We start from the raw sequence: 144179 nt of genomic DNA, 5'->3' as shown, positions 1-144179 counted from the left end.
AGAGTGTCAATTTGAAGTGACTCAGGAAGGGCCTGGGTGTGCCATAGAGGTGCAGCACTTGTAGGTTCCCCTGGGCCCTCTTCCAAGGTATCCTGCTAGAGTGGGAAGAACCCAGAATAGTGGATAGGTTAGATCCAATTCAGATCTTGGCTTTGCCGTTGACTGGCTCTGGGACCTCAGGCAACCCATGTAATCTTTCTGAGCTCTTCTGTAGAAATGGGGATAGAACACATCACACGTACTCAGAAATGCCTGTGGACAAATGTGCCTTGAGGCAGGGAAGAGGTAGAGCAGAGGGCTACAGAAGTGGTGACAGGGTGCCGAAGGAACACTGCGGAGCCGTAGAACTGCTGGGACCAGGTGCCCATGACCGGCCCTCTGGGCTATGAGAAGTAAATGGCCGAGCTGGGGATGAATTATGAGGAAGGGAAGGCTTAGTCAATGGCATATGTCTACGACCCTGTTCCTTCCTCATCCTCTGAGTTAGAATGGTCTCCGTGCCCCTAGACTGCCCTGCTCGTACAAGCCCCAAGACTTTTGCACAGACTGTTTCCTTCTCCCTTCCTGCTAACTGCTAATAGCCTCTAAGACTTAATTTAGGTCCCCTCTTCAAGCACCCTTCTTTGACAGAATTCCCAGCCTGAGTCCCTTCCTTACAGTTCCTGGTGCTTATCTAGCTGCAGCACTTACTGTACCACATTGCGTCAGCTGATTTATCTATCAGTGATCCCCTCTGAGCTGTGTGCACCTCCAAGGAATAGGAGCTATAGCTGGTTCACCTCTGTATCCCCAACTCCATACACTGGGACTGGCATACAGAAGGGTCCAACTGAATAAATGAATGAGTGAGGGAGGGAGTGAATGAAGATATGCTCAGGGTCAGATACCAAAAGGTTGAAAGGACTTGGAGGGCAATGGGGGCCCCAGCTCCCTCTCCTGGGCACCAGATAACTGGTTAAAGGACCCTCAGCCTTGCCCAAGACTAGCTCAGGTCTCTAGAGCTGTGATTTGGTCCCACATCCATTAACATTTGCCTTGACTTGTAATTTTATACATTTCTTGGTATGACTATGTGAGTAACATCCATGTTCCTATTAGACTGAGTTCTTTGAAGCAGTGGCTATCTCTATTTTTGCTCATCACAAATTCCTAGTGCCCAGCAAAGCACCTGGCACATAGTAGACATCCAGTAAACTTCACCTGAAGAATGAGTGAATATTGGGGAGGAGCCCTGCACTCTAAGCCAGATCCCAGATCAGTGTGCTAAGGGGATAGATGCAGAAACCACATTCCCTCCACAACTTGCTGGATTCTCTACCTCTTAATGGACTTTTGCACCCTTGTTGCCTTCAAACCACCCAAGCCCCAACAGTCCTATCCCAGGAAGTGGGCCAGGGCCTGGGCTAGGCCTGCAGGAAAATGTCTAGCACCCTGTGCATGGAAAGGGGATGGTGGATTTCCCCCAAGTGCCTTGGTTTATTCAGCTCCTGCTATGCGTCAAGCACTATTCAGCATTTTCCTATCTTTTCCTATAAGTTATTTACACTTCATACTAATAAAAATATTAGCTGCAATTTTTGAGTACTTCCTATGATCTTGGCACATACTTTACATTCATTAACCGACTTAATGTTTGTAACAGTCTCATGAAGTAGGAATGATTACTACACCTTTTTACAGATGAGAGCATTGAGGCACAGAGAAGTCAACCTGCCCAAGGTCACAGACTAAGAAGCTGGGCCTTGACCCCAGGTCTGCCTAGACTCTAAATCTGCAGCCCTTCCCACTGCACTACCCCAGTCCCCCCAGATTTCCAGTTTCTAATCCAGGGTCTGGCCATTCAGGCTTAGATCTAAGGGCTGCTGTCCAGGTCCTTCTCCCTTGGAGCCACCGCTGTTGGAGGGAGACACTGCTTGGAGCAGTTTACTTTCCCTACCTGTCCATACTCTGAGTTTAGGTCATTTGGGGTCTGCAACTGTCCCTCTGGGGCAGATGGGATAAGAGAGGTGTGCCAGACTGCCTCTCCCCCAGCCTCAATACTCCCTCCTTCCACTGGCTTCCCTTTTTAAGCACTAACTTGGGAGATCTAATTTTCTGCCCCCAGGAGTGTGTAATTAACTAAGACTGGGCAGAATAAGACTGCACTACCTCTCATTCCTTTTCGGTTCCCAGAAAAGACAGACCCCTCCTGAATACCCTCATTCTTTCTCTCCCCTAACCACGCCCCACCCCTCCCTGCTTCACTGCTCAGAGGTCTTGAGGACTCAACCCAACCCCCAGGGAGATACAGGTTAGCTGGCTTAGGCCTCTCAGGTAGGAATGCACCAGAGCAGGGCCTTCAAGGAGGGGTCGGCTTTAGTGCTTTGTGGTCTTTGCATCCCTTCCCCCACCTCTTCTCAGTCACGGAAGCGCTAGCCGCGTGTAGGTTGGGTAGTTGGGACAGAGGGTCTTACAACTGAGGACGTGTGAACCTGAATAAAGGAGGTGACTTAGACACATGGTGTGGGTATGGCTTGGGTAAGTGTAGGGTGTCCCTGTCTGCTGTTTCAGTGGTTAAGTGAAAGGAGAGAGGGGGGCATGCAAGGGAGTACAAACCTGAACACACATGGAGGGAGGTATGTGCGGTGAGCTGCATAGGGTACATCCAACAGAATGCCTTACGTACCCCGGATTTCTGGAGTCAAGACGTCCCTCGACATCCCTAGAAATCTTCGGCCTGGGGTGCACACACCAAGTGCCCTCTCTGTAGGGCTCCTGGCCCCCAGTTCCTCTGGTGGCGCTCCACGTCCACCATCCCGCCCTCCTTGCGGACCCAGTAGGGGGCGATATCTTACCTCTCCGGGTGGAGCCCCCATCCCAGGCTCCCGCTAAGACTATTAAAGTGACGGGTAGGGCGCTGAGGGAGTCAGTCCAGGAGACATGAGCCACGGGCCCTTCCTCACCTCGGAGCCTCAGGAGCAGGAAGTGGACACTTGAGCAGGCGCTTGGAGGGCCCCTCCCCTTTATCTGTACCCTCAGTCCGGGAATGCGGCGCGGGGTGTGCAGGACGCCACTCCGCACCGCGTCCCCTCCCCTGGCCGCTCGAGACACCTCGCGCTGTTGACAGCTCTGGCGCCTGGGTCCAAGGCGACCTGGGGGGGTAGGGGGTCGGGGGGGCGGAAGGGGAGCGCACCGTCCCCGTCACCCCCCACCCTCGGCAGTCCCCCGCCAGGGAAGGAGGGTTCCGCGGAGGAGCTCGGTGCCCACCCACCTCCCGACCCTCGGGGAAGCGGAGGACAGAGCCTGACGGGGCGCCCCTCCCCCGGACCAGCCACTGCAGCGCGGCGCTCGGCTCCGTGGGGGGAATACTAAGGAGCGGGCGCGGCGGGAGCAGCGGAGCGCGGGAGCGCGCGGCGGAGGGGCTGGAGCGGGCGGGGAGCCCGCACCGCGAGCCGCCCGCCGCCAGCTCCCCTGCGCCTGCTCTCAGCTCGCTGGTCCGCCCGACTCGGAGGGCCTGTTCCCCTGCGCCTGAAGTAGCTACCCCTTGTCTCCCCGTCCGCAGCAGCGCCACCCCCGGACTACCACCCCCACTGAGAACTCTGCCCTGCCAGGAAACGTCCGGGAGATGTGTGGGGCCCGCGGCGCATGACCCCGGAGATCTACGGGGCTTTGTCCACGCCCCTCCCCCTACCGGGTCCAGCCAAGACTCTGATTTAGGGAATGTGGGTACCTTGGAAACCTGTTCCACGCCCTGCAGAGGTTTACTGCCAGAGTGTCCCTCCTGACACTGGGAAAAACGACTGCACTTGCCTCCCTCCAACTTGTGTGTTTCTGCATCCAAGGGGCCTCTGAGCGCCGCCCCCCCCCCCCCAACAATTTCTCCTTTGACATTTCCAGAAGCTGTTTTCCTAATCCTCTCCCTGGTTCTTGTTATTTATCCTCTGAACCTTTCAAGTGTGCAGGCAGTCTCTGGGTGGGAATCCCAGCCCCAGGACTCACTTACTGGCTCAGCGACTTTGGGCAAGTTACTTAACCTCTCCCTTTCCTCCTCTGTAAAAAAGAGATAAAAATACTTCCTTCCTTGGCTGGTTGTTGTGAGATTAAATAAAGATCCATGTATAAATGGAGCATTTTAGCCCAGTGCCTGGAGCATAGTAAGCGCTCAGTAAAGAGTACCCACACTTCCGGTCTGATGCTTGCTGAAAGGAGCTAGCCTCTGCATCTCAACACCAGTGGTCTCTTGAGCCCTTTGTCCAAGGCCACGTGACCTTAGGAGCTGACCAACCCCTTCCACCCTCCACTCCCTCAAAGACAATGGGTGTGAAAGGGCTCTGTCACACCATGCCGGCTCCAGCATCTGCCCTGGCCCCGGGAACACCTGGGCCTGAGAAGGCAGGAAGTCAGGAGCAGTTTGCTTTCTACTGTTAACCACCCACTTCCAAGAAGTTAGATGCAATAAGGCCAAAGCACAAAAGGGAAGGTGAGCCTGGCTAGGCCCAAAACTGGTCTCCCAATGACTCCAGAGAATTCTGAAGAGGGCTGGCGCTGAGGGACCATGAACCTGAGGTCATGAGAGAATCCCGCCTCAGGAGGTGCAAAGAGAAGGGGCAAGAGAATCATCTTATTGCCTTTATTCCGCTGTCGGCCCAGCTGGCCCCACTGCAGGGCACAGGGCCAATCTTTTACACGCTCACCCATGCTCTCTGTGCAGGTCCGTGCATGCACAGACATATACACACACACACACACACACACACACACACACACACACACAAACACACTCACATACACACCCAAACTCTGGCTCTGAGAGTCAGTCTCTGGGGGGCAAGGGGCTACTCCTCAGCCTGCCCCTGCCTGCCCTTTTATGACAGCACCAAGGGCGGGGGTGGGGCAGGGCCCTCAGCCCCCAGAACAAGTCCCTGTGCAAACTGGAGGTGCCAGCTGGCTTCAGGATGGGGTGTCACATTTCCCCATTCCTGGAGTCCCCTCCTCCAGTTCCTGAGGGAGGGACTGCTCTCTGCCTACCTGGGGGGCCAGACCCCTGCCAGGGCTGGGCCCTATAGAACCCAGGCTTATCCTCCACCTGACCCTGCCAGGACCTTCAGCACTGAAGAACAGCGAAGTCTGAGGTGGTGGGTATCCCCCACTGGAGAGCAGGAAGGCCTGGGCCCTGAGGGGGCTTGGGGAGGGGTCATCACCCCCTCTCCTAATCCATCTTCAATATGAAGAGGTTTGGGACACACTTCCTGGGGAGGGAGCACAGGCTTGTAGGAGAAGTCCCAGCTTGGGCCTTCCCCAAACTTCCATCTTCTGGGCCACAGCCTAAGGCCAGGCATCCAAAAGTCCAAAAGTCCAGCCGGCTGGTCAGAGTCCCTGCACAGTCCTTGGGGGAGTACCCACCCCGTGGGAGTCAGGTGTCAGACCTGCACGGGCAGTGTCTGGTTCATCTGCAGCCGCATGTCCTGGATACTGCTAAGGATCTTCTTCTGGTGGCCAGCCAAGGTGACCCCAATCCGCAGCAGGTCTCTGCAGATGGACCAAGGGCAGGGTCAGTCCCTCCCCTCCTGCCCACCACTCTGGGCCCTGCACAGGTCCCCCTGCCCTACCCCACCAAATCCGAGGCACACTCACTCTGCGGTCATCTGAGCTACCAGGTCAAAGGATGCAAACCCCGCGCTGACAAAGCTCTCCTTGTACCGCCCCATCTTGATGGCATCTAGCCAGTCACCAACTGTCGTGAAGGTCGTGTAATCCGGGACCGTGCGGTCTAGGAGGGGCTGTGACATGCTGTGGGGAGAAGAGAGAGACTTGGTGAATCCTGATGGCAAGGGAAGCAGGGGTAGGACTGCTGCCTCAAAAGCAGAGTGGGAAAAGAGGCAGAAATACTGACCCAGACTGGGCACTGGCGATGACCTTGAGGCTGGCAGCATTTCGGATGAGTTTGTCCAGGGTGTTGACGATCTGGGAGAATTTGGGCCTGAGGTTCCGGTCCCGTACCCAGCAGTCCAGCATGAGTTGGTGCAGTGCCGTGGGGCAGTCCATGGGTGGGGGCAGCCGGTAATCCTGCTCTACAGCATTGATGACCTGAACAGAGAATAGGGAAACCTGGAGTGAGCCGCCGTTTTGCCCCACAAGGGCTCCCACCCACCTGACCACTCTGGCTGGCCCCACTCACATCCTGGTTGCTCATGTCCCAGTAGGGTCGCTCTCCATAGCTCATGACCTCCCACATGACGATTCCATAGCTCCAGACATCACTAGCAGAGGTGAACTTCCGATAGGCTATGGCCTCTGGGGCAGTCCAGCGGATGGGGATCTTCCCGCCCTGGTGGGGGGGGCACACGCCCTTCACCCTATGACTCGGGGCTGGTCCCCAGCCCCGAGCCCCTGCCTGGTTGGCCCCGCCCCCGGTCTCCCTCCCAGCTGCTTCCTGTACCAGGGAGCTGGTGTAGGTAGGATCAGAAGGATCATCCTCCAGGAAGCGGGAGAGGCCGAAGTCTGAGACTTTGCAGACCAAGTTGCTGTTGACAAGAATGTTGCGGGCAGCCAGGTCTCGGTGCACGTAGTTCATCTCGGACAGGTATTTCATGCCAGCAGCAATGCCCCGCAACATGCCCACCAGCTGGATGACTGTGAACTGTCCGTCGTTGAGCTAGAGGCAACACACAGGCTCAGGTGGGCCCACCACTTCCCTACTGGCCCAGGGCGTGCCCAACTGTGTGTATACAACATCCCAGGAAACCCCAGTGAGGATCCAAATAGCTCCGACCACTCTCATTTTACAAACAAGGTAGCTCAAACGCAGAGAGATTAAGTAAAGCCTGAGGTCACCCAGGCAGTAGCGGACGGAGTCAGGATGAGAACTTTGGTCTTTCTGGCTCTGAGGCCCTGGCTGCTTCCCTGCACCATGCCACCTCGGTGAATATTTGCAGACTTGAAGAGGGTAGGGTCTGTCTAACCTTGTGGGAGGGTGTGGTCTGCCCAACCCAGCTCTCTGGGGGAGGGGAGGGAGTTGAGAGAGCTGCCTCTTACCCGGAGGAAGGAGTCCAGGGCACAATTCTCCATGAACTCGGTGAGAATCATGACTGGCCGACTTTTAGTGACCACGCCCTCTAGCCGGATTATGTTGGGGTGGTCAAACTGACCCATGATGGAGGCCTCACTTAGGAAGTCCCGCCGCTGCCTCTCCGTGTAGCCCACCTTCAGCGTCTTGATGGCCACAAACACCTCCCTGCGGCCTGGCTGTTTTAGGCGACCCCGACAGACTTCCCCAAATTCCCCTGCAGGGCAAAGGGCACAAGTAGGAAGTGGCTTCTGGGTTTGGCCCTGTCCCCAGTGCATGCCGGTCCCTCCCCAGGGTAACCCCAGCCTCTCCTCCCCACTGTGCCCCAGGGGGACTCACCAGCTCCAATCACTTCCTCGATCTTGACACAGGACACATCGATTTCCTTGGCAAATTCCCGCACCGCCTCATTAGGGTCCTCGTAGGTAAAAGGGTCAATATAAACCTTCATTCCAGGAGCAACTAGAGGAAAGAAAAGTGGGCATGAGGGACTTTGGGCTAGGGCTGGGGACAGTGAGGGAACTCTTCAGGCTGCACCCTCAGGCCCAGGGTACTGCCCCATGCTCTCACCCTGATGGGAGCACATTTTGCACTCTCCCTACTAAGTCTGCTCCATATTCCTCTCTGCTGGAGTCCCATTTGGGCCCCTCCCCACCATCCCCTCCGTGGGAATCAGTGACCATAAAAGTTAGACACCGAGGAACTTATTCTTCTTTCTCTCTCATCTCTCATCATGTCAAAACCTCTCTCAGATTCATTCTTCCCCTCATTCCCACTGCCCCTGACCTTATCCAGACCTTCAACACTCAGACTCTTGCAATAGTCTCCCAGCTGGGCTCTCTGCCTCTGGACTTTTCCCACCAATCTATCCAGCATACCTGTCTTCCTAAAACAATACTCGCATTGTATTACTCCGAAGCTTGAGAGCCTTTCGGATTACCTATGGTGGAGTCAAGTCCAAACTCCTCTGCCTGCCTTTCACGACCCTCTGACGACTGGCCACAACTACCCAGCCTTGCTCCCTGGCAGCTGTCAAACCAGTCTTCTCACTGCCCCCACAGTCGGGCACTCTCCCCACCCCACCCACTGCCTTCCAGAGGCTCCTCTAGCCAGGAATGCTCTCTCCCACCTGTCTAAACCCTGCTCAACCCGCCTGGCGTAGCTCAGCCCAAGGCCACCTCCTCCAGGAAGGCTTCCTCTTTTCTGAGCTCTTACTGTCCTTGGTAACAGGAACACCCAGCTTAACACTTAATTGTTCTTTCCTTTTTTTCCTGTGTGTACGATTCTTGCCTTTCTCGTAGGATTAACTGCCTTTGAGGAAAGGGGTCACTTCTCATTCATCTCTGGGGCTAGCAGGAGTGAGGCAGGGGCTCAGGAAACAGCCCTTGAGTGGAAGCAGGAGGGGCTGTCTGGGATAGAAGTACAATGGACGAAACCCCAGGCAGGGAAAAGGGTATCTCCCAGCCCCACAGGGACCAAGGGAATGTTGGGGGCCGGGGGAGGAAACAGGGTGAAGAGACAAACTCACTGTATTGCTGTAGCTTCTCCGTGTACTCCGAATCAGAGCTGTGCCGCTGCTTCCTGGAGGGGGCAGGATGGAGGCGAGGCCTGAGACAAGTCCAAGAACTCCCTTTGTTCAGGGAACCCTCGGGCTCACAAGAGGGGCAGGGTGCACAGGGGACGGCCTGGTGTCTGGTCCCACAGTCAGTGGTAACAGCAGCCACCGGGTCTCCGGGTAAGGGGCTTGGTGGACTTGGTCCCCCAGGGGATCTGCCAGGAAAAAGGCAGGGGACAGTATGAGGACATGGGCGTGAACTAGAGAGGGCCTTGCCAGCAAGGAGAGCCTGGGCCCACCAAGGGCCTCCGTGGCATGGGGGCTCTACGGTGCCAAAGGGAAGCTCTTGCCAGCCCATGGGAGCAACTCGGGCCTGAGAGTACCTGAGGCAGACGACAGCGATGACCACGACAGCCACCACGAAGACAAGTCCAGCTGTGGCAGAACCCACAATGAGGGGAAGTTGCTCCTGGAGCTGCTGGGCACCAGAGCCTGGAGACGAGGAGGGGACTGGTAAGTGGGGGGATGGAAAGTATTAGGTGAGCGGGAGCAGGCGCAGTGGGCTACGTACCTCTCTCACTTGTGGTCTCAAACTCAGCAGGACGGCTGTACTGCCCGTAGCCAGCTACGGTGCGGGCACGGACCTGGACCACATAGCGGGCATCAGGCCGCAGCCCGTCCAGCTGCACGGAGTTCTTCTGGCTGGTCACCGTAGAGGCAATGCCCTCACTCTGCAACACCAGGAGGAATGAGGCACCTCAGTGGGTCCTGAGGCTCATCAGCCCCCGCCAGCCCTGGGCCTACCTGTGGCTGCCTCAGTACCTGAGACCTGGCTCCCAAGGGCCCCTGACCCTATCTGGGGGTAATCTTCTCACCCCAAGGCATCCTCCTGCCCCTCAGGGCTCTGACCTTCTCAAAGTACTTCATCTCATAGTCCAGGATGACTCCGTTGGGCCGCTCTGGGGGTGCCCAGGACAAGGTCAGGCTGCTGCCTGAGCTGCTGTGCAGATGTAGAGTAGGCACTTCAGATGGGGCTATGGGAAGAGACAGGGCGGGGGCTCACAATGGGCTCCTTGGGCCCTGGCATCCTTCCCAAGGACCCAGTTCCCATGGGACCCCTGGTGGTCCACTGACAAGCCCTGGGCAACCTAAGCTCTGTGTGGGAGAAAATGACCCAGGCCCTACCCTCCCGTGTCCCCTCCTCACCAGCCTGGTTGGTGGTGATATTCACAGCCGCATAGCGGGGGGGCAGAGGGCTCTTGCCCGAGACGCCATTGACTGCCTGCACTTCAAAGGTGTAGCGCGTGTGGGCCAGCAGATGGCTGATGTGGACCCGGCGCTCTGTCAGGCCCAGCTGCCGAGGCACAAACTCCACATTGTCATCACAGCGAGAGCAGGTTGAGGCACCCGTGGCCCCAGGGCCCCCACGGCACTTCTTGCAGATGACGTTGTATAGGAGGTCGTCCCGGCCACCCAGGTCCCGGGGTTCGCTCCACTCAAGGATCAGCGAGGTCTCATTCACGTTGGAGATCACACCCCGAGGAGGGGATGGCACCGCTGGAGGGAAGGTGGAGGGAGAGGGCAGTGAGCTTGGGCCACAGCACCACCCTTCCACCCAGAGTTCCTGCATACTACAAGCTGCTTCCCACCTCCTTGCCTTGGTCTCTGCTCTAATAAGCAGAATATCTCTCCTACACTTCTTCGCTGGGAAGACTGTAGTTAGCCTTTGAGGCCCAACTTGAGGTGTCACCTCCTCTTGGAAGCCTTCCTTGATTCTTCCTCCTCCTGTCCTCTGCACTCCCGTAACACAATTCCTGGGCATCCTTCCAGCCCAGCACTTAACACATTATATGGTCATTATCTGTTTTCACATGTGCTTCTCCCACCAGGTGGCAAGCTCCTATAGGACTGTGACTGTATCTTATTTTCCGCCACATTCCAGGCCGCCTGGCACAATGGCTGGCACCAAAGGCCGCAGCAGGGAGAAGGCAGGACACTAGGCTGCCCAGGGATATGAGGCCAACGGTTAGCATTGGGCCAAGAGAACGGCTGTTCTACACAGCGCAAGGAGCAAGGGACTAGAAGTCCCAGGGACTCCTGATGCCTGGCTAGGAGCTAGTAGGCATTTGTTCAATGTTGGTGGAAAGGCTGAGCCAGCTGACCTGGATTCTGGCTCAGGGCCAGTCACTTCCCAGCTGTGCCATGTTGAGCACAACGTCTAACCTCCTCAAGCCTCAGTTTCCCTGTCTGGAAAATGGATATGCATGGCAACTGTTTAGGCCCCTAGACAGAAGGCCCTGGGCAGGAGAGAGCAAGGCCGGGAGTTCACTCACTGGTACAGGCACTGTCTGCAGAGTCCGAATCTGCACGGTAGAAGTTATTGTGGCACGTGCAGATGCTGGAAGCTGGCGAGGTGGTGCGGCTGTTGGGGGGGCAGGGGAGGCAGGGCCCCTCTCCCTGCTTTGCCTTGTAACTCCCAGGGGGACAGGCTGCGCGGGAGAAGAGGAGGGACATGCTCTTCAGATCCGTGAGAATCTGGCCCTCCCCCAGCACAGGACTTGGCCCCTCTACCTCCTAGACTGTGGGGGCCACACTGGGATTGCCTCACTCCAGTGCAGCTACAAAAGGCCCTTTTGCCCTGTGGAAACCCCACGTCAGCGGATTCCTCCCCGCCCCGGCCCCCCACCCCTACCCTGGGGCCTCATGGGCGAAGACGTCAGGCCGATCACCTGGGCAGCCTGGGCTTGTCGAGGCAGGGAAGAGAGAGAGAAGGAAGAGGAGGGGTGGGGAAGAGACCACTGGCAAGCCGGCAGCACCCTACTCTGCCAGGATGCTCCCGCCCCTCCTTGAAGCTGGAGGGAAATCACTCCTAGGATCCTCGTGGCCAACCCAGAACAGCCCCGCTCACAGGACCAGTCTCTCTCCCCACCCACCAGGAGCCAGACAGCAGCTCCTTTCTGCCTTGGGCACGGGTGGGGGCCGAAGAGGAGTAAGAATAGAAGACAGCAGGCAGGAAGGCTGGGGTCACCGGGAGTTCAGAGGCCCCAAAGCATCCACAAAGGGCATCCCTGGCCCTAAAGTGAGCCCAGGGATGGGTGCCTGAACATCCCTTCGACTCTGCTTCCTCTCCTGCCATCTGTGTTTGGGCCCCTGGACCTGGGCTGTGGGATTCCGCATATCTATGACAGCCATATAATTTATTATTCAAATTGGAATATTTGGGGAGTGAAAAGGGCCGCTAGTAATAATCATGTTATAAGGAGCATGAGCCAGGCCTGCCCTGGACACTCAAAAGCATGTGGCCACTCTATCCCTATATGACTACCTCTGGGGAGGTCATCTAGAATATGGAATGCCCAGAGTTGGGGCTATGCCCTTCTCTGGGGTTTAATCTCCCCTCACTAAGGTGATATTCCACCCAAGCTCTTTTGAGCCAGTGGGGGAGGGGGCAGATGCCAGGCCAGGCTGGTTGCCATGGGAACCAGCATATATTTCCTGTCAGGGACCTGCAGAGTGTTAGCCCCTCTTCAGGCTGTCAGGCTCATCACCCCCACCCCCTTTCTCCACTTAGGAAGAGGAAGTCTGGGGCAGGTTCCCATAGAGAAGTGGAGAGGGGCCGGGCAAGGCACTATTCACCTTGCCATGACAACACCCAACACTGGGTTTTCCAGCCAGGCTGGGCCACCAGCCCCCTCATACCTAGGGCTGTGCTAAGAGCCAGCTCCCACCCCCGGAGCTATAGGCTGCAAGCACCAGGGCAGAGGGGTTAGAAGACAAAGCCCTTGGCATCTTGTCCTGCATGGTAGAGCATGGACGAGGCTGTAGCCCCAGCTCCCACATTCCCAGCTATGATGCCTTGAGTACAATTGTTCTCTGAGCCTCAGTTTCCATATTAGCAAAATAGGGGAGATAACTGGAATCTACCTTACAGGACTGTGATGACACTCAAATGAGAACCCTTCGTGAATGGGTTTTATAGCTGGAAGTCTAGGACACTGTAAGGTCTTAAGAGTCTTGGCAAGCCACCACAGACAAGTCTCCTAACCTCCTCCTGTATGAAATAAGGACAAGAGAATCCCTGTCGCCCATGCATCCCAGGGCTCCTGAGAGCCAAGGCTGACACTTACGTGGCACTTGTGTCACCATGTGCCAGGTGCTGTTCCAAGAGCTTCGCATGCATTGACTTGCTTAAGCCCACTACAAGTCTATAAGGCAATCATCATTATTGTCCCCATCTGGCACATGAAGAAACCAAGGTTCAAAGAGTTAAGTAACTTGCTCAAGGTCTCACAGGTGCTAACTGACAGAGTGAGGACTCAGACTTCAGGGACCGGGCCCCTGACCGCTATGCTATCTATACTGCCTCTCAAGGAAATGAGACCTCAAGGTAAAAGGGACAAGCATGAGGTACCCACAGCCCCTGTCCCCATAGCTCTGGGGATCATCTAGTACTTCCAGGGTGAAGTGTCTACTTGGGGCCAAACAAAGCAGGTATCTCTGCTGGCTTCCTGACTCTCTGACCAGCTGCCTCCTTATCAAGGATTCTCCATGTTTCTCCACCTCTGTCTTGAGTTCTATTCTTTCTCTTATTATTCTGGTATGTCTCCTCATTTTCGCTCATCTCCCCCCTTGCACCACATGCTATGCACCTGATACCCCTCTTCCCTTTCTTCCATCCGCCTCAGACCTGAAGCCAGACCTCCTTGACTGGCAGGTAGGAAGTAGCAGGTAGGAGGCAGTACGTGGCTTTGGCCCAAGTCCTCCCCTCCTCCCCCAGGCCAGTCCCCACTCACGGCGGCACTGGGACTCCTTGGCAGCTGGCTCATGGCCGGTGGCACAGGTGCAGGCTCCCACAGGCACCATCCATTCCCCATCGCCATTGCAGTAGAGCTTGAGTGGCACTGACACCTCCACGGCATTAGCGATGCAGGTGCCAGGGGCGATGACCAGAGAAGTGGGCTCGGCCCCCGTGAGGGTCTCGGGAAAAAGGGCAAAGCCTGCGGTGGTGGATGCACACTTCTTGTAGAAGGCACGCACAGAGATGAGCGACATGCAGGCACCTTGGTCCTGGAAGGCCAAGTAGAAACCGGCCTTGGAGAGCGGCCCAAAGCTTCGCACCTTGGTGTTGACACGGCCAGCATCAAGCCGCGAGAAGCTCTCATCGGGAGCAATGGTGTCCACCTTCACGTAGGGGTTCTCCATCCAGAAGGGGGAGGAAGCCGAGGCCACATCGCTGTCAGCCTCATAGTAGAAGAGGTTGAAGGTCTCTTTACAGGAGCCAGGGATGTTGGGGATGCTGTTGCAGTCACGCACGGTAAACTTGAGCTCCACGTAGACCCGCTGCACGTCTCGCCGCCAGATGAACCCCGTGCGGAGCCAGTTGTTCTGGCTTGACTCTCGCACGTTACACACCTGGTACGTGCGGATGGGGTTCATGGCCTCATCGTAGCCACTCACCTCTTCCCACTGTGCACAGACCAAGTGAAAAAGACGGAATGAGCACCAACATTTGCCAGGTGCTTACCACATGCCCAGATCTGTATTCACTTCACAGAGATGCTTCTGTGGTGTAGTGGCTGAGCACGCAGACTACATGGGTTCCAATCCCAGTTCTTGGCATGTGACTATGGGTTAAGTCACTTAACCTCCTTGTACCATCGTTTTCCCATCAGCAACATGGCGAGAATAAGGAATAAGTGAGTTTAAATGAATAAAGAACTTAGAACAGAGCGATTGGTAAGTACTACAGGAGTATTAGCTATAATATTTGTTATCTTTACGCCTCCGTTGCATTGTCTATAAAATGAGGCTGGGATTGGATGTAAACGAGGTGGCGGGGAATCAAGTCAGTTTAACATATATAATGGATTTGTAACAATGTCCAATACAGGGCAATCACAATCACGTTTAACCTTCACACAACTCCATGAGAAGGTACATCTGTTGTCCTCACTCTCCAGAAGAGGAAGCCAAGACCCTCAAAGGGAGAGACTTGCCCAAGGTCACACAGTTTGGCCTGGTGAATGAGGGCCTGTGGTTCCATCCCACCCCAGCGTTTCAGAGCTTAGTGCAGTTGTGTTGTGTAGGCCACGTAGGGAGGTTTTTGTTTGTTCTTGAAGTTTATTTATTTATTTTTGAGAGAGAGAGGGAGAGCACAAGCAGGGAGGGGCAGAGAGAGAGGGAGACACAGAATCCAAAGCAGGCGCCAGGCTCTGAGCTGTTGGCACAGAGCCTGACGCGGGGCTCGAACTCACGAACTGTGAGACCATGACCTGAGCCGAAGTCAGATGCTTAACCAACTGAGCCACCCAGGTGCCCCTAGGGAGGTTAATGAGGGTATTTTAGAAATGTCAGAACTACAGGAATTTAACAGTGAAGAAATGGAAGCCCAGAAAGGTAAACTGCCTTGCTAAAATCACAAAGCAAGTTAGAGATCTGGAACCAAGGTTTCTGGTCCCCAAGCCAGTGCCCTACCCAGGGACCCAGGAAGGAGGGAGATGGTTGGAGAAGACACAAAAAGAGCAGTCATGCAGGGAAGGGATGGGGGTAGGCTAAAGGCAGGCTGAGGGGCACGCAGAGGGAGAACGGGACAAAGGTGGTGCATATGGGGAGGGGGACACACACAGGCAGGCTGAAGGCTGAGAGGGTGCGAAACACCCATAGGCAAAGAAGGAAGGTGACAGAAGCAGAGGATAGGAATGGCGAAGGAGGTGAACCTGATAGGCAGGGGCAGCCCTTCTCCGGCCCTGGTGAGGCGAGGGGAATGGCGGCTGGAGTAGGGAGTGGCCTAACTGGCAACCAACACTGAGGGGAGATGGTGGGGGAGGCTTACCCCACTTTCTGGATGAGATGTCCATGCCAATTCAGAAGTCACCCATTTTGTGTCCATGAGGGTCTCTGGGGAGCAACAGAAGAACAAAGGTCAGAGGCCACGCTCAGGATGGGGAAAAAGAGGCTGTCCAGGAAAGGCCAGGACACCAGAGAATGATTCTCAGCAGGCACCGCCCCATCCCACCCCACCCCCAAGTCCTCTCGGCTACCCTGCCCTGGAGAAGACCCTGCAGCCATCTCCAGAAATGTCACAGCCCCAAAGAAGTCAGGTCGGGTTGGCCAGCGGGAGGCAGGTGTCTGCTGCTGACCCCAGGCAAGAGCTGGGGCCAGTTCACACACCTACAGGGGCTGCTAATCTCCACACAAAGGGGCGGCAGGCCCTTTATCCTGGAACAAAGGACCTTATGCTTCAGACCCTGCTGCCCAGGCCTCCCCTGACTCCATTCCCAACACAAAGGCCCAGTGCCACACATGCCCAGGGGAAGGGGAGGGCAGTGACGGGAGCAGAGCCTGCTCCCACCCAACCTCCCACTCAATCTCCTCTAGGGGATGGGGCAGGAATGCTCTTTGAGGGCGGGGTGATGGCCAGCAAGACCCAGACCAGCTCCCTGCAAGCTAGTTCAGTTCTTCCTACGATCCTCAGATAAATAAAGGAGCTGTGGGTGCACCTCTTTTACAGGTGAGAACGCTTGAGGCCCAGATAAAGTCTCTATGTGGCCTGAGGCAAAACTGCTAGGACTTGGGGTGAAATGTCACTCAAATGCAGGTCTGACTCCACAACTAACCCCTTAACCAGGGCACTCTGAGTGCAGTGTGAAGGGGAGAACAGGGAAAGGAGGAATAGAGAAAGCCGAGAAAGCTCCTATGTATCCTTTAAATCCCGCTCAAACTGTCACCTCCTCCAGGAAGCCTTCCCTGGACCCCCAAATCAAGGTTAGATGCCTTCCTCTGTGCATCCAGGACCAGGGGCTTTGTCACAGCACCGATCCTGTTCCAAGCTTCCACTTCTTATCTGTCTCCCCCTGCTCAGCCAAAGGGGGGGCCCATTTAGGTTTCCAACATAAACTCACTCCCCTAGGAATCGGGTTCTGGATTCTGGCTCTCTGAGAGGAAAGACGCCAACTCCTTCCTTCTAGCCTGGGAGACAGGGCAGCCAGCAGTCCTCCCCTCTGCCCTGAGCTGGAGGGGGCAGGTCAGGGCTGCCCAGGAGGAGAAAGCCCCAAACCTCACAGGTTCCAGGCTTGCGGCCGGCACTGGTTTCCCGCAGTCTGGGTCTGAGCTGAGGATGGTGCGTGAGGCAGCTGTGGCCCCAGACCCTCATGTTAGACACAGGGGGAGTGAGGCTCCCTCGTCTTCCACCAGAGGAGGCCGGTCCCTGGAGGGCCTGGCTGCAGGGTGAGCTCTCCCAGCCTCATCGTCGGTGGCCTGATGGGCCCTCTGGCAGACAGACAGACAGACACAGACATTTGGCAGGGGGGTAGGGGAGGGAAGGAGAGATGGGCAGAAGCAGGGGCCCAGAAACAGGCGGGGAGAGAGGCAGTGGAGCAGGGGCCTTGCTGGGGTGGATGGCGAGAGGCTCGGATCTGGATAGAGCCGGCTGGCTAGGACCAGACAGTGGGGTGGCCAGCTGAGGACAGTGAGGTGGAGAGACAGGGAGGCCCAAAGAGACAGAGATAGAGAGCGAGGTTGCCAAGTGGCCTCTTCTCCAGACAGCAGCCCAGAGTATTCCTGTCCCTGGAGCCAGTGGAGCCAAGTGCGCCCCCTCCCCCCTCAAGCCAGCCAGCCAGCCAGCCAGTCCGCCTGCTTGTCTGCCCGCTGCCCGCCACCCGCCCGCCCGAGCAGGCAGGGGCTCCCACCGCTCCCTCGAGTTGCCTCCCTCCTCCCTCTCCCTCACTTCCTTCTGCTCAGCCTGTGCCAAACCCATCTGGAACTGTTTAAACCCAAATATTCAGCCCCCTCCCCCCTCCAGCCAGATTCCTCCACAGTTTAAAACAAGCCCTGTGCTGGCTCTGAGAGGAGGGAGGGGACGGTGGGGAGGGGGAGGGGTGGGGGGAGGCAGGGGTGGAGGGAGGCTCTTCATTTCTGTTTAATTTCTGGGGAGCGGGAGAGGGAGAGGGAGGGGGCGGGGATCGGCCCTTGGCCATCGCTCAGCCTTGGCCATCGCTCAATCTCGGCACATTTTTCCCATTAATGAGGAGAGGACTTGGATTTCGAGTCATGTGTGCCTGAGGAAGGGCTCCGGTCACCCTGGTGGGGAGGGGGCTTACTCTCTGGGGGAGGGGAGGGGCCTGCTCCCCTTCAGCAAGAGGGAGACCCTGAGGTGCCTGTGTCCCAGCCTCAGGAAGGGCATGGAGGAGGTCCCAGAATCCATCTGTCTGTGGCATTGGGAAGGACAGGCCCAACCCAACAGAGCCCACCTTTTCTCTGCTATGTGTGTGCCCCGCGTGCATGTGCATGTACACACGCTGAGGTAAAGGATATGAGATGCACGGGGTAAGGACAAAAGAGGACTGAGTGAGCAGTCGCCAAACTCCCCAGCTGGCGACCGCACCCCCATCCTCCTCTGCCCCCCATGTGGCTGCCGGAGGGAAACCAGAACGCGGACAGGGCAACCATTCTCGGATACGGGGCTCCATCAGGCTGGAAACCCCCACCAGCCCCTCAAAACCGAAAAGGGAAGGGGACAGCAGGCTTGGGGGCGTTCTGAGACTGGGGCTTCAATGCTCAGAAGTGAAGCCGCACCCCTTTCAGGTTTCCACAGGGCCACGGAGCACAGCCACGTGGCGGCAGCTGTGCGGCTCCTGCCTGTGCACAAATACACACACGCACGAACATTACCCAGTCCTCAGTGCCTGGGCTCATTCTCTGCCACTGGGGCCAAAGAATGGCAAGTCAACACATATGGTGGACACAAACACACAAAGCCACAGCCGCCCACAAACATACACGCCGCTTCATACACGGCCTCGGCCTTTTTCAGACACACAGATGCATATGGTGCAAATAGATTAGCCTTCCTTAGGCATTCACACACAGTGAGTCTTTCCTACACACAGATCTGGCTTGCCTTAGGCAAAAACTCACTCTTACAGTCTTCATATGTGCAGATTTCCAGAGACATATGCATATACAGAGGGCACGCACACCCAATAGTACATTCTCCTTACACACCCAACTGCAAACGACTGCCGGCCACAAGTCACAGTCTTGAGTGTGGTCAAGTGCAACCACAAACACCAGACTCAGTGACGTGCTCTTATGCAGTCACACACAACTAGCATCAGCTGCACACGCTGGTGCCCATTTGCACTGAAACAGGCCACAGGAGCCTGCAGACGCAGTACAAATATCAACACCTACCGTTTGTATAGAGCCTCAGAGGTGCATCCTCCATGCACGTGCAACACACACACACATGCGCGCGCGCGCACACACACACACACACACACACACACTGCAAGCATGTTCTTTCCATGAGAGGAGTCTTCAGGTGGGGTGGAGGTAGGGCTAGGAGAGGGGCAGTGTCTGCTAAGAAAGCGGAGGTGCTAGGCCAGTCTCGGCCAGAGGTGCGGGGAAGAAGCAAGCCCCAGACCTGTTTCCTGGGGCCCTGGCCCAGGCTGAAGCAGTTACTGGTCAGGAGGCTGGGGGTGGGGCAGGGACATGAAGATGATTTTGGGTGTGGGTAGGTGTGGCCTCCCCAGGGACAGCCCCTGCCCAAGCAGCAGGCCATTTCCCTGCCAGTACAATGGCTCTGACCCCAGCACTGAGCCCTTAGGAAGGGGGTGGCATCATGAAGAGACATAGCCCCAGGAGCTTCAGGCAATACTTCCACACACAAGTTGGGCACCCAGCAAGAGGAGAATATAATGGGCACCCAGACTATGTCTGAAGACCTCATTGGGTGGCCCTGGTGCAGAGGCACCAGCTGGGAGCCTGCCACTGCCCTGGTGAAGGGCCAAGTACACACAGCTTTATGGAGCTGCCAGACCCCACAGCACCCCAGGTTCCAGGTCATACAGAGCACACTGCTCCGTGTCAGTGAGACCCAGGAAATAAAAAACAAGAAACAAAAAACCTCCAGAGACAAAAGCATAAAGCCCAAGCTCCAGATCAGGGACACAGAAGGTGACACAGAAGGTCACGCTTCTGGGCTGGGCCAGCACAGTGTGCAGGTGCAAGTGGACAGAGGAGTAGAGTCTGGACAAGAAGGTGCAAAGCCCTGGCTGCAAAGAGAGGGAGAAAACCCCATGCCAGCCCTGAGGTGGTCCCCCTTCTCCTTGCTGGGGTTCCCACCTCAGGCAACCAACCCAAGGGATCTGTCCGGTCTTCTTCCATCCTGTCCCTACCCTTTGTGTCAGTGTGTATATAAGCATGTACCAACCTGCACAATCAGGGTGGTCAGCCTGTGGAGGAAGGGGACTTGGGGGGCTCCTGCTATGGGACCTAGAAGAGCCTAACTCACCCCAGGGCCGCCTCTCCCTTCCCCGCTCATGGCCCCTTGGCCTTCAAATCTGGGATGCAGGGGAGGGGAACATCTCAAAACAGAGAACACATTTTGTTTTCCATTCTTCCCCTCAGATCGTGGGGATTTATAATTAAATAAACCTGAAAGGGAGAAGGGAGGAAAAAGCACAGAGCAAGGAGCCCAGATGCCTCAGTGTTCACCCATGCCCCCCGCCCCAGTCCCCGCCTTGCCAGCCAGCCAGCCAGCCAGGATGGATGGACAGCTAGCCCTTCTGTGAGGCCTTTGAGCCCTTCCTTCCCTGGGATCCCAGCCACAACAAGCCTGGCCAGGAGTCTGGGGGCAGGAGGTGATAGGAGATCCAGGGCCAGGGCAGCCCTTGGAGTAGGGGGCCTCTCTCACCCCATCAGGTGCCCAGCTGTACCCAGTCTCTTCTGTCCCGTCCCCCCACCCCCCCACCTCCCCAGCTGCCCAATCCCGACAAACCAGTTTGACTCAGCACAACAGGCAGGGCTACAATTTTCAAACTATGCAGGCCTGGTGATTCAGCCTCTTCATGCTGTTTAATTAGTGTAAGGCCGGGTGGCGGAGGCCTTGCCCACGGCAGCTTAGGCTTTAGCTCCAAGCCGCTGAGGCCACAGAGACGGCGGTGGCAGCAGTTCTGGCTAAAGGGAAGGCAGTGACGAGCAAACTGGTTCCCCCGAATACCTGCCGCTGTCCTTCAGTGGCAGCTCTTAAGTGCCAGCTCATGACAAACAGGGATGGGGTGGGGGGCACCAGAGGCAACTCTACAAGTAAGAAACCACAGAAATGCCAGGACTGTTGACCCCTCTCAGCTGGCACCTTCTCAGGGACCACTGCTGCTGCCTCTGACGGAGGGAGGGGTTCACACACTGCCTCTTGCCACCCGGGGACCAGGCGCACTGCAGTGGCTACTCAGCTAACACAGCCTGGCTGGGAGGGGGGCTGTCCCATCCCCACCTCTCACATCTGGGAGTGGTTTCTCTTTTCTCAAAAGGGTTGGCTCTCAGCAGACTTCTCCATCCTATCTGGGGTATTAAGTACCCTAAAGCTCAGACACCCTTCCTCCTCTCATGCCCGTTCTGGGTCTGCTCACCTTCCTGGTCTGTTCACCTTCCGGTTCTTAGTACTGAAGGGGAGAATGATCTTGGCTCGGGGCACTGGGAAACATTACTCAAAAGGAGAGTGAGCAACAGGATGGCCCTGTTTCCCTATGACTGAGGGTAAATCTGAGGGCAATTTGTGTTGTGTTTAGCGGGGAGGTAAGCAATCAGAGGGCAAGGGGAGGGGTGTTTCTTTAACCAAGGAGAGGGGGCAAGGACCCTGGTTCCATCCTCAGGTAAAACCGATGAGGTCCTTGGATGCAGTCCTGGTGGACCCCAAGTGTGTAGGGAGGCAGAACAACCAGGTGCCAGACAGTACGTAACCAATGGAGCCATGAGGACACAGCACCCACAGCTCAGGACACTGGGCCTAAATATAACTCAGAGAGCCAAAAGGCTCCCCCTAGGCCCTGGGCAAACCAAATCCTGGCAAAGCCAAATGGAAAGCTGGAGCAGAGGCTAGATACCCTGCCCATAAAGCTTAGGAGTGGGGAGGGACCCACCTAACCCTCCCCGCTGGCCATAGCCCAGGACCACCAAGTCTCCCCATCTCACCCTTCCAGCTCTAGACAGGGCTGGGGGATGGGTGGGACGCAGGGACGGCTGTCCCCTACCTAGCTCTCTTCCCATCCCATCCCATCCCTCCCAGAGCTGAAGAGAGATGGAGGTGGGGAGACAACTTTCTCCCCAGACCAACCTTCCTGCCCCCATCACTCCTTCCTCTAAACTCCCTCCAGCAGGTAAGGCACACACCAGTTTCATTTCTGCCCCTCCTCATGGAGCAGATCCTAGAATAATAATAGTTAATCCCCGAATAATAATGGCTGTGTGCTAAGCACCCCACAACACGTTATGGACTCAGTCCATACCCACTCCAGGGATAGTGGGTACTATCACTATCCCATGTCACAGTGAGGGAGGACAGAGGGGTGGGTAGGCACACCTCCGAGTGTGGGTCTGAGCCCTGAAGCATCTCTCTTTCTCTTTGCGTAGTCCCGCACACACACTGAAAACCCTAAGGTCTGAGGTATGGCGAAAGTGAGGGAACAGGTAAAAGCCACACACCAAGGCACTGCTACTTCCTAGGGGCACCCCACACTGGCCTGGCCTCCTAGCCACCACCCACCTAGCCAGGGAGTAGTCCCGGATCCCACTTCACAGCTGAGCGGGGAGGGGGAACACGGCTGGGGCAGTGGCCGTGCTGCCCTCTCTTTCCTGGGCTGCTGCTGTTCATCAGTTCTCTGCCTCTTGGTCAGCCCCTCGGCTCTTTGGCTTGGAGGCCCGGATGCCAGCTCCCAGCCACGGCCTGCCTCTGAGGGTCTAGCTGATTGTGAGGGGTGAAAAGGGGGGAAAGGGGGAGGGAAAGAGGAACGGAGGAAGGACTGAGCCTCTTCAGGTAGCCCTTGCGCACCTGACCCAAACCACACCCCCTCCACCCCACTGTCAGCACAAGCACCCACCACACCTGACAACACGGGCCCTGCTCGTGGCACACACAGCCCCTAAGTGTGTGTGTCTGTGTCACCTCTCCTGGGCTAAGACACAGAGACACAGACCTGGGAACTCCAACAGGCTCCCTGGCTCACACCCTTGAGGCAATCAACAACAAAGCCCCACACCGGTTTCTCACGCCTGAGATCCTATCACACACATGTGGGCGCGACCTCACTGTGTCTGCTTGCATTTGCATGTGTCCACCCGTGTGAATTGGTCGGTCAGCACCAGTGGGCTCAGAGAGAGCTAAAAGGGGGTGGGGGCTCATAGGAACGTTTTTCCCCTAAAGAAAATCAGAAAGCACCAGAAGATGCCTTTCTTTCGGAACTGTGTTCTTTTTTCCTTCCAACCCTTACGGTTACTGTGAACATACGAACAGACCAACTTACACAGAATTCATATTTTTGTTCCTGTACTAAGAAAGTGACTAGATCTGTTGTTAAAGATACCAAAAATAAGTGCTCCAGTTTCCCCCAAATTTCTGTGGGTTCTTCCCTCCACACTAAGGAAGGTTTTTTTCTTCCCTCATTTAATGGCTCCAAAATTCTTGGAAACTCTGTGTGTGTGTACCTATCCTGTATGACCAGCGTCAGTGGCTCTGTGTCCCCAAGGCTTGTGTCAAGTGGCCTATGTGTGAGCTCTCCCACCAGGGCCAACGGCATCCTGTTCACCCAAATACAGTCATCTGGAAGTTGGAGCTACCCCCTCAGCATCAGCACCGTCTGGATAGTTCACACAGTCTATTGAGAAACTCAGCCTTTTCCTACCGGCTAATGGGGCAAACCCCAGAACTTCAGGGGTTCAGTGGAGACCCAAGCACTCGGATGTCTTTCTAGAAGGCGGAGGAAGAGCCGCATAGCCGTGTGGATGGCCACTGCACACTGCACCTCGTGTGTAACTGGCGCTCCATAAACCATAAACAATAACAGGCCCCCGCCTCTCCACCCCCGCAGTCATCCCCTGACAAAGGGGTGTACGCACTCACACCTCTCGCTCAACTCCAACGGGTTCCGAAACAACGCCGCCCCCCAACCTGGGAGTCCGCTTGGCCCCCACCCGCCACAACCCCGCGGCAGTCTCAGAGCCCCGGCCTCGCCTGGTGGGTCGCCCCCACTTCTTCACCTCCCGCGGCCGCCGAGGGCCCCTCTTCTCTGCGGCGAGTGCGGAGTTCGCCCACAAGAGCTCGCAGCTGGGCCGTGACTTTCGGGGACGCTCCACCCCAGTCAAGCCGCCTGCGGTCCACAACTCGCCGACCGCGGGCCTCGGAGCCAGCTGGAGCCTCCAAGGCAGCTCCGGGGGCGTCCTCCCCACCCATCCTCCGGCCCCCGGAGCGGCGCGGGTGACGGAGCCTCCTCCGACGTGCGCCCAGCCCTCATCTGACCCACACCGTGGGTCCACTCTGGCCCAAGCGCGGGCGACCCCGGGCGCCGTAAGCCTTGGACGCACCCCCCGACGCCGCTCACCTTCCAGCGCCCGGCAGCCGGCGGGCAGCAGCAGCGGGAGCAGCAGCAGCGGAGGGAGCAGCGGCAGGAGCCCCGGCGGCGGCGGCGGCGGCGGCGGCGGCGGGCGGGCTCGGGCCATGGCCGGGGAGGGCTCCAGGAGCCGAGCCGGGCCGCGCCGGGCCGCGCCGGCGGGGCTGGGGGCACCTGGGGGAGGGTCCGCTCCGCGGGCTCCGAGGAACGCTCGCGTACGGTCCCAGGAGGTCCGGGCAAGAAGAGGGTGCAATCCAGGCGGGCGGCTCCGGGACCGAGGCGGCGGCCCGAGCCCGTAGATGCTGGGGGATGCAGGCAGGTCGGTCCCGCGGCAATCTGGACGGACCGGTCCAGGAGGATCCCGGGCGCTGGAGAGCTCGGAGCCGGAGAACTCCGGGAGGCGGGCCGGGGCAGGAGGGCGCAAGTGGTGGTAGTTAGGGGGTACAGTTATCTGGCGGCCTGCCGCGGGCCCGCCTCGGATTCGGGGCACCGGGTGCGCTAACCGTCCGGGGTCCGAGCAGGGATCTTGCTGCGCCGCTCGCGTACTCACTTCTGCTGTCCCCAGCGCTGGCGCTGCCGCTCTGGTCGAGAGGGGCGGGACTGGCCGCCTGCCTGTCAGCGCCGTGGCCCCACCCCTCGCCGCAGGCCGCCCACTCACAGACCGCCAGGCGGGCTGGTTCGGCCTCGAGAGCTCTCTGCTGGAGTTGAGTTGGCGGCGCCTCCATCAGGCCCACCCTCAGCGTCTCCGAGGCCTGGAGGGGGCGGAGCCAAGAAAAAGATGAATTAGATTGGGCGGAGCGATACTGTCAATCAGAGGGAAACCCCGCCTCCTATCTCCCATTGGCCATTAGTAACCGAACCTGAATCTAAAGAGGTGCCAGTCACATACAACGAGCTGAGGGCGCCCCCCTGTGGCCTGTACCTGCCCAGAGACGCCCCCACGTGGCTGTCTTCTCTCCAGGCACGTCCATATCCTAAACTGAGTTGAGGCACTATCAAGGGGACGCCCATCTGCAACACATCCTGCGACCAGGGTCTTCTGCTCATTTATTTATTCATTCATTCATTCAGCAGGGTATTTCGTCGTCCTTTGAGCATAGACTCTATTACTGCTGCTGCTACAGCAACAGATTTTTCATTCTCTTGGGGTTAGTTTACTGATGGAGGCTGGCATGAAGTCATCACAACAGAGTATAACAGGTGTGATTATGGAGGAAGGACAGAGTTGCCACAGCACCTGTGAGGGGAATGGCTACGTCTGGCCCTGAGTAAATGACATTTCATCTGAAAGATGAAAAATGAGTAGTAGGTGAAAGATGTGTGTTTGGGGACAGGATGGAGGTGGGGTGGCTGTTTCAGACACAGGGAACACACTTTGCATGAGATCCCTGTGGCAAGAGAAACTGATATTCACTAAAGGAATCTGAAAGAAGTCCAGAATATCTTGAGTGTAGAGTTAGAGGCTGAGAGGAGCTGAAAGGAGGCTTAGAAGTAGGTGGGGGGGGGGGGGACCAAAAGAGTTGTTTTTAGACTCAAGGCCTTCCTGAGAGCTGGAGCTTGAAGCAGAGGCATTTCCATATCAGATTAGCAGGGCTGCCCTGGAAAGAAGGGGAGGAGGCAAGGGTGGAAATAGGGAGATGGAGAGAGGACTGTGCAGTCGTCAGGTAGAAGCAGGTGGTGGCTTGGACTAGGGTGGAGGCTGTGGGGATGGAGAAAAGTGGGCAGGTCTTAGATGTTTTAGGAGGTAGAATTCATGAGATTTGTGACTGAGTGTTTGAGAGAGATGTGGTAGATGGAGAACCCCTGGGTTTCTGGATTGACAATGAACTTCTACCTCCTTTGCTTGACAAACATTTACAAAGTGCAATAAACACTCTGAAATAATAGCTTTTGTTTATTAAGCGGTAGATGTTATTATAACCTCATTTTACAAACAAAATTGACATGTAGAATGGCTTGGGGACTTGCCCCAAGTCATAGTGCGAATAAGTGACAGAGGTAGGATTTGAATCCAGGACTGTATAGCTTTTAGACTCACTCATTCCACTTCATCAGAGACCTAAAGATCACCTAGGTGCTTGTTAAAAACTCAGAATCTTGAGCTACCCTTTCCACCTTGGACCTTGGGACTCAATCTCTGGGGTATAGGGCCCAGGAATCTGTATCTTAAATAAGCATTCCAGGTGCTTCTGATGCATGCTGAAGTCTGTGAATATCACCGTGTAGCCTCTCACTGTCCTAGTTGGAGAAACATCCCTCCATGGGCCCTCTGAGTCTTCCCCAGCTACACTAAGATTTCTGGGGGGCAGAAAGTAAGGGATCACATACTAGGTGGCCTCAGAAACAAGATGGTCATACTTAATCCTTTGATCATGAAATACCTTAGTTTCAGTCCTGGAAGCTCCATTAGAGCAAATGAAGTCATGGATCTGGTACTTGAAGACACTCCTCTGAGGGAGGTCCATCCTCCCAGCCACAGACATGTGTGGATACATGGGGCTAAGGCAGGGGATGCCATGAGACAGAGGCCCAGATTCCACCTCAGATCTGTTCTCAAGCCCTAGGAACTTCCCACAACATCATTCAAGGCTCTAGACCACAGAAGGGATCTTGGAGATCATCTTATACAACTGTTCCATTGTAGAGCTAGAAAGCTTGAGGCTTAGGGATAGGACTGCTTGCCCTACAGTCCCCCCTGCCCTGGGGTGCTGGTTGGCATTGGGAAGGGTAGTGTTTTGGCAGGTGGCCTGAGAGCAATACCTCTCCGCCAAAGGCCTGCTCGTTGTAAGGCAGATCTGTGAGGCCGGCACTCCTGTTTGCTCAGCATCTGTGCCAGGCTAGGCCTCGCCCTGGACAAACACAGCCTGCCGAGCGGCAGGCACCAAGCTCCTTTGTTCTTGGGTTGATAGCAGAGCTAGTAGGGCCCGTCCTCACCGGATGTTGGCACCATGGTTCCCACGGGAATGCTTCCTGATCAAGAGGCCGATAGACTGAAGGGCACCGAGGTACTGGCTACAACAGCCTGGGGCAGGAAGGTGACCACCTGCCAACAGAACGGATGTGAGAGAGGAGCAGGTGGAGGTGTGGGGACTGAATGCCAAGCCGGTTAAGGAAAGCTGGGACACCTTCATCTCTTTGGGAGCAGGTGGGCAGAAGGTCCAAACCATCTTTCCAGGCTGAGGAGGTACCAAAGAACCCAGGGAGCAGGCTCTGACACTTGATTTGGAATGAAGGGAAAATATCCAGACTGAGGTCAAGGTTCTTCTCACTGAGCCCACCATCCTTTGCCCATTTGAGACTGAAGAAGCTTAACATGTAAGCAAGAGTTTGAGCTTTGGGATCAGAGAGACCTGAGTGCAAATTTTGGCATGGTCATTCACCAGCTGGGGTATTCACGATAAGAAGCTGAACCTTTCTGAGTCCTAGTACCCACAGGAATGAAGGTGGGGGGATGACCATACCTCCTTGTCTATTGTGATGCTCTGGCCCGAGGGCCAGGAGCACAGCAGGTGCCTGTTATATATATGGTCCCTATGACAATTAATACCCAGTGCCCAGAACCTCTCTGGAAACCCTGTCTGTTTGGGGACAACTAGAGGAATTGATTTGGGGCTTAATGCCCCCTGCACCTGTGACCAACTTCACATTGTCTTTTAAAAAGATAGTAAATATGTGTTCCTGGGCTTGTGGGCTGGAGATTGTTGCAAGAAAGTCAAAACTGGGAGAAGAGAGCTTGGAGGCAATGAAGGATGGCGGGGTTGATTTGATGAGTGCTTTTTGGGCTCCTGTCAAAGACCAGGGTGGAGGCAAGGAGACCAGCAAGGTGACCACAGGCAAGAGTTGATGATGACCGGGCTGGTTGTAGCTCAGTGATCTGAGCAGCAGCATGGGTGCTTATTTATAGGAAGAGAAGTAAAGACTTGAGGAGGAGCAGTTTGGGTGGGGAGGGGCTGGGGGATGAGGACTGAGGGTATCATTTTGGACTGGCTAAGTTTAGGCCTGTCAGACATCCAACTATGCACATGAAGCAGAGAGCTGGCTTCACGGCTCCCACCTCCTCCACTGACCATCTCCCTTGCCATCTATACAGCCTCAACTGTGGTATCTCTCTGTCCCCTGGAGGCTTGATCTCAGGGCTTTTGCACTGGCTCTTCCTTCTGCCTGGGTGCTCTATTTCTCTGCTTTCTCTCAGAATTAAGATCTCTGCTTAGATGTCACCTCCCTACCCAGTTTGCTTTCTTCCCTCCTCTCCTGCACCATCACTGTCTAGCCCATTGCACTATTTAATTTCCATATACTACTTAGCACTAATTGAGGTTATACTGTTTAGTCATTAGCTTACGTGCGTGTTATCTGTCTCCTTTCTAGACTGTAAGCTTCTTGAGAGCAGGGGCTTGCTTTATTTACCACTGAATCCCTGGTATAAGGCCAGTGCGCTGCATGAAGTGGTCCCTCAATGACAATTTACTGACCGAGTCAGTAAGTATGGCCAATATGTGGTGTTTAGGCTGCCATTTTTTCCCCAAGCCCATGGCAGGCCCTGCTCATTGATTCTGAACTCTTTCTTCAACGTGATGCAGACAGCCCTGGTCAACCCATCAGGTTTGGCACAGGACGTCAAACCTACCTGCCATCCCTGTGGTGAACAAAAGTCCCCTTCTAGCTACCTGTGTGACTTTGTGAGAGTCTTTTAAAGCTGAGTCTCGGACTTCAGCTTCCTCATGTGATGTCTCCTCCGAGATGTAGAGGAGTCTTTCCACCCCTCTTGGATGGGCGGGGCCTCCAGGCTGGAACCTGCTGCCACGTGCAGACAAGGCGCTCGGTTCCTGTCTTTCCCCTGAGTCACAACCGCTCCTGCGCCTTCCTCTCCCTCTGTTCGCGCCCCCACCGCCATCCGGTTTTCTCACCAGCCCCAGAAGATGAGGCTACAAGGGACCTTTGATACCTGGCCCAACAAAACCTTCCTTTTCAGATGAGGAAACTGAGATCAGAGAAGGACAGTCACTGGAGCCAGAAATCCAACAAAGACTAGCTGTCCACACCCAGCGTTTGGGCAGCAGCCATCCCTTCCCCGGAACCCTGGCGGGGCCTGGGCACTTGCTGTCAGCACCTCCTCTCCATGATAGGGAGCCGGGGGCCCGCAGCTTCCTTGTACTCAGGCACATTCCCAAGCCCCAGGAGGCGCGCGCGGCCTGGCCTCCCTCCAGGCCCTGGCAGTTGGCGGGAGAAGGATGCCCTGTGGATTCCTGGCTCCTTCCCCCGCTTCCGAGCTGCTTGTTGGAAAGAGGTGAGAAAGGTGCAGGCCTCTTCCTTCACAGTTGCTTTTGGAAATTGCCTCAAGTTGTTTGGACCGGGGCGAGGCTCTAAGCTGTTGCAAAGCCAATTAATACCCTGTTGGCAGTTTCTCGCCTTCGTCCTTGTCTGATCCAACCTGGATCATCCCCTCCACTCTCTTGAAGCTATTCCACAGCCTCTCTGACAAGAGCTCCGTTCTGGCTTCCCTTGAGGAAAGGTGGAGGAAGAAATGGATGAGTATTGACTAAATCTCTCTGTGATCTTACGTGGAGGTGCTTTAAATGTCTCCCAGAGAGGGGACGCTTCGGTTGCCTTTGAGCCTGCCTGCACAAAGCCCTTGTTTGCAAACTGTCTTTTCTCGTGGAGCAGCCGCACTTCCTTTTCTAGGAGCTATTTGGGGAAACTCTAATGTTTGAGGGAACAGAGAGCCAGCTCCTGCTCAGGAGGACAGTGAGGACCCAGAGGCATCCAAAAGTGCTAATTAAGGACCAATACCCATAGACATCTGGGGAAAGTTAAAAAAAAAAAAAATGGAAAAGGCTTGGGCTTTCATGTTTAATGAGGAAGGAGGGAATATCAGGGACTAAGGGAAATTTCTGGGAGACAGATTTTGACTTGATATTGAACATTTCAGCTTTCAGCCCACTTATTGAACAGTTACTGTATGCTGTGGGGCACAGACATAAATGGGCGCCAGCCCACTCTGCCCAGGAGAGGGGTCACAGAAGCCTTCCCGAGGAGGCAGGCACGGAGCTGAGACCAGGCTGAGGCCCGGAGAATAAGAAAGATCAGCAAGGCTTCTTGGCCCTAGAAACACAATGGAAGCACCTGGCGAGCTTTTTGTTTTTTGTTTTCTGTTTTTAAAGAAGGATGCCTACCCCCAGAAAGACTGGTTTGGGGCAGGACCTGAGCACTGATATCTTTGAAAAGCTCCCCAGGTGGGTCTAATGTTGGGGGCAGGTGGGGAGATCATGAAGTATGTGCTGGGGGACAGTCCAGGAGTCACTGGTGACACTGTCAGCAGTAACCACATTGCCCTGTTAGGGAGTCTGGAGCTCAGGTGAGGGAGATGGGAAGCCCCTGGTGGGTTTTAAGGTTCAAGCAGGGGGTTAAGTCAGTCCCATTTGCTTTTTAAAATTATGCCTTTTAGTCTAGCTTTCTCCCACTCCCCTCCCTTACACTCACCTGATGTAGAAAGGTCCCTACAGAGGCCCACTCAGGACCACCGGAATCAATGAGGCCTCTGTCTGGGGCTCTCCTTTCTCCTGCCAGGCCCGGCCTCGGTGCCCAGGCAGTGCGGGTCCTTTGTACCTGCCTCAGGTGGGGAAGGGTCATCAGGATGCCCAGCCCCTTTTCCTTGCTTGTCTTCTCTCCCCAGCACCTGCCCAGGTAGTGGCTCTGGCCAATTCATCCTGGGCTTCTTTCCCAGCCCAGCCAGAAATGGTGCCACATCCACCTTAGGGTTCCAGCAGGTACTATCCAGGCGAGGCATCTTCTCCTCTCTGTTTTCCAAAGCTACCACTCTTGGGTCAGACCTAACGGCCTTTTGCCTCTCAGAAAGCTTTTTTTTTTTTTTTTTTCAGGCCTTTCCAGGTCTCCGCTGCTGCTCCCAGAATCCTCCGTGTGATGCCCCTCCTACTTCCCTCCAGAAGGAGAACACAGTGAGAGAAAGCAGGGCTTCAGAGCCCATGGCACTTGGCTTAGAAATCTGTGGGGCGCCTGGGTGGCGCAGTCGGTTAAGCGTCCGACTTCAGCCAGGTCACGATCTCGCGGTCCGTGAGTTCGAGCCCCGCGTCAGGCTCTGGGCTGATGGCTCGGAGCCTGGAGCCTGTTTCTGATTCTGTGTCTCCCTCTCTCTCTGCCCCTCCCCCGTTCATGCTCTGTCTCTCTCTGTCCCAAAAAAATAAATAAACGTTGAAAAAAAAAAATTTAAAAAAAAAAAAAAAGAAATCTGACACCACCTCTCTTGAGCTTTGTGACCTCGGGCAAGTCACTTCAACTCTTTGATTCTGTTTTTTCACTTGTAAAACTACACAATCTCATGGGACAGTTCTGAGCATTAAATGAGAGAAGTATGTAAAGGCTTGAATGGAGTACCTAGTACCTAGTAGGTCTTCAATAAATGCTAGTACCACTCACTATCATCATCATCATCATCATCATCATCATCATTATTGCTAGGACGGAGCCTGAGAGGGTGAGGGTTTCCACCTCCTACAGGGATGCAACCATGGCACCAGATAGGTGGGGTCTCAGCCTTCATGCAGCTTCCAGTCAAAGAGATCTACGATGTTACAAAGCACATTTGGGAGGCCAGCAAGGCTGTGCTCAGAAGATGCTATGGCCTCTGAAATATTAACACTGACTTACCCAAGTAAGGGAAGGGAGGAGAAGCAGCAGGGCCAGAAGAGGTGGAAAGAATCACACTGATGTGGGGCACCTGGTTGGCTCAGTCAGTTAAGCGTCGTGGAATCAAGCCCCAGGTCGGGCTCTTCACTGTCAGTGTGGAGCCTGTTTGGGATTCTCTCTCTCCCTCTCTCTGCCCTTCCCCCCTCTCTCAAAATAAATAATTTTTTAAAAATCTTAAAAAAAAAAAAAAGAATCACACTGATGTGCAGTAAGGAATGAGATACTTCCCCCATATCTTCTCACACAATTGCAGAACCCAACAAGTATGCTGAATTACTCCCAAATGCTGTGATTCCCCAGACTCGATCTGCAGATCCACAGACTTTTGTCAGGCTCATACTACACAGTGTCCCTGGGGGACACCACCTTTGCCTATGGCTCTTTTCCATGTCCCAGATCCCGCCTGTCCACTGGCTCCTGGACATGTCTCCGTTTCGGTATCAAATCCAACAAGTCCTCAAATCCAGTATGTCCAAAATTATACTCCTCTTCCTTCTCCCCCAGCCCCACCAGTTCCTTCTGGGTCTGTATCTCAGCGAGGGACAGACAGTTCCATCTACCAGGTGCCCACACCCAAAACCAGAATGTCCGTGTAGACTACCGTCCTTCCTTCACACATCCTATTAGCCATCAGTCATGACAGATTTTAGCCACTTAACGTCTCTTTTCACGCTCTCTCGTGGTTCATATCCTCATATCCATATTAACCACTGCCCTGGTGTAAGCTAGTCCTTCCTCTCCTGCCTGTTTGGTGGCAGTTACCTTCCAACTGGTCCCCAAACTTTTGACTACTATGATATTTTGTAAATTATCATTTGTGATTAAGTGAAGCACCTCCACCAGCCACCTATCCGTGGATAGAGAGTCAGAATGTGGGCTCTGAAATCAAACAGGTTGGGTTTAAGTCCTATCACTCACTAGCAGTGTGAATTTGAGCAAGTTATATAACCTCTCTGAGCCTCAGTTCCTCACCTGGAAAACAGGCATACCTATGTGGTACACGGTGGCTATTTTTGTCTGCCCCCAATATACTCCTTCCTTCTCGCTCTTCCTTTGGGTCACCACTCCTCCTCAACTCCACAGAGAAGAACTGCCAATACACAACCTGATCCCTGATCACAGGGGTGGGCATTGGCCCAAATCAGGCCAGTCGGAGCCTTCTCTTGGGAACTGGACTCTTGTGAGAAGTCACAGGGACTGAAGGTAGCTGGTGCTGAGCCAGTAAAGCAGTACCCTCTAGACAAGGTCCACACAGAGCCGTGGCAAGCCCTGGTCCTGTCCCAGTCCATCCCAAATCCTGGCCTGGCTACTCATCTTTTTCTTCAATTCTGTGAACTACCCAATGTCTTCCCAACATATTCTCTCTCTCTCTTTCCCTCCCCACCTCCCTTCTCACCTCTGCTCTTCCTCTCTCCTTTTTTGCTTAAATTAGGGCCTATTTCTGGCCCTATATCCTAAAATCTACGCTATAGCACTGTTGCCAGGATGAAATGGGCCATGGCCCATCAAGCCCAGTTCCAAGAATGTTAGCTTAGAGTTGTCCTGGAACCAAAGCCTGCTTGGAGGTGAGGCTCAGTGGGGGCCATTCAGGGCACCTTGGGCATTGAGTAGATGGTGAGCCATGTAAGGGCAGAGAATGCCTCTGGCTGCGGACCACTGACCCCCCAGCCTGCGCAGTGTCTGACATCTAGCATCTAGCATCTAGTAAACATCTGCCGACTGTTGATGTTCAGAGTCTACAGATATAGCCACCTGCCATGCTTGCAGAGGGGATCATCCTTGTAAAACCTGGCTGGCCTGTGGTTATTAGAAGTGCCAGAGTCACTGCTCCTACAAGAGCAGTCCTGGCCTCCAGCTCAGAACTGGTCTTTTTAGGAACTGCTCAGGCTTCAGTGTGGTGGCCCTGCAAAGCTGTTATTTTTTTCTCTTCAAGATCAGCTCAGTCCCCCCACTTTGGGAAACTGCTTCTGCCCCAGTCCAATTTGGTGATTCTAGTGAACCCTCCGGTCAGTGTACCCCATGCCATGGTCCCAGGGGTGATCCAGGGATCAGGGGAGACCATGGAGGTGCCTTCATTTCCCAGGTAGCTGTTGTGAATTGGGGCTTGCTGGTTGCCATCCTCCCTAAACATGGAGACAGTCTGGTTACTACAAAACGAGACAGAAGAGAAGGACAGAAGAAAAAAGAAGACTTGCCATTGTCACTGAGTTCCTCCATCCAGTCTGCTTCTGGGACCAACCCCTTCCAAGCAAAGGATTGGCTCATTTCTTTTTTTTTTATTTTATTTTATTTATTTATTTTGAGAGAGAGAGAGAGAGAGAGAGAGAGAACAAGCACAAATAAGGGAGGGACAGAGAGAGAAGGAGAGAAAGAGAATTCCAAGCAGGCTCTGCACTGTGAGTACAGAGCACCCCGTGTGGGGCTCAAACTCATTGACACATAAGATCATGACCTAAGCTGAAATCAAGAGTCAGATGCTTAACCGACTGAGCCACCCAGGCGCCCCTCATTTCTTCATTTAACAAACTTTCACTGAGCTTTTAGTGCATGAAGTAAGATAGTGTCACTGTCCTTGACAGAATAATTACGTTATGACAGGCATGTATGTGTGCACGTACACACACGTGCACACACCCACACACTCACTGTGGATCATGGAGGAGGCACAAAAGCAAGAGGGCCAACATAGGGTGGGGGCAGCTCAACAAAGACTCCCAGAGGAGTCTTGAATGCCACCAGTAGAAGTAATCCTCAGTGGGTCTACTCTTTAAGGTAAGAGGCTAAGCCTCCGAGGCCAATCAGTTGGAAATCCTGTGTGGACTTCTTTCTAAGAGAAGCCTTTGTCATATGAGCATGCTGCTGAGCTGCAGGCCTCCACCTGGGCGGTGGCACAGTGCTGGAAGGGAACCACTGAAGGCTGATGCCCTGAGCTGTCCCCCACCACAGATCTCCCATTGTGTCCTGTCATTTCCTCCGGAAGTTTCAATGTTGGAAGGCGGCCCTGACCTACCTCTTCAGGTTGATCAAATGGCCCAATTATCTATCTAGGATCCCAGATTGTCTTGAACTGAATGGGTGTAAGGGGTTGGGGGTGGGCTGTCTAGAAAAGAAAGTGCCAGAGGGAGGCCAGCCATCCACAAGCTGTTAGCCGGAGCCAGCTGCCCACAAAGGGTCCCTTTGTTATTGCAGGAGGTGTTGTCACAAGAGCTTGGCCACAACTCATGAAGCACATCCAGGAACTGTTTTCGTGAAAGGGCTGGCAGGGAGCACTGTCTGGTGGCCTGGAACAGACTCTGATCTTGAGGGGACCGGGAGGGGAACACCCCCCAGGCTACCCGGCACCACCTGTGCCTGGAGCTGGCCGTCCTGTGGGCAGTGACCAGCAAGCATGTCCAGGACTCCACAGTGAAAGCACCAGAGCTTCTCAGGGAAGGGATTCTGGGCTGTGGTCAGCTCCCTCTGGAACCTTCTGAGGGCTCCGACTTCTATCTTAAACCTCGTTACTGCAGCAACAATTGCAGTTCTTTCCCTGTGACTTGCAACACACAGGCTCTCCAGCCACCGGTCAAATCCACACTGACCTCAGCAGAGCACCAGAAATCTGAACAGTCTGGATAGGAAATTGATTTGAATTGCCACTCTTATAGCTAGGGTGACTGTATAACTTATCTTTCGAACCTAAAGAGGTCAAAGGAGGTGCTATTAATGATTTTACTGGGACAACTGTCGTGAACAGGCAAACCTAGAAGTCTGGGCTTCCTATTTATTCCCTCCAACAAAAGGTGAGGACAAAAGGATAATGCCTTGGGGCGCCTGGGTGGCGCAGTCAGTTAAGCGTCCGACTTCAGCCAGGTCACGATCTCGCGGTCCGTGAGTTCGAGCCCCGCGTCAGGCTCTGGGCTGATGGCTCGGAGCCTGGAGCCTGTTTCCGATTCTGTGTCTCCCTCTCTCTCTGCCCCTCCCCCGTTCATGCTCTGTCTCTCTCTGTCCCAAAAATAAATAAACGTTGAAAAAAAAATTTTTTTTAAATAATAAAAAATAAAAAATAAAAAAAAGGATAATGCCTTGAAGCATATCGTTGGTGGAGATGGCCAGCAAACCTGTCCAAATTCCTAGTGTGCTTTCTGCTTCTTACCCCATGTTTTGTAACAGGATGTTCTGAATTAATAATGGCACAGATTGCCTTAGCAGCCTCCATCCAGACTTTGCTGAGGACTTCATAGCCAAGAACATAGTCTAGATGCATTCCTGTGTAACTATTCTCCCATTGTTTTTACCACAAGAGGCTATTAAGCACAGAAGCGAAGATAGGCTTGTACATGTGAGATCTGGCGAGGCGAGGGCACAGAGCAATAGAAACTCTGTTACACTGCTAGTGCATAAATTGCACAATGAATCTGAAGAGCACAATGCCCTCAGCCCAGTTGGTCCACTCCTGGGTGTATACCCTTGTGAAACTCTCATGTGTGTGCAGAAAGAAAGCCGAGCAAAAAATCCTTACAGCAGTATTGTCTGTCATAGTAAAAAAAAAAAATTGAGGGCAACCCAAAGGTCCATCAACTGAGTCATGGATTTTAAAAAGGAGTGGTAAAAACAGTCTGATTTTAAAATGGGCAGAAGATCTAAATAGACATTTTCCAAAGGAGACATACAGATGGCCAAGGGGTACATGAAAAGGTGGTCAATATCACTAGTGATCAGGAAAATGCAAATCAAAACCATAATGAGGTACCACCTCATACGTGTTAGAATGGCTATTATCAAAAGTGTAAGAGATAACAGGGGTTGGTGAGAATGTGGAGAAAAGAGAATCATTATGCATTTCTATGGTAGGAATGTAAACTGGTGCAGCCATTATGGAAAACAGTATGGAGATTCCTCAAAAACACTGAAAATGGAACTATCATGTCATCCACCAAGTCATATCATTCTGGATAATTCCAAAGGAAATGAAATCATGATCTCGAAAAGATATATCTGCACCCCTATGTACATAGCATCATCATTTATAATAGCCAAGATAGGAAAACAGCTCAAGTATCCATTGACAAATAAAAGGATAAAGAAAATGCAGTAATATATACAATGGACTATTATTCAGTCACATAAAAGAAAGAAATCCTGCCCTTTGCAACAACATGGATGGACCTTAAGGGTCCCTGCCATTTGCAACAACATGGATGGACCTAAAGTGAGATAAGTCAGACTGGGAAAGACAAATACTACATGATCTCATTTACACGTGGAATCTAAAAAACAGAAAACACAAAGAAAGCAAACTGAGATTCAGAGAACAGATTGGTTATTGTCAGAGGCCAGGGGTGGGGAGATGGGTGAAATGGCTTAGGGTCGTCAAAAGGTACAAACTTCCAGTTATAAGATAAATAAGTCCTAATGATGTCATGTATAGTATGATGGCCTTAGCTAATAATACTGAATCATATAGTTGAAAGTTGCTAAAAGAGTAGATCTTAAAAGTTCTTGTCACAGAAAAAAATGGTACCTGTGTGTGGTGATGGACATTCATTAGACTTCTTGTAGTGATCATTTCACAGTATATACAAATATCAAATCATTACGTTGACACTAAGCACCTGAAACTAATACAAAGATAAATGTCAATTGTAGCTTAGCTTTAAAAAATAAGTTTCAAGGGGCGCCTGGGTGGCTCAGTCAGTTAAGTATCTGACTCTTGATTCTGGCTCAGGTCATGATCTCATGGTTAGTGGGTTCAACGCCCGTCAGTGCCGAACTTTCTTGGGATTCTCACTCTCTCCTCTCTCTCTGCTTCTCCCCCACTTGTGCCTTCTCTCTTTCTCAAAATAAATAAACTTTAAAAATTTTAAAAATAAAAAATAAATTTTAAAAAGTGATGATAATAATAGGTAGGTTAGAGATATATGCATCAGTGTGGATAAATGTGAAAAACAATATTGAGAAAAAAATACACGTGGCAGGAGGATTTCTTTCTTGTGACACTCTGTATAAAAGGTCTAAACATACAGTAGGGGACTGCATGCTGTTTACGAATTCTTGTATAGATGCTAAACAAATATAAAGATGCATGAAAATGATAAACACCAACTCCGGGAGAGCGGTTGTAGGGGAGAGGAAAGGGAGTCAGCAGAGGAATCCAGAGGCTTCCACTGTGTAATATTTTTTAGCTGGATGTTGAACAACACTCATCCTTGGCTTTCTTGGGACAGGTCTGCATACCTAACTTCAGGTGCCTCTGACACACAACCTCTCAGTGTACCCATTTCTTTCTCTGTAATGGGGGTACACCTTATAACCACCTCATGGGGTGGCTGTGAAATCCCTTCCATAACCTTTTACAAGGATTTGCTGTGTTCCCTACAAAAAGGTGCCATCTTGGCTCCTTTGGCAACAGCCCTGGAGGCAGGTGCTCCAGAAATGGAGACGAGACTGAGTGTGTGCCCATGACTAGACCCGTGGCCTGGGGTGCAGCCGGGCCTGTGTGGTGTGACCACTTGCAAAGACGCCCTGCCCCTGCCCTAGTGTCCCCTGGCTGGGTACACTGCTCAATAAATCTCTCCTTATTTCCCTTTCTCTCCCTCCTTTCTTCCTGTTCCTCCTCTTGCTCACTCATGGGACGAGAGAGGTGGATGCCATAGTCACACAACTGTTAAGTGGCAAAGCTAGGATTCTGATCCAGGTGTCTCAAAGACAAAGCTCTTCCCAACTAAGCTGGGGGTCCACAATCTTACTTACCTTATTACCACCTGGGGATTTTTAAAAACCACCAGATTCCTGGACCCTCCCGTGGAATCTCCAGAAACCCTGACCACACGGCTCCCTAGGTGATGCTGATTCCCAGCCAGGGCTTCGGGCTCACATATTCCAGTTCCTATGTGCTCTGCCCTTCCCACTTATCCCACCAATCCAAGCGTCCTTGTGCTATGACTGCTCACCAGCCCAGAGACCCTGAGTCCATGAACTTCTTGACAGCATAGTATAAACCTTTCATCCTTATGTCCCCAACATACACAATGGTCTCTGGCATGGTTTTGGAAGAGTGCCCAGAACTCTGCAAGATGGAAGAACTGAGAGCAAGAAGAGGGTTTCAGGGAGGCAGACAGACTTGGCTTGCCCTGCATCTGGTGTCGACTAACAGAAAGGGCCACACAACTATTGAGCGCCCCACTGGACGAAGTGTTCCTGAAGAAGCAGAGGCTGACGCTTCCTAAAGAGCTATTTCCTATGTCCAGATCCCGCTTATCTCACCACCACCAGTAAAGTGGGAATTTCCTCTTCACATTTCTTATTCCTAGAGATCTGGCATTCCCATTCAGGAAGGTAACAGGAGATCATCTACTCCAGCCTCCAGCCAACCTGTATGTACAGAAATGTTCTCAGCAGAAGCTCTGCACTTTCCACGGTGGGACCTTGCCCTTCATTGTGTAGGCAGCCTGCACAGCTTTGATTCTTGAAAATTCCTTCCTTCCTTGGGTCAAAGTTCATGCTCTGCAACCCCTGTCAACTGGCCCTGTTCTGCCTTCTGGAGTGGTTTTATTCTTGTGTTCCACACATAGGGTCTTGTAGGCCACAGGAAGGAGTTTGGATTTTATTTCAAGTGAAATGGGAAACAAATAAAGTGGTATTAAACAGGGTGTGGCAACATGATCTGACTTATGGTTTAACAAAAAATTTTTTTAATGTTTATTTATTTTTGAGAGAGAGAGACTGAGAACGAGCAGAGGAGGGGCAGAGAGAAAGACACAGAATCCGAAGCAGGCTCCAGGCTCCCAGCTGTCAGCACAGAGCCCAACGTGGGGCTCAAACTCACCAATCGCAAGATCATGATCTGAGCTGAAGCTGGACACTTAACCGACTGAGCCACCCAAGCACCCCTGACTTATGGTTTTAAAAGAACATTCTGGCACTGTATGGAGTCTGGTACTGTATGGTACGGGAATAAGAGTAGAACCCACAGGGTGTGTTGGTGATCATTCAGACCAGAGATAATGTGGCTTGGGCAATGGCCTGACAGTGAGGGTGGGTTTGGGATGGGTTTCAGATCCAGAACCCACAGAATTTGCTGATGTCTTAGATGTGGGTATGCAAGCATGAACTTGGCGTAAGAGAATCGGGATCTTTACGTGTCATCTTGTTTTAGGTACCCTTTTTAATTTTTTTTTCAACGTTTATTTATTTTTGGGACAGAGAGAGACAGAGCATGAACGGGGGAGGGGCAGAGAGAGAGGGAGACACAGAATCAGAAATAGGCTCCAGGCTCTGAGCCATCAGCCCAGAGCCCGACGCGGGGCTCGAACTCACGGGCCGCGAGATCGTGACCTGGCTGAAGTCGGACGCTTAACCGACTGCGCCACCCAGGCGCCCCTAGGTACCCTTTTTAAAAAAATTAACAAAACTGGGGCAACTGTTGAGTCATTTCCGCCTGAGAAGAAAAGAAGAGAAGCTTGGGAAGGAAGGGACAGGTTGGGTTCCCCCGATTTACCCTGCTCTTCTGCCAGGCGCCTATCTGGTCTTCTCCCCCGCCACCCCAGCCTCACCCAGCTCTCACACACAGCCTCTGCAAGGCAGAGGGACCAACAGCAACAGAGGCCAAGCCTGGCTGGATTACCAAAACAGACCTGAGCTTTACTGTTCTAGGGCTCGCAGAACCTTAAACTTTAAGAAGTTCAGCGAATGTCCACTAGAGGGCACTGCAGGGCTGCCCAGAAAAGACAACCCCAGGACGGACTTTCCACTTTCAATTAGCAAAGAAGTACTTACTCTGTATTGAGCACACGTTTAGGCGAAGCCCTGGGTTAAACACTGAGATACGAAGATCGGGGCACAGGTGCTGTCCACTGCCGAGTTGGGGAAGCAGGGACGGGCTCTGGGCCCGCGGAGGTCGGTGAGGTGGTGGTATCCAGGCAGGGGCAGTCTGTGTCTTTTTCCTGTTTCTGTGGACTTAACTGTAAGACATACACTTACATACAACACATTAACAACACACATACACAACTGCACGCACCCCGCAGTCCCGCGAGGGCTGCAGAGGAGATAGGCTAGAACTCTGAGAATACTGGGGAGTAGAGGAACGGTGAGTTTACAACTCGAGAACACAGCCCTACCGCCCCCAAACAATCCACACATCATTAGCGTCACTGTAAAAAAGCCTGTTAAAACACACACATGCTAACCACATGTGACCCAAGGTTACATGAACTCATCGACACCCACTAACACATTAGCACAGATTTACTGAGCCCTGTGGGTGGGGTGGGGTAATCTTCTGTCAGAGGGTCACAGGGGAGAAGAATGAGAGCCAGCCTTTCAGGAATGCTGACGATGCGCAGACACCATTCCAGGGGCTCGTGTGCTTTCTTTTCTTAATGCCCACAGCCCCATGGCACTGTGAGCAGGGATATATCCCCAGTTTACAGAGGGGGACACCAAGGCTCCGAGAAGTGAGGGGGCTCTCCCAGGATCACATAGCTAACACAGGCAGAGGAGCGGCGATTAAATGCTGCCCTGAAGGAACTCACAGTTGGGAGAGATGTTACATAAAAAGATCACAAGAGGGGCCAGCAAAGAGCAACTTCATTTTCTCTTTCTGTCTGCCTCTCTTTCTAAGAACTTAACATGCTTAATGGCAGAGCTTCTCCTGAGACGGAAGGGGAAGCCCTCCTCCTGGCTGCCCCACTCTCAAGTCTGCAGGTGTCCCTGCATTATCTGAGATGCCAGCAGCTCTGTCTCCTGAACCATATGACTGGCCGATATTATGGTGCTGAAGGCTTCAGACGTGGGGTTGGTGGCAAGCTCCCATGGGACGCTCACAATGAGACCCTTTAGTTCTCCAGCAAGGTCATGCCGTCTGCAGCAGAGAACTATTCATCAACCAGCAAAACAAAACAAACTTCCAGAGGACACCAAGTGACCATGCGGCCAGAACTTCCCATCGTGAGCTGGGTCTGGTCGGACCCTCCACGTTGTAAGGTCCAGCAAGCCCAGCATCAGCCTCTTGTACATGGAAATGGTACCACCGCACTGAGCCTGAGCAGGAACAGAAGGCACGGGCAAGCTGCGGGGCCCCCATCACTGTTTTCCCAATGCACCTCCCTCAGCTCACACCCAAGGCTATAGGGATGCTGTCCACCCAGCTGAAGGAGGACTAAAAAGCCAGAGCTGGGGTTACAGATGAGCCAGCTTCCTAGGTATGTGCCAACTAAAAATGATGGTAAGTGCACTACAGCCGCTCTTAGGAGTGACCTTTTGGAAAAACAAACAAACAAACAAACAGGATGAAAACCCTCCAGTAAATTGACAGAGTTATGGATGGTCCCTCTCATCATTTCCTTTGTGTGGATAGGGAAGTGTCCCGAAGTGAAAATATGTGCAATGCATGGGTGGTGGCTAATGGCGTGGCTGGTCAGGGGCCTGGAAGGAAAAAAGATCGGAAGATGAGGATAGCGAGGGCAGGTGTAGAGGATGCAGGTAGACATACGAGAATAGGCAGAAATGTGAAGATCTCTGTGTCACATGTTAACTCCCACCAGAGAGCATCTACTATGGAAGAGGCACGGAGCAACCTAGTACATGAAATGACCCAACTGATACCAGTCAGTCTCTGTCATTAGACACCCCGGTGCTGGTACGATGGGCACAGTGGCCACAGTGCAAACATGCAGGTCACACATGGACCCCACAGCCTGATTCTCCTTACCTAAGCCCCATCCAGGTGCTTCTAGGTACCCCATCTAGGTACTTCCTCCCCTGAATGCCAACCTTCCAGGTCAGTGAAATTAGAGAGGCTCATAAGAGTCACCACCAGGGGGCACTGGTTGAGCAGTTACATCCTTGAGCGGGGAAATGACCCACCAAAAGTGGAGAAACTCCAATGTGGGGAGGAATGCGTGTTTCTCTTGTCCTAGTTACAGAGAGTGGAGCCATGGAAATTCCAGGAATTAGGGAGCTGGGGTGAGAAAATCAGCCTCTACCCAGGACGGGCCAAGTGAAGAAGGCTCCTCAAATATCTAAGAGGAATTTAAAGAGCTTGACTAGTGTTGAATCTGGGTAAAGGGAAAGGTATTTCCTTCCCCCCCCCCATCCTTCCTTCCTTCCTTCCTTCCTTCCTTCCTTCCTTCCTTCCTTCCTTCCTCCCTCCCTCCCCACTCCCTCCCTCCCTCCTTCCCTTCCTTCTTTCTTTCTTCCCTCTATTTTGTGGTTTAAGAATATACCATATTATACTAGGATTTTAAGGTTTTCGAAGTACCCCCAGGTAGACTTTTCTCAGTTAAGTCTAGCCTCAAACAACCTTGAGAAGTAGGTATTGCCACTCTCATCTCATTGAGAGGCAGGCTCAGAGACCTTAGTTGACTTGTTTAAGGTGACACAGCTGGCAGAGGCTGGACCTGAACCCACGACCTTTGTAACCTGAATGACTTGGATTCGGACTCATGTCACCACAGTTGGATTTGTGGCCCTAAACAAGAGCCTCAGGCTTTCTCCCTCTGTTAACATCCACAGCACACTGCTGCATGTGGACAGAGGTGGGGGGCCTGGCCTTTAGCCAAGGTGGGGCTCAGCACTGCCCAGCAGCCTGACCATAATCCTCTAAACCCAGTGCCCTTCAACTCTGACTGCACAACAGCGTCTCCCAGGGAGCTTCCAAATGATGTCAGCCCCAGCGCACCCAGGCTGAGCGTGGGGCCCTCAGGAGCACAGCAGGTCAAGGACCCCATCCTCCCGTAACTGAGGGGCAGAGCTGATGATCTGTTCACTTCTGGGTGCTCCCTCGCCAGCACAGAGGGGGGGCTTACATGGCTGGTGCAAGTTTATCCCATGTCTTTCTTCATGAAGCTCCAGGGCAGTTGACTCAGAGAGAAACTGAGGCACGGAGAGCCCCACCCTCACCCCCAGGACGGACAGAGGATCCCATCAAGCCATGGAAGTCGATCAAAGTCTCAGGCTCTTAATCACCATACTAGAAGCCACTTGGCATAAAGGGCCCTGGGCTCAGGGCTAGACTCTGCCTCTTTATCTATGAGACCTCACATCAGTTAACTTCTCTATAAAATGAAGATAATACCCACTTACCAAGATTGTTTTGAAGGTTCAGTTAAAACCATCTATAGACAGATGCTTTGATAACCTTGAATCCCTAATACAAAATCATATATTCCTTTTTTAAAAACTTTAAATGGTAGTTTTTGAAACAAGAAATAGATGTATATGGACAAAATTTAAAAAAAATAAAGGACCCCCCTTCCCTTGTCCCTGGCAACAATTTCCGCCCCTGGGTGGCAACTGCCATTACCAGTTTCTGTGTGGTAGCTAATGTATTCCTAACAGGAGCTCAGTTGAACCAGGCAATCCCTATGTAGGCCATGAGGCCTCCCAGAATGTGCCAGATTCAGGCTCATCTAATGTTATGGAGCACTTACTACCTGCCAGGCTCTTTGACACACAGCCTCTCTTTTGATGATCAAAAACAACAGAAAAAAAACAGTGATAACAAAAACAAAACAGTGATCCCACCAGGGCCCAAATCCAGGTCCTCTGACTCATTTAGAGGAACCACGGGCTCTACGGGCTCTACCATCCCAGAAACCCCACCCACACTTCCCCCGCCAGCCCTCCCCCCACCCCCCCACAAGCCACAGCCCAGCTCACCCAGTCACTGTGGTGCTGGAGTGGCCAGTTCTTCACTGTCCTTGGATTGTCTGCACATCACTTACGTGCCTCGTGTGTGTGAATATGGCCTGCTTGAGCAAGCCTTTCCTTTCTAAGGAGGCTTGGCAGTCGTCCCCTGAGGAAGGCCGCCCGTGTGATACCTCTGTGGGCCTCCCAGTGCCCAAGTCAGCGTGAGTCCCATGAGGAAACGTCCCAGCCCCCTTGGCTGGACTGCATGGGCTTCAGCTCAGGCAGCTGGAATCGAGGCCTCTTTCCACACAACCCCCTCCCCACTGCACAATCACTCTGATCCTGTTCTCCCTGGAATCTTCTCCCCTGCCCCACCGGAGGCTGCCACAATCCAGGTGGGAACGCCAGAGGCCACAGGGCCCGGAATGTAGAAGGTTATCCTCAAGCCAACCTCTCATCCAGTACCTGGCTGTCCTCAGTTTTACCCAGCAGCCAAAGGACCACCAGAAAGAACTCAGCACTCCTGATCCCTAGGACCTAGGACCTGCTGCCCCCATCGCCCTCTGGGAGCAAGATCTTGGCCTTCTGTGTTGCCTGAGACTGGAGGACAGTCACATGGGGGAATATGTAGGCCCCTGATACTCTTCTGTTCCACATGAGGAAAGGGGGTCTTGAGATAACGGTTTGCATCTGGGAAGGAGTGTCTCATTTAAAACAGATGAACCCTCTTGGAAGTCAGCCTCTCCCTTCTGAGAAGCTCGAGAAGGTTCTCCAGGGTTGTGGCTTGAATGGCAGGAAAGGACAGAGACAGGCAGGAAGGCTGGGCCAAGGAGAGGTTGGGAGGAGGCTGTAGGAGAGGGGGAAGGAAGAGGAGGAGGGAGACACCTGGTGGGATGGCTTTTGAAATAGAGAATGAGCAAGTGACAGAGAATGGGAACCCCACAAAAGACTTCCTGGTGGGTCCCCTCTTCTTGAAAGGTCATTCATTAATCAATCAATCAGCATTCACATGGCCCATCCCTCCCACTCAGCTTTCAGGAAAGTTTAGATTTTCATGCTACTAGTTAACTTCCTATCCTAGTCCTTTTTTTTTTTTTTTTAAACCTGACAACGAAGAGAATTTTAGGATTTTGGAATTATCTACCTGAGTGAAATCCCCACACTCCACCCTGACCCTGACAAACAAAGAATCTGAAAAGACATAAAGGGTGTTAATGAGGGGAAATGAGCTATTCTGTTGGGGTGATTCTGCCTTTTAAAGCAGCGCATCCTTATTTAACCTCGCCTCTTCTCAGTTTCCTCATTTGTACAGCAGGGATGTTAACAATATAACACCCCACAGGTTTGTTGCCAGGATGAAATGAAACAAAGTATGTACAGTGTTGAGCACGGTGTTCCGATGCACAATAAGCACCCCGTAAATGTTAACTGTTATTGCATAATAGACAAATCACTTCCAAAGCTAAGGAACAGTTTGTCACAGTTTGGTCCCTTTCTGCATCTTGATTTTCACAGCTCCTAATTGTTCACAAGCTAAATTTTCACTCACAGGAAGCATTTCTCATAGAATCTCTTTGACAGCAAGCTCCCCTAGTCAGTAAAAAATGCGATTCAATTTATAAAATTTCTATTTTTGCCCCACCATTTTTAGAACTATCTTTCTCTATTAACTAAGGAATTGGATCAGATAAGCTGTGAGATCTTTTCCAATGAAAAATTCATGACTCTGCTGCGTAAAGTGAGGAACTCTGTCTATTCAAGTATCGTCAGGGCTAAATATCAACAAAAGCAGATTAATATTTTTGCAGAGAATAATTTGCAAACTGGGAGAGCTGAACCAAAACAGTTAGCATCCAATGATGAATGTCTTGTCAATAATGAGGTCATTTGTATGCAGTGCATAATTCAGAAAGGAAGCAGACTCTTGTAGGCTTAATTTAGCAAACTTTTAAAAATAAAAAAAGAAGAATTAATCCTAAGGAATCAATCCATAATGCAGGGGGGGGGGAAACGTTAAGATGTTCAGCAATGCATTATTTAGAGACCTAATCAATATATAATCTAAATCTCTCACAATATGAAAATGGTTACGTAAAGTTGGCCCGTCCAAGCACTTGAAATATCATGCAATCTTCATCTGGATGCAGTACAAAGTTGTGGTTCTGGCCACCTGTTCTGGTCTTCGGCTGCCTGAGTTCAAATCCAGGCTCCACCACATATGAGCTGTATGACTTCGACAACTCACTCCGTTTCTGTGTACCTCTTGTTTCCTCACTTGTAAAATGCGGATTAAACTAGTATGTATCTCAAGGAGCTGTTGAAGATTAAATGCAAAGCTCTTAGAACAGTTGCCGGTGAACAGTAAATATTTAACACGTGTAAGCTAGTGAGGGATGTTAATAACACAGTGTGGCAGAGACTGCTAACTTGGTATCGAAGCCTTTTCATCTTCGGGGGCTCCTGGCTAGACTACAGTTAGCAGCCTCCTTCTCAGTTCCGTGTAGCTGTGAGGCTCAGTTCAAGCCAACAGAATGAGGGCCCATGTGACGCGTGCCCCTGCCAGGCCTGGCCCGTAGAAACCTCCCACGCACAATCTCTAAGCTTTAACTCGACTGCTGGCTTGACGTAGACCCAGGCAACAGCTTTGGAAGCCATGTTGTGGAGATGGCGGAGGCCAAGATAGATTCTTAAACCACCACTTGGAGGAGAACAGCCTGCAGACCATGAGCATCTATTTTGTACCTCCTGAGAAAGAGAAACATTTTTGATTTGGGGATTCATCAATTACAGCAGCAGGCATGAACTACCTCTTCTATTAAGTGAAAAAATATGGGAGATGAGTGATACGCCAGACACTGAGATGTTCCCCAATATTTGTTCTTGGTTTCCTTTTTTTTCAATCAAGGAAAACTTAAGTACAGTGAAATGCAAAGATCTCCAATGTGTAACGCGAAAGATTTTTTTTTTTAATGTTTATTTATTTTTGAGAGAGCAAGCGGGGAAGGGGGAGGGGGAGGGGACAGAGGATCCTAAGCAGGCTCTGTGCTGACAACAGCAAGCCCCATGCGGGTCTCGAACTCATGAACCCCAAGATCGCGACCTGAGCCAAAGTTGGACGCTCAACTGACTGAGCCACTCAGGTGCCCCAACACAAAAGGTTCTGGTGAATTTTTACTCCTATGTAACCAATACACTAATCAAAATGTAGACTATGTCTAGGGCGCCTGAGTGGCTCAGTCAGTTAAGCGTCCGACTTTGGCTCCGGTCATGATCTCACGGTTGGTGGGTTCTAGCCCCGCGTCGGGCTCTGTGCTGACAGCTCAGAGCCTGGAGCCTGCTTCGGAGTCTGTGTCTCCCTCTGTCTCTGCTCCTCCCCTACTTGCGCTCTGTCTCTTTCTGCCTCTCAAAAATAAATAAATGTTAAAAAAAATAAAATGTAGACTATGTCCATCACCCCAGAAAATTTCCTTGTCCCCAACCCCACAAGCAACCACCATTCTCATTTCCATCACAATAAATTAGTTTTGCCCCTTCTTGAACACCATATGAATGGAATCATAAATTATGTACTCATTTGTGTTTTTTTTCACTCAACAAACATGTTATGAGCTTTATGCATGCTGCTGAATATACCAGTAGTTCATTCAAGTTGTTAAAGAGTATTTCATGGGGCGCCTGGGTGGCGCAGTCGGTTAAGCATCCGACTTCAGCCAGGTCACGATCTCGCGGTCCGGGAGTTCGAGCCCCGCGTCAGGCTCTGGGCTGATGGCTCAGAGCCTGGAGCCTGTTTCCGATTCTGTGTCTCCCTCTCTCTCTGCCCCTCCCTCGTTCATGCTCTGTCTCTCTCTGTCCGAAAAATAAATAAAAACGTTAAAAAAAATTTTTTTTAAATAAAGAGTATTTCATTGTATGACTATATCGCACTTTGTTTATTCATTTGCCTGTTGATAGACATTTGGATTATTTCTAGGTTTTTGCTATTGTGAAAAAGGCTGCTGCAAACATTCATGTACAAGTACTCTTACCGATTTTTACTGTTCACTTGTCTTGGGGAAAATATCTAGAGGAGGAATAAGTGAGTCTCTTTTTCTATTGCTGCTGTACCAAATTATCACAAACTTACTGGCTTGAAACAACACAAATTCGTTATTTTATAGTTCCGGTGGTCAGAAGGTGGACACAAGTCTCACTGGGCCAAATCAAGGCATCCCTTTCTAGGGGCTCTAGGATTGCCCCTGGCAGTTCTGGCACCCGACACAAAATACCACAGACAGGTAGCTTAAGGGACAGAAATCCATTTTCTCAGTTTTGCAGACCGGAAGTCTGAGATCACAGTGCCAGCACAGTCAGGTGCCGAGGAAGATTTTTTTTCCTGGCCACTTTCTTTCTGTGTGTTCACAATGGCCAGTAGGAGACAGACAGATAGATAGACGGAGAATCCTGTGGTGCCTCTTCTTTGGAAGCACCAATCCCATCATCAGAGCCTCACTCTTCTGACCTCATGTAACCCTGATCACCTACCAAAAGTGCCGTCTCCAAATCCTACCAAAGGTGCCGTCTCCAAATACCATCACATTGGAGGTTAGGGCTTCAACATATGAATCACAGGAAGACACAGTTCAATCCACAGCAAGGATGAATCTGTTTTTGTACTTATTTCAGCTTCTAGAAGCTACCTGCATCCCTCTGTTCATGGCCCCCTCCCTCCGTCTTCAAAGCCTACAAAATCCAGTAGCCTCACATCCCTGCCCATGTTTAGAATTGTCAGTCTTTTAAATTTTACTCATCCTAATGGGTATGAAGTAATATTGTGGTTTTAACTTGCATTTCTCTGATGACTAAAAATGTTGAATATCTTCTCCTGTGCTTATTGGCCAGAGAATCTTGTTTTGTAGTTTCTCCTCAAGTCTTTTTATCAATTTTTAATTGGGTGATTCATCTTATTTTTATTGACTCACAAAAGTTCTTTATCTATTCTGGATACAAGTTCTTTCTTATATACGTGTATTACAAATATTTTCTCCTAGTCTGGGTGTTGACTTTCTTTTCCTTCCCTGTCCTTCCCTTCCCTTTCCTCTCCCACTCCCCTCCCCTCCCCTCCCCTCTCCTCCCCTCGCCTCCCCTGTTTCCCTTCCCTTCCCTTCCCTTGCCTTCCCTTCCCATTTCGTTTCTTTTCTGCCAGAAGAGTCTAGACAAGCGTACTGTCGTTCAAATATTTAAACAAACTGCAGGTCTACACAAACTGTTCTATTTACATCAGGAGCAGATTGTTCCCCACACCAGGCACAGCAGCTGCTCTGTCTGATGCCCCCTTGCAGAGCAGCCCTGGGCACACTTGGCACAGCCCATGGGGCAGCGGGAGCAGCAGCTCTTGCAGGAAGCTCATTTGCAGGAACCAGTGCAGGTGCAGTGGGGTCCATTTCCAGCCGAGGTGAGGCTGGAGGTGCAAAGCAAGAGACAGAAGAGTCACTCAGGCTGGCTGGAGGCGTGATGGTCTCGACTTCATTTTCTTCACAGTGCCTTTTGAGGAGCAGAGTCTTTAGATCTTGAGAAGTCCAATTTATTATTTTTCCTTTGGGTTTGTACTTTTTGTGTCCTAAGAAATATTTGCTTATCCCAATATCGCTAGCAGATTATAACTTCCACAGATAGCTGCAACAATAATTCCTACCTATGTGCTCTTTTACAATATGATCTTGACACTATTTCCATTTTCCTTAAATGTTTGATAGAATTCTCCAGTGAGACTATATGGGCCTGCAGTTCCCTTTGTGAGAAGCTTTTGAAAAATTATTATTAGAAATTCAATTTATTAAACGGGTACAGGAGTATTCAAATTTTCTTTTTCTTAGGTCAGGTTAGGTAAGTTTGAAACGAATTTGTTCACTTCATTCGTTAAATTTATTGGCGTAAGATTGTTCATAACAGTCCTTAATTTTTTTCCCAGGGTCTGAGAATCCCAACTGACTTCCATCTTTTGTTCCTGACATTGGTATTTGTGTGTTCTCTCTCTCTCTCTCTCTCTTTTTCTTGACCACTCTTATAAAAAGTTTATCACTTTTATTAATCTTTTCACAGAACTTTTGGCTTTGTTAATTTTCTTCTGGTTTGACTATTGTGTATTTTATTGATCTTTGCCCTTTATTATTTCCTTCCTTCTACTTATTTTGAGTTTAATTTACTCATATATTTCTTATTTCTTAAGCTGGAACCTTAAATCATTGATTTGAAACACTTGTTGCTTTTCTGATATAAGCATTTAAACCTATACACATCCTTTTTTTTAATCTTTATTTTTGAGAGAGAGAGAGAGAGAGAGACAGAGAGCACAAGTGGGGGTGGTGGCAGAGACAGAGGGAGACACAGAATCAGAAGCAGGCTCCAGGCTCCGAGCTGTCAGCACAGAGCCCGATGAGGGCTCAAACTCATGAACTGCGAGATCATGACCTGAGCTGAAATCGGACGCTCAAACAACTGAGCCACCCAGGCACCTCAACATGTCCTTCTAAACAATTTTAAATATTTTCTGATTTATCTTTTGATATCTTCTTTGATCTGTAATTTACTTAGAATTACCTCATTTAAAAACAAGTGAATAAACAACACAAAGCAAAATCAGACGATAAATAGAACAAACTGATGGTTGCAGGACTGAGGGGGTAGGGGATGGGCAAAATGTGTGAAGGGGAGGGGAAGGTACAGGCTTCCAGTTAGAGGATGAATGAGTAAAGGGAATGAAAGGCACAGCATAGGGAATATAGTCAATAATGTTGTAATAGTGTCATATGGTAACGGGTGGGCTACACTTGTGGTGAGCACAACATTGCCTATAGAGACAGCAAATCACTATGTCGTACCCCTGAAACTAGTCTAACACTGTGTGTCAACTCTACTTCAATTAAAAAAGTCTTTTAAAAAAGAATATATAGCTATAATTAAACAAGGTGAATGTCACAAATAAAAATAACAATAAAATATATAAAATAAAAAGAATTACCTTGTTTAATTTCCAAATATTTGGGGATTTTCTAGGTATCTTATTGTTATTGATTTCTAATTTAATTTTCTTATAGTCAAAGAACATACTCCACAAGATTTCAGTCTTCTGAAATGTATTGGGAGTTCTATAGTGCTCCAGCATATGGTCCATTCCACTGAATGTTCTGTGTGCACTTAAAAGAATGTGCAATTGTTGGATGTAGAATCCTATAAAGGGGTTTCTATCTAGTTTACCTCCTCTTGTACCTCAGTTTTGCTGGCAACGAATTCTCTCAGCTATCATTTATTTTTAAATGACTTTAGCCTCATTTTTGAGGAGTATATGCACAGAATATACAATTATGGATTGTCAACTTTTTCTTTCAGCCATTTAAAGATGATAGTCCATTGTCTTCTGGCCTCCCTCGTTTTTCATGAGAAGTCAGCCATCGTTCACACATTGCTATCCATAATGTGTGTTTTATCCGGCAATTTTTAAGATTTTCTCTTTCTATTTGGTTTTTAGCAGCTTGGGCCTGGGTATGGTTTTATTTTATTCATCCTGTTTGGGGTTCACTGAACTATAGGTGATGTTTTCACTAAATTTTTGGAAAATTTGACCATTATTCCTTCATATGCTTTTTTCCCCTGCCCCATTCTCTCTTCTCTTTTCTTTCTGAGATCTCTGCTTTAAATATGTTCATTATGAAGAGCAGATTTCATTACATTCATTATGAAGAGCAGCTAGTAATCATAGCCATAACATTCCAGCCAGCAGGAAAAGAAAACAAAGAGAAGTAGAGGCACACTCCTTTGCTTCTGCTCAAATTACCTTGGCCAGTTCCCTGGACAGTTGTGTATCCAAATAAAATTCTCTACCTAGAGAAGGAAGGAATTTTGATTATATTCCCAATGGAGTAACTGATAACCAGGTTCCCACCACTGCCACCATAAACAACTGTGAAACTAGACAAAATAAACTGGCAGTTGGACAGTATATTGGACAATAGGCAGTATGAGACTGTGAACCTTTAGAGAAAGGAAACACATTAGGGTGAATTCCACATTGGCCCTGGCTTTCTTCCTGGGGGTACTTTCTGGGTTACGGTGTAGGGAGACAGCCCTCCCAGTGCATAGCACAGTATGTAGCACTCTTGCTGAGCTGAAGAAGCAGAAATTCAGGGATGCTAAATTGGCTAGAATTTTTAGGGCAGGGTAACAAAGATGTGGGAACTGCATGGGGGACAAGGGTGCTAGAAACTCTACTGTGGAGTTCTCCATAGTCCTTGGCTAAAAGCTTGGCTGCCTATGTGCAGGTAGGAGACCAGAAGGCCAAGAAGAAAGGCTGAGAGCCAAATAGGAACACCAAAAGGTGCACAATATTGGGAGATGGGGGAGTAAGGAGCATGCTTTAGAGTAGGAACCATTCCTTGGGACTAAGGACAAAACCCAAACAGACCAAGCCTGAGAGTCAATAAAATCCACCCGTAATTTAATTGCCTCCCAGAACAAAAAAGACAAGTCTGAAGTCAGTAAATTAAAGAACAAAATGTTCCCGTGTAAAAATCATGCCTAAAGAAGGACTTTGACTATAGATACCTGCACATGGCACTAACAGGAAACAAATGGACTCGAAGCCTACTAACTCTTGGAGTGAACTGCATTGCAAAAAAAAAAAATCCCCTGTGTGGCCTAAAAAAGCCTGTGATTGTATTAACTCCCAAAGTAACTCCTACCCCTGCCCCCCCCTCCCCCCGCAAAGGCACCAGAAGAAAAAGGCTGTGAAATACACAAGTCCCCCAAAAGGGCATCCTCTTCGATGCCCACTTGGGATGAGGCCATGGAGGAAAACAGACAAGTAATCTTGTCAAAAACTAGTCTGTCCTCTCTGGGGTCAATGCACAAGTAGCTCGCTACCAGATAGACAAGCCAAGGTGCTAACTCCACCACCAGGGACGGGAGTGTTTGTAACTCCTTTGTGGTAGGATTTGATCATTGCTATGAACTAGTGACTATTGGGTGTTTTCCATTCTTCCATTTTCTGAATGGAAGTTCTGATTACTCATTCTATTTCTTTTCCACTAGTGCATTTTGGGTATGTGTGTAATTGGAGGGAGGGAAGGTAACTTTTGTCTTTGGTTAGAGATCACCAGACATAAATGGTTCCATCTGGACCCGGGGGAGAAGACCCTGCAGCACACAGAGACCCTGAACTTTGAGCTGGAGGAGGGCGAGTGTGTTCTGTGGGTAAGATATGGATATTTGGGTGCCTCCCCAGCTGAAGACTTTCACAGCCTCCCTTGAAGCTGGGTGTAGCCATGTGATCTAGTTCTGGATGACAGTATGTGAGCATATGTGATGTGCATGACTTCCAGGTCATGCCCTTAAAAGGAAGGCGAAAACTATGCCTTTGATATATTGTTGTCCCTCTTTCCACTAGCTGGAAGGCATACACGTTGGCAGGAGCTAGAATAGATGTCTTAGACCAAGAGACAGAAGTCACATGTTGAGAACAAGAGCAACAAGATAGAAGGAGCAACCTCTTGACCTTCTCAAGCTGCCCTATCAGATCAGCACTGCCCATCTGGACTTTTATCTGAGCGAGAAACCCCCTCTATTGTCTAAGCCACCATATTTTAGTATCTTTTTGTTACAGTTACCGTACCCACTATTTTAACTCTCATATTCCTCCTCCTCCTGTTGTCTGAGATAGCATTTGGGTGCATGGGAGATGGGGCTTCTAATGTAGTAAAGATAAAGGAGGGGAGCTAAGTTCCTGAGCACAGGGCCTTAGACTGCTCCATTGCTCCTCCAGTTTCCATAACCATGTTTCTTGTTGACTTGGTCACTGGGCAAGCATCTTGCCGACATTTGTTGCTTATATCTATGGCTAAGAAAATCAAGAATTTTCTTAGCTTTCTTGGAGACCAAAGGTCCTTTCAATGGATTTTTCTCCTCTTCAGTCCTATGAGTGCTCTGAACCCCCTTGAGGCCTGGCTACAACTCTCATTTGGCTCCCGGCCTGGGTAACTACCTGGGCCTTATATAGCGGGTCAGATCTTCCTTCCCAAGAGTATCCAGGAAATTCTGGACATCTTTCATGCCAATGAGTATCAGGAAAGACTCTGGGTAGCTAACTGCTTGCCTTCTTTGTGCCTAAGTAGGCAGAAAGTTTGCTTCGAGGAAGGTGCCTGGTGAGGGTTCTCTTTCCATAATCCCAAACTAAAACAGGGTCAGAAGCCTCTCTTCTGCTTTTAGTGTTTCCTTCAATCTATCTGTCTGGAACTTTGGGACAGTTGGGACACACGTGTCACCAACTGCTTCTCTTATTCCCACTTTTATCTCCCTCCCACAATCCTCTGGGGTCTATGTGTGACTATTTTTCCTACTTCCTCTTGGTAGTAGTTCTCCCTGTGTAGATGTTTATGATTAAGTCCACCCAGGTTGGTCCTTGATTTTTTTAAAGGGAAAAATTCAGAATAAAACTATTCTTTCTTTCCTCCACAAAGGCTGGTATTTGAGGCCCTTGTCTTGCTAAAGGGGTGAAGGAAATCAGGGTTGAGATTCACAGTGTTTTAGGGACCTCTCTGTCCCAAGCAGTTCCTGCCCCTCTTTCTCTGGGCAACAAGTTTCATGGCTCAGCCATGGAGGAGAGAAGCTGAAATAGAGCATGATTTACAGGAAAATAAAGATACATGGGTCTAATATCATTGCTGTTGCATATTTTATCTCAGTTTGTCACTCGTATTTTTGCTTTGTTTATGGTGTATTTCAAGGGCAAGCCTTTTTAATATTTATGGTGTCAAATTTGTCAGCTTTCCCTTAATGACTTCTGGGTTTGGTGCCCTGCAGAGGAAATTTTTCTCTGCTCTAAGACTGAACAGAACTTTTAATAGTTGTAAAATATGCCATTGTGCAAACATACAAATGTGCCCTAATTTATGTACAGATGAATAGTTAGTGCATTTCTACTGTTTAAGCTATCATAAATAATGCAATAAACATCTTTATAAATACATTTTTCCTTCTGCCATTTAAACCATTTTTTTAGGATAGATTCTTATGGGGTTTATGGGTCTTTCTATTGTAAAAGCCAACAACAATTAAACATTTACCTCTTATAAAGCGGCCCAGGCCAACTAAAATGCCAGATTTATTTTCTTTTGCTAGAACTGCAGCTGCTTAGTGTGATTATATTTATATTTCATATTTATTAGAAGCTATGGTAGTTACAAATGAGGTTGATTAATAAAAAATGAGAAAACCAATTATTAGTTAACAAATGCAATCTATTCGATAGACTAAATCTTTTCAAAACCAGGGAGAACATATTAAAGGTGTCTCCTAATTTATAGAGAAGTCCAGAGTAGAAAACAGACCATCTCAAGGATATCCAGTTCATCCCCAGCAATCAGCTTCTAGATTTCACATTATCATGCCTTCTTTGAAACAAATAAACTCATCATGGCCACCCCCACCACATGGCCCCTTGTGAGTGTCCAGCTTCACGGTGAGCTCAGGTCACTCCCCACACTGCAGTCTGAGCTGTGCTGTAGAGGTTTCACTACCTCAGGCTCACACACGAGAACAAGGAGCTCCAGAGATGTGTTTGTACATGAACAGGAAGGTGAGGTTGAACCTGGTCCCCTATCTTGTGAGATGCAGTACATTTCATCAGTCAAAAAACTAGGTTCTAGAGTCAGATGTTCTGGGTTAAAAAGCCTCTTACTAAATGTTAACCCAGGGTAAGTTTAACTCTCTGAGGTTTAGTTTCTTCCACTATAAAAGGGAGATAATGAGAGCACTTACCTCAAGGATCAAATGAGGTAATCAATAAGAAAGTGTAAATAATAAGATGACATATAAATGGAAAGAGCTATCCATTCATAGCACTAAGGTCTCTAGGCTCGGTGTGCCCACCTAATATAAGCAATATAAGTAATACGGACACTTGTGTGGCTCAGTCGGTTGGCCATCCGACTTGGGCTCTGTTCATGATCTCACTGCTCATGAGTGCGAGCCCCGCGTCAGGCTCTGGGCTAACAGCTCAGAGCTTGGAGCCTGCTTCAGATTCTGTGTCTCCCTCTCTCTCTCTGCCCCTCCCCCGCTCATGCTTTCTTTCTCTCCAAAACAAATAAACATTAAAAAAAAGTTTTTTAATAAAAAAAATAAAAGTAATAGGCAGTAAGAAAATTTCCCTTTAACACTGCCGTTTAAATGCACTCCTAGAGTCTTCCATATGCAAATTTTCTTCAGTGGGACCTTGTCCTATAAGCTCCTTCAAGTGAGCACATATTTATTGAGGGTATCGGCTGAGTTTTCCAACAAAGGTGAGCCCCCTGCTGAGCCCCCTGCCAAGCCCAGGGACTGACGACCCCCTCCCTATGGACCCCCTCCCCCCAGGCAGCGTGTGAATAGATGCTCTGAGCCCAAGAGGAGGGGCAACTAATCCAGCTTCCCACAGAGGGAAATCTGTGAACTTCTGCCTGAGTCCTCTTTTTAAAATAAATAACTTCCATGGTTTTGAGCGGCGCCTCTTTTTCCTTACAATAGGAGTATGTATTTATTGGAGAAAATTTAGGAAATAGAGATGAGCAAAAAGAAAATTAATATTGCTTGTAATCCCATCTCCCAGAAAAAGTATAGGTGGTATGTTTTTGCACCTTTTTGGTGTATGTGTACACATTTGTGTGTTTGTGTAAGACACACACTTTAAAAAAAAACAGGGGTCACCCCACATAGACTATTCTTTCACTTTACCATATAACCTAGACACCTCTGCATGTTGACACACAGCTCCTACCACCCTCGCTGCTCATAGCGTGGTCCTGAAGCACACAGCACAGGCTTTGCCTGGGAGCTTGGAGAAATGCGGAATTTCAGGCACCCCTTCAGATCTGCTGACTTAGAATCTGCATTTGAATACACTCTCCCAGGGGGGTTTATCTGTGGGCACAGTTTGAGGAGCATGGTCTTAAGGCACCATTTTTAGAGTCTCCCATAACTTGGCTAAACCATAATCTCTTTCCTGTCACACTGGTGGGGATTTTTCCCTGTGACAAGCAGTTGGTCCCTGGAAGAACCTGGGCTTCCCAAAGTGGTCCTTGTGCTTCTTCAGATCCTCCCTCCACCACAGTGCTCTTCCTTCACTGGGGGTCCCCCCCTCCCTTCTCCCCACTTCCCAGGTGACACCTTGGTCCCAGCAGACTCCACCCCCAGGAGACTCCTGACAGGTGGGGAGGCGCTACCCTTGCCTGTTCTCCACAGCTAAGTGCACACTGCCCACCTCTGTCATCACCTTCCTCCACCCAGCCGAGGCCTGGAGCTGCAGACTTCTCCCACCCTGGAAGGTTCGAAGAAGACCCCTTTGACAAATGCCAGCCCAGCTCCTGCAGGAGGTAGCCAGAGCTTGCCAATGCCTCCTCCCTCCTGAAATTCCTTTCATCCCACTATTCCACATTCCCTTCCCACTCCTTTATCCCTCAGCTGGATCTGAGTGCCCTCTCAATTGCTCTCTGCGTCTCCTCTTCACATCCCTACCCCATCTCTCTACCCCCCCCCCCCTCATTTGGCCCCTACCCTCTGGTCCAGAAAGCTACCCCCAGGCTCTCCCTTTTCCCCCTCTCCGGCCTCCCCTCTTCCACCACCATCCCACCCCCCCAACTCTAAAACTCTAAAACAGCCTCCCACCTCCCATCCAGCCCTTCACACCTGCCTTTCCAACTTCCTCAATTCCCGCCTCTCCCCGCCCCCAAATTCCAGCCCAGCCCACGGGAAAGGACAAGCTCCTCTGGTCCCACCCCGCCTGTGTGTGGCCCAAGGTGGAGGGGTGGGGCAGGCGCCCACCCCACTCACCAGGCCCGGGAAGGGTAAATGGAGCCCTGTGCGCCCTCGCTCCGTGGGCGGATGTCAATGGCCAGTGTGTCACTGGGTGAGAAGAGGCCCAAAGACAGCTGTGAGGCAGCCCTGTACTCTAGCCCCAGCCCACCCGCCAAGGCGTGAGCCCAAAGCCACCCATCGGCAGGAAAGAATGAGAGTGAAAAGTAAACTATGCCACCGACGAGCTCGCTGTGCTTTGGGAGTCAGGGGTGGGCGGGTTCCGCAGATCAGACCCACTGTCCCCCCTGCGCTGAGCGTGGGAGGAAGGGCTGTGTGGGTGAGGCCGGACCTCCGAGCTGCACCTGCCGCCAGGCCCACTGCGCGGGTCCCAGGGCGCCCTCAACAGTAAAGCTTTTCTTCCTTTATAAATGAATGATAAGCAGTTAGGGGAAATGTTTCTCAAAATAATACATTTTCACAGATCAAAATATTAAGGATTGGGGCACCTGGGTGGCTGAGTCGGTTAAGTGGTGGACTCTACTTGATATTCACTCAGGTCAGGGTCTCCCTGTGGGGGGATCGAGCCCCCCCCCCCCCCCACACACACACACACTGTGGGCTCTGCACTAGCTGAGCCTCAAGCCTGCTTGGGATTCTCTCTCCCCCTCTGTCTCTGCCCCTCCCCTGCTCATGCTGTCTCTCAAAAATAAACAAACATTTAAAAAATATGTTAAGGATTTTTTTTTTTTTTTTGCAAGAATATTTAGTACTGACAGAGCTCTGGAAGAAATGGAGGCACCAATGCGCTGCTGGAGGCTGTGACAGCGAATTGGTCCAACCCTTGGCAAAATGTGGTAAGAAAGAGTACTAAACGTCTTTGAGTGCTCATACAATTTGACACTGTAATTCGACCTGTGAAAACGTATCAGAAGGAATAATCCTAAATATTCCCAAAGTGCAGATATTCCTTGTACTGAAAATGAGAAAGCACTTAAGTGAAAGAATATGTATGGGATTATTACAAATATATAAAATAAGCAGAGAAAGACGAGAAGGAAATCAATTAAATGGAAGTGTGTGATTTTTTTCCCCTCTATATTTTACTGTTTTATGAACTACCTTGGAGATGCATTGAGATAGAATAGTTTAGCTATCACTAAGCATTAGAAATGCAGCATCTTTCTTGAGGAAGCCCCTCAGGGACCCTCCTTACTCCCTACCCTCACTCTCACCCCTGTGGTAACCTCTCCATACACTTTTATTACATATGGCTAAATTCTTGAACATGACATAATACTGTCTTAAATATTTCAAATTTACACACATGGTAAAGTATTGCACAAATACGTCTGTAACTTGCTGTCCGCAGTCAACATAGTGCTTTTGGGATTTATCCATGTTGACTCATGTTGATAAATTTAGCTCAGGTTCATTCAGTAAATGAGTCAATATTTATAAAGAACTTAGAACAGAGCCTGGCATGTGGTGCTACCTAAGTTTTGGGGTCTCTTTGATAAATAAAAATTCATTTTCATGGAAGTATAGTATACTATTGTGTTAATATTACATTGAATTTATTTATCCATTCTCCTACTGATGAAAATTTAGACTGTGCATTTTGTCCCGATTACAAACAGTCCTGCTATGGACATTCTAGTCCGTGTCTTCTGTGCCTGTGTGTGAACTTCTAGCGTGCACACCCAGGACTGGGGCTGCAGGGTTGCAAAGGATGCCTAGCTTCAACATTACTAGTGACTGCCCACTTGCTCTCCAAAGTGATCATACCAGCAACAGATGAATTATTGTGTTCCCAATCCTCATCAAACTTGCTATTGTCAGATTTTTTCCCTCAATTTATTGGGTTTATGATATTATTTCTTTATGGTTTTAATTTGCGTCTCCCTGATTACTATGAAGTTGGGGGTTAGGTATCTGTTTATATGCTTACTGGTCATTTGTATATTTAATTCTGTAAACTTTTCATAACCTTTTCCTATTTTTCTATTGGTTCTTGTAATTTTCTTATTGATTTTTTAAAATTCTTTATATATTTTGGATATTATTCCCTTTTCAGATGGATGTATTGCAAATACTGTCATTCAGCCCGTGGCCTATCTTAAAAACTTTCTATAGTGTCTTTTAAGGCACAGAAAATATAAGTGCTAATGTAGTCTAATATATCTATTTCTTTATAGTTTGTGCTTTGGGTGACTTGGTTAAAAAAAAAAAAAAAACCCTTTCTTGTGGCACCTGGGTGGCTCAGTTGGTTGAGTACCTGACTTTGGCTCAGGTCATGATCTCACAGTTCACAAGTTCGAGCCTCACATCAGGCTCGCTGCTGTCAGCGTAGAGCCCACTCTGGATCCTCTGTCCTCCTCTCTCTGTCCCTCCCCTGCTCATGCTCTCTCTCTTCTCTCAAAAATAAATAAACATTAAAAAAAAAAACCCTTTCTTATTTCAAGGTCCTAAGTCTCTCTATATTTTCTTCTAGAACTTTAAAAATTTTGCTGTTTTATATTTGGCCTTACATCCACCAGATCTGATTCTTCATGAAAGGAGTTACAGAGAGATCTTTCTCATACAGATAACAATTGTCCTAGAACCATTTTTTCCAGTCATTTGAAATGCCAGCTTTGTCATAAATTAAATTTCCCAAAATGTGTGGGTCTCTTTCTAGCTATTTTGTTCCATTGGTCTATTTATCTACCCTTGAGCAATACCACACTCTTAATTACTATAACTTGATAATAAGTCTTGATTTCTATATGAGTGTGTATTCTCACATTTTTTCAAGACTATCTTGACCATTTGGGGTCCTTTACATTTCCATATATGTCTTAGAGTTAACTTGTTTTACAAAGTCTTTGTTGGGGTTTGGTTTAAACAATGACCTCAGAGAGTAATTTTGGCATATTGGCATCTTTATGGTATTGGGTCCATATATATGGACCCAATATATATATATATGTATATATATATATATATATATATATATATATATATATATATATGTATGCCATATATATATATGGCAAATATCTCCATTTATTTAGGTCTTCTTCAAAATCCTACCATAAAGTTTACATGTTTTCCATATACATCTAACACCTTTTATTATGCTTATTACTAGATACTTTAGGATTCATTTTCATAATTAAAAAAAAACCTTTATTTATTGTTTTAACTGTATATTTTTTCAGTATTTAAGAATTTAAATCAACTTGCAGATTGGGCTCATGGGAAGATTGTCTACTCTATAGCCAGTTTTCTCAGGTTTGATAAAAAGTGTTAGAACCTTTGGAGGAAGGAAAAGGCAAAATAATTTTTTTTTAGTGCACTTGAGAATTGAAAAAAAATCGTGTGTGCATGCATGTGTATGTGTGAGGGGGATGGAAGGAGGGGAGAGGTATAGAAGGAGAGGTTTATAAAAAAATCAAAAAGTGCAGAGCAGAAAACAATGCAATTAAATTCAACTGCCCAGGTTCTCAGGCCCCCAGTAGCTTTTTCCAAAACATATGCTGCTTATAGGCCCTTGTAATATGTTAATGTCCTACAATCCTGTATATGGTTGATGCTCTCTCCAAATCTATCCGATCCATTTTTGACACAAATGGAAGCATAAAATACACAACAGTTCATCATCTTGCTTTTTTCATTGAACAACTTATCTGTAATCTTTCTTGCTCACTGTGAAAATAGCTAGACAGTAGTTCAGTTTCAGTTTCATATTGGTGGACATTAAGCTGTTTCCAGGATTCCTCAATAACAACACAGCAATCAATATCCTTAAATATATGTATGACCAAAGGCTCCTGTGTCTGACTCTTGATATCGGCTCAGGTCTTGACCCAGGTTTGTGGGATCAAGCCCCACATCAGGCTCTGTGCTGAGCACGGAACCTGCTTAAGATTCTCTTTCTCTCTCCCTCTGCTCCTCTACCCCATTCGTTCTCTCTCTCTCCCTCTAAAATAAAATTTTGAAAATTCAAAAAATATATATGGCTGTACACATACAGGATTATAACTACAGGATGACAGAGTAATTCATGTGTAATTTCGATAGACTTCACCAAATTTGTTTCTAAAAAAGGCTACAATTTACAATTCCAACAAATGCATGAGCATGCCTGTTTACATTGCCCTCATTCACACTCACACTTTGTTTTTTTAATGCTTATTTATTTTTGAGAGAGAGACAGAATGCGAGCAGGGGAGGGGCAGAGAGAGAGGGAGACACAGAATCTGAAGCAGGCTCCAGGCTCCAAGCTGTCAGCACATAGCCTGATGCGGGCTCGAAGCCACAAGCTGTGAGACCATGACCGCAGCCAGTCTCACGCTTAACTGACCGAGCCACCCAGGTGCTCCACGCTCACACTTTATATTATCAAATTTCGTAATGAAAAACAGCTCATTTTTATTTTCAATTTGCATTTCCTTATTTATGGGTGAAATGGAGCATCTTTTATTTTTCAGCCATTTGTGTATCTTTTTCTGCCATATGTCCATTTTTCTATCTTTTCCTTTATTGATTTATGAGAATTTACAATATATGGTAATGAAATTAGCCATTTATCTGACATATGAGTTGCACTTATTTTCTTCTTCTAACTTGTCATTTATTTTTTATTTTGTATTTGTGTATATTTCTCCACAGATAATTTCTCCACGTATAATTTTGTCTTAATGTCCATTTTTTTTCCCTTTTGGCTTCTGAGTTTTTCCCCTTACCTGGAAACACTTTCTCCATTCCAAGATTTTTATTTTTTAATTCTTTCATCTTCTATTTTATACTATATATGCATATTTTAATGGAGAAATATACATATATCTTGTTTAATTAGCTTGTCAATTCCATGCAAATCTTTGCTAGGATTTTGATTAAAAGAAAAACTTCATAGATTAATTTAGGAAGTTGACATCTTTATGATATTGTATTTTCCTATTAATAAGCATGGTATATATCTCCATATAGAAAACTGGGCTTTTATAATCCATATATATACAACAAACTGATATATATATATACATATATATATAGCATAATAATATATATACATGCAATACTGTCAATGCCCTAACACCCCTGAAGCCATTCCCCTGTCCTGCTTTGCTTCAGCAGAGGGAGGGATTTCTAATTTCTGTAATATCTGATTTCTGAAATAAACTATGTATCACTATTACTAAACGATATAGCTTAGTTTTGCCTTTTGTAAACATCATTCAAATGGAATGAAATTATACCATGTGGGTTTTTTTTTCATGTTTATTTTTGAGAGAGAAAGTGTGAGCAGGGGAGGGGCAGAGAGAGAGAGGAGGACAAGAGGATCCCAAGTGGGCTCTGTGCTGACCGCAGAGAGCCCAACACCGGGCTAGAACCCATGAACCGCAAGATCATGACCGGAGTCGAAGTTGGACACTTAACTGACTCAGCCACCCACTACCCCTCTTTTATATTCTTTAGTTCCATGATTTCCCTTCCCCTTGGTCTTTTGTTCCTGATTCTTGATGAACTGTTTGAGTCGGCTTGGTTTCTTCCTTTTAAAAGCTCTAATGATTTGGAAGTTTAACATTCTGTTTGTAGTCTTCTGGTCTACAGAAGTCTTCTGGTTCAGGGTCTCAAGAGTCATTTTAAATATTAACCTCACCCCTCTGTTGATCTTTCTACCTCCACCTTTTCCCCTTTCTTTAACTTCCTCAGAAATCTGTGTGATCACTTCAAATCCTTTTTACAAGTAGTGAGTCTCCACATGGCTGAGTGAAGCTGCCGGGCACATAAATATTCATTTCTCCCTTTTCCCTCAAGGACAACGAAGACCCGAGAGTTGAGGCCAGCGTGGGGGCCAGGGAACAGCAGGAGGAGGATTCTAGCTTTCCTGGGTCGGGCCTGACTCCCAACCTGGCTCATTCGAGCACTGCACCATCTTCATTCTCCCAGCCCAGCCCCGGCCCGCACACTCCCAGGGCGACACTGCTCCCGGCTCTCCGCAGGCCCCTTCCGACGCTAGGGGGTTGGGACGCCAGGGGATTCGTACCTTCGCCCCCGGCAGAGCGGCGGGACCTCGGAAGGTTCAGAGCTCAGCCACTAGGGGGCATCGGCGCGCTTCCCAGAGGAGACCTTACCAGGAGCGTCAGGGCTGTCACTTGGCGCTGCGTGGTCTGCTTGGACGGGCTCTGCGCCAGGCGCGGGAGATGAGGCGGGGGAGCCCAGAGCCCCACCGTCCGGCCGGCATGGGGGAGGGGACAGAGCGCAGGCCACCCGCAGCATCCACCCCGCACCTGCAGACTCGAGGGTCTGGAGGAGGCTGGCAGGGCCAGAGCCGTGGAAGCTCGTCGGTTAGAGACGCAGCCAGAGCACAATGGCGTGCGGACCGTGGGGGATCGCGGGGGTTCCCGGTTCAGTTCAAGACGTAAAATTCTCTCACCTTCACCCCAGCCCAAAGCAGTTCTCCCAACGCTACCCCGTGCCTGAATCCCTACTGTTAGAATCACTCCATTTATTAAGGAAGACCGGTCAAGGGCACATGTGTTAACCACATGTTACCCAGAGACAACACATTAACCCTTTGGGACACAGTGACACGTTAGCGCAGATTAATTTTGCACCGAGGTAGGATTGGGATGGAGGGATTTCTGGGCCATAGTTGCCATTATTATCTCAAGGACTAAAATACATAATAATTATTTATGGACTTGTCCCTTGCCAGGCAGCTGGGAGCTTTGTCCCATCAACTCTTTTAATAAAACGGCATTTGGAGATCACTTGGTTAAGGTGAGATCTGCTGCGTTTCTCCACTGTGAAGTTACTACTTTTCCCTTTGTAATTAATAAATACTGGCAGGTGGGGGGAGATCCTTTGAGACTATGACATGTTCTGTTTCTTCTCAAGTTTCCCTCCTGCTTCTCAGTGCCCTTGGTGGGCCTCTGGGACACCACTCCATGCTGTCACTGATGGTTTGGCACTTGGCTCACAGTCTTCCTTTCACCCCAGTCCTGCCACCATCCCATCCTCAGTAAGTCACGGTGTTGGCCTCCCCTCACCCCTCAACTCCTGTTCTTTGCTTACTGCCTCTCTCCCTGTACCTGGCTTGACACTCAGCCTCCTCCTCTGCTTTCCTCTAACTAGGCTCCTTTCCCTCTCTCCCCACGCCCCTCAGAGGACTCTTCCTCTGCAGTTACATCTCTGCTGACTTCCCACATCCTTCAAACTCTGCAGATAATACCCCTTACCACTTTCCTGGAAATAACCAAGCCTTGAGCCTGAACTGCTTCAACTTCCTAACCCTTTCTCTATATTCTCCAAACAGCTGCACCTCTATGGTCATCCTCTCCTCCTTCTATCCCATCTCAGCCCAACGAAAGGCCTTTTTGAGGTCAGCTGGAGCTCTGAGAGCAGCCTGGTGGAGTAGAAAGGACAAGGACTTTGGGGTAGATCAGATCTGATTGGGATCTTAGTGCCCGCATTTACTAGCCATACTTTACAACCAAGTTGTTGTGGGTTTTTTTTTTTCTTTGAACTTTCTGAGCATCAATTAGCATGTATCGGTGATGTCCAAATACAATTACTAGCGGTTAAGGATTTTAACTTCCTGAAACAAATTCTGACATGTAGTGCTTAATAAATTTATAGGTATTATAGGTATTATAATTATAAATTATTCACAGTATGGATCCCTGTTCCTCTAAAAAATGTCTTCATGTATTACCTCTCTTCTCCTGTGTTGTTGTTGTTGTTTCATTTCCCACTCGCCCCAAGACAGACAGAGTGCAAGTGGGGGAGGGGCAGAGAGAGGGGGAGCCACAGAAGCAGGCTCCAGGCAGGCTCTGAGCTGTCAGCACTGAGCCTGATGCGGGGCTTGAACCCATGAACCTTGAGATCATGACCTAAGCTGAAGTTGGACACTTAACTGACTAAGCCACCCAGGCGCCCCTCTTCTGTATTTTCAATCTGTCACTCTCAGCTGGTTTCTTCCCTCAGCTTATAAACCAGGTCAAATCTCTCCCATCTTCAAAAACAAACTAACAAGAACACCTCCATAAAGAAATCCACCAGCTCCCTCAAGTACTCTCACACCTTGTCATGGAGGGAGAACTTCCCAAGCGGGAATTGTTGGCCTAACCAATGCCTGGTTCTTTGAGATTTCTATTTCCTGTGGCAGTCTCTCCTTTGGCTTTTTTGAATCAGAGAATTGGCTTATTTCATCAATTCTGGAAAATTTCCAACCTTTATCTCCTCAGATGTTCCCTCCCCTCCATTCTCTGTCTCCCCTGCTTCCAGATCTCCAATGAAACATGTATCAGGTTTTCTGTATCTTCTCTTATTTATCATCTCTTTTGTATTTTCCATTTTTCTGTCTCACTGTGGTTCATTCTTGATGATTTCTTCTGACTTATCTTCCTTTCCACTATGTTATTAAACCCTTTATTGAGTTCTTAATTGGATTATTGCACTTAAAAATTTTTTTAAGCTTTATTTATTTTTGAGAGAAAGAGAAAGACAGAATGTGAGTGGGGAAGGAACAGAGACACACACACACACAGAATCTGAAGCAGGCTCCAGGCTCTAAGCTGTCAGCACAGAGCCCTACGCGGGGCTCAAACTCTCTGAGATCATGACCTAAGCCAAAGTCAGATGCTCAGCTGACTGAGCCACCCAGGTGCCCCATGATTTTTGCACTTTTTAGTTCTATAATGTCTAATTGATTTTTTTTTTAATCAGCAGTGTGGCTTTAAATTTTTCCATATCCTTATATAAAACTTTAAATTCTGCTTTTATCTCCCTGACACAGTAAGCATTATTCTATTACAGGTTGTACCTAGGAACTCTATCTGAGATCCTGGTGGGTCTATTTCTATGGCTTATGGCTTCTGTTGATTCTGAGACATGTTGTTTTGTCTCACGTGCCTTGTGTGCCTGTGTTCCTTCTGGACATGTTAAATGAAATGATTATTTGAAAATTAATTTGAGACCTAGGATCTTCTTTCGGAGAGGATCTACCTTTCTTTTGCCAGCACCAGAGGGCACTCAGTCCAGGAACAGGGCTTGAGAATATTCTAGAGGGTGGGCTCTCTGTATAAGCAGGGAATGGGCTTGGACTAGGGTTTCCACCTTGGTAGACAGTGACCACCAGCTCTGTCCCTCCAGCTCTACATTCTAGAGGAATGACAGTGTCTTCACAGTGTCAGTGTCTTCAGGACACTGTGGAATGCAATATTGCCCCTCCTACTCACCCCAGAAGGTTGGCCTGTTAGCTGCCTTTTCCCAGACAAGGAGCAAAAGCTCACCCATTTAGACTCTTACCTCTCCGGGGTAATAGAGTTCTACTCTATTAATTCCTTTTTTTCCCCCTTTAGTTAGGCCTTCAATATTACTGAGAAGATGGTTTGAGGTCTCCTTTAACTGCTATCATTTCTTTAGAGGGAGAGTGGTTTGTCCCTTAGTCAGAGGAAGCAGATGCCAGGGAATTGCTAATGCCCTTGGTACCACTTCTTTCCTGGCTGAGCTTAGATCCTTCCTTTTATTCATGCACACTTGAACTTTTTATGGGGAGGCATTATAATATGGAGAGCAATTTCCAATTAGCCACTGGAGATGGCCTAGCACATGCTTCTGGGTCCACTAGAGCGCTCTGGGCCCAGCCAGGAGGCCATCTTTATGTCTCCCTGACCATCCATCGGGACATGTGAGCATCACTGATGTAAGTGCTGTGCTTCTGGTGTGTTAATCAAATATGGATTTGATCCCAAGGTCCATATAAGGGGGTGGAAAGGTTCTTCTATGATGTGAGCAGACCTCTTTGATGGGCCACCTGGAAAGAGGCCTGTTCTTAGGTAGGTAGCATTTACTCAGATGAAGCCTGCTCTGATTCTCCTAACATGGACAGGGTCTTTCCCTGCCTTGTCTCACGTGGCCCACCCTCAGCGTCTGCTGTGGAGTCCACATCACCCTCTGCCTGTGTAACCAAGATTTTACATACACATCATGCTTGCTCTTTAGTGGTGGTGGTTGTTTTTGTCTGTTTCATTTTGTTTGCTTTGGTTGAAGAGGCTCAAATTACTCCTATTGCTCAGTCCATGCCGCATTATTATTCTTGGTCTGCACAAAGTCCTTTGGTTATTTTATTAATTAATGTGCCTTCTTTTATCCCACTTCCCTACTCTCATTCCCCTCTTTCTACAGGTCATTCTTTTACTGTATTAATGCTCATCTTTATTTGGATGTGTTCTTGCAAAATGTGCATTGCTGATTTACGTGCATATATTTTTTAAGTTTACAGAAAAGCAATTATACAATATATCTTCTTATGTTTCCTCTTGTCTGTGCTTGTACCATTCTGCCCTGTTGCTGTGTGACACCTACCTCAAGACATCTAACCTCGCTGTAACACCCTATCGTGTGCCCTGGCCCCAGTCTCCCAGCAGTGGACACTCAGTTACCTCTAATTACCAGCCACCATATAAATATGCTGCAAGGAACTTCTTTATAAGTGTTCTCTTATGTGTTAGTATGATGATTTCTCTGGGTTGTATATCCAGGAGCAGGATTGTTAGGTCATGGGGCATGCAAACGTAGGACTCGACTCAACCAAATAGAACCAGACTGCTTTCCAGAGTGGCTGTACCTATCTACACTTCCATCAGCGATACATGATTGATATCTATGTCACCAGATCCCCTCCAGCTCAGCATTACCTGGTTTTTGAATGGTTGCCAGCCTAACAGGTACCTGTGAGATAAACACTATCTCACAGAGCTTTTAATTTGGGTTTCTCTGATTATCAGTGATTTTGAGCATCTGGTCATATCCTTAGTAGCTTCTCGTGTTTCTCTTCTGTCGTTTGCCTGTCCATGTCCTTTGCCCATTTTTCTATTGAAGTTGCTGGTTTTTTTCCTTACTGATCAGCAGGAAAGGGGAACAGATAGGGAGGGGTAGGGAAAGGAGGAAGATAGACAACCAAACACATTTTTATCTAACAGGGTGGAGCTAGGGTCAGGTAGAAATGAAACTCTTCACTTCAGACAGGATTCTTAGCCTCCAATCATCAACAATCTCTGGTGGATTTTAGCAGAAAGGAGCATTATTAAAGGAATGATTTGGAGGGCTAAGAGCCAAGGCAGAGTCTAGGGCAGGTGGGTGGGGACTGTGCCCACTTCAAGAGAGGCCACTAAGGACCAACCTGGCATTTCCAGCTCCTTGTGGGGAGCTGAACTCGGCCTCATGCATGTCTAGTAGGTGGGACAATTCCTTAGATAGAGGGAGGGGGTTTAGATGCTGGGCAACCACACAGAATAACTGTGTCCACTAAGCTCCTCCTCTGTTCCCTGGACTGTGTGGGCCTGAGGTATGTCTGGAAAAGCAAGAACTTAAACTTTGTTAATAGGGTACAGAGATAGCTGATACCCTAGGGTCCCTGACAAGAGCCATTGTAGGAAGGAGCAATACGGCATCACAGAGAATGTTTGCTACAACAGACAAAGGCATCTCATATGCAAACCCCACTCATCTTCAAACTCTGAGGGCCCAAGTAACTTACTGGTTTTAGAAAAACAGAGAGGCTGCTCCTTGACCTGACCCAAACCCAGCCTACTATAGCCGCAGGTATGTACTTAGAAGATAGGCTGGGTGGAGGACCTAGGAGAGTGGCCTCACAGATCATTAGAGACTTATAGAGCTCAAAGAATCTTCCTGTGAGGTCCCTCTCTCCAGTGAATAAATAGCTGTCTCTGTCTCACATGGCACAAGCATAATTCCCTTGGAAGAACTGGTAGAGATCTTGAATCTAGACCAAGCAAGACCAGAACCCTCCTAGCTCTTGAAGCCATTATCTGTGGATCCCCAGCCCCAGAGACCCAGCACGGCCAGCAGCAAGAGTGGACTCCCACAATGATGGCGACACCATAGGTCAAGAGAGGACATTCATGAAGGTTGTAGTGTAGCCCAGGTGCTACAGCTTTTCAGCGGCTGCTGAGGACAGCAGCTACAGAAACAATGCCCAGAAAGCAGCATGGCCAGTACATCTGCACCCGACCAGCAACATGGTGACAGAGCAGTAGCCAGAACGGACTCTTGGGCAGCGAGATTCCAGAATCATCCTTAGCATAGGAACTGAAGTCAAATTCTGCAAGATTCTAAGACCCTCTGTGAACAGGTGAAGGCCAAGAGTCATTAAAATGTAGATACTTATGTTCACCAGACTGGACTTGCAGCCCCAGACTGGTGAAACCTGGTATATTGGTACCACAGTCATAATAACGAACATAGTTGTTATGCTGTGTACGATTCTCATGTATTAGCTTAATGCCTGGGCACAAAAGAGGCATGAATGAAAGTACAGGGAGCAAAGTGGTGTTGTCTAGGCACCTTCTTCTGTCCCCTATGAGCACCTACCTGAGAGGTGAACCTACCTGTACAGCCATTGTTGGGCTGTCCTCATGTTCCTGGCAGTATAGAAAAGGCACTCATTCCATGTGAAGAGTCCTGGGCTCTTCTCCTCAGGGCTGGTGTCCTGCCCTACTGGTACCATGTCCTATCAGGAGATGTGAGGGCAGAAGTACTGGGAGCAGGAACCTGTGGAAGAGGTGGAGGGAGCCGTTGCCTTCTTAATAACATCCTTGCTAAGTTCTTCTGTTCTCCAAGGATAAGCAGATGGTGACGGTGGACTGGGAAGAGCCTGAGGAGCTGGTCCTATGCCACACACCGGGGCAAGCAAGTCCCTGTATTTAGCATTCTTCCTGCAGAGACTGTGGTGGCTATAATGAAACATGTGTGGCTAGCACAGCAGCACGTGAAGCGGGGGTGGGCAGCCAAGACCGTGGCCTCTGACATAACCTATTGGTCAGCTACCTGGCCACTGCAACGATGTGTGATGATGTGTCTTCCAGCCACTGGAGACCCTGGGCTTCCCCATTACCTTCCACTGTTACTTGACCTGAAAGGCTTCCGTGCTGGCACAGTCTGCAGTCTCTGACATCATAGTTGCTCCTCCTAGCAAAGGGTAGATACCAGCTACCACCATGCCCCATGGGCCCCAGCGAAGAGCTCGAGAAGCTCAAGGCAGAGGTCATACCACAGGATGGGGCATCTGGGCTCAGAATTGACCACTGGTAGGCAGATTGAAGTGTCCTGATGGCCACAGTTTGACTTCCTATCTATCCCATGAGCCTTGTCTTTGTTTACCTGGGGCTTTTAGCTTCTGATGGCTTCAGGATCTGTCAGTCTGTCTGTTTCATGTATACAAGTGGTACTCTGGGCCTCTCTGGGAGGCCAAAAAGCATGTCCCTTGGTCCTCTTTGAAAACACTGTTAACAGGTCAAAATCCCAAACTGCCCTCTGGGAGGCAGAGGCTGGGTAGGTGAGAGAATTCTCTATACTCACCTGAAGAAAGTCTGTATGGAGGGAGAGTCTAGAAACATGCTTGGGCATGAGGGAGCTGATGGCCTTCTTTCTTCTGTATTTTTTAATGTGAAATTTTTACCAAAGCATAACACAAATACAGGAAGTACCCAAATCACAAGGATACAGATCCATAGCTTTCCCCCAAGTCACCTGTATAACCAGCACCTAGACAAAAGAATTTTGCCAGAATTCCTGAAGCCCCCTCATGCTAATCACTATCCTGACTTCTAACAGCGCAGGTTAGTTTTGCCAGTTTGGGGATTATAGCAATAGAATCATATATTACTGAAGGGCTTCTAAGAACAAAATTACCTAATACCCAAAATAGCAAGAGTTTTGCTTTGGGATGATGTAATATGCCATCATCATCCTCACACAAACAATAAACCCTACTTCACAAATAAATGCCTTTTGTAAACATTTTTGTTTTGTTTTGTGTTCCAAAGGGTAGAGGTGGGAATCAATGAAAAGGGGCTGAGTCTCCCCTCTGGGTCAAGTGTAAAACAGAGCAAAGGGAGTTGCCACAGAGGGTATCTGCAAGTATGAACACAGCCGGAGCAGATCTAGACCCTCTGAGTCAGTCAGGAGCATTCAAGAACTGTAGACAGAGTGTTGGACTTCCCCCAGAGTGTGGGATAGGACCTCAGTAAATTCATATACATTTCAAAAGACAGAGTGACCTCTGCTGACATCTGGGTTCCAAAATAGATTAGCATTTCATTAGAGAAGATATGAAAAACTTGTCATCCCCATAGACATATGGTTATCCCAATTTGACATTAACAGGCTTATTATTCCTGTGTGATGTATACCTGCATGAGTCAGATAACGGGGCTGAGTCAAACGTGGCATGCCTAAGTCTGGAAAAAGAGAGGGGAGGGAGGCTCTAGCCACAGATACTAGAAGGGACCAGAGAATAAAACCTTTGCTGATAGAGATTGCCATTTAGCCACCTGCATGGAAATGTTGCTGTTAGATACAGAAGGCATGGAGAGTGTTTCCAGGACCAGTCTCAGGCAGGAGATAGACCAAATCTTAAAGGAAAAGTGAAAAGTGAAAGTTCTTTGCCCCTAGTAGCAGCAACAGTTAAACCATGAGCAGCGCCCCGCTGAGCCTTCTGGAGAGGCAGGGAGCCCACTCAGGTTGAGAGGACAGGACTCAGCTGTTAGTAGTAACCCCAAATAGCAGAAGGTGGTCCTCAACCTGACCGCAAGTTACAATCACCAGAAAGGAGTTTAATTTTCACCTTTTTATTGTACATAACATTTATCACTTTAACTATTTTTAGGTGCACAGTTCAGTGGCATTGAGTATATTCCCACTGTTGTGCAGCCATCACCACCGTCCTTCTCCAAAACTCTTTCATCTTCCCAAATGGAGAGGCTATATATTGGTTAAACAGTCTCTCTCCAATCCCCTCTCCCCTGAGCTCCTGGCAACTGCCTTTCTATTTTCTGCCTCTATGAATTTGACCACTCTAGATACCTCATATAAGTGAAATTCTACAGTATTTGTCCTTTTGTGTCTGCAGGGGAGATTTTTAAAACCTGAACCCCAGACCAATTAAATCAGAATACCAGGGTCGGGCCCAAACATTTAAAAAAGCTCCCTGGTGATTCTAAAGGGCAGCCTTGAAAACCACTGGGCTAGAAGATCTAAATCAGATTTGCTTTCAGGAATCCCTCCGAATAGCAAACACATCTCAGCACCTGCTGGCTGATGCCTAAAATTCCTTTAGTCATGGGCAAAGCTAAGGATTTTCCTTCTTCAGCTGGAGATGAGGGGCTTTAAATGACTGATTGACATATCACAGTGACTGAAACTCATCTGCTAAAGATTAATCTAGCAGTCAACAAATGTAAGTGAGTATTATCAGACACTGTCTCCTTTTGAAAGCCAAGAAGACTCAGAGAGTAGTAGATGATGAGTAACTGTCCACTTGGGAGATGAGAAGAGACAGACACACCAGGGACCCATGGTCACTTGTTGGGGTGATAAAAGTTAGTGTTTACCTTTAACTACCCTTAGGACCAACATATCTGTCTACCTGCCTATTTGCTGGAACAGGGCCACTATGACATATGGTTCCCATCAACTGTATTTTTGCATGATTCTTGAATCTCCTCTTTTTTATTTAACCACACTGACTTCATTTCAAAGGAACTTCACTTACATGGGTCCTAATTGAGGCATGACCAGTGCCTTGTTCAAGGAAGAGCTTCTGCTGCTGCTGGTTTCTTCAGAACTAGAAATACATAGAAAATGGTCAGGTTTAAACAGACAGAGAGACAAGATAGGGATAGGCACAAACATTTATAAAATGACAAAATAACAGGGAAGATCCATACCAAAATCATATCAGTTCCCATGGTGAAGGGAGGACGGTATGGGAATGAGAGTGGAAGGGTTTGAATGTTCATTTTTCTAAACCGTGGAAGCAAACATGACAAAATGTTAACCCACTTGTTCTGCGTTGGCATTTTGTCATATTACTTTTTAAAATTTTTTAAATGTTTATTAATTTTTGAGAAAAAGAGAGAGAGAGAGCATGAGTGGGGGGAGGAGCAGAGAGAGGGAGACACAGAATCTGAGGCAGACTCCAGGCTCCCAGCTGTCAGCATGGAACCTGACGCAGGGCTCGAAGTCACAAACTGTGAGATCATGACCTGAGCCAAAGTCAGATGCTTAACCAACTGAGCCACCCACGTGCCCTGTTATATCACTTTTTAAACTTGCCTTTGTGCTTTTCAGCCTTTACAAGATGTTAATATTAGTGGCTTCATCAGGCTGTCTACGGTCAGCACAGAGCCCACTTTGGATCCTCTATCCCCCTCTCTCTCTGCCCCTCCTCTGTTTATGTACTCTCTTTCTCTTTCAAAAATATTTAAAAAATTCAATATTACATATATGCCTATATAAATAATTGTACACATAAATATACATAAAGAAATGCTTTAATGACTGAGGCTTTTACAAAAATTTCAGGTTGATAATTCTGCCATAAAATTAAATTACTAAAGCCTCATAGAACATTTGAAAAATACAAAAGAGATGGAGACACAAATTAATATTCCCCATAAAACTGGAATGTAGAGATTGCCACATTTTGATGTCTTCATATCCAAGCTGTTTCTCTATGAATTAAATAACTGCATCATTGATTTCAAATTTGCAGATAGTTTCTGATTACAAAAATACCTGCTCACTGTAAAACGCAGGAAAATATAGATAAGGAGGACAAATTACTTATGTCCTTACTATCTGAATGTGATACCGGTGAAGAAGAGAAGGATGTAACCGGAAAGACTGGAAATAGGACAGAAACATTGTCAATAAGGAGTTGTATTTACCAGGGTCTTTGGTCTCATTCACCTTCTCCTCTGGTCTTTATGGGATAAAGTGACCCCAACATTCAGTCAGATATCACATGGCTGGACCCTAATGCCAGTTTGATCTTGGTTTAAGTGTTATTTCTTTGCTGGCTCAATCTGAGGGATTCACTCACTATTATAATAGCCTTAAGTTTTTTTTTGGGGGGGGGGGTTATTATTTATCACCCTCTACCATTTTTTTGTTTGTTTACTTGTATATTTATTTGTTTCTTATCTCTCTTCTTCATTGTTGTATCCTCAGGACCTGGAAGTGTCAAGTGTCTGACATTATTGTTGAATGAAAAAAATGAATCAAAGAGCCTTCAGTGGTCCTGCCTGCATAGGATTGTGAAAGTATCTTCCTTTAACTACCATTGGATACTTACCTAAGAAGGCAACCTGGTGAGGCACCTGTTTTTCATCTACACGTCTTCCTGCCACCACCCCCCACCACCACCAACTACCTCCTTACTTGGCAGCAATTCTATGTGCCTGTGATAATCAGAACCACTTGCCACAGCAAATACCACATCCTTCTTTTCTGCTTGTTTGCCTTGTGGAGCCTGAATATACATGTGACTGCCTCAGCTTCCAGTTCAATGAAATCATCAATGTGTCCTTTGGTGGCCACGTTCTTCCCTTTGGTACTAAAAACTTTGAACTCTCAGGATTCAGTGTTGTTAGGATGGGAAAAAATACTTTAGATAGCCATTTACTATTGCAGTAGCCTTAACATTTTTAAAAAGCTTATCATTTATCATTCTTTACCACTTTTCCCATTTTGCATTGAGGAGTGGATGCACATTATCTGTGTTGTTAAGGCTGCAGAGACGCTCCACCTTTTATAGATTTATTGGCCACCTACAGTTTTCCTTGAATGACTAGCCACTTATGACCTTTGCCCCTTTACCTACTGAGGTGTTCATTTTTAACTTTTTGATTTGTAAGAGTTCTTTATATTATAAGGAGTCTAACACTTTGTCACATATAGAGTACAATTTTAAGTTGATTTTTCTTTTGGAATTAATGTTTAACAGTAATTTTAATATAGAATAATTGTAATGTTTAATTTCTTAAGTAGGCTCCATGCCCGATGCAGAGCCCAAAGTGGGGCTTGAACTCACAACCCTGAGGTCAAGACCTCAGCTGAGACCAAGAGTCAGATGCTTAACCGACTGGGCCACCCAGGCACCCCTGTAATGTCTAATGTCTATTAATAAAAAACTTTAAAATTTTTATGGAGTGCCTGGGTGGCTTAGTCAGTTGAGAATCTGACTCTTGATTTCATCTCAGGTCATGATCCCAGGGTCATGGGTCGAGCCCCATGTCAGTCTCTATGCTGAGCATGGAGGCTGCTGATTCTCTCTCTCTCTCTCTCTCTCTCTCTCTCTCCCTGAGCCCCTTCTCCCCACTCATGCTAACATTAAAAAAAAAAAAACTTAAAAAAATTTAAATATAATTAAGTTCTTCACCTTTTTTAAATGATTCTTGCTCTGGCATTATTTATAGGAATACTTGAACAACTTCAGCATCATAGGAATTCAGCAAGGAATGTTAGTAATAACAGTAAAATTACTAATAATCATTACCATTTATTATTTACTATGTATCAGACACTCTACATACTTTATTCTATTTAATACAATAAACCTATGATATAATTATTATTCCCATTCTACAGGTCAGGAAACCGAGGCTCAAGAAGACAGAGTAACTGCCCATAGTCATGTAACTTACAAGTGTTGGAGCTGAAGTTCAGTCACTTAGTTATGTACAAATTCTGGACTTTGTCCGCAGATGAGTAGACCTGGGTCCCCATCCCAGCTCTGCTATGCTGGCTGTGATACCTGTGTATGTGCCTTCACCCCCTGAGCCTTAATGTCACCTATAAAATTTGTTTAACAATAACCCTCTCATAGAGTTGTTGAGGTATTTAAATGAGGAAAAGGAGATGTCATATGGCTGGCACCAAGTGACAGCCAACAAAAGAAAATCCACCACCACCACCCCTTTGCTGGGGCCCCTTATTACTTTTCTCCCTCCCCTCTCTTTGGGGAGGGGTGGGGCAGGATTGGAGAGGAGAGAAAGGGTAAATTAGCTCCTGCAGTGAGGTGCAAAGGTTGGAAGCCCAAGCCCGGCTCATCTAAGTAAGGAACAGAGCAAGGTGAAATGCCACCTAAGAGAGATCCCACCCAGGGAGTGGCTCAGATGCTTCCAGCACACACATAGGCCTTTTTGTGTGTGGGAGGCAGGGGTGGAGCTGGATCAGAAAGATCTCACCACAGCTTGGAAGCAGCCACCTCGCTTGTGAGGAGAGCCCTGGGAGGTTGTCTCTCATCTGCCAGCTCTTGTTCTGTTGGCCCCAACATACACACAGAGACCATGGGGACCCTCGAGGGACACTTGCTGCCGGGGATATGCCTCCTCATCTTTTCTCTCCACTACTCAGTGATGGTGTCCTTGGCCCTGCTACGGGGACAGAGGTTTCTCAAACCCCCTCTGACCCCAAAGGAGAAGCGAGGACACAGGTGGTGGCAGCTGGTACCTGTGGAAGGGATGATGAAGGTGGCCATCTCCCTGACTGGCATCATAACCGAGTTCTTCTACCCCCCAGGAGTAAACCGGATGATGATGGTAGACTGGGAGGACCCTCGGCGGCCATTTGTGTTCTATGACAACTGGTATCACGTCACCATGTATGGGTTTTTCACGCTCAGCGGCGTTGTGGACATCGTGAGCCGGGCGTGTCAGGCGCAGCAGAACGTGAAGCTGGAGCGAGCGGCTGAGGCCCTGGCCTTCTGTGTGCTGGTCCTGCTGATGGCATTTCACCTGGAGAACAAGGGCACCCTGGAGGTCCGCACGCACCTGCTGTTCGTGGCGCCCACCTTCCTGCTTACCCTGGTGCTCACCATGGAAGTCTGGGTCCCTGACCAACCCACGCTCTGGGTGCTGAAGACCTGGATGGGGCTGGTGCTCAGCACATGGATGCTGCAGCTGTGTGTGCTGATGTACGTTCCTCCCTCCGGGCAGCCCTGGAGGGCAGAAAACCCTGGCGACCTCGCCTTCCTCCTCATCTTCTTCTGCTGGCACCTGGGCTTCGGGGCTATCGTGCTGGCCGCTGTCTATGGCCTCTGCAGCCTCTGGCACCATCGCATCTCCTCTTGGAGGGAAGTCCCACGTGCCAAGTACCAGCTGTGTCCCAGAAGCTACAGCAGCGAAGAGCTGGAGAAGCTCGGGACAGAGGCCATGCTGCAGGATGGGGGCATCTAGGTACAGAATCTTTGTGCTATGCCTTTTGTCACGAGAGTTTTGAGGGTACCCACTGTGCGCAGAGCACAGAAATGTGCTGGGATCTACTTTCTGTCACAGGAGCCACCTTCCTTGTTCCTAAATAAACCTTTCAGTTCCTGGGATTACTTCACTCTGTCGCTTTGTTCTCTCCAGGTCTGCCTCTTTTCCTGCCTCACTGCCCCGCTTGGTTACTGACCGTGGACTTGTGTGGAGTCAGAACAAGGAGGGGGCTTTTCTCTCACAGAGGAAATGAAAATCAGGAAATAGAGGGAGATGGAGGGCCGCTGGGGACCCAGGGGGGTTTCATCCGTTGGAGGCAGAGCTAGCTGGCTTATTGTGTGCCTGCAGCTAGAGTATTTAAATGTGCGAAAGAGAAGGGGTCCATTTTTGCATAATGGTGAAGAACTTCTGTTTCTCTTCATTTTTCTGTTTTCTTTACACTAAGCATGGCAGGATGATGAACTTGTTTCCTTGTTGCTATAGTTATTTTTAATCTACACGGAATGAGGCTACATCTGCCTTCTGAGGGGCAAGTGGGGAAGGGGTGACAGTCGGCTCAGCAGGGGCTCAAGTCTGAGAGAAAGGAGGCAGAAGAGCAAGGAAGTCCCAAAGGAAACAAGGATGACCGAAATATAATTTTAAGGTGTTCAGGTTTTGCTGGGATGTAAAACTCCATTGTTCCTACTCTTTCAGTAACGTCTGTGATGCAAGTATATGCGTGTCTTGTGTGAGTGATTCTGGAGCCAGACCAAAGAGAAGGCTCAGATGTCAGTTGGTAGGAGCAGAAGGGGAAGAATGGCTATGAGATGTGGGGTGCAAACCATCTTCAGTGGTTCTGAAGATGCAGAACTCGGAGCTGAGAGGAAACGGGAAATGTCAGCCCCTGGAATTTGCAGAAATTTCTAGCCAGTCATTGAGCTTCTCCCAGAATGAGGAGAGAAGGTGCTGGTAAATCCATACACTCAGTAAGACATATGAAAGCAAATTTTATAAAAACGCTTATCCCTGGGTACAACTAGATATCCACTGCTTCTGCTAGCACGAGCCTGCGTATGTGAGACAGATAAATCCAGCATCTGGAAATGTGAAGAGGCAGGAAGAAGAGATGGGGTGCTGGCCGTAGATGTGGAGAAAGGACCAGAGAGAAAAGCTCCCTCTCATGAAGCAGCTGCAGCGACACCACCTCTTGTGTAGTTAGGAATGCTGTCCTCAGAGACTAAAAAGCTGTAAGAAGCATAGAGAGGTGTTTGCATTTGCAAGATGGAAGACAGGTTGCACATTGTCATCTGAAATGTCACCGGACACTCCCTAAAGAAATAGTGTGTGGGAGCATGGAAAATAGGCTCCAGAAACTCCAGGATGAGAGCTTGAGGCAGGGAAGGGAGCCAGGGGAGGGTCTGGCAACTCACCCTGGCAGGGTTTGGAGGGGAGGAACACTCTGGATCTAGAGGAAGAGAAATGTGTCCTGCAGCAGCTGGAACCAGGCCAGCCTCAGGTTCCATCCCAGCAAAGCAGGAACCAACCTAAGGAGAGGCCAGCGCCTTTCCTTCTGTCCCCACCCTAAAAATCCCAGAAGCAGAGCCAAATTTACCCTGAAGCTAAGATAATAAAGCTTAAGCTTCAGAGCCCCTCACTTTACATCTCCAAACATAAAGCCCTGGGAGGGGCCACAGCAAGGTGTTGATATGATCACTAAAAAATTGCAAAAGTAAGGTATTTCTGTATTCTTCTTCTTTAAAAAAAAAAAAAGTGTTTATTTTTGAGAGAGAGACAGAGTACAAGCAGGGCAGGGGCAGGGAGAAGGAGACACAGAATCCAAAGCAGGCTCTGAGCTGGACCAACACGGGGCTTGAACTAGATGTTTAACTGACTGAGCCACCCAGGCACCCCTGTATTCTTCTTTTCTAAAGAGGGACCTCCAACTAGTATAAGCTGTAGGCTCCACAAAACCTAGCTTTGCTTCCACCCTGAAGATTTCACATTTACTTTCAAGATGCCTTATAATAAACATCTCTTTGCCCTTTAGTAGGACATTCCTTAGCTGAGGGTAATGGTAAGACTCTATCTCCTTTAACTTGGAAACAAGAAGCTTAAAATGCTAATGACCTCACCAACTAATTGAAAACCACCTGCTAAAGCATAATCCATCAGTCAACAAATCCCTCAGTCACCTGTGATCAGATGTTTGGCCTGATTTAATAAAGAGGAATTCGACATCTAGAAGACTGGTGCCTGAGGGAGAGGCGGGCAGTGATTTACAGAGGTGGGTCCTGCTTATCTTCATTTGTGCTGGGAGGTGGCACGGGTTGTCCTGCACATTTGGCCCTTACCCAGTGTATTAGTCAGTGTTCTCCAGAGAAACAGAACCAATGGGATATGGATAGATCAAAATTTTTTAAGAATTGGCCTATGAGATTGTGAGGGTTAGCAAGTCCAAAACAGACAGGGCAGGCCAGCAGCCCAGAGACCAGAGGAAGAGTTAATGTTGCCTTCTTGCTTAACACACCTCAATCTTATCTTTTAAGACCTTCAACTGATTGGATGAGACCCACCCATATTATGGAGGGCAATCTGCTTATTCAAAATCTACCGATTTATGGGGTTTTTTTTAAATTTTCATTTATTTATTTTGAGAGAGAGAGAGAAAGAGAGAGAGTGTGTGTGTGCATGTGAGCAGGGGAGGGACAGAGAGAGATGGGGAGGGACAGAGAGAGATGGGGAGAGAGAATCCCAAGCAGGCTCCATGCTGTCAGTGCAGAGCCTGATGTGGGGCTTGAACCCACAAACCCTGAGATGATGACCTGAGCTGAGATCAAGAGTTTGTCGCTTAACTGACGGAGCCACCCAGGTGCCCCTCAAAGTCTACTGATTTAAATGTTAATCAGATCCTGAGGTGCCTGGGTGGCTCCGTCAGTTAAGCATCCGACTTTGACTCAGGTTGTGATCTCACGGCTTGTGAGTTTGGGCCCTACATCAGGCTCTGTGCTGACAGCTGGGAGTCTGGAGCCTGCTTCAGATTGTGTCTCCCTCTCTCTCTGCTCCTCCCATGTTTTCACACACACACACACACACACACACACTCTATCTCTCTCTCAAAAATGAACATTAAAAAATAATAATAAAAGTTAATCAGATCTAAAAAATACTGGCACAAAGCCACATCTAAACCAGTGTCTGAACAAATAACTGAGTGCCGTGGCCTAGTCAAACTGACACATAAAATTAACCATCATGCTCAGCATATTGGAACATGGCCACCTAAACATAATTTATGTCAACTATGTTTGTTGTTATTTTAGAGAACTTCCAAAATAATAATAGTAACTTCATTTTATTTTTTTTTACTTTTTAAAAGTTTTTACTTATTTTGAGAGAGAGAAAGAGTGTGTGTGTGTGCGCGCACGCACAGAGAAGGGAAAGAGAGAGAGAAAATCCCAAGCAGGCTCCAAGCTGTCAGTGCATAGCTGGACATAGGGCTCCATCTCAGGAACAGTGAGATTAGAACCTGAGCTGAAATCAAGAGTTGGATGCTTAAAGGACTGAGCCACCCAGGCACGCCAATAGTAACTTCATTTTATTTATTTTTTTTATTTTTTTAATGTTTATTTTTGAGACACAGAGAGAGAAAGAGCATGAGCGGGGGAGGGGCAGAGGAAGAGAGAGAGACAGACAGACAGAATCCGAAGCAGACTCCAGGCTCCAAGCTGAGCCATTAGCACAGAGCCCAATGTGGGGCTTGAACCCACAAACTGTGAGATCATGACCTGAGCCAAAGTAGGACGCTCAGTCGACTGAGCCACCCAGGTACCCTGTAACTTCATTTTAAAAGGACTTCACCATTATAGGTTCTGATTGCAGTATGACTATGACTATATAGTGCTAAATGGCCTTCTTCCCTTCCCTGTTTCCTCTAGGGAAAGATAGTGGTGTGTGTGTACAAGTGACTCTTATTTTTAAAAATTCAAATAATGTTTAGAGAGGTTTTTTAATTTTATATGTTATACATTTTAGACATCTTACAATATAGCAAAAAAGCATTTTAAAGTATTTTGAAATCTACCATGATTCCCCCACCCAGAATTAATTACTGCCTGGGAAGACTAAAAGGTCAGGAAGTTATTTCAATCAGAGTAAATGATAAGATTTATATATCAGAGATGAGACCTTTCTTGGTGATGATGACTGATGTGCCTGATGATTCAGGTGTGGATGACTAAAGAGACGTGGAGGTGAAGGTCACTGAAGATGAAGAAATCCAGAGCTGGAAGTCTAGTGTCGTGGGAAGGAACTGAGCAAGGATCATGCCAGGCCCAGGAAGATGGCAGTCTTGGGCTGGAGAATGCCAGAGCCCCAGTCCTCAGTGAATTTAGTGGGGGTGGGAATGGGGAGGAACTTAAGGCACCCAGGAGGGCAGAAGACAGAAAGTGTGGTTAGCATGAGCTGCAAAAGAGGAAGCAATCAGGGTTAGGCAGAAATGGTACCACCTACCCCACAGAGGTGTTGTGAGAAGTGAGGTCCTGCATATGCAACACTTAATTCAGAGCATGGGGTGTGGGTTCAATAAATCTTAGTTTGAGAGACTGAGTATACAAATGGGCAATGGCCAGACTACATATAAAAATAAAAATCTCGGGGATGCCTGGGTGGTTCAGTTGGTTAAGGGTCTGCTGACTCTTCATTTTGGTTCAGGTCACAGTCTTGCTGTTTGTGAGTTTCAGCCCCACATCAGGCTCTGCACTGATAGTATAGAGCCTGCTTGGGATTCTCTCTCTCTCTCTCTCTCTCTCTCTCTCTCTCATTCTTTCTCTCTCTCTGCCCCTCTCTGCTTCTCTCTTTCTCTCAAAATAAATAAGTTTAAAAAATTATAAATAGTTAGATGATAGAGATAGATAGATAGATAGATAGATAAATCTATCTCTGACCTACAATCTACAGTAACGAGCCCAGGAAGCCAGCCTGCTACCTATAAGTCACACTGAAGAAAGTCAGTTAGCTATCCCTAGTAACCAGTCCAGGAAGACCCCAAATGGGCAGGATTTGATTAATAACTAACAGCTTCCCTAAATTTTGCCGTTTCCAACATAGGACCAATCAGAGAAAGGCAAATATGCACCCCTAACCAAGCACAAAGGATACCCCACTTCTAATTAGCCTGACTTCAGCTTCCCCATGCCAAGAGCCTCCAATCAGGCATACCTGAAGCTTCCCCTTTTTTCCACTGTGAAGCTTTCCCATTTACTCTGCCTGACAGAAAACAACTGATGGCAGCTGACTCCCTCGCTACAGCAAACTCTGAATGTATAGCCTCTGCTTGGTCTTCATTTATTTCCACATGTTCAGTTCTTTCACGCAAGCATTTACTTGATTTTTATTGAACATCTACTACACACCAGCCTCCATGCTAGGCCCTGGGCATAATGAAGTGACACAGATGCCAGGGTCTCTGCCTCCAGGCCGATTATGACTCAGTGGGAGAAGAAAAGCAAATAAATAAACAGCAAGCTAAGCACAGTCTGAAAAAGGATGTAAGGAAAGACAGTTAAGCCAGACTTGGGGATCAGGGAATGCTTCCAAGAAAAGTGATGTTTCCACAGGAACCTGAAGACGAGTGTGACCAGGGGAAGAGGGGTTGGGCAAATACTCAGGAGAGGTGGAAAAAGCCAAGGAAAGTCCTCCGGTCATTGCCCAGACACTGAAGGAAGTGAACAAAAGTGGGATGTTTGGACCTCGGTGTCTAAGCCTGGAATGGCAAGAGGGCAGACAAGAATCTGATTTCTTCTAGGTCCCATGAAGGAATTTGGTGTTTGTCCTGAAGCCAGTGGTAATGATCATATTTCCATTTTGGATACGTCACTCAGGCTCAATGTGGAATGAGGTGTTGGGGGCGGTGGTTGGCAAACCTGGAAGCAGGGAGACCAGCTAGGAGACTGATAGGCCACGGTGCTGGATGAGAAGAGAAGAGCTCATTTAGAAGGTTCCTGACCTGGACGTCATGGCTGGAGGTCAGAAAGCCAAAGCTTGGACTGCTGAGGAGGAAAGGAAATGCAATCACTGAGAAAACGAAAATCGGGACCAGGGGCTGCAGAAGAGTGGAATTCTGATTGGAGAAATGCAGCCTGAGGTGTTGTTCTGGAAGTAGGTGTGTGTATGAGCCTGGAGCTCCACCCTGGATGGGGGGAGAGAGAAATCCGGGAATCATAAATGAGCACTGAGCTCATCCAGGGAGAGGGTGAAGGCAAGTGGGCTTGGAACACAACTCTCAGAGGCACCATGTCTAACTGGGAAAAAGAAGAGACACACTTATAAAGCAGACCAAGAAAGAGCACCCAGGGAGGGAGGAGGAAGCCCCTGAACTTGTTGTAACACAGAAACCAAATACTGATATTGTTCCCAAAAAGGGAGTCACCAACAAAACCTTGTTTCTTATCCCCGGTTCCTCCTTCCTTTCCCTCCCTCCCAGAGAAGGAAGGCCTGCAGGACATTGGGAGGGAACATACCCTTCCAAGACTAGTGGAACTGGTCCTGCATTGCCCCACAGTGTTGCCCAAGCTTTATCAAATGCTGATGTCCGTATGGGTCATAAAGAAAACTGGATGATGAAAGAAGAAGAAGAAATAAATATGCTTCAGACAAAGATTTGCCCCTAAATTATGCCCAGCCAAGGATGGTACCAATATCTTGGTGAGGTGAGTCTGGAAGTTAATTCTGGGACAGCAGTGAGCACTGTCCCTTGATGATTGTACATTACAGAGTTAACTATTTCCTCCATTGGCCCTGGTTACTGAGTGCCTACCACACAGCAGACTGAAACTGAAATCAAATTTCCTCTCTCCTCACTAGGCTGTGAGTGCAAAAGGGACCACAGCAAGGATAATGATCCCTATTTCAAGGACCCTCTAACCTCTTAAAGTCTCCCCCAGATATCCCTCTGAGTCCCCATAGATCTCTACCTTTTCCTCTCCGTCTCAATATTCCTCTCTTTCCTTCTCTCATTAGCTGCCCGTCCCACTCCGTTTCTCCTCCACACTCCCCTTCTCTCTCACCCCCCACTACCTACAGCTCAGTTCTGCCCGCAGGCTTCAGCATGACCAGAGATTACCCCTCCTCCTGCCTCACTCCCTGCGGTGTCCGGTGTCCTCCGGAAGGAGGAAGAGGCCGGGACATGTTCTTCTCTACTTGGCAACTCTTGGAGGACAGAGCAGAGCCTCCCTCAACCTGGAGAACACCTTCTCCCTGCCCTGTGCATCTACCCCCATGGCCCTAGCGAAAACATTTCCTTAACTTCTCCCAGGATGCGGTTCCCGAGCACTAGCAACCTCTGTGTGACAGCATCCTCACGATTCGACCGGTCCTGGTGTCCTAGGACAGAATCTAGGGCTGTTTGCTTAACTTGTTTGGTTTGGTTTTTTTTTTGTTTTGTTGCTCTGATTGTGTTCCCATGTACAAAAGAAAGAATACAAACAATACGCTTGATTTTTTTAAATACCAAAATGAAAAGTTTGCCAAGGGCACAAGACTAGCCAGTAAACTGTGAGGAACACAAAGAGCCCAGCTCTCCCAGGCTGTCCCCGGCACCCTCTCATGAAAGGGCTTCTGGCCTGAGACTGGCCAGGGAGCCAGCGCCCCACAGCCCTAAGTGCGTCCGTCATCCCTCCTCCCTCCTAGGGGACCCCCAGCTCTGCCCAGGCTAGGGACTGTGGGAGCTGAGCCTGGAAGCAGGATTCCCCAGCCTGCGCGCCCCAGGGAGGTGCGCGCCACCCACACCCTCGCCCACACCCTCTGTTCCAGCTGGCAGCCTGGGAGAGGGCCCGGAGCATGGGAGGATGTGGCGGACCCACCCCTCCCGGGTCACCTGTGTCCTCCGCACCTGGCACAGCATCAGATTGGGCACTTCGCCTAGGCTGTGCCGCGGAAGGTGTCTCGCGCACGTCCCACGTTGGGTGACCAGGCAAGACCCCAGCACAGCAGAGCGTCCTTCTCCCACAACCACAGCCCCGCTGCAGGCGAGGGCCGAGTGGCCCTGGGTACTCAAAGGTTCACACACCTGAAGTGAGGGAGATGGATAAACCACCTACTGATCAACTGACTGATTGATTCACCCACTCACACATGCCAAAAGTATTTCTCTAGCACGTTCTAAGCACTTGAAAGGAATCCGTGGACAAAACGAAGATATCTGTGCTGCACACCTGGGATGGGAGGTGGTCGGGTAGAAATGAGCAGTGACCTCATAAGATCATGTATTAATGTTTAGTCCTAGGTAACCTAAATCATCTCTTCCTACACACTGTTAAAAACAAAACTTCTTTGACAGATTGCTCTTTTCATTTAACAGTCAGTCCCTGGTAGGGTGGTTGACCTGTCAGTCAGAAGAAAACGCACACATCTGAAAGTCAAATGATAGGGAAACATGAAGGTCCCTAAATGGTAACAAGGTTTAATGCTCCAACAACACCGCCCAGTATGTCCAGTTAACAGGGAAGCAGGAGACAATGACAATAGCTCGCTCTGTATTTAATGAGAGAACAATGGTGGGGGGGGGCGGGTAATTTGACACTAGGTGCTCATTTAAGCAGCATTCCACACAAGGACTATGTTTACACACACAGGATTTACATGCAGGCAATACAAACTGTGGTTTACCTGTAGGCACAGTCAAGTTCAGAAATTTCTATCAACAGTCCTACCAAACTCAGGGCCCTCTTTTTATAACATGCTTTGCAGCCCCCCTTTATGATTCTGAAATGAAATTCAGAGATAATATAATCAGCCTGTATACATAATCACAAAAACTACATATAAATATATAGATATATATAATTAGAATATCTGTTGGCGTCTCCCTGCCCAAAGACCCTCATGAACACAGCCGTGGTTGAACAAGTTTTCATTTGTTGCTCACTGCAAGGAGGGAGAGTATGTGCCTTTCACATGGTAGAAAGGACTTTTAGGATTTAGGTTTGTGTTAGGTGATTTGGGGGAAGATTCACGGAAGCAGAGCTTCCATGATAGCAGATGCTATCACGAAGCAGCAATGGTTCTATAACGGGGCATTTTAATAAATGTTACCGAGAAGGAGGGCAGACTAGAGCGAGGCTAAAACTATCTTGTAAAGAATAAGCCAGGACCAGGAGATGTTTGGTCACTTCTGTGCTTTGGACCATGTTAATCTTTTGTCTGTGTTCAGACACCATTGCAGAGCGCAATTATTTTAATCTAGATCCACAAAGGTCGCAGAGTGGCCTTGCCAAATACTGGTGTTCTGTGAAATTGCTTATGTGCAACAGGAGAACCCAATAAATGTTCTCAGTGAGTGCCATACTGGCTTCTGAGTATGAGGGACAGATTTTCTCTTTCTCATATCCTAGCTGAACTACAGAGGAGAGACAAAAACAACTGATAATAAAATAATATACATTTCTATATGTAAATACCGTGGCACAACTATACTAGAATGCATAATAGAGTCAGATGAGTGTACCTCCTTATTTGAGCCAGTCTAGATTTAAAAGTAAAAATATTAGAAGGGTTTCCTTCCAGAGGCACCTCAGTGGCTCAGTAAGTTAAGCAGCCAACTGTTGATTCTGGCTCAAGTCATGATCTCAGGCGGGTGAGATCGAGCTCTGCAATGAGTGTGGAGCCTACTTGGGATTCTCTCTCTCCCTCTCTTCCTGCGCCTCCTCCTCTCCCATGAGCACACACTCTCTCTCAAAATAAATAAATACACATTTTAAAAGAGTGTTTTCTTGGGGCACCTGGGTGGCTCAGTCAGTTAAGTGTCTGACTTCGGCTCAGGTCATGGCCTCACATTCATGGGTTTGAGCCCCAGGTTGGGTTCTGTGCTGACAGATCAGAGCCTGGCGCCTGCTTTGGATTCTGTGTCTCCCCCTTTCTGCCCCTCCCCCGCTTGTGCTCTCTCTCTGTCTCTCAAAAACAAATAAATGTTAAACAAATTTTTAAGGGTTTTCTTACAATAAATACAGAAGAATTAGAGTTCCAGTTAAAATCAGAATTAAAATTAGAATTAAGATAAATAATAGCATGCCACACTCATTTGTTTATGACAAGAGAAAAAAAGGATTAATTAACCCTAATGGAAACAGAAATAACATGTTAAGTAAATTATAGGCTGTCAAAAATGAAAATACAAGAACAATATTCTCGTAACAGCGTTGACCTTGTTTGCATGAACAGTGATTAAAAAAAAAAAAATTCCTTCTGCATGACATGGAACAAAGTAGTGATGAAATATCTCAGAGACCATATCTCCTGTCTTGAAATTTCAATATTCATTCAAGGCATGCCTTCTAGTACTTCAAAAGACCCTGGTGACCATACACAATAAGCTCCAAGATCTTGCATATTTTAATATAATGAGATTTGTTCCAGGCCCCTGACCAGCATCGGTTCCCAAACCTCAGTCTCCAACTGAGGCAGACTAAAGAGATAACAACACTTACCCTACAAGGTGGGTGCTGTAAGAATGTTTGGGACGTGCACAATTCACAGGGCTCTCAAAGCTAGCTTTGGCATCGTTTCAGTCTGTGCAAGCAAGCAGGCGCCTGTGCGCACATGCACACAGATGGAGAGAGAGGATGTATACTTGCTCGAGTCTCTATGACTGCAAGGAACGTGCTTGATTGAATGTGCGGGGTCATGTTTGTAGGAGAATCCCAGGCAAGGCTATTGCAAGCTGTAGACAATGTGGGCCAATACTGGGGGGTCATGGGGACTGGAGAGGACAGGTTGAACATAACTGAATTGGGACTTGCTCAGATGGATATATGCATAGTTGTATATAACATATATAACACGCTTCCAGGGACGCTTGGGTGGCTCAGTTGGCTAAGATCCGACTTTGGCTCAGATCATGATCTCGCGGATTGTGAATTCGAGTCCCACGTCAGGCTCTGTGCTGACAGCTTGGAGCCTGGTGCCTGCTTCTGATTCTGTGTCTCCCTCTCTCTCTGGTCCTCCCATGTTTTCACACACACACACACACACACACACACACACACACACACACACACACTCTCTCTCTCTCTCTCTCTCTCTCTCTCTCTCTCTCTCTCTCTGAAAAATAGATAAACATTTAAAAAAAATTTTATAACATGCTTCCATATATTTACCTTTGTGCCTTCTTTTCTTGGGGGGCGGGGGTGGATAGTACAGACCTTCTGGAAAATAGTTTCCTTGTTCATACCACAAAAAATGCATCCCTACATCATTTTACATGGTTGAGTTTTCTACCCCATTTATTTCACTGTGGCCTGGGGTTATTTTGTTTCAAGTGGAGAATAGAGGCTGAACTGGAAAAGAATACAAGACATCTTAGAGAAGTTAGGGCTTCAAAGGTGGAACACTGTATCAGAGTAGCAGTGAAAAATCATAGAAAACAGCAAGATATCCAAAGTCAGTAAAATTATGCACAATTTTCACAAAATATTTTTCTTTGCAGCAGTGTTAAACATCTGGCGCTAATTTTTTTAAAGGCCTGCAAACTCATTGCCAACAAATTTAGCTGAGGCTCAATCTGAGGCACATACAATGACATTGGAAAAGGAAATTGTTTCTTTCTATGGAATTATTTTTAAGGGTTTTGAACACTGTCAACACCTTTGTAGCCATTGTCAGTAACTGTGAAAATATATTTCCACTGTGGCCGTTTTCGTCCCTTAACCTTATCCATGTGAGTAGAGAGCTTCCTTATCCCACCAGGGCCCTCACCCACTAGGAACGGAAATGAACTTGCCTGATCTCATTACACAGATGATCCTGAACAGCGTTCACCATCTCATCGATTTTCTTAGAACAGTATCATCAGAATTAGTGGAATAAAACATCATGTCAACTGGACTTTTTCCCATTGTTATTCTAATAACCTATCGTTCCCTGGGTAACTTGAGTTTCTTCTACTATGGGTTGCCTATTTTGCAAGCATTTATATTCCTTTGAAAGAAAACAGCAACAACTTTCCCTTCTACTCAAAGATGTTTTTTGGGGGCGCCTGGGTGGCGCAGTCGGTTAAGCGTCCGACTTCAGCCAGGTCATGATCTCGCGGTCCATGAGTTCGAGCCCCACGTCAGGCTCTGGGCTGATGGCTCAGAGCCTAGAGCCTGCTTCTGATTCTGTGTCTCCCTCTCTCTCTGCCCCACCCCCGTTCATGCTCTGTCTCTCTCTGTCCCAAAAATAAATAAAACGTTGAAAAAAAAAGATGTTTTTTACCATTCAGTGAAAATTCTAATTTTCCAACTTTGTCTTCAAATCTCTGATGAATGATATACTGCCAAGGTAATAAATGTGTTTCTTTGTAAAATCTTCACTTTATCTTGAGAGGTAGCTGTTTACCTAAAAAGAACCGCAAAGGGGCACCTGGGTGGCTCAGTCAGTTAAGTGTCTGACTCTTAAAATATGAACATTAAGGTCATGATCTCACGGTTTGTGGATTCGAGTCTGGCATCAGGCTCTGAGCTGTCAGCACAGAGCCCACTTCAGATCCTCTGTCCCCTTCTCTCTCTGCCCCTCCCCAACATGTGATTGGTCTGTCTGTCTGTCTCTCTCAGAAATAAAGAAAGAAATAAACAATAACAAAAAGAACTGCAGAGATGGCATGTTGGCAACTGTCCACATGCTGGCAGATATAAAACCAGATTTTCAATATTCAGTTGAATGTTGTTGATTGTTTTCCTTTATATCTGACATTTTGTCACACAGGTTAAATCAGCATGTTACTATGTAAATGTAGAATCACCATGAAGAGGACAGTTAACATGCCACAGATTTGGTGACTCCAGTAATACAGGAGGATTGGCTGTCAACAACTTTTCAAAACGGTAAACTCAGTAAAATTTTAAACACAACACAATGCAATCTTTCCTTGATATAGGCAGCTGTTGCTTCCTAGGAAATTTGGTACTCATTAAACCTTGCTTAAAAAAAAAGCAAAAGCAAAAACAAAAACAGAAGACAGAAACAAATACTTCATGTTCATCTGTAAAATAGAATTCACTCTGGGCTCCAGTATTTATAAGCAGATTTTTCATCTACATAATTCCAGGTTCTGTTAGATTCTAGAATTGAATCATTAAAACAGGTTTTTCACTTACATTTGAAAGTCCTTGGGGCGCCTGGGTGGCTCTGCATCTGACTCCTGATTTCGGCTCAGGTCATGATCTCAAGGTTCGTGAGTTTGAGCCTCGTGTCAGGCTCAGGCTCGGAGCTGATAGTACCGAGCCTGCTTGGGGTCCTCTCTCTCCCTGTCTCTCTGCCCCTCCCCTGCTCACATGTTCTCTCTCTCTCTCTCTCAAAATAAATAAATAAATTAAAAAAAAAAAAAAAGTCCTGTGGGACACAGGAGAAATCCTTTGTCGTGCTAATCTGGCTCCACTAAATGCCAGCAGTAACCCCTTCATTATGACCAAAAATAAATAAATAAATACATACTCAAATTTTCCAAATACCCCTGGGAGCATTATCATTCTGCAGAGAGCCACTAATTTTTACAGAGATAAAATCACACATCTGTGGTTTGCAATCTAAGTTACACATGATCTATAAAAATATATGGCCATATAAACATGATCAGGGCTGTTTTAAGCACTTTGTGAGGCTCAGGCCATTTCTTTGGAGGCCCTCGCTTACTTATATCAAGCATATTAAAATGTGTCCTCATCCTACAGTTAATGCTAACAGACTAGAACAGTTAATGCTAACACTTAGAATGTGTGCCAGGCACCATTCTAAGTATTTACAACAACCCTCTAAAGTAGGCACAGTAATCGTATCTATTTTACAGATAAGGGACAGGCACAGAGAGATTCAGTGGCTTGCCCAAAACTAAACAGCCAGTAAGTGCTAAAGCCAACATACAACACTAGGCACTCTGATGTCACATATCGTGGCCTACATAGCTTTTCATAGTTTATATTGAAGAATAAGTTATCACTTATGAGTTAGTCTAGTTGCAGATGACTTAACCTTTGTCATTTTCAGTTGTGGAGTTTTTGCTTTGTATTTTGAGCCAATCGGTTAATTTGAAGTCTCAAACGTTATTGTGAGGCCCTTGAAAGGCCCCAGACGCCCAATACCAAGACTGCACTGGTTAAAGCCTACAATAGTACCTTCCATGAAATTGGGGGACCCACATAGGTACTCAACTTCTCTTTCCTGTTTTTTAGTGTGTGTGTGTGTGTGTGTGTGTGTGTACCCATGCACTGAAAACAATGACAGTGGCTAGCTTCTACAGCACTGTTGCACGTCCAACTGTCATCTCTAAGCTTAGCACCCATTCTGTAAGGTAAGTGTTGTCTCAATTTATAGATGAGCAAACTGGTATCCACATGACTGACTTGCCCCATGTTCCCCAGAAATGACAGTTGGTCCTTTGGGCTCCAAAGCCTCTGCCCCTCCCCTGTCCCTGGTGAACTATTTTGGTCCCTTGGGGCTTTCCTCTCTCTTTGCCTGAAACCCCTTCCCCAGTAAGGGAACCTCAGTAGGTTTCCAGTTGTACTGCCACCCAGTTCCCATCTGCAAGAGATCACAGCCACTGGTTCTTTCCCTACAGCTACTGTCATCCCATTCCAGAACCTGATTAAGCCCTCAGACTCTTGTTAGAGCACCATCAACTGCAGAGGCTGTTCTGGCTGGGGAACTCCAGAGGACAATTTTCTGAATGCCAGACCCTATCTTCTCTTCTTTTCCTGGGCACTAAAATCACCCATCACTTCTCTTGACTATGCTCTCTTAGAGATCCCTGCCCCCCACCCCCACCCCCACCCCCCCCCACCACACACACAACCTCAGAGACCATGACTGCACCAAGTTGCCCCTCTCTTGGCTATGTGGGCCCTAGAAGATGCAAAGCTTAGGGTCAGGGTGGGGAAATGTTACCCCCTGGTTCCCCTCTCTTGAGACAGACAGGCTCCATGGGCCCTTCACCTAGAGGTCTCAGAGAATGAGGCTGAAACAGCCAAATTTTACTGGGCATGTGGTAAAGTAGAGAAAACTCAAGGAAGGGAGTGGAGACATAGGCAGAGAGAAGCAAACAAGAGAGACCTTGCCGAGCCAGAGACAGGGAGCATGCATGTGCACAAAAAAAGAAATTTGGTCCCTGCCCTTCCAGTCCCCAAACCCTCCTGAGGCCTCCCACCGTTCCAGTCTTTAGGCTTCATGAGATCTGCCAGTACCCTTCCAATAAATTCCTTTCTTGCAACCGATGGGGACAGACTTTGCCTGCCTTACCTATTGAGGCGCATTACAGCCCCGGGTGCTGAAACCTGAAGAGGAGCTAAAAGAACCAGCTCATTAGTTCCAGTGGCACTTCCCACCCCCGCCTCCCTGGCAGGTTGTGGCACTAAAGGCAGTTTTCTGAGAGCCTATCACCTGTTGACCTCTGAGTCATTACCACTTACCCCATGGCCATACCTGGGGTGCTGAGCTCTGCCTCACAGCCCCACCAGGATGCCCCAAGTCTAGCCCCACTGTGGACCCCAGTTCACTTTCTTCTAAGTAAGCCCTGGCCATTAAAAGGCTGGACCTGCTCCCTGAGGTCCTCCTTCTCAAGCTGGCTTTGCCAATTCCAGACTCTGAAGACTCAGCAGTGACACCAATGACTCAAAGCCTGCCTGCCCCATCCCCCCACTGGATGGTCCCTCTCAGTTCAGAGGCTTATCTATTTACCTGAGCTTGCTGGACCCACACAGTGGAGCATCACACAGCTGGTTAAGTGATGGTCACCTGATGATCTAGAAATATATGCACAAATTTACATCATGGAGAGTAGGTATGTAGATATGCTTGTAACCAGACACGTCTTCATAGGAAGCAGCCTAGTAGGCATCATGGCTGATTTTTCTTTCTGGTTTGTTTGTTTGTTTGTTTGTTTTTTGTGCTTAAACATTGTTCTGGTTTTTACTGTTCACTACAACATGGATGAATCTCACAGAAACGGACATAAAAGGAACCAGACACTAAAGAGCAGATACTATATATCTCCATATATATATCTTCATATATATATATATGAATATCTATATATCTTCATATATAGATGTTAGAGCACCATCTAATACATACATATATATATATATATATATATATATATATATATATATATATATATATATGAAATTCAAAAACAAGGATCCAATCTATAAGGATAGGACTCAGGATAGTGGAAATTTCCGTGTTGACTGGGAAGGGAGTGAGGGGGACCTCTGGAGTGCTGGAGATGTTCTCTCTTTCTTGATCTGGGAGGTGGTCACATGGATCTATACATGTGTAAAAATCTGTCAAGCAGTACCCTTAAGATTAGAGTGCTTAATTGCATGTAAATTATACCTCAATTAAAAAGTACAAAAACATTTATTATGAGTTCCTCCCTTCCCCTAGAGTAGTCCCTGGTTGGGTATACTCCCCACCATGCTGATCTGTCTTCCTGAATTTCTGGGCTCCTTTTCCCCTTTCTAGTGCCTAGAGATTTTGGAGCTGAGAGCTACCAAATGGAATTAAGATACTCCTAACTGAGAGACCAGGTTCTATGTTCCATGTGCCAGTTATCAAATCATTCCCTCTCCAAGTCTATTGCCCTGTGATAATGGAGCTGGACCCTAAAGTATTTCTCCCTTGCAGCTGTCAAATGCTAAGCTTTCTCAGTGGTGGGTACCGGAAGGAGGCTGGAGGGGGAAGGGGCCAGGCTTCCAAGTTCCAGTATTCTCCCCTGGGCAGCCTCCCGCAGCTCCTGGTCCGCCTACACGCGTGGTTTTTGTAGCAGCCAGCACATCTGCACGGCCAGCTCCACCCCACCCCAGCCCAACACCCCTGGGAACTGTTTCTCAGTGAGTCCTGCTTGCACTGCACCTCACCACACCTGACCTCAGCCAGTGAGTCCTGGCTACGCCTTTCCTCCATGAGGTCGGGGTCTCAGCCCTGCAGAGGGAGGCCCTCTTGCAGATCTGCCCTGTCCCAGATCTGGAGGTACGGGCTGCTCCCTATATCTGCTTACCCGATTTTCATTTGAGTTTTCTCCAGCAATTACTAGCCAATCTTCCTTTATCCCAATCCTCTCTTACAGTCAATAATTTTTTATAGTGAACTTGCCCTGTTCAAGTTACTGTGTGGTTACCATCTTTTGATTGGACCCTGACTGATTCATTTCCCCTCTGGGGTTTGGGGTGTGGAGTTGGCAAATAGAATTAGCAATTGTCTGAGTAGTAATGCACTGAGGGAAAAGGCTCTGCTATGAAACTGCTGTGCGATCCTGGTGTCTTAGTCTGTTCAGGCTGCTATAACAAAATACATTACACTAATGGGTCTGAACAGCAAACAACTATTTCTCACCATTCTGGAGGCTAGAAGTCTGAGACCAGGGTGCCAGCAAGTTCAGGTTTTTGGTGAGTGCCTTCTTTCTGGTTTGCAGATGGCTTCTTCATTGTGTCCTCACATGGCAGAGAAACAGATCATCTCTCCGTGTCTCTTCCTATAAGCGCGCTAATCCCATCCATGAGGTCCACCCTCCTGACTAATCACCCTGCAAAGGCCTCACCTCCAAATACCACCACGTTGGGGGTTAGGATTTCAAAATACGAATTTTAGAGAGGAATGCAAACATTTAGTCCACAACATTGGGAAGTCACTTTTCCTCTCTGGCCTCAGTTTCTCCTTGGGTGAAATGGGGAATGTGTCCACTATCCTCTCCTAACTTCAAAGAGATATTATGAGAACAAAGTAAAAGCACTATGAGCTTCTTGGTGAAAAAGTGCTACTAAAATTCCTAGAGCTATTTGTCGTCACTTTGACCATAAAAACAGCTCAACCTAGGCACCCACCAGCCCAGTATCACTGCCTACTGAAGTGGCATAAAATTGACTGTCCTGTAAATTGGGGCCTCTGCATTCACTGCCACCCCTCCCACTACTGGAATGGAGGAAATAGATGGAGGAATGCAAGAAGGCCTGGAGGGGCTTTTGGAGGTGGCAGGACCTCTGTAAGATTCAAGGCAAGGACAGATTTTAATACCCACACCCTATCTATACTCTCAGACTAAACTGATCCTAGAGGTTCACTTAGCATCAAATTTGTTACACTGTTCCACAGTGCTGGAATCTGATGCTTTTTGGTAGAACCTCTGTTCTGCACAACTGCAGGGGTGCCATACAGGTCATAATTTTGCAAATTGCACTCCCTGCTGTGGTGCAGTGTACAACCTGTGCAGCCATACACAGTATGCCTGCTCAGTTGAGTGAATCTGAGACCCTAAACATAAGTCCCCTATGAGCCATCTTCTCCAAGGTTCTGAAGGGAAGACCCTTCAAGCAAATGTATGAGAACTTGAGCTAAGCCTTCAGCAGCTACAGAACAACCATACTGATTTCTACCTGACTGTCCATTGCCACCCAAAGGACAGCATACCTTCCCTGGTTTCCTTTCCTGCCTGTAGTTCTTCTACTAGTACCACAATCTTCAGGCTTACAAAATTCGTTATCTATTAGTGCAATGTATCACATACCCGTACTGCAGAACAGGAACCCAACTTATGGCAAAGGCAGTGTGACGTGGACATATTTTTGTAGAATCTACTGATCTTTCTGTATTCTTCAGCACCTGAAACAAACAACCTAAGACAACATTGGAATGGCCTTTAAAGCCTTGCTTTTGGCACCAGCTTGAAGACAACACCCTGTGGGGTTGAGGTACACCCTCTGAGATGACAGATAGCCACTGGCCAATGGGTGATACATAGTGTTGTTTCCTCATTAACTATTGCGCACGGGCCCAGGAACCAAGAGACAGAAGTAGGATTGACCCCTCCCTCCATTCAGTCCAGTGGCCCACTTTCAGACTTTGTGCTTCCTGCACCTACAGCCTTATGCTCTATTGTGTCAGAAGGCCTGGCTCCTGGGGTGCCTGGGTGACTCAGTTGATTAAGCATCCAACTCTTGATTTCAGCACCGGTCATGATCTCACGGCCGTGAGATGGAACACCACTTTGGGCTCCACGCTGGGCATGGAGCTTGCTTAAGATTCTCTCTCTACCTCTCCCTTTCCCACTCACTTTCTCCCTGGACCTCCTGGAATCCCATGCCAGTGAACCAATAAGCAGATTACTTGTAGGAGTGACAATCGATGCTGACTGCCACAAAGAGCTAGGGTTGTTATCTGATGGGAGCAGGAAGGACTATGACTGAAACTCAGAGGCTCTATGTTCCAGTAATGGTGAGCCAGCAATGACTACAACTGCTGCCCAAACAGGGGGAAGGTTGCTAAGGCTCAGATCCCTTGGGGTAAAGGACTAAGTCTCCCCGCCAGGCAGCCAACCCACGCCTATCAAAGTGCTGGCTGATGGACATGGAAACATGTAATGGTGATGGGAGAAGACGATGATAAATGCCAGTTTCAGCTATGGGACTGGCAGCACCAGTGGGGACCATAGCTTGTTCTACTAACCTTCTTGTGTTACATTCTTGCAGAGAGTGTAGCTGACCACCTTCTTGATGGGGACTCTATGCTGGACTGGACATGATGGAAGGCAAGAACAGATATGAGTGATACAAGGAGCTCTCTTGTGCACCATTTCAAATCCTCTTGGCCACATCTCTTGCTCAAGCCACTGCTTTGACAATCAGTTTTGCACAGACCTCAACCAGTTCCTTTTCTGTGCAAGCTTACAGTGCCTTGCCTTGGGCCCAGTGCCACATACAACTAGTTCTATCCTCAATGCTGTTGGCACTTATATATGCGCAGCCCAAAATGCAGGGGGATTTAAGGCTTATATGGTCTATTTTTAGAGTCTAGGGCTTAGATCAATGGGGGTGGAAGCCAAGGATAAATTATTCCCCTTTCAACCCCAAGCAGACATCTCTGAGATGCATTTATGAGGCTTATCAGAAAGTGTTCTAGTTTGAGCATCAGTCACACATAGCAGCAGACAACAAACACATCTTTCCTTTCCTGTTTCATTTTCTTATGCTTCACTCTTACTCTCTGAGATCATATTCCCCCCAAAAATACCCACACTAAAGCCTTTATCTCAATCTCTACTGTGTGTGGGGGTGGGAGGGGAGGGAACCAAGATAAGATGCACCACCACACCTAATAAGTGCAAAGGAGACTGCTCTGATGGTGTCACTGGGCAGCCATGTGTCCAGTTCTGTCACTATGGAAGGAGGGAGCAAGTTTTGGCTAGCAGTCTCAGCAGGAAAGTTAATGGAAATATTTGACAGGTGCTCCATCCAAAGAGATAAAAATAATACATTTTCAACACTTAACGGAATAGGTAGTAAAGCATTGTCCTAAGAGAAGAGGACATTTCCTTGGCCATGACAGCACAGTGGGGAGAAATGAGATGTCAAGAGTCAGATGGCTGGAATGTGACAACACTTAGTGGACAGGAAGGAAAGGAAGAAAAGATGAGAAGCTTAGGTAAGGGTGGGGGATGATGGGCAAAACCAGGGGGTAAGCTTCCTACCACAAACCAATCGTGGCTATAAGTAAATTTTGGAGCTGAGACCAAATTTGGACATAAATACCATCAATACAAGAATCCTAACTTGCCTCCCTTCCCTGTCAAAACACTTCCTTTCTTGACTCGGGGACTCTGCTTTCTTTTTGTCTCAGAAGAAGCTGTTTCTTTTTGTTTAGATTCATCCCTCCCTGTGTCTCACACTCTCACTTTTTGGACTTGCTTCAAATATCTCCTCTCCTTCCTCTCTGCATTTTCATGGATTCTTTCTCCTTGTCTGGATTTCCCTCATTCTCTTTGCTTTTCCCTTTCCCCCAAACTTCAAGAAAATAGTTCATATGCCTTGTCTTCACATCCTCACCACCCACCCTTAACTCATCCCCACCTAGCATCAGCCCCTGTTCCCATTAGAGACTGTTCTAAGATCAGCAAGGATTCCCAGTTGCTGGTCTAAGGGCTTTTTGTTTGTCTTGATCCTACCGGACTGTCTGCACTACTTGTTGCTCTGTACCACTCCCACACTCTAAAAACTCATTTCTTCCTGTGTCTTCTTGACCCTTCCTCCTATAAATATGGGTTCTCTCAAAGTCCAACCTTCTCGCTGTACATATTCTCTCAAGACAATCTTGTCTACCCACATTGCTTCAACTTTTCTTTTTATCAAGATATTCCACAGATATCCATCTCTACTATCATATTGCAGACCCACATTCCCAACAGCTGTCTGGGCACTTTCACCCAGAAAACCAATGAACATTTTAGACTCAAGTAGTTCTTGCCAGAGAATGACTTTTTTTTCTTTTTTCTTTTTTTTCTTTTCTTTTCTTTTTTTTTTTTTTTTTTGCTATATGGAGTTGTGAACTATACATATTTATTTTATATTCATCCTATAATGATAAGAAAAGCAAAGTTCAACACACACACACACACACACACACACACATACACACACACACACCTTGAGATTCTGAGCAAGAGTGGGCAAGCAACATTCTGGATTCCCATTATCTGATTTTGTTCTCCACCCTTCTTCTATCATGTATTTCTTGACCATTCTGGCACTTGCCAATAACTAAAGCCATAATGTCAATCATGCATTCCAGTTTCTGCCCTCATCTTCTATCTTTCTAGCTCACTCCCTCATTACCCAAACTGCAGCAGTGCTTTGCCCCACAAGGACCTCAGATACATTGCTCCCACCACCTTTCCTAGTCCTTCGACCCCCAGATGTCTCCTCTTCCCTCCTTGCCAAATTTAAATTCCTCATCCAATTATTATAATTGCTCTACTTATCACAATATTAATTCCTTTGCCCCCCTTTCACTTCTTGTCACACTCTTGGAAAAACTACAAACCAGGTTAAGCCCAGCCCTCCACCTACTCCACACCTGCCCTCATACACTTGAACATGGCTGGAGAAAAAGAAGCACATAATTTTCACTCTAAATTTGTGACCATAAACCTCAATCACATCTCTACTATAAGCAGGCAATCATACTATACATCCTAACACTTTCACATTCCTGTAGTCTAAATGGCAATTTTCCACCTATTTTCCCCTCAGATCCCCAACACCTTGTCTGTGTTCATTCTCACTTGTCATCTTGCTTCCTACTACACTGAAGGAATTAAATCTGTCAAAAGAGACACATCATCCCACTACTGCATCAGTGCCAGCAAATTCTGTATTACCTTCTTTGACTACAGATAAAAAGCATCAGTGGTCCTGTCTAAAGCTAAACTCTCACCTACTCAAGGACCTCCCCCAGTAATTCTACCCTCTCTCACTCTCTCACACATCATCAGGTTTTCTCTCTCTACTGAGTCCTTCCCATAAGCATATAACCATACTATTATTACTCCCATCTTCAAAGGAAAACTGGTTCTTGACCCTTCCTTCTTCTCCAACTACCATCTCATTGCTCTGCTCCCCTTCACAGAAAAGCCACTTGAGGAGAGCCTGTGTGGCTCAGTCAGTTGAGTGTCGGACTCTTGATTTCAGCTTAGGTCATGATCCCAGGGTTACGGGATGGATACCCATGTTGGGCTCTTTGCTGAGTGTGGAGCCTGCTTAAGATTCTTTCTCTTTCTCCCTCTGCCCTTCTCCTTCACTCACTCTCTCTAAAAATAAAAATAAATTAAAATTAAAAAACAAGAAAGAAAAGCCACTTGACGCATTACTTGTACTTACTGTCTCCAATCCTTCTCCAGTTCTGTATCAAAGTCACTGCAGTCAGGCTTGCACCCCCAGAACACTACTAAAGTGTCTCTGAACAAGGTCACCAGTGACTTCCATGATGCAAAACCCAGTGATCAGTCCTCAGTCCTCACTTTGCCTGACCTATCAACAGCATCTGGCGCAGTTGATCACCCTTTCCTTCTGAAAATACTCTACCAAGATACCACACTCAGCAGTTTCCTCTTCCTCACTGACTGCTCCTTCTCAGCCTCCTTCCTGGTTCTTCATCTTCCTCTTCACTTTGGAGTACTCCAGGGTACTTCTTCATTTCTTTGTCTATGCTAACTCCTTTGGCAGTCTCATCCAGTGCCATGATTGTGTTATGATTGTAAGTATGCTGAAAATTCCCAAACTTATACCACCTCTAGTCTTGAACTCTTCCTTGAATTCCAAATTTGTATACTCAACTGTCCAAAAGAGAATTCCTGATTTTACCTCTTCCCAAATCTGCTCAACCTGCAGTCTTCACGTAACAGCAATTCTATTTTTCCATTGCTCATGCCGAAAACCTTGGACCTTGAAGCTTCTTTTTCTTTTACATCCAAATCCAATCCATTGGAATACACTGCTTTTGCTCTACATTTAGAATATGTTCAGAAGAGCACCTGCATGGCGCAGTGGTTAACTGTCCAACTCTTGATTTCGGCTCAGGTCATGATCTCACAGCAAGTTTGAGCCCCACATCAGGCTCTGCACTGACAGCACAGAGTCTGCTTGGGATTCTCTTTCTGTCTCTCTCTGTCTCTCTCTGTCTCTGTCTGCCCCTCCCCTACCTGTACTCTCACTCTCTCAAAATAAATAAACATTAAAAAAAAAGACTATGTTCAGAATCTCATCCCCAAAACTAGTACCACCCTGATATAAACCACTATCATTTCTACCTAGATTAATATATCAACCCTCTAACTTGTCTTTCTGCTTTCATTCTTGTCCCCCTACCCCATCAGCCAAACACAAATCAAATAAAATCACTCCTCTGCTCAAAATCTTCTAGTGGTTCCTCAAATCATGCAGAGTAAAAACCAAAGTCAGAGCATTAAGGAGAACAGCTACCATGGCCTCTACAGTGAAACCTCAGCTGTGGGGAGGTGTCTGTGACTTCATATTGTTGGAGCATTTGTTCTCTCCCTAGGCTTGCAGCACTCTTCAAGCTTGCCATGGCTGAACCAAGAAAGTAGGCATACACAGATTTCCACAGAAATTATAATTCCATGAAAGATTTTGAGGAGATGACAAAGACTGATACCTTTCAGAGCACGAAGGGATTTGGAATGTAAAGCATTTCTTTGGATTGAGTACTATGGAAGTTTGTCACTGACCTATGTTCCTGAACTGTATCACATGAATATGTGAGCTAAGGAATAAATAGTTTGTCTTGATAAATATACAATCAACACAAACAATGAAAACCAAAGTTATTATAGTGGCTTACCAGGCTCTTCATCCTCTGGCCCCATCTCTTGCTACTCCCCGCTCTCACTCGCTTTGTTTCATCCACTTTGGCCTCTTTGCTGTTTCTCAAACACTTTCTCCTACACCATGTAGGCTTTCTCCTACATCATGGCTTTTGCATAGGAATGTCTTTTCCAGATGACCTCATTCCTCACTCTCTCATCTCCTTCAACTGTTGGCTCTAAAGTCACCATCTCTGTGAGGCCTTCTCTGACCACTCTATTTAAAGTTGCAGCCCCTTTCCCAATGTTTCCAGTCTCCCTTACCATCCTCTGCTTTTCATATTTACCAGTTTCTAACACACTATGTGATTTATGTATTATGTTTATTATCTGTTACTCTTACTAGAATATAAACCTCCTGAGAGTATGGATTTGTTTTCTTTGTTGATGCATTCTTAGTGTCTATAACAGGGCCTGGAACATGATAGACTTAAGTTGATATTTATTCAATGAATGAATAAAGTGGATGGGTTATGAACATTTATTGGTCTCAGGATGTTTCAATTTGGGTGCTACCATAAGGGAGTTGTGTGCTTGAAGTGTTTCCAGAAAACAGGACCACACAGAAACCCAACAGGGAGTATGTGTTTCTTTATAACAACCACTGCCAACACATTACTACTTATAAAATATCACCTTTGCTGATTTTATCCTCAAAACCTTGTGAGATATGTGTTATTCTTATCATATTTTTAAAATTTTTGTTAATGTTTATTCTTGAGAAAGAGACAGACAGAGTGAAAGTGGGGGAGGGGCAGAGAGAGAAGGAGACACAAAATCCAAAACAGGCTCCAGGCTCTGAGCTGTCAGCACAGTGCTTGACGTGGGGCTCGAACTCACAAACCGTGAGATCATGACCTGAGCTGAAGTCGGACACTTAACCGACTGAGCCACCTAGGTACCCCTATTCTTATCATTTTATAGATGATAAAACTAAGGTGTAGAAATGTTAAGTAACTTCTGAAATGTAACATAGCTAATAAATGGCAGAATTGGGATTCAAATACTGGCTACTTTGATTGTATGTCCTATACTGATATCCTTTCTCTACACTGCCCAAATTTTAGCGATGGGGGAAATAATTTTCTACTACTTGGATGAAGGGGAAGGAAGGCTGAAGTAAACAAAAGTGGAGAAGCCCCAGGAATATGGTGCATGCCCCAGAGCCCACATGAACACTCAGGAGATGAGCCCCAGATACTCTATGATAAGAGAAGTAGGCAAGAATTTTAGCTTCATGTAAAGAAGATGTGGCCTTGCATTCATCCAGAGAGCATCCTCCAGATGTGCTCCAAGAGCCAGGTAGAGATAGGCCAGGGGCAAGTAGGTTAAAGCCAGGGAGACCACTAGCATAATTGAATGCAAGTCCATCTTCCCGATGTGCAGCAAAGCCAATCACTGAGACATCAAGTTTGCAGCAAGGAAAGGGTTTATTCAGAAGGGAGCCAAATGAGGAGACAGGAAGACAAGCCTCAAATCCGCCTCCCCGAAGGGGAAGAGAACAAGTTTTTTTTTTTTATAATCATAGTGGTTGAGATAACATACATATTGATGAAAAAGGCAGGAAAACTTATGACTAGTCATGAGTAAAGATGGAGCATGTGCATTAAGCAAATATATCCCATATTCACTTTGGGGTGGAGACTTAACACCAGAACAAGGCAAAATTCATCCCCTGATGTGAGAAGGTTATCTTAGGACAAGGAGAAGGGGCTATGGGCATGCTCTGAGAGCCAGGATAATTTGGATAGGGTCTTGGATTTATCTTGGGTAAGGAATGCAGGGCCTTGTTTGTTCTTGGGCTGGAACCATATCAGTTGACCTTGAGTCTAGGCTTCTGCAGAAACAGCAAGTGTGTGTGTTAGTGAGGGTCTAAAAAGACAATAGCTGCTGAGGGGGAAAGTTCTCTGGAAAACAAGCTTTAAATTTTCTGCTAGTTTCAACCTCATTAACCCTAAGGAGCATGGTTTCACTAAGTCAGTGGGGAAAGGGTTGTTTGAGTCAGATGATGTACCAAGAACTTCACGTTTACTATTGCATTGAAGACCCACAACCAATGAGGCACAGTAGGGCACTGTTACCCCATTTGAGCTCAGAGAGAGAGAGAGAGAGAGAGAGGGAGAAAATGACCCTCCAAGGTCGCACATCGGTCTCCACCAATCATGTAATATCTGTAAGAGCAGTGCACACTGGCCTGGCACCCAAAGGAAGGATTTGTGGGACCACATCAGGTGTGTTTTTGTCAATCAAGGGTCCAGATTCCAGGATGCTGGGAGACTCCAGACCAATGTGGAACTGGCACATAATCAGTGCACACCAGGGTCACAGGAGAGCGCTGACACTGGTTTCAGAGAAAGGCTTGAAACACAAGTTCTTTCAGCTCAAAAGAGGGATTCAAGAGGGCTAGCTCCTCTGGCCTAACAAGCCAATCCCTGTGAGGAAAGGGCTCAGCTCTACCAAGACTGTACCTGCAGGAGGAGAGGGCTCTGTGCTGGGATCCAAGTCATGTCTTTGCTTTGGTGTTTTCTCCTTGTGCTTGGGCCTCCTTTTCTCAATAATTCTGTAAGCTCAAGGGCAAAGCATCCTGGGCCTTGAAAAGTCATCCATGAGGAAAGGGAAGAATCCAGAACCACACACAGATGGGCGCTGACCTGGTTCTGAGGACCTGAGGGTACAGGGAGCTCAGGCTTGGTTTTATATCAGAGCAAGTCTGGTCTAGTGGTCAGCTCCGATGCAGGGACTAGTTAAACAAAATACGGTAATTTTCAGGACGGGGTAAAAAGTAACTTTAAACACCAGTTGGCACTCAAATATCTAATGACAGGGAAGTGATGCTCAATGTAACACATAACTACATTTTTTGTTAAGTTAAAGACATTTTTCCACAGTGCATAGAATATGAGACTTCAGCAGCGCCTGGGTGGCTCAGTCGGTTAAGTGCCAACTTGGGCTCAGATTATGATCTCGCAGTTTGTGTGTTCAAGCCCCGCATCGGGCTCTATGCTGACAGCTCAGAGCCTGGAGCCCGCTTTGGATTCTGTGTCTCCCTCTCTCTCTGCCCCTTCCCCACCTGCACTCTGTATCTCTCTGTCTCTCAAAAATAAATACACATTAAAGAAAAAAAGAATGGGAAACTTCAGACCCAGGGACAGGTGCAGGGTCTTCGGTGCCCACCACCACAGTTCTGCTGTGAACCACGTGCTCTTTCAGTCCTCAGGCACAATCATATCAGACTGTCCTCTGCCTCAGGAGTGATGGTCAGGACCACATCAAGCTTCTGGTGGCTCGTATAACCAAGAACCACCATCTTCTTCCCCTTTCTAATGGGACTGCTTTTCTTTCAAATACTCAAAACTCCAAAAGCAGACATTTCTAATTCCTAATTGAAGATGGCAGGTTAAATGTCTCTGTTTATTTCCAATCCCTCCACATCCTCAGTAAAATTAAAGTGAAGGATTAAAAAGCTGATAAACCTACAGCCAGCCACAAGAGAATGAGATGGCCCATCAACAGATGTGAGATTTCAACAGAATTCCGGAAGGTGGGAAACAGAAGGAGTCGACAAGTCACGCAGCAGGGTGAAGAAAGCTACAGACTAGAATACTGGCACAGAGAAACAAACAAACAAACAAACAAACAAACAAACAAAACAGAAAAGAGCTGTTTAGCCCTACAGAATGTCAGAGAAGAGCAGTTCGCTCAGAAACCAGGTACAGTAGTACAGTGGAGAACAAGAATGATATGTGGCTAATTGAAAGCCTGTGTAGAATATAAATGATCTCCCCACTCTTCCCTTCCTCCAATTCCCATTTGGTCAAAAACAGACATCCATCCTTCAGGGAAGAGAATAGAAGTTCCTTCCCCAGAGAAATGAGTGGGCTCATAGGAAGTCATTGCACATTAGGGTATTGGAGAACCCCTTACCAGCATGGCCACCTCTTAAATTTTTTCTGTAACATTTATTTATTTTTGAGAGACAGAGCAAGACAAAAAAACAAAAACAAAAACAAAAACAAATCACAATCTGTTAAGGAAATATCATTTCACTTATCAATACAAGAGAGCACTCAGGAACTAAGTATCTTAGTAAGCCACCTGAGCCTTTCACCTGTTATTGACAGTCCAGGAAAATTCAACACACTTTTAAATAGACAAATGACAGGTAGCTTCTATACCAAGACACTATGAGAAGAAAAGGAAAAGTAAGAGCCTTGTATGTTCCGCTGATGAATTCACCCCCTCCAAAAAAACAAAGGACAGATGAAAATCATCACACAATGTCCAGCACAAATTAAATATTATTAAATAGGCATTTGAGATATAAAAGAACACCAAAATTCACAGATTCAGGACAGGAGTGGACAAAAAACAAGATGTAAAAGGAGTTAATCAAATTCAGAAAAGAGATAGAAGAAAAATTAAAGAGCAATAGATACAAATATCATATCCATATGCCGCACCCCTGAAACTAATATAATGTTATATGTCAACTGTGCCTCAATATATTTTAATTTTTAGTTAAATTATTTCAGAAGTAGAGATTAAGTCACAGGATGCCCAAAGGAGAGTAGGTTCAGCTTCAACTGAAAGTATAAGGGATACAGCCAACAGAACAAAAACCAAGAGGTATAAATGATGAGAGAGAAGGTGATAGCTGTAGAGAATAGGTAAAAAAAGATCCATATACATATAATTGGAGTTGCTGAAAAAGCAAAACAAAGCCATGGAATGGAACTAATATTTAAAACTATAATCCAGTTGGGGCACCTGGGTGGCTCAGTCAGTTAAGTGGCCGACTCTTGGTTTCAGCTCAGGTCATGATCTCACAATCCATGGGTTCAAGCCCCTCAACGGCTCTACGCCATCAGCTTGGGATTCTCACTCTCCCTCTCTCCCTCTTCCCCTACCCCACTTGTGATCTAGCTCTCTCTCAAAAATAAATAAACATTTTTTAAAAGATGAAACTATAATCCAATAATGGTTACATTAATGATTACACATTGTATATTATTTTATCAAATATATACAAATTATACACTTAAGATTGGTGAGTTTCATTTTATGTAAATTATGCCACCATAAAGTCAGTTTAAAATTAAAGTGTTCAATCCAAAAATTATAATCTCAGAAAACTTTCTGAAAATAAAAATGCCCTAAGTGTACATGTTGAATACACCTATGTATATAGAAAAATTGACCAGAATAGTCAACTCAGACTTATGAGAGCAAAATCATTATAAAGGTAAAGAAGAAAATATCTTCTTGGCAAAATTTCCAAATCCCATCAAGGTACAGAAAGTAATCTATTATCCTATGGGATAATCTCTAATGCAAAGCTGAAAAAAAAATAAGGAAAGAACATATAACTGTTAACTGAATAGAAGGAAAAGGCAGTTATAGAAAATACTTTATTAATCTAAAAGAAACAAGAAAGGAAGAAAAAAGGGAGCAAAAAATAAAATAAAAATAGAAGGCAGGTGTAAACCCAGTTCCATCTGTAATAATATTAAATGTAAGTGGACTAAATAGTAAGAGACTAAGATTGTCAAACTGTGTTTTAAAAATGCTGCTTAGGGGCGCCTGGGTGGCGCAGTCGGTTAAGCGTCCGACTTCAGCCAGGTCACGATCTCGCGGTCCGTGAGTTCGAGCCCCGCGTCGGGCTCTGGGCTAATGGCTCAGAGCCTGGAGCCTGTTTCCGATTCTGTGTCTCCCTCTCTCTCTGCCCCTCCCCCGTTCATGCTCTGTCTCTCTCTGTCCCAAAAATAAATAAACGTTGAAAAAAAAATTTTTTTTTTTTAAAATGCTGCTTATAGGAATCAAGACACACTTACATCCATCATCGTGGAAGTACAAGATGCTGGGGTTCTAGAGATTGTTAAAAGATTCCAGAGGTATAAATAAACTAGCATGTCACCTACAAAGGACCAAGAGTCAAGTGAGGTTGTGAACATTTTTACCAGGCAGCTTGATGCTGGGCGCCCCTGAAGAGTGTACCTCGTAGAGGGAGTCCTTGGCAGCTAGCGGCTGGGCTTCTCCCAAGAAGGACCTTATACTTTGCCCAATGCCACAGTTACGAGCACATCTTTCTTCTCCACAAGAAAGTGAAAGCAGGAATACCAACTTCATTACCTTTATGTCCTCTCTCCTTTTTTTAATGTTTATTTATTCATGTTGAGAGACAGAGAGAGAGAGAGAGAGCATGAGCAGGGGAGGGGAAGAGAGAGAGGCAAGGAAGAGAATCCCAAGCAGGCTCCATGCTCTCAGTACAGAGCCAGATGCAGGGCTCAAACTCACACTGTGAGCTCATGACCTGAGCCAAAACCAAGAGTCAGACACTTAACCAACTGAGCCACCCAGATGCCCCATATCCCCTCTCTTCTTTATTTCTAAAGTCCTGCAGAGAATAGACAAAGCTCTGTTGAATAAGCTGTAGCAGTCTCTTCCTCTATCTCATCATTTCCTTCCCTCCCATTTTCTGCCCCCTTCTTTCTCTGTTCACTTGTGTAGTCCGGATATGCTGATTGGACCTCAGTGTGCTAGGTCAGGGGTTATCAAATGAACAAAGACCAGTCCTGGGGTCCAGGGGTTCACAGCTGTGAGGAGAAAGACCATGTGCAGAGACAGGGCCCTGCTGGGAGCTTGCCAGTCTTCCTCTCCAAAACAGCACGGAATCCAGATGTACTGACATAATCATCTCTATTCCTAAACTTGAGTTAAACATGAACCAAAATTTCTGGTCTAAACATTCAGCTAGCTTTTACTTATGTAATGTTCTAAAGAGTCAGTCATTCCTGAAGGAAGAAAAATGTCCTCCTTAGTATAACCCAGGTAGAATCAGTATGTTCCCTCCAACTGCTGTACCTTCACCCCTGTGAGTTGTTCCTTGAAAGGGGAAGCCACGGATGCAGGCAAGGCCTCACCCGCAGAGCTAGGCCTGAGAATAACAGTGGGGAGTGGTCCAGGGAGCATGGGTGGGGGCTCTTCACAAACAGTTGCCAGAGGAGCAGCTCCCCCCCGTGGCTGTAAGTGGAAGCTGTAGTGCTCTCTGCCAAGGAAATGCCAACAAGGGAGTGTAAGGTTTTCCACACCTACACCCTCCACCCGGGCCGACTGTGGACACCCTTTTCAGAGTCTGGCCTCTGGAAGAGGCACACACCACCTGGGGTCTCTGTGTATACACTCTCCCTGGGTCCTGGGTGGAACTTGTCAATGTGCTGGACTCTCCTTGGCTCTGCCAAATCAAAGCACCCTGCTGAGCCTGCTCTGTGAAGCTGCTTCCTGCCCAGCCCCTCTGAGCATCAGAACCTGGATAATGAAACTTAAGCTTCAGCACCCATCCCTTGCACAAGTCCCTCCTAAGGCAAAGGGCACAGGCCTTGGCAAAATGTTCGTATGGACATATGTTTATGCAAAATCTGTAAAAGTAAGGGGTTTTTTTTGTATTATTTTTCCTAAAGAGAGTCATACACTATATTAACTTTAGACCACACAAAGTCTACCTCGGACCTTGATGATCACGTAGGGGCCACTCTGTCCAGAGCTCTCTGACTAGTCCTTTAACTCAAATCCAGCCCCCAACCCCACTTCAACCGCTGGAGGCCACACAGAGGACTTTGGGGGCAGGGGAGGGGGAGGAGGCAGGCAGTACAGGGGTTGGTCAAGAACATAAGTTTGTAGGTCAGACAAGTGTAAATCTGTCCCTAGACATACTTGATTGTGCCTCTCTTTCTTCATCTGAAAAAGAGGACTAATAATTTTACTTACTCTTAGGGATGCTGTGAGAATAGAATCAAGGGAAGCATGGTAAGACTTCTGTTTGAGGTCTGGCCTGTAGGGGGCGCTCGGGGAATACTGCCTGGGGGAAGGTCCGTAAATAGCCACCCTAGTCCGGAAATACATACACTCCTAACTTAAACTCAACTCTGTTAAATTAGTCCAAATAAAATTACCAGTATTTCACTGTTTTCTGACCTACAAAAATGGCAGTTTCACATGATTCCCTCTACTAGAACAAATGACAATAATTACATAGGGCGGCTGGGGTGTGGTTATTGGTAGGTACACTTCTGGTGCACTCTCTCATGGTGTATCTGTGCTTTGCCTAGAGAGGCTGAGGGAGGTAGTTTAATTCCTTGATCTCTCCTCCCTCTGGAGCCATGCTCTGTGACCATAAAGTCCTCTGATACAAAACGAATAAGTCCTGGGAAGTAATGTATGGCAGGATGATGACAGTTAATAATACTGAATTGTGTATTTGAAAGTTGCTAAGAGAGTAGGTCTTAAAAGTTCCCAACAGAAGAAAAAGTATGTGTGATGACAGATGTTAACTAGACTTACTATGGTGATCATTTCACAATATATACAAATACTGAGTCATTGTTGTACACTTGAAACTAATATAATGTTGTAGATCAATATTTTTAAAGAACTCTGATAAAATGACCCTCCCTGCCCCCAGTACTTTTAGTTGTAATGGCCAAGTCAGTGTGCAGAGAGTCCCAGCAACTGAAGCCACCCTCAGATTCTCTTAAGCCAGACCATAGAGGATCCCTCTGCCCCAACACTCTGAAATGCTGTCCCCTGCCTCCAGTCTCTCTGTGGCACCTGTTGTGCTCTCTGGAATGCAGCTCTTGTTCTGGATGTGCTGGGGCTCTCATGGCCTCTTCCCACCCCAGCCCTTGATGCCTAATCCACAAGTCACTCTGTCTTCATCTGGCCCTCAGGGAGGCAGGGGAGGGTCTGGAGATGAAGTCCACACCGCAGAGGCCCCACCTGGTGGCCAAAGTCCTCTAGCCTAAAGCTGTCCCTGAGAACTACCTACTCACAAACAAACCCTCTGGCTGCAGGGTTCCTGAGTTTCTCCTGTTTAACTATTTCCCCCTCTCCTCCCTCCCAGTGGCCTGCAGGCCGCACACTCTCAGAGAACACACACAAGAATCTTAGAGTCCCTGCTAGAGTCACAAAGCACAGTCCTGACAGCCAAGCTGGGCATTATGCAGTCAGGATGGTCAGTCGGTCAGACCACAATCAAGTACAAAGCACCTGTTGTAAAGACCAGTGCTCTCAGAGATCAGAGGGGGTAGGCCAGGCTGACTGTGCCCATGGAGAGGTCTCTGGAAGCAGAGGCCAACAAAGAGTTTGGAGAGCACAGGGTTCATGAGCAAGTAATGTCATGAAAGAAGTGGAGGAAGATGGTTTGGGGATACACAGCAAACACAATGCAGACAGGACAAAGTTTTTGCCACCCTGTGGGAGCACTGAAACAAAGATGTCCAAGGTTTCCTATTAGGAGAGTCCCTTACTGGGCAAAATAGCCAGGCCCTGTCTTATCATCATGCTCAGTCATTGGCTGAGGCCAACCCAAGAAGAGCATGACCTCAGCTCAAAAGCTGAAGCTGACCGTGACGTGATCCCCATGCTGAGGCTGTCAGCTCACCCCACTGCTCTTGGCTTCTTGAAGGGGAAGTGAGTGCTGTAGCTCTGAGTTCACCATAGTACACAGCTCATGTGGCATGGACTCACTTCTCCACACATGTGGAGAGCAGCTCCCCTTGGGCCCTAAAGGCTCTCTTCCTTAGGGAAACCTCCAAGAGGGAAGTTAAGGGATGAAATACAGACCCCATTTGCCACAGTTCATTGGGGGTCCACAGCTGGTACCCATTACCTCCCTCCTCTGCTATTCATTCCAAATCCCCTCACTCTCAGCCACCACCTCTGTTGTCTCAGTGGTTCACCTGTAGTGAGATGCAGGTCCTGGTTCTTGAAGAGTCTGAGCCCCCGATAAGAAGGAAGATGCACTGTTCAGAACCTCCTTCAAGAAAAAAACATGTTGCCAATACTTGGAGACTAAAGAACATCCTACTAAAGAATGAATGGGCTAACCAAGAAGTTAAAGAGGAAATTAAAAAGTACATGGAAGCCAGTGAAAATAACACCGCAGCCCAAAACCTCTGGGACGCAGCAAAGGAGGTCATAAGAGGAAAGTATATAGCAATCCAGGCCTTCCTAAAGAAGGAAGAAAGGTCTCAGATACACAACCTAACCTCACACCTTAAAGAGCTGGAAAAAGAACAGCAAATAAAACCCAAAATCAGAAGAAAAGAACTAATATAGGTTAGTTTTGATGCTATCAAAACAAAAACAAAAACAAAAAACAGTAGAACAGATCAATGAAATCAGAAGCTGGTTCTTTGAAAGAATTAACAAAATTGATAAACCACTAGCCAGTTTGATCAAAAAGAAAAAGGACCCAAATAGATAAAATCAAGAATGAAAGAGGAGAGATGACAACTAATATAGTAGAAATAAAAACAATAAGAGAATATTATGAGCAATTGTATGCCAATAAAATGGGAAATCTGGAAGAAATGGACAAATTCCTAGAAACATATAAACTACCAAAACTTAAACAGGAAGAAATAGAACATTTGAACAGACCCATAACCAGTAAAGAAATCGAATTAGTAATCAAAAATCTCCCAAAAAACAAGGGTCCAGGGCCAGGTGGCTTTCCAGGAGAATTCTACCAAAACTTTAAGGAAGAGTTAACACCTATTCTCTTGAAGCTGTTCCAAAGAAATAGAAATGGAAGGAAAACTTCCAAACTCTTTCTATGAAGCCAGCATTACCTTGATTCCACATCCAAAGATCCCACTAAAAAGGAGAATGATAGACCTATTTCCCTGATGAACATGGATGCAAAAATCCTCAACAAGATATTAGCCAACTGGATCCAACAATACATTAAAAAAATTATTCACCACGACCAAGTGGGATTTATACCTGGGATGCAGGGCTGGTTCAATATCCACAAAACAATCAATGTGATTCATCATACCAATAAAAGAAAGGACAAGAACCGCATGATCCTCTCAATAGATGCAGAGAAATCATTTGACAAAATACGGCATCCTTTCTTGATAAAAACCCTTGAGAAAGTAGGGATAGAAGGATCATACCTTGAGATCATAAAAGCCATATATGAAAGACCCAACACTAATATCATCCTCAATGGGGAAAAACTGAGAGCTTTCCCTCTATGGTCAGGAACAAGATGGGGATGTCCACTCTCGCCACTATTATTCAACATAGTATTGGAAGTCTTAGCCTCTGCAATCAGACAACACAAAGAAATAAAAGGCATCCAAATCAGCCAGCAGGAGGTCCAACTTTCACCCTTCGCAGATGACATCATACTCTATATGGAAAACCCAAAAGATTCCACCAAAAAACTCCTAGAACTGACCCATGAATTCAGCAAAGTTGCAGGATATAAAATCAATGCACAGAAACTGGTTGCATTCCTATACACCCATGCATTTCTGAAGCAACAGAGAAATCAAGGAACCGATCCCATTTACAATTGCCCCAAAAACCATAAAATACCTAGGAATAAATCTAACCAAAGAGGTGAAAAATCTATACACTGAAAACTATAGAAAGCTTATGAAACAAATTGAAGAAGACAAAACAATGGAAAAAGATTCCATGCTCCTGGATAGGAAGAATAAATATTGTTAAAATGTCAATACTACCCAAAGCAATCTACATATTCAATGAAATACCTATCAAAACAACATGAGAATTCTTCACAGAGCTAGAACAGACAATCCTAAAATTTTTGTGGAACCAGAAAAGACCCCAAATAGCCAAAGCAATCTTGAAAAAGAAAACCAAAGCAGGAGGCATCACAATCCCAGACTTCAAGCTATACTACAAAGCTGTAATCCTCAAGAGAGTATGGTACTGGCACAAGAACAGACACTCAGATCAATGGAACAGAATAGGCAACCCAGAAATGGACCCACAAACGTATGGCCAACTAACCTTTGACAAAGCAGGAAAGAATATCCAGTGGAATAAAGACAGTCTCTTCAGCAAGTGGTGGTGGGAAAACTGGACAGCAACATTCAGAAAAATGAACCTGGACCACTTGCTTACACCATACACAAAAATAAACTCAAAATGGATGAAAGACCTAAATGTAAGACAGAAAGCCACCAAAATCCTCAAGGAGAAAGCAGGCAAAAAACCTCTTTGACTTTGGCCGCAGCAACTTCTTACTCAACACGTTTCCAGAGGCAAGAGAAACAAAAGCAAAAGTTAACTATTGGGACCTCATCAAAATAAAAACCTTCTGCACAGCGAAGGAAACAATCAGCAAAACTAATAGGCAACCAACGGAATGGGAGAAGATATTTGCAAACGACGTATCAGATAAAGGGTTAGTATCCAAAATCTATACAGAAATTATCAAACTCAACACCCAAAAAACAATCCAGTGAAGAAATGGGCTAAAGACATGAATAGACACTTCTCCAAAGAAGACATCCAGATGGCCAACAGGCATATGAAAAAATGCTCAACATCACTCATCATCAGGGAAATACAAATCAAAACCACAATGAGATACCACCTCACACCTGTCAGAATGGCTAACATTAACAACTCAGGCAACAACAGATGTTGACGAGGATGTGGAGAAAAAGGATCTCTTTTGCACTGCTGGTGGGAATGCAAACTGGTACAGACACTCCGGAAAACAGTATGGCGGTTCCTCAAAAAATTAAAAATAGAACTATCCTACAACCCAGCAATTGCACTACTAGGTATTTATCCAAGGGATACAGGTATTTATGCTGTTTCAAAAGGGCACATGCACTCCAATGTTTATAGCAGCACTATCAACAATAGCCAAAGTATGGAAAGAACCCAAGTGTCTATCGATGGATGAATGGATAAAGAAGATGTGGTATAGAGGTGCCTGGGTGACTCAGTCGGTTAAGCTTCCGACTTGGGTCAAGTCATGATCTTGCAGTAAACGAATTTGAGCCCTGCATCAGGCTCTGTGCTGACAGCTCAGAGCCTGGAGCCTGTTTCCGATTCTGTGTCTCCCCCTCACTCTGTCCTGCCCCACTCATGCTCTATCTCTCTCTCTTTCAAAAAAAATAAATAAAACATTTAAAAAATTTTTTAAAAAGATGTGGTGTGTGTGTGTGTATGTGTGTATATATATATATATATACATACATACATACCATATATATATACACACACCATATATATATATGTATATATATAGATACTATATATATATATATACACACGCACACACACAATGGAGTATTACTCAGCAATCAAAAAGAATGAAATCTTGCCATTTGCAACTACATGGATGGAACTAGAGGGTATTATGGTAAACGAAATTAGAGAAAGACAAATATCATATGACTTCACTCATATGAGGACTTTAAGATACAAAACAGATGAACATAAAGGAAGGGAAGCAAAAATAATATAAAAACAGGGAGGGGGACAAAACATAAGAGACTCTTAAATATGGAGAACAGAGGGTTACTGAAGGGGTTGGGGGAGGGGGAGGGGCTAAATGGGTAAGGGGCATTAAGGAATCTACTCCTGAAATCATTGTCGTACTATATGCTAACTTGGATGTAAATTTTAAAAATAAATTAAATTTAAAAAAAGAAAAGAAAAAACGTTGCCAACTGCAAGAAGTGTGGTTAGCTGACAGCCTCCAGCTATTTGCTTCCTCGGGGCTCAGTAGCACCCCGAGAGTTGTTTTCCACTGCAGATGGCATGGCTTTGCTCCAGAATCCTAGAGCCCTGAGTTGTCATTCTCCCACTGGAGTTTGCCAAAACTTCCTGTAGCATCCTTTACCACCAATGCCTCCAACACCATTAGATCTGTCAGGTCACATGGCCCAAGGGGCCGAGCTGCTGGCCTGCACCTACAGCAGAGCTGTTTCCTGCTCTGGGTCCCACTCAAAGTTGGCATCCTTTTGTACTGCCTTGTATATGGGCTAGAATAGTATATCCCAGGAATGGGATATGCTTCCAGAACCCAAAGAAACCCACTAGGCATTGTGCTTTCTCCTTTGTGGTATGTGCTATAAGATGCAATCATTTGTCTTCCTCTTTGCAGGACCTATCTCAGCACACCACTGACCAGTGGATCTCTAAAAATTTTACTGATGTGGCAGGCTCCTAAATCTCCAGAGTTTATTCTCCACCCGATGGGTCGCATGTATCTCAACAAGACCTCCAGTCACCTCCTGCCCATCTGGCTTAGCCAGCATAATACTACGAATGTTGAGAATCAATGTGATGTTTCGTTAAATATCTAGACAGTCCAGATCTCTTCATACTATATTAGGACAAAAGGTGAATGGATTAACAGACTGGACAAACCGTAAATGAATATTATTGTCCATTTCATGCGAATGCAAATTGATGCTGATCCTCTTTTCTGAGTGAAACAGCTAAGAATCTATTTTCCACATTGGTGGCTGCATCCCTTGTACCCAAGACCTTATGAATCTGCTCCAGCAGATACACTACCTCTGGCAGGAAAGCTGTGACTGGTGTTCCCATTTGCTTGAGTTTGCAGCAGGTGGTATACATTCTCCAGAATCCATCTCATTTCTGTAGGGACCAGACTGTTGATTTAAATAGAGCTAAGATGGGGACCACCTTCTCTGCATCCTTCAGCTTCTTAACCATGGCACTAATTTCCACTTTTCCCCTCAGGAGATGACAGACGTTTTTGATTTACTATTCTGGCTGAAGGGCAGGGGGCATTTCAGAGAGTTGCATTTAACCTTCACCATTCTGATAGCTCTTATGCCACAAGCCAACGTTCCAATGTGGAGGTTACTCCAACTACCAAGTATGTTGATCTCAATTACATAGATCACCAGATGGGTCTATGAACACAATAAATCCACTGTAAGCTGGGTCTTTGGCAAGGACTCCATATGGTCTTATGCTAACAGGGGACCATGATAACATTACAAGGCTCTGGATAGCAACATTAACTCAGACCCTGTGTCCAACAGTCCTTGAAATGTCTGAATATTACTCTTTCCCCAGGGTGTAACTACCATAGTAAAGGTAGGTCCCCTTGGGGAAGGACCAGGAATCAGTAAAGTGCATACTGGCCATGGTATTGCAGGATTCTTCCCCTGGTGTTCCAGCCCACCTCTTCTGTCAGCAGGTTCTGGGTCTGAAAACTGGCTCAAGTCCAGAAACTGGACAAACATTATGACTTTTCATTGAGGCACTGTTAACCTCCCACTCATTCACTTTTTATCTCCTTTGATTGTATATGCATATATATACAGTACCCTTTGGCTGCCCATCTATTTTCCACTAAGAACACTGTGTTCTTTTTTTTTAATTTTTTAAAATGTTTATTTTGACAGAGAGAAACAGAGCATGAGCGGGGGAGGGGCATAGAGAGAGGGAGACATAGAATCGGAAGCAGGCTCCAGGCTCCAAGCTGTCAGCACAGAGCCTGACACAGGGCTCGAACCCGTGAACCGTGAGATCATGACCTAAGCCGAAGTCAGACGCTTAACCGACTGAGCCACCCAGGCGCCCCCCACCCCAACCTGTAAAATGTTTAAGATGGGACCACCAGTTGGGACATCTGGGTGGTTCAGTCGGTTAAGCATCTGACTTCAGCTCAGGTCATGATCTCACGGTTCGTGGGTTCAGCACAGAGCCCTTTGTCTCTCTCTCTCTCTCTCTCTGCCCCTCCCCCACATGTGCTCGTGCATGCTCTCTCTCCCTCTTTCTCAGAAAGAAATAAACATTTTTTTTTTTAAAGAAGGGACCACCAGCTCATGCTGGGGTTGTTCATACTCACCTAACTCCTGGGATGTGGCCCTCATTGCCAGTCAGGTGACGAGGTGATCAGTCCCTAAACTCCATCTTACTTACCCACCTCTCAGACCACCCTCGGAAACATGCTGAATTGGACCTAGGAAATCCGACAGATCTCCCACTGAGGCATAGGACTTGTGAGAGGAAGGCAGCAGAAGCCAGAGAGGGCAGGGAGAACTCACCTACTACAGTGTAGACCTGCTAGGGTTTCTGCCTGCCCAGCGGGGGACTCTGGAGCACAGCCTACCCACTAGAGAAGGCCAGCCTTGTGCGGAAATGGCTGGCCTAGTAACGCCACCTGAAAAGGATGTGGCCTCAGCTGAAGACCGAGGTTGATTCTGAAGGAGGCTACAGCTGAAGCTATCAGCTCACCATACACTTGACAGCTGGGCAATGAGTCTCTTCTCGAAGAGCTGAGAGGAACATCTCCAAGCAGCCACACAGACATTGTCAAGACAGTTTGAGAACTGTTTTTGTGCAGGCCTGTGCACGGTGCAATCAACCCATAGAGCCATTTCTTAGGTTAATAAAGTGGTGTTGGGTAGAAGTTTACCAAGAAGATAAGGTGGGAGGGGATTTTGCAGACAGAGGCAACCAAATGTCCACAGACCAAGGCAATGCAAAGGATGGGAACATTCTCGAAAAATACAGAGGATCCAGTGGAGCTGAAGCATAAATGTTGGCAGGGGGTATAAATGACTGGGAGGAGTGACTGACTAATGGGGGCAGGGGGTGAAAGACGGAAGGAGCCTAAGATGAGGTCCTGCTTTCTGGCATGGTCATCCCTTTGGCTGCTCACCTTCTCCCAAAAAACAATGATCCATGTGCTTTCTCTTTCTCCACCAATTTCCTCTTCCCCATGACCTATGTGGCCCCTTATACCATTAGACACCGCTCATCCTCCATCCACCTGATGCATAAGTACAGGAGGCCACACAGGAAATAGGCCCTCAGCAGAGGCTGCCAGACATTGCCCAGGGTACAAGTCACTTGTTAAGCCCCTGCCCAGACCATCACTTAGCCTTGAGCTGTGGGGTTCTCAGTCCTATAGAAATGGGCAGTCCAACATGTAATGTCCTCCCCCAGGCTGTCCAGACCTGCCTGTCTAGCCTTCCCTCTGCCCACTGTTCACCTTTCTCCAGCCTCACTGAGCCCACATTCTCCTCTTGTGATTTCCCACCCCAGGGCCCTCCCTCTGCTTGTAATGTCCAAACCTTCAAGGCCCAATTCAAATGGCACCTCCTCACTGATTTCCCCAACTGTGAGTGTCTCTGTCCCTGATCTGTACTGGCTTTACACCTTGTCCTCTCCACCCCAGCTATTATGCACTTGCAGGTATCCTTTGCCACCTGTCAAGAATCCAGCTATAGCATCCATTCCAGGCAGGGCCTGCTCAGAATGGAGATAGGGGAGTGCACAGGGAAGGGGCAAGGAGCCAGGGTCAAGACCCAATAATGGAGACAGAGGGCAGGGGCCAATGCAGAAAGACAGTGCAGAGTCTTGGCCTCTCAGGGCAGAAAGAGCTGAGTGTCAGTGGCTCTACTCCCACTACTGTCCACTCAAAAACATGCCCAGCCCCATGCCAGTCTCGTGGTTCTCAGTATCTACAGGGATCAGTACTCTCCTTTCATTATTGATCACTGCAACCAAGAGCCAAACAAGCTAACAGGCCACACCCTTTCCATGCAGGGCTCACCAAATACTCCCAGCTGCCTTCCCATTGCCCCCCAACTGTGCCGTTTTCTTGACTGAGGGTCCCAAAGGTGTGCTTGGTGTCACCCCAACGAGCTCACTCACCATGGTTTGGTTCACAACCTCTGGTGGTGATGAGGCCCCAGGACATCGTTGCACCAGAGGACACCAAGTGACAAAGTGTTATGTGGGGTCACTTCCAAAGTGGGCTCAGGAATTTCTCAGAAGGAAAAGGTGACAGAGAAAAACAGATTGTGGCTGAAAAACATGCACCGGGTTATGTAGCATATCTACAGCTACATGCTTTCTTTTTTTTTCTGTTCTTGCAGATGGAAAAAAGGTGCAGAAATAAACAGATGATAGGTATGGAAAGCCCTTCCTTAGAATTAGCGGAGAGTAGCCCAGGTGAAGTCCACACTGACCAGTGACCTCGGGCAGGTTACTACTCTGGGCTTTGCTTCCTCAGCCATAAAGCAGGCATCAAATGGGTTGTTATGAAGAGTGAGTTCATATGTACGTAAAGTGCTTAGAACAGTGCCTTGGCACTAATAATTACCATTATTATTTATATTACTTTTTCTAGATGATTAGAATTGCGGCAACATGTGTGTGTGTTGGCATATTTAATTAAAGGCCCAGGAAGGTATTAAGAGTATTCGTTGTCAGATGGAAAGGATGATTTAATCCACTCCAGCTTGGTGCAAACCATGAACGATTAAGCAGTAATTGAGAAGGTTAGCAAGAAAGATAATTGAGCACCCTGGGTGTTTGTGTTCCTTACAATCCTATGTGTAATGATAGGTTTTTATATTTAGAGCGGAAAATTATATGCTTTCTAATTTTAATGAAAAGTAATTTTTAATTTAAATGAAAATCATATTTGGTGAGGTCATGAGTTGCAAGAAATAAATACATTCAGAAATTAAAAAAGGATGAAAAAATTGAACGTATAGCATGAACCCCACTACATAATGTTAAAGCCCCTACATTTACATCTGTAAAGTACAGCAAGTTTCTGACTGGTCTAGAGCTAAAACTCATACATATATCAAGAGTCATGTGACTTCACTCCTACAAAAAGATCTATTTAACATGAAGGCTGAAGAGACTTGTAATGGTTAATTTTATATGTCAACTTGACTGGGCCATAGTGCCCAGAAATTTGGTGAAACATTACTCTGGGTATGTCTGTGAGGATGAGATTAGCATTTGAGTCCACAGAGGAAGTAAAGCAGATTGCCCTCCCCAGTGTGGGTGCAGAGCCTGAATAGAACAAAAAGAAGGAAGAATCCACTCTCTGTCTGTTGAGCTGGGACATCTGTCTTCTCCCGTCCTCAGACTGGGACACACACCATTGATGCTTCTGTTCTCGGGCCTTCAAACGTGCACTGGAACTATAGCACCGGCTTTCCTGGGTTGCACCTTGCAGACGGAGATCGTGGGACTTCTCAGTCTCTGTAATCACATGAGATAATTCCTCATAATAAATCTCTGTATGCATATATAGTATATAGAGTATACATATGCCATATATATATAATATAAAATAGTATATGTTGTATATGTATGGTGTATAGTATACAGTATGCTATATATGGTGTGCATGCATATGTATATGTATAGTATATATATAATACTATTCTGTTCCTCTGGAAAATCCTGACTAATACACCCGTGTACCTCTGTGTGTGTGTATGTGTATACCTGCATGTATATATATATATGTAAAAATACAAACATACAGATATACAAACGTGTAAATTTTATATTATCACTGTTTATGAAGGTGGGGGGTTAGACATTTGTAGACATTTTAGACAGGGCAGAATGGCTGACAAATGCTAAAATGTGCACAGGCTATAGGCCCCCTCAGAGAGAATTTCCCATAATGTTGAAAAAGGCTGGTAGAGCAAACCAGGCCTGAAATGATCCCCCGAGGGTCTGCAGTGGCTCTGGGTGCAACATCCATGACACCTGATGCTCAGATCCGGCCCAGCTCAATCATCCTGGCCCCAGTAGGTCCATCAAGACAAAATAAGCCTGTGCAGATGAACTGAATGGAAGTGGATCTCCACTTCCATGACATTTTGAGCCCTAGCAACTCCTCACCCACATGAAGACAGCACAGGCGGGAAAGGCTCTTCCCATCACTGGTCCGAGTGATGAACCTGCTTGTGGCAGAGGCCAGTGCCCAGCGAGTAGCCCTGGAGTAGCTTTCTGATGCTGAGGGGACCAGGGCAGCTGTGGCTGTGATGCCGGCCATCTGATGGCAGCGGAGATGGTATGCCTTGGCATGGGCAGCCTGGCCAGAGCTGTCAGGGCCCTGCAGCCACAGGGTCGAGGCTCAGAAGCAGCACAACTGCAGAGGAAAGCAATGTCCAGCACCTAACCACACCTCTTCCCTTATGGACACTGAAAGACCTGGAGCAAGCCAGCTACGTGGGGGCTCGGTAAGGGTTGGGAACTTGGCTGTCAAAGGTGTCAAAGGTGATGAGGCCGGCTTTGTACTCACTGGCTGGTGCAACTTGATGCTCCAGTTACAGCAGTGATAAATGATAATGAGTACTATCTAGTCCCGTCTACTGAGTCCTGCCTGTGTTCCAAGACCGTCCCATGTGTTCTTCTACTGCCAAGGCTGAACAGCAGAATGAAACTCGGGGTTGGGGAAGGGAGAGAAGTCGTGAAAGTATCGCCCTATCCTGGGGTTCTACCATGTCAGAGAGGAGCCTGGCCAGTCCTCAGCTGCCTGAAAACAGACTTGGTGCCCCCATGGGACCTGTGCCCCGCTGCTGTGTGGGGCAGAGCTGGGGCCAGCGGGCCTATGCTAACAGCTGAGGACACACGTGCCTCACCGGGAGAGTCACGCCCATTCACAAGCCAACTGGAGGGAGAGGCGGGGCACTTTCATGGGACACCCGACTCCAGGACTGGTCATCCATTACAATGGGCTCTACCGTGCAGGGATGGTGTCCCAGGCCCTCTTTGGGGGCCAGAAGCTCCTCTTCTTCCCAATACACCCAAAGGACAAGCAAGGCCAGGGGTAGGAGCAATGGATACATGTGGCGGGAATGGTGCAGGTGGGACCTGGTTCTCTCAGAGGAAGGAGACTCTGCTCTGCAACTCACCCCTTGTACTGTCAGGGTGATTTCAGCTTCTGGCTCCAAAGCTCAAGCCACACGACCTCAAACAGTAGATGGGATCTAGTGGCTTGAATAGCCAAAAGGTCTAGGGCAGAGAGAACGTCCACAGGACTTTGATCCCCAGGCCCCTGTTCTATTTTCCAGTATTTCTTTTTTTTTTTTAATTTTTAAAAAATATTTAGTTTTGAGAGATACGAGGTGGGGAGGGGTAGAGAGAGAGAGAGAGGGAGGGAGACAGAGAATCCCAAGCAGGCTCCGAGCTCTCAGCATAGAGCGCAATGCGGGGCTCCAACTCATCAGTTGTGAGATACGATGTGAGCTGAAACCAAGAGTCAGACACTTAACCGACTGAGCCACCCAGTCGCCCCTCCAGCACTTCTTTTTGATAACATATAGCAGCCCCTGCCACTCACATTTTGAATAGGATAACTGAAGGGGGGAAACCCTCCCTACATTCTAGCATTACACACATTGGTCCAATAGCATTAGCTAGAGCTGGATCCATGCAACCCTTTTTGTGTGTACGTCTATCCATTTCTGTCTCCCTGATTTTTGGGGCTGATTCCCAAAAGAATCCATGACCCCAAAGAGATTACAAACTACTGCCTAGAGTGAAAAAAAAAAAAAAAAAACATAAGTTCATGAGAATTGCCCTTGATTCTAAATGTTGAGCAAATGCTCAAATTCCGTTTGTAATTTTAAGAATCTGGATGTGACATAGGTTCATTCTGACTCCTTTGGAGGCTGAAGAAATTCTCAGAGCACAGAAAAGGCAAGACAGGGGGCACTGGAGCAGAGGCAAGACAGGAAAAGCCAGAACTGAGCACATGACTGGGTAGATTATTTCTGTTGGGTTTCAGCTAGCTTCAAATGTGAGCAAATTGCTTAAAGAGGAAAAATTCAAAGTAGTTTTCAGAGCTCATTTATTACTTGTGCTAGTTATGATACATAATTACTTCTAACTGTTTATTCTTAAGGCAACTGTATGAGCAGAATAATTCTCAACTTACCTTTCTTGTTATGTTTATTAAAGTCTAAATGAAAAGAACTCCACCTGAAATGCAAATTAAAGTCATGACGAGACACTCCTCTCCATCCATCTGAGTATCTATAATTAGAGCTGCTACCAAGTGAGGATGTGGAACAACCGGAACTCTCTTCATTACAGGTGGGACGTAAAATGAAACAACCACTTTGGAAAACATTTGGAAGTTTTCGCAAAAATTAAACATATATCAGGACACCTGGGTGGCTCAGTCAGGTGAGAACCCAACTCTTGATTTCAGCTCCAGTCATGATCCCAGGGTTGTGGGATCAAGCCCCAAGTCAGGCTCCACAATAAGCATGGAGCCTGTTTAAGATTCTCTCTCTCTCTCTCTCTCTCTCTCTCTCTCTCTCTCTCTCAATCTTTCTCTGTCTCCCTTCCTCTGCCTCTCTACCCCACTCACTCTCTCTCTCTCTAAAAGATAAAATAAAATAAAATAAAATAAAATAAAATAAAATAAAATAGGGGCACCTGGGTGGCTCAGTTGGTTAAGCATCCAACTTTGGCTCAAGTCATGATCTCACACTTTATGAGTTTGAGCCCCACATCAGGCTCAGAGCCTGGAGCCTGCTTCAAATTCTGTGTCTCCCTCTCTCTCTGCCCTTCTCCCACTCATACTGTCTCTCTCTCCTACAAAAATAAACCTTAAAAATTTTTTAATAAAATAAAAAAGTAAAAAATTAAACATATACATATACACATTATATGATCCAGCCATTTCACTCCCAGGTATCTACACTGGAGAAACGAAAGCACATGTCCAGACAAATACTTGTACGTAAATATGCATAGCACCTTTATTTGTGATAGCTAAAAACTGGAAGTAACCCAGATGTCTATCAACAAATGAAAGAATACTATTCTTAGTATTCGGTTTGTAACTATGAATACACACAACAGCATGAATGAATCTCAAAATAATAATCCTGAGTGAAATAAGTCAGTCAGAAAATGAGTATATACTGTATAATTTCATTTATACAAAATTTTATAAAATTCAAGCTTCTCTATAGTGACAGAAAGCAGACCCATGGTTGTCTAGGTGCAGGGGCCAGGGGAGGGAAAAATCACAAAGGTCCACAAGGAAATTTGGAAGGTAATGGATACATTCATTATCTTGATAGTGGTGATGGTATCACAAGTACTTCCATATATCAAAACTTATCAAACTATAGCGTGCGCCCAAGCCAGCCCCGGATCGTGCCCCCACTCAGTGCAGGATCCCCCTGAATCCCACCGGAGCTCCGTGCCCCATGTCCCCCGCCTCCCCAGCGCTGCTGGCCAAGGACCCCCATGCACCATGTGGGAGGATGGCAGGATCCGTGGTGGACAGCGCTCCCATGGTGAAACCAAATGATGGGCATTTAAACAACTCCCTGGGCTCCCCAGTTCAAGCCATGTATTTCCCAAGACTGATAGTTCCATTTTGTGGGCACATGACAGGTGGCATGAGACCAGGCAAGAAGCTGTTGGTGGTGGGGGCATCGTAGACTTCAACCCAGAGAGCTTTGCCATCAGCTTGACCTGGGGTGACTCTGAAGACCCTTCTGCCAATGTGGCAATTGAACTCAAAGCTGGGTTCACAGACTGGCAACGACTCAAAAATTCTTGTATACCTGGGGAAAGAGGTGAAGGGCAGTCTGCGATACCTTACTTCCCATTCATCCCAGACCAGCTATTCAGGGTGGAAATTCTTTGTGAGCACCCATGTTTCAGAGCGTTTGTGGATGGACACCAATTTTTTTTTATTTTTACCACCACATTCAAATGCTATCTGCAGCTGACACCATAAAGATACATGAGGACCTCCAGATCGCTAAGCTTGGCTGATATTGTTTAAACCGCCTCTGTCTCAAACGGGATCGGGTACCACAGCTCTCTTCCGGACAAGTGTCCTAGCAAGATCTGGAGACTTAAAAAGAAACAAAAACAAAAAAGCACGTTTCACTGTCTCTACTTTCTGTGCAGTTTAAACCCAAAATGACAGCTTCAAACTGTGGTTTGCCCTTAGGGAGCTGTCAGAACAAAGACACCGAGCCATTATTTCCAGAACAGAACAAAGTAAGACAATTATGCTGGATTTTATTCAGACTAAAGTGGCAAAAAAAAAAAAAAGAAAGTATCAAATTGTACACTTTAAACACGAAGTTCATTGACTATTACACCTCAATAAAGCTGTTCATTTAAAAAAGAACCCCAAGAAAGAAAATGGGTGAAAGGGTTATATTTCCAACTATAAAGTAGATAAGTCGTGGTGATGACGTGTACAGCATGGTGACCATAGTTAATAATGTTGTATTGAATACTCGAAGGTTGCTAAGAGAGATCTTAAAAGTTCTCGTCACACACACAAACACGCAGAATTTGTAACCATGTGTAGTGATGGATGTTAATTAGACTTATTGTGGTGATCATTTCACGATATATACACATATGGAATCATGTTACACACTTGAAACTAATATAATATGTCAGCTATATCTACACTTTGAAAAGAAAGGAAGAAGGACCCCTAATAGCCACTACACCTGTCCCCCTTTTCCTCTTGGGACCTTGTGTTTCCGGCCTTGTTTTTGAAGTTTCTCCCTTTTCGGTTCTATCTCTCCTTCAATTTCAGTAATCTGCCTAAGTCAGGCAGGACTCCTCTCTCTGGGCGGGGCAGTAATGTCCTTCTTTCACAGTACGGCAATGAGATGACTGTTTAGGACTCAAAGACTGGTCACAGGGTTCACACAGCCCGCACATCTTCTCATAGTACCAAGCAGTACCCAGGTAGTAACCTCATCAATTTGGCCGTATGCCAAAGGTGTGATTTCTTTGCTAGTCTAGGCAGTTGTGGATCTCAGAGCTGGGACGGCTCTCCTGGTGACAGAATAAACAGAAAGGACTCTTTCTGGAGAGTATGGTCAAGCTCTGAACAGCAGCCATATACCTGTTTCAACCGCAGAAAGTGCTACTACACCTGTTACTACTTTCCCCAGGACAAAAAATTGTGACACCTAATTGTACATTTCTTGCATCATTCAGTGTCAGGTGGAAAAATTCCCCCATTCATGAAAAGAAAACCAAAAAACAAAGATATTGCTCCTAAACAAAGATGGATTCATAACCGGGAATCACATTTCCAATATACCTCTTGCGGTATGCATTACAAATAGAAACAATGATCAAGTCTGATAATTCCATTTGAGTCCTTATAAAAAGGAAAGATTCCGCGCATGTGGATATCAGCAGGCCTCAAGTCAATGGAGGAGATTTCCCCAGGTCTACCACAGCCCCCTCCTGGCTGTTTTTCACCCTCTGCAAGTTCCCCTCCACACCCTGCGCTTTTTTCCACAGCCGGGACCTCTACTTCCTCCTCCCCCAGCCCCACCCCGCCCCATCAGGCTTTGGCCCCACCCCTCCAGGGAGGTAGCTCGCCGGAGCCACCTGCTGCCTCAGTGTTGCCCTCTGGACCTTATTGCAGGGCAGGTCCTGCCACCTTCCTCTCTCCTCTGCCCTTCTCCAAGTCTCCTTCCCATGGGTTTCTTGTTTTATCCCAACCCGGTAAGCATGGGCAACTTCCTAAATTCTCTCCTCGGCTGGCTTTCCCTCTCTCTTGCATAGGTTCTATCTTTTTCCCTCCCCTGCTTCAAGCTTTATGTTATTCAAATGACTCCCAAATCTACAGGGCTAACCCTAAACTCTCTTTCTTGCTTGAGATTCACAGATGATGGATTATAAACAAGATACATTCCCAAGAAATGAAGGACAAAATATTCTTCTCAACCTGCAACTCAGAATCACGAAGGGGTCCCTTGGTGGATCAGAAACCGGAGAACTGCTGAAGACGCAATGCTGATGGGGTCGATGGAAGAAAGAAAACAACAAATCGTGGAGAGGAGAGCGCCAGAGGACAGGATGCCCGGAGGTTGGATGGGGCCAGGGCTACCCAAATGGAGAACTACCAAGAAGAGTAGTGTTTGGTGTCTATAAACCAACCCCTGCCCACATTAGTACAAACAACCCCGCCAGTCAGAGGCCACTGGGGCATCTCCCTCCAGGCAATGCAGTGTACATGGGCTTAGGTCTGAGAGACAAGGCAGTGTGCCATGCCACCCAGGAAGCCCACACCCACCAGACCAGCCTCTGCCACACCTTGCTCCAGCTGCCCACCCTCCCCTCGCCCACCCTTACTCCCTCGCACTCCCACCCCAGGCAAGGAGCACAAACAGAGCCCAGCGTGGCCTCTCAACCCCAATGGCGAGCACAGGCGACAATCAGCAAACATTTGAGTAAGGCCAGCACCCTGAAAGAAATTGAACGCACAATAGAAAAAGAATTTACAGAAGCAAAGTGTAAGACTTAAATATAATCCAAATCCTCAGGGGAATAAGTGAGGCATCCAAGAAACAAGAATAGACAGGCTACGAGGGAAAGGAACCAATGAGAACTCTTAAAAAGTAAATATACAACAATGGAAATGAAAAAATTAAGCCAATGAACTGATAACAAAATAATTACAGTTTACAAGAATTACTGAACTGGAAAATTGGGCTGAGGGATTCTTTGGGAAGAAGAAAAATACAAATTAATCTATTTCAGAAATTGGGAAAATAAATTCTGAAGTTCCAATATCCCTTTAATAGATGTTCCAGAAGAAGAAAATAGAAGAGAGAGGGGAATTTTTAAAGAAATGTTAAAACTACAAAATGGAACTGAAAAATCATATAATATTGTGTTCCTGTCAGTCAGAACTGGCAATTTATAATGTTTTACCAGATGTGCTTCAAGTAATTTTTTCAAAGAAATAAAACTACAGATAAAGCTGATGGTCTTTCTGACCCAAATTCCTCGCCTCCTCCTTTTTCTTTAAGGCAGCCATCGCCATGATGAATTCGTATATTTCTTTCCAGCCTACTGTATATATAACATATATGATGCTTTTATGCCTGGCTTTAAATTTTACTTAAAAATTTTGTTTATGTTGGGGTGCCTGGGTGGCGCAGTCGGTTAAGCGTCCGACTTCAGCCAGGTCACGATCTCGCGGTCCGTGAATTCGAGCCCCGCGTCAGGCTCTGGGCTGATGGCTCAGAGCCTGGAGCCTGTTTCCGATTCTGTGTCTCCCTCTCTCTCTGACCCTCCCCCGTTCATGCTCTGTCTCTCTCTGTCCCAAAAATAAATAAAAGCGTTGAAAAAAAAAATTTTTAAAAAAAAAATTTTGTTTATGTTTATTTTATTTTTGAGAGAAAGAGAGAGAGCACAAGCGGGGGAGGGGGAGAGAGAGAGGGAGACACAGGATCCGAAGCAGGCTCCAGGGTCTGAGCTGTCAGCACAGAGCCCGACGTGGGGCTCAAGTACTCAGTACAGTATTAACTGTGGTCACCATGCTGTACATTACATCCCAGACTCATTTATCTTATAACTGGAAGTTTGTGCCTTTTGACCACCTTCACCCATTTTTTCCTTCCACTACTCAGCCCCCTGAATCATTTTTCAATTCCACTTATAGTGGGGTTTTTTCATACAAAAGTTTCTAATTTTATTTTATTTTTTTTTTTTTTAAATTTTTTTTTTTTTTTTCAACGTTTATTTATTTTTGGGACAGAGAGAGACAGAGCATGAACGGGGGAGGGGCAGAGAGAGAGGGAGACACAGAATCGGAAACAGGCTCCAGGCTCCGAGCCATCAGCCCAGAGCCCGACGCGGGGCTCGAACTCACGGACCGCGAGATCGTGACCTGGCTGAAGCCGGACGCCCAACCGACTGCGCCACCCAGGCGCCCCAAAAGTTTCTAATTTTAATATAGTCAGATTTTTCAATCTGATGCAAGCAATCTTTTTTAAAGAATGGATGAGTATTTGTCAAACCTGAAAAACTCAAATCCTCAGAATTGCAAGGATACACTGGGCACTAAGCAGGATGAATATAATAAATGCCCATGTAGTTGGGCACATTGTAGTGAAACTTCCAGATGTGATTGTAGAAGGGTGTTCATATTTGGGGTGGGAAGGGTTTGTGGTTTGTACTAGTGTTTGCGGTGAGACCAGAGGAGTGAGAAGGAGTCCTCTGGGTACTAGAGAAGCTGGCAAGGAGCTGAGATCTTGTGCATTGGCTGGTCTCAGGCTGTCGAGCTGTGGGTTGTAGCTACCTTACAAATCACCAGAGCCTTTGAGATGTTCCTGCAAACAGAATTCTGGAGACTCATTAGGGAATGTGGATGGAAGGCTTTTGTTTTGTTTAACACAATAACTAACAACTTAGAGCTCGCAAAACATTGTTTACATATTAGGATGAACCATCTGAAATTGCCATTTTTGGACAGTAGAGAACGATTGAAAACAGTGGCTATTTCCTAGGATTCGGCCTAATACACGATTTCCTTTCATACTCTTAACGCTCTGAGATATACATTATTATTAACTTGTTTCTACAGATAAGCAACCAGTGGGGCAAGGAGTTTAAGTCTGCCAAAGGCCCCGCCCCCCACCAGTATAACACCTAAATGGCCCAAGTTAGTCTGCCTTGCTCCATCCTGCCAGCTGGGCCGGACTCTGGCAGCACTGCCCCCATCTGGCAATGGGAAAAACACTTCATGTCCTCTCCCCCAGCAAGATTGGGCCTATCACAGAAGCCATCTCTCTTCTAAAGAGATTAGGCTCAAGTTAATCAGTGGTAAGAAATGGCTTTAGCCGAGAGAAGTTGGTCCTGACATTCTGACAACATGCTTCAGGCGTAGCATAGGAGCTGGAGAAGTATGTCAGGGCAAGAGAGGACTGTGAACCAGACCCCCCTCGGTGAGTGGGAGTGGGGGGAGATGGTTGTGTGTTTCTTTTTAGGATAGGGTCTGTGGTCACTTTGGGGCGCAGACACAGTGTCAGTTCAGAAATGAGAATATTAATGCAAGGTATTCATTAAAACTCTGGACTTATTTTTACCTTAAATCCTCTCCTCCCCCAGCCAAGCCCTGCCCAACTGGGAGCCCGAGGTGGGGACAATGTAAAGGATCTGGCTTCTTCTCTCTTTTTCCACCCGGGCCTCCCCAGCCAGTTGCCATGGCTACAACTGGCAGTCTGTGGGAGCAGTCGGGGAAGGGGCAGCTGGCTGGACGTTGACTTTAGGCATTCTTGCCAGACAGATGTTAAGTTCTGACTGTTTCTCACCAAGTGCTTTAATGCCCTTTCCACAGCTTCCCCACTCGGCCTCTTTCTCTTTAAGCTCTCTCTAACCTGTGGCTGCCTCTCAAGTTCAGTCTCATTTCAGGTGGTCATCTGAGACCCTTTCCTCAGCACCTGGGCTGTGCAGCTCCAGCCTTTAGCTAGTCCCATACCCCATGCTTCCTGTATCCCCAAAAATTCTGGGTAGTAAGCTGGCCCCAGTGTGGTAAGAACGGCCCCACCAAAGCTGCTAGTGAGAGCACCTTCCACACTTCCCCGGGTGGACAAGAGCCCAGACAACCACCCCAGCTGCAGGGGTCACACGTTCTGTTCTTGGACACACCCTCACTAAATTTAAAGTGTGAGAGCAGGAATTCACCCTGTCCAAGATGGCACTCCCGACCAACACAGCTTTCTTCAAGGAAATCCTCGTGTCTCCTCTATCTCTACCTTCTCAAAGTCTCAACATGAACAAGGGGTTTCAAAAGTCTTGGGACAGATTTTTGCTATTTCCTTAGAAAATCTCTCCATTAGGTGACTTGGCATCTCACTTTGGATTTTCACAACCATAATACAGTATTAGTGCCTGGTGAAAAATATACTTTTAAGTCCCTATTACATTGATATGCATTGACTCTTTATGTTCATAAGTACAGATAACATTTTCCAATTTAAAGATAAGGAAAAATCATCTCTGAGGACTTAAAGAGATCACCCAACCAGTCAGCGATGGAGCTGGGATTCCAACCGGGTCTGACTGGTGTCATCTGGGAGGTGTGTGCTCACTGGCCTCAAGCCCAGATGAAGAATTTGGAGACACAGAGGGAAGTGTGTCTTTCATTTAGGAACCAGGACCCAGGTCTCAAGAGGCTCTTGTCTACTGTAGAGTTGATGGAGGTCAGCTCCTGTGGCCTGGCCATGCCTACATCCTCACAGGACATCCTGGGACCTAGTTTCAGAGAGAGGGCTGAGAGGACTCGGGTTGTTGGAGAGACTGATAATTATACTGATCTGGCAACTACCCCATCTCAATGTGACTTTGACTCAAAGTAGGGTGCCAGGAGCGCTGACTCACCTAGTCTAGCATCCAAGCCAAACACTATGAGGAAAGGGCTCAGCTCAGCCAAGACTTAACTGCGGGAGGACAGGGCTCTGTGCTGGGATCCCAGCCATGCCTTTGCCTCGGTGTTTTCTCAGTGTGCTTGGGCCTCCTTTTCCCAATAATTCTGTGAGACTCAGAGCCAGGGGTGCTGGGGCTTCAACAGGTGGTCCGGAACCACACAGAAAGGTGTTGAGAGGTGAGCGAGGGAGGAACTGACTTAGCTGGCCCTTATAAGAGCAGGAAGATAAAGCACTGGCCAGCTCCCAAGATGGGCTTCGTTTGGTCTCTAAGGAGATTCAGTCTGATTGGAGTTTCCAACAAAAAGGGTGAGTTAATAAGCCATGGTCCATTCACAATGAAGTGGTGACTGAACACCGTGACATAGAACCCTGAATAAAATGGAAAGATATTTACTATATCATTAAGTGAAAACTGTGTAGAGCAGGATCCTACCTTTATAGAAGCATTGTTCTTACTTGAACAAGTATTTCTGGAGGACAGGCTGGAAAGGTGCAGTTTGGGTTCTTGTGTCCATCGATCACTTTCCCTATTTGTCCTCAGGCTGACCCAAAGTGTAGGATCAGGACAGGGTCCAGTCCCTTCCACTCCCCAGAGTCAGAGCCACTCACCTTCATCTCCCCTACAACCTCTCCCAAGGATCTGTTGGCTAGTCTTCTACACCCTCCAGATACAAAGAGGGTTGTCGTACCCCACACCATTTCCCCAGACAACTGGGCCACTCACTGGGCACCCATTGCTTGGATTTTCCCTTCGGTGATTCCAGGAAGCCCCATCCAATCCCACCCCCAGTTTCTGTTGGGAACTACATCCCTGAGGCCAGAATGTGTTTTGACACTTCCTCAATGAAGAGAACACACACACACACACACACACACACACACACACACACTTGTTTAAACTAGGGCAATCTACCTTGAAACAAAAACAAATACACACATATAAATATTGTTTTGTTTTTGTTTTTACATGCAATTGGCTCATAATAGGTATGTTACTCTGCCACTAGGATTGAGCTTAATTCATACTTAGGTCTGAAACATTTCTCCAAGGAAACTCTCTGCAGAAATGCATCTCTACTGCCTCACTACGGAGGTGATCTTTCAATACTTTGTGCAAGATAGGTTGGCTTCCTCTGGTCACACACCTTTGCACTCCAGAAGAGGGTCTTTGTAGGGCTCACATAACTAAAAACCTGGAGGGAGATTTCTTGGGAGAAGGGAAAGAGGTCAAATAGCTATCTCCCCTACACAGAACTGTTCTGCTTGTAGCTCCAAAATTATAGGGTTTGGATTCTGCTGGGTTTGTTTATTTTGACTCTTATTCTCTCCATCAGAAGGAAGGACTGACTTCCCCAGATATGTATTTATGCCTGTATACATATGCTTAGAGAAAATTTTGGAAGGAAACACAACAAAAACTCTAAAAGTAGTTATGGCAAGGGCTTGGAATTTTTATTTTCTTTTATTGTTACCTATGTTTTCCACAGCAAGTGTGTTCCTCCTCTACTTAGCCAAAGAATTCAAAGTCATTAGCCTGAACCACCTTCAACTCCCGTTGCCTTCTCTCCACCCCTCCTCGAAGTCCACACCCATCTCTGTGTCCACACCCACCCTTCGCCCACTTCCCTCCAAAGTCAGAGACCAAGGCAAACTGTCCTTCTGTGTCCTTACTGCTTCTGTGTTCTTATTATACCTACTATGTAAAACTGATCTACTAACACATTAGGGAGCTGTTATCAGCAGCAATATTCCTGATAAATAAAAATAGATCAACAAGTGGTAGTGATGACATTGTTTTGCTTTTCAGTATCTCCGTTTCCTCGTCTGTGAAATGGGGTCATGATAGCACTTACCTCATAGAATTGCTGTAAGAATTAAATGGGTTACAGTTATGTTAAGCACTTAGAAGAGCATCTGGTACATAGTAGGTACTCTGTAAATGTTTGCTCATGTTAGTAGTACCACTACTAATTAGTACCGTTGGTATTAGTATTAGCGCATTCCTACATTTCTGCCAAAATCTTGGTTCATCAATTATCTCCTCTCTCTCCCACATATTAAACCTCTCTTTCTTCAGATTCCTTCCCTGAGTTTATTCAGAGCCAGCTATGTCCCAACTCCCAACCCGGCCTGTGATTTCAGCGACCTATCTTTTCCCACCCTTTAAGTCCAGGCATCTGGAAAAAAAGTGGGTTTCAAGAGTCACTCTTCTACATTTGCTTATATTCAGCTCATCATGATTCACAGTACAATGCAGTCTTCTTTCCCGCTCACCTCTCCAGTGACCACAAATGGCCTTCTCTCACCAAATTCAAAGGACCCTGTTCAGTTTTTATCTTTCTGTACCTTTCTTCCTTATCTGACCCCACTGAACCCACTCCCTTTCCTAAAACTTGTTGCCTTGCCTCTCTCGTTCCCTCCCTTCTCTGGACTCTTGTCTCAGCCTCCTTGCCTGGGTTCTGTCTCTCCACTCAGCCCTTAAATCTTTGATGCTCCCAAGGGTCTGTCTGCAGTCACCAGCCCTCCTCATTCTACCCGCCCTCCCGGGGAACCTTGTGTACTGCCCTGGGGAACCTTATGAACCGCCCTTACTTACCCTCTTTCTCCAACACAACCAAATCAGCACCTCTAGTCCTGGCCTCTCTCCTAAACTGTAGACCTAAATATCCTAGTACAAGCTGGATAATTATGCCTGGAGGTCTCACAGCAGTCTTAAATTAAACTTATCATCTTAAGTCTATGTGTCCTTCAGGGTTCCCTTTCTAGACACATAAAATGTCAGGTGGTGACTCACTATCTCCAGCCCCCAAGTGAGAGGTTCAGGGAAACATCCTTGACTTCTCTCTCCAGTCCAGCTAGGTTCCTTTCCCTGGCTTTTCTGAAGTCCATCTACTGCCTTCCCTAGGAGCCCACATCACATTCAGGCAAAGTATTGTCAGTCTCTCCATCCATCCTCCTCCTAACCTTCTTCCTTTTGCATTCCCCTCTGACCCATTTCCACATTCAGTCCATCCATCAGTCATTCAGTCAACAAACGTGGTTGAATATCCACACTGTGCTAGGCCCTAGGAATATAGAAAGGAGGAAGATAATGCCCCTGAGGGAGCTCAGGATGTAGAGGGAGCCCCTGTGTCATGAATTATGCATGCATAAGGAAACTAGGAGTCATCTTATCTGATCTGACAGTCACATAGATCTGGATTATTATGATTTTTACTATAATATTTCAACAAAGAAGTAAAGACACTAACATATCTTACGTTTAAGCCCCCAACACCCAGCTCTGTGGAATTCTAATAGTTATCATTCCCTTGTATGCTAATATTGCATAATATATATGTACTATATATAATATCCATGTTTTCAACTTCATGTAAAATGTATCCCACTTTATACGTCCTTTTCCAAAGTGGTTTTTTCTCAGCATTATATTTTTTAAAGTTTTCCATGTTTACACATGTAGCATTTTCACTGCTCTGTCGTGTTCCATTTATTTATTCATTCCCCAGTTGAGGGATATATAGATTTCCAGTTTTTCCCTAATATGAACATTGTTGTAATGAATTCTTACCCATGTATTATACATGCCTCCTTGTTCACATGTGAGGATTTCTCTAGAAATTGAAGAGCTGAAGGACATGCACATCTGAAGTTTATTAGACATTGCCAAATTGTTCTTCACAGTGATTGCACCAATTTATTCTCCCTCCAGCAGCCTGTGAGAATTTCAGTTTATCTACTCTATGTCCTTGTAAATACTTGGCAGTATCCCTTTTCTATTGTTGCCAGTCTAATAGATGTGTAATGGTATCTCATGTAGTTTAAACTTTTATTTCCTTGCTTATTAGTGAAATTGCCCATTCGGATCTCCTTTTCTTTTAACTGCCTCTTCATACTCTAGGCATATTTTTCTATTTCGCTGTTGACCTCTTTCCTATATGATTTGTATGCTTTCTTTACAAATTATAGATACTAAGGGCACCCAGGTGGCTCAGTAGGTTAAGCGCCCGACTTCAGCTCAGGTCATGATCTCACAGTTTGTGGGTTCGAGCCCTGCATCAGGCACTGTGCTGACAGCTCAGAGCCTGGAACCTGTTTCGGATTCTGTGTCTCCCTCTCTCTCTCTCTCTCTGCCCCTCTCCCGCTCATGATCTGTCTCTCAAAAATAAATAAACATTAAAAAAATTTTTAAAACAAAACAAATTGTAGATACTAATCTTTTGTCAGTTCTTTGTGTGGCAAATACTCCCTTAGTCTGAGCCTTTTCTTCAAGTGAATTTATGATGTCTTTTTTGAAAAGACAGTGTTCATTCATTTAAAACAGGTAAAATGTGGGGTCCCTGGGTGGCTCAGCTGGTTAAGTGTCCATCCGACTTCGGCTTAAGTCATGATCTCATGGCTCCATGGGTTCAAGCCCCACATTGGGCTCTTTGCTGACAGCTCAGAGCCTGGAGCCTCCTTCAGATTCTGTGTCTCCCTCTCTCTGCCTCTCTCCCTGTTCGCACTCTGTCTCTCTCTTTCTCAAAAATAAATAAACATCAAAAAAATTTTTTAAATAAAACAGGTAAAATGTCATTCTTTTTATGATTTATTTTTGCTTCCTATTTAAGAAATCATAATCTGCCCAAAGGTCATAAAGAGCTCTCCATATTTCTTCTAAAAGTTTTAAAGATTAGCTTTTTGGTTATTTATTTTGGGGTATGGAAGTAGGAATCTAATTTGTTCTTCCTTGTGGATACCCAATTTTCCAAGCATCACTTATTTTTAAAAGTAATTTCTTTCTCCTGTGGATTTGAAATGCCAGCTAGTATTTCCATATGTGCGTGGGTCTCTTCCTGGGCTCTCTGTTCTGATCACCACCCCACTCTCTAATTACTATTCCCTTGTAACACCACTAAGTCTTGTATCTTGTAGGTTAAGCCTTCCTTCCATCCCACCTCCTTGTGTTCTTTTCCAAAATTATCTAGTTCTTGTTCTTCATATGAATTTAGAGATCAGTTTGTCAAGTACAATAAAAAAAAAACTTCATTGGGATTTTAATTAAAATTCAGTTGAATTTATAGATTATTTGGGAGACTTTGGAATATTTAGGATACAGAGTCTTCTGATCCATGAACATATGTCTCTTGGTTTATTTTCAGGTCATCTCTTGTATTCTTCCCACAAGGCTTTATAATTCTCTCCCTAAAAATTCTCCTGTCTTCCATTAGATTAATTACTGGGCATCTCATACTTTATCTTCCCATTATGAATAAGATCTTTGTTTTTCCCTTTATATTTTCTACCTGGTCATGATTGATGAGTAGAAAGACTAGTAATTTTTCTCGGTTGACCTTGTGTGCAGCAATATTCATGAATTCATGTAATACTTCTAATAGTTTATCTGTAAATTTTTTGGAATTATCTCTGTAGATAATTGTAGTCTGCATAAGAGAACACTTGCATTTCTTCCTTTTCAATCCTTATACCCCTTCTTTTTTTTCTTTTCCTGTTGCATAGGCTAGGTTCTCCAATGTGGAAAAGGAGTGATGAAAGCAGGCATCCTTGTTTTATTCCTGGGTTTAAAAGAAAGCCTTCTGGGGGGCACCTGGGTGGCTCAGTTAAGCGTCCAACTTCGACTCAGGTCATGATCTCACAGTTCGTGAATTCAAGCCCCACATCAGACTTTCTGCTGTCAGCACAGAGCCGGCTTCAGATCCTCTGTCCCACTTTCTCTCTGCCCCTCCCCCACTTGCATTGTCTCTCTCTCTCTCTCTCTCTCTCTCTCTCAAAAATAAATAAACACTAAAAAAAATGCTTCTGAAAGTGTGCCATGTGAGTATGCTTGCTGTTGATTGTTGGTAGATAAACTTTATCATGTTCAAAGTTTCCTTCTATTCCCAACTTGGTAAGTTTTATCATGAATGGATGTAAAATTTTATCAAATGCTTTCTCTGTATCTGTTAAGGTGATCATATATTTTTCTCTTTTAGTTTTTTGATATGGTGAATCACATTAATGAACTTTTCTGAGTTAAACATTCTTACATTCTGGGACAAACTCTATATATTACTTAATTCATTTTGCTAGTATTTTATGACTTTTGCCTCCAGGTTCTTAAGTGATTGTATCAGTTCTCTGTCACTGCATAGCAGTTTTTCCAAACTAGCTGATAAAAACAATACACATTTATTATTTCTCAGTTTCTGTGGGTCAGGAATATGGAACAACCTAGCTGGGTGGTTCTGTCTTGGAGCCTCTCATAAGGTTGCAGTTAAGACCACTGCCCAGTGCTGCAGTCATCTGGAGGCTTGACTATGGCTACAGGATCCACTTCTAAGATGACTCATTCACATGAATGGCAAATTGGTGTTGGCTGTTGGCAAAAGGCCCAGTTCCTCACCCTGTGACTCTCTCTACAGGGAAATTGGAATATGTTCATGACACGAACTGGCAACCTCTAGAGTGAGCTATCCAAGAAGGCAAGACAGAGAGGATGTAATGTTTTTTTATGAACTAGGCTCCAAAGTTACACTGTGTCACCTCTGTCATGTCCTATTGAACACACAGACAAGCCATGATTCAGCATGGTGGAGTACTATAGAAGGATATGAGGGGCACCTGGGTGGCTCAGTCGGTTAAGCATCCAACTTCAGCTCAGGTCTTGAGCTCGTGGTCCGTGAGTTCAAGCCCCGCATCGGGCTCTGTGCTGACAGCTCAGAGCCTGGAGCCTGTTTCGGATTCTGTGTCTCCCTCTCTCTCTGACCCTCCCCCATTCATGCTCTATCTCTGTCTCAAAAATAAATAAATAAATGCCAAAAAAAAAAATTTTTTTTAAAAGAAGGATATGAATACCAGGAGATAAGGGTCACTGGGAACCATCTTGGGGGCTGGCTACCAGCGACATTGGTTTATAATTTTTTCTTGACCTTTGTTTGGTTAGTATCTAAATATACTAGCTTCAAAAATTAAAATCCCTGTTTTAATTCCCTGACCAGTTATTTGAAGCTTCAGTAAAACTTTTACTTCCCATAAAACTCATGCCTTCTGAAGGGGGAGATGTTTGGTTAATTATACAATAATTATTGTTTCAAGCTTTCTTTTAATTTATTTATTTAAGTAAACTCAACACTCAATGTGATGCTCACACTCATGACCTCAAGATCAAGAGTCGCACTCTCTTCCAACTGAGCCACCTAGGCGCCCCTATTTCAAACCTTCTATTTATGCTTGGGTCAAGTTTGATTATTCACATTTTTTGGGGAAAAGTATCCATGTCTTCCATGTTTTCAATTCCATTGACATAAAGGCATTCTATCCTTCTCTTACTATTTTTTAAAATTTTACTGTATTTCTAGTGCCAATTTTTGTTTCTAATATTGTTTATTTGTGATTTTTTCCTTTTCTTCCTTGATAAGTCCTGCTAGAAGTTTATCTTTTGTTATTTTTTTTTCAGTGACCTACTATTTAGATTTTGTTTCTTTGTTTTCTATTTCATTAACTTCCATTATTTTTACTATTCTCCCCACTTTCCTTAGGCTTACTCTTGTTATACTTTTCTAGCTTCTTGAACTGATTGCTTAATTACTTCTAAATCTGTCTTGCTTGTAATAAATGCCTCAAAATTTAGAATTACTTTTATTTCATCCTACAAGTTTTGATACGTAGTATGTTTGTTATCATTTAGTCGTAAATATTTGGTCATTTCTAATGTGATGCTATCTCTCTTAACTCATTTATTTAGGTGTGACTTTTTATAGTTCTAAACATGTTGGAGATTTCATGCTATTTTTATTGTTAATTCCTAATTTAATCTATAGACAGCACAATCTGCATGATATTGAATGACATCCTTTTTCATATGGTATGCAGTTAATATTTCATAATTGTTCCATGAGTACTTTTAAAATACATGCTCTGAATTTGTTGCACATATTAGACTAAGCTTAATAATTTTGTGGGGAAAATCACCTAAATACAATTACATTTTTGCCTACTAGATTCATCAGTGTCTGAGAGAGATGTGTTCAAATCTCCTGTTTTGAACAAAAAGAAAGAGGAAAAAATAATAAAAATTTAAATTTTAAAAAATTTTAAAAAAGAAAAGAAAAAGCAAAAACAAAATAAAATAGAATAAAATAAAATCTATTATGGGAATTTTTCATTTCTCTTCATAATTCCATCAATTTTTGCTGTATTGTTAAGAGCACAGAGGTTCATGATTATCATATCTGCTTGGTGAATTGTTTCTTTTCTTATTGTATAATAGTAAAATAGAATGTCCTTTTAGTCATTTCCTAATTATGCTCTTTGCCTTGATTTTGTCTGATATTAGCCTGGCTATACCAACTTCCTTTTGAATAATATTTGCATAGTACATGTTTGTTCATCATATCACTTTTAACCTTTCCGTCTGACTCTGTTTTAAATGTGAGTCTTATAAGCAGCTTATGTTTGGTTCATCTGCTTTTACCCATTCTGATCATCTCTGAATTTAATTGGTCAACTTAATCTGTTTATATAAATAGTGGTTTCTTAAGTATTGTAATGTACTGATATCATTTTGTTTCTGTCTAATAACTTCTTCTCATTTTCCTTTTCAAAACTTTTTTCTCTTTTCTGCTAGACTGATAGTTTTTTTAATATTCTCTTATTTTTCTTCTGTTGGTTTAGAAGGTATATATTGTATTTTAATTCTTCAGCTCTTCCCTAATTCTTAACTGTTATATCTAATCATAATTTATTCAAACAAATCTATAGTTGTTCCATTTTCTTCATCAAGGACATTAACACACTTTACCTGATTTTTTAAAATCTTTTTAATGTTTATTTTTTGAGAGAGAGAGAGACAGAGATAGAGCATGAGCAGGGGAAGGGCAGAGAGAGGGAAACACAGAATCTGAAGCAGGCTCTAGGCTCTGAGCTGTTAGCACAGAGCTGGACACGAGGTTGGAACTCACAAACCCACCAGATCATGACTTAAGCCAAAGTCAGACGCCCAAGCAACTGAGCCACCCAGATGCCCCTACTTTACCTGATTATTAAACACATCCTTAATCTTTTGTCATCTAGACCAGAGCTGTCCTATGGAAATAAAAAACAACCCATGTATATAATTTTGTAGTCTCTAGAAGCCACATTTTAAATAGCACAAAAAAGTGAAGTGAAAGTTACTAATATATTTTATTGAACCCAATATATCTGAAATATTTTAATTTCAATATGTAATCAATATTTTAAAATACTAATGAGATATTTTACATTCTTTCTTTCATTCTAAGTCTTAGAAATCCAATGTGTACTGCACTGTAAGTATAATACATTTCATTTTTGAGTAGCCACATTTCAATTGCATGTGGCTAGTAGCTACCATACTGAATAGTGAAGGTCCTGGCTTTAGGTTTTTTTTTTTTTTTTTTAATTTAAAAAATTTTAAATGTTTTTATTTATTTTTGAGACAGAGCATGAACAAGGGAGGGGGGCAGAGAGAGAGGGAAACAGAATCTGAAGCAGGCTGCAGGCTCTGAGCTGTCAGCACAGAGCCCCATGCGGGGCTCGAACTCATGGATGGTGAGATCATGACCTGAGCTGAAGTCGGCCGCCCAACCGACTGAGCCACCCAGGTGCCCCAGTCTTGGTTTTAGTTTTAACTATTATTTAGGAAAAAAATAATAATAATTCAGATTTCCAATGACCTCAGCTCCTTTCCAAATCTCAATTTTAGAACTTTCTAAAATTATTTTTTAAGAGCATAGAATCACAAAAGTAGGGAGACAAAAAGACATCAATAATTTAGAAGCTGAAGAGCAGATGGACAGGAGTAGCAGGCCCAATAGACCAGAAGTGGACACCAAAGCCAACTGCATGGGAAATGCAAGGGAAAACTGAAACAGTGTGCACAATCCTGAAAAGTCATAGAAGCTGGGGACACTAGGCATCTTTGAGAGTAGGGATGTGGGTGGGACTAAATACAGGATGATCGTTTAAAATCTGTATGAGAAGAATTATCCCAGTGAGCTCCCAGAACATGGCAGGCAGCCGACCCCTGGAAGATGCCTCTCTGGGGAAGCTGCCCAACCCAAGAAAAGACATGTATTGATATTTGTGGGCCTATGGGAAAATGGCCCAGCCAGACATTATAGAGTGATACCCACCTAGACAAACCTGCCCATGTACACAGAGCCTCCAGTCAGCTGTTTAGTGCTTTATCCTAAATATTAACAAGAAAGGATTGCCAGACATTTGAGCTTCCTCTGTGAAGAGACATACATACATACATACATACATATATACATACATGGAATTTGAGGAAATAAAGACAATTGGGAAAGTGGGGGGGAACTGCTTTATAAATCTATACTTAATATCCTTAGAGAGATAAGCAGAGATATATAGGTAACAAAAATATAAGAGAAAAAATGAAAAATTTAGAAGGAGGTTTGGAAATAAAGCCAAGGAATCTCCCTGAAATCAGCCTGGAAGTAGAACAGAGAGACAGAGATTAAAAATAGGAGAGAAAAATAAGATCTTCATTTAAAAAAAATTTTTTTAACGTTTATTTATTTTAGAGAGACAGAAAGACAGAGCATGAGCAGGGGAGGGACAGAGAGAGAGAGAGAGACAGACAGAATCTGAAGCACAATCCAGGCTCTGAGCTGTCAGCACAGAACCCTAAGCAGGACTCGAACCCACAAACTGAGACTGTGACCTGAACTGAGGTTGGACGCTCAACCAACTGAGCCACCCAGGCGCCCCCCCTTTTTAAAATTTTTTAAACATTTATTTATTTTTGAGAGACAGAGTCTGAGTGGGAGAGGGGAAAAGAGAGAGAGACACACACACACACAAAATCTGAAGCAGGCTGCAGGCTCCTGGCTCTGAGCTGTCAGCACAGAGCCCAGAAGATCTTTAAATGATCAATCCAGAAGATCCAATATCCAAATAAGAAATTTACAAAGAGAAAATAGAGAAAAACATCAAAGAAGGAATTCAAGTAAAACTTTTAAGAAGAAAGAACATGAGTTTCTTTCTTTTTTTTAAGTTTATTTATTTATTTTGAGAGAAAGAGAGTGCAAGCAGGGGAGGGGCAGAGAGAGAGAGAGAGAGAGAGAGAGAGAGAGAGAATTCCAAGCAGAGCTGTCAGTGCAGCACTGTCAGTGCTGAGCTTGAACTCACAAACTGCGAGATCATGACCTGAGCTGAAGTCAGAAGCTTAACTGACTGAGCCACCCAGGCATCCTAAGAATGGGAGTTTCTAGAGTAAGAGTGTCCATGCTCTCAGGACAATTAATTTCAAAAAGACCCCACCAAAGCTTATAATCATTACATATAAAAACAATAGGAATAAAAGAAAGAGCCTGGAATTTTTCCAGGAGGAAAAAAAAAAAGTCCTACATAGAAAATCTGGAATCAAAATAGCAACAGATGTCTAAACAGTAACAGACTAAAAGATAATGGAGCAATGTCTTCAAATTCTGAGAATTATTTCTGACTCAAAATTACATTTACAGCTTAATCATCACTCAAGTACTACAGTAGAATAGACATTTTCAAAGATGAAAGCTCTTAAAACATATGCCTAGGTTTTATGCACTCTTGCTCAGAAAGCCACTGGGGAATATACTCCATCAAAATGAGGGAATAAACCAACAAACAGGAAGACATGAGACACAGGATATAGGCTAAGAGATTCCCTAGGGTGATAGAGAATGTATGTTCCAGTAAGACATCTGTACAGTGGACCTAGAATGAAGCCAGCCTGGACAGAAACAGAACAGAAGGTTCTAGAAGATGTCCCCAAGAAAAAGAGGAAATTAATACATTACCTGACATGTTCAGACATACTGAAAGGAGATGAATCACTCATGAAATCTAAACAAGCAAAAAGACTATTATTGGGACACTTGGGTGGCTCAGTCTGCTAAGCGTCTGACTCTTGATTTCACCTCAGGTCATGATCTCATGGTTCATGGGATCAAGCCCCGTGTTGGGCTCTGTGCTGATGGTGTGGATCCTGCTTGGGATTCTGTCTCTCCCTCTCTCTGCCCCTCCCTGACTCACACAAATGTACACCCAGGAAC

General features: G+C 46.7%; 2 protein-coding genes, 1 long non-coding RNA gene and 1 pseudogene across 6 annotated transcripts; 2 read left to right on the top strand and 2 right to left on the bottom strand.

Annotated features, from left to right (window-relative positions):
- Positions 1-4967: 4967 nt before the first annotated feature.
- Positions 4968-24574, bottom strand: EPHB3 (EPH receptor B3). 4 transcript variants are annotated; one of them, XM_086674893.1, is made up of 16 exons: positions 23975-24574; positions 15433-15497; positions 13394-14066; positions 10934-11089; positions 9807-10157; positions 9510-9634; positions 9172-9331; positions 8984-9092; positions 8574-8653; positions 7385-7507; positions 7015-7262; positions 6419-6634; positions 6158-6328; positions 5873-6066; positions 5614-5769; positions 4968-5508 (listed from the first exon to the last, which is right to left on the bottom strand). In XM_086674893.1, exons 1-16 carry the CDS (start codon positions 24090-24092, stop codon positions 5400-5402), a joined length of 3054 nt encoding a protein of 1017 aa, XP_086531019.1. In that variant the 5' UTR covers positions 24093-24574; the 3' UTR covers positions 4968-5399. The 4 variants fall into 4 exon arrangements, with proteins under 4 accessions (XP_086531019.1, XP_086531020.1, XP_086531021.1 ...); XM_086674894.1 differs by having other exon boundaries at positions 6158-6307; positions 23975-24573; XM_086674895.1 differs by having other exon boundaries at positions 6158-6307; positions 8574-8626; positions 23975-24573.
- A 20170-nt stretch (positions 24575-44744) lies between these two features.
- Positions 44745-101000, bottom strand: LOC147577332 (uncharacterized). The gene is made up of 5 exons (XR_015240155.1): positions 100800-101000; positions 86018-86194; positions 73662-73733; positions 70498-70660; positions 44745-47044 (listed from the first exon to the last, which is right to left on the bottom strand). It is a non-coding gene; the product is annotated as an uncharacterized LOC147577332 (long non-coding RNA).
- Positions 77118-78272, top strand: LOC112850509 (transmembrane epididymal protein 1A-like). The gene has a single exon (XM_025914185.2). It carries the CDS (start codon positions 77242-77244, stop codon positions 78127-78129), a length of 888 nt encoding a protein of 295 aa, XP_025769970.2. The 5' UTR covers positions 77118-77241; the 3' UTR covers positions 78130-78272.
- Positions 101001-125172: 24172 nt separating the features above from the next.
- Positions 125173-125692, top strand: LOC112850357 (galectin-related protein pseudogene; annotated as a pseudogene).
- The last annotated feature ends 18487 nt before the right edge of the window (positions 125693-144179 follow it).

This window comes from Puma concolor, chromosome C2 (assembly GCF_028749965.1).
Source record: "Puma concolor isolate L17-30 chromosome C2, mPumCon1.1.hap2, whole genome shotgun sequence".
In the NCBI taxonomy this organism is placed as follows: domain Eukaryota; kingdom Metazoa; phylum Chordata; class Mammalia; order Carnivora; family Felidae; genus Puma; species Puma concolor.
This window is presented reverse-complemented; position numbering and strand designations above follow the sequence as displayed.

Coding starts and splice junctions, on each gene's coding strand:
- EPHB3 (XM_086674892.1), bottom strand. CDS start 24,092: ATGGCCCGAGCCCGCCCGCCGCCGCCGCCGCCGCCGCCGCCGCCGGGG. Junction 11,090..13,393: donor CAAGGAGTCCCAGTGCCGCC/GTGAGTGGGGAC, acceptor TCTCCCGCGCAG/CCTGTCCCCCTGGGAGTTAC. Junction 7,263..7,384: donor CGAGGAAGTGATTGGAGCTG/GTGAGTCCCCCT, acceptor TTTGCCCTGCAG/GGGAATTTGGGGAAGTCTGT.
- LOC112850509 (XM_025914185.2), top strand. CDS start 77,242: ATGGGGACCCTCGAGGGACACTTGCTGCCGGGGATATGCCTCCTCATC.